The sequence below is a fragment of the Siniperca chuatsi genome, linkage group LG13, assembly GCF_020085105.1.
Source record: "Siniperca chuatsi isolate FFG_IHB_CAS linkage group LG13, ASM2008510v1, whole genome shotgun sequence".
NCBI lineage: Eukaryota > Metazoa > Chordata > Actinopteri > Centrarchiformes > Sinipercidae > Siniperca > Siniperca chuatsi.
Genome location: NC_058054.1, coordinates 27,519,215 through 27,623,157, shown reverse-complemented (window position 1 = coordinate 27,623,157; position 103,943 = coordinate 27,519,215). Strand labels below are relative to the sequence as shown.

At 40.4% G+C, this 103,943-nt stretch overlaps 4 protein-coding genes across 17 annotated transcripts in view; 2 read left to right on the top strand and 2 right to left on the bottom strand.

The window, feature by feature from the left end:
• Positions 1 to 1,103: 1,103 nt before the first annotated feature.
• On the top strand, positions 1,104 to 54,387 carry tpra (translocated promoter region a, nuclear basket protein). Of its 13 annotated transcripts, XM_044218449.1 has the most exons (56): positions 1,104 to 1,229; positions 1,322 to 1,478; positions 2,264 to 2,368; positions 3,879 to 3,943; positions 4,263 to 4,353; positions 4,654 to 4,757; positions 5,876 to 6,040; positions 6,343 to 6,435; positions 7,652 to 7,732; positions 7,861 to 7,948; positions 8,306 to 8,443; positions 8,637 to 8,731; positions 10,226 to 10,423; positions 10,553 to 10,660; positions 11,649 to 11,872; positions 12,816 to 12,979; positions 13,501 to 13,625; positions 13,757 to 13,905; positions 14,010 to 14,172; positions 14,778 to 14,912; positions 15,369 to 15,509; positions 15,630 to 15,834; positions 16,076 to 16,272; positions 16,407 to 16,547; positions 19,239 to 19,355; positions 19,594 to 19,797; positions 20,088 to 20,266; positions 20,483 to 20,630; positions 23,954 to 24,091; positions 26,481 to 26,612; positions 26,887 to 27,017; positions 27,335 to 27,545; positions 27,657 to 27,806; positions 30,584 to 30,697; positions 30,944 to 31,048; positions 31,274 to 31,486; positions 31,664 to 31,702; positions 32,728 to 32,913; positions 37,660 to 37,771; positions 37,907 to 38,100; positions 39,207 to 39,277; positions 40,199 to 40,398; positions 40,559 to 40,753; positions 41,126 to 41,235; positions 43,069 to 43,143; positions 47,430 to 47,696; positions 47,784 to 47,982; positions 48,065 to 48,270; positions 48,547 to 48,618; positions 50,438 to 50,529; positions 51,234 to 51,346; positions 51,445 to 51,555; positions 51,647 to 51,788; positions 52,065 to 52,195; positions 53,578 to 53,694; positions 53,980 to 54,387. In XM_044218449.1, exons 2-56 carry the CDS (start codon positions 1,328 to 1,330, stop codon positions 54,033 to 54,035), a joined length of 7,656 nt encoding a protein of 2,551 aa, XP_044074384.1. In that variant the 5' UTR covers positions 1,104 to 1,229; positions 1,322 to 1,327; the 3' UTR covers positions 54,036 to 54,387. The 13 variants fall into 13 exon arrangements, with proteins under 13 accessions (XP_044074384.1, XP_044074387.1, XP_044074385.1 ...); XM_044218452.1 differs by having other exon boundaries at positions 1,206 to 1,478; positions 26,890 to 27,017; XM_044218450.1 differs by having other exon boundaries at positions 1,206 to 1,478; positions 27,657 to 27,803.
• A 151-nt stretch (positions 54,388 to 54,538) lies between these two features.
• Positions 54,539 to 88,443, bottom strand: prg4a (proteoglycan 4a). Its single transcript, XM_044218462.1, has 14 exons — positions 87,944 to 88,443; positions 63,548 to 63,665; positions 62,846 to 62,962; positions 61,681 to 61,794; positions 61,388 to 61,447; positions 60,774 to 60,836; positions 59,866 to 59,991; positions 59,518 to 59,742; positions 58,798 to 58,884; positions 58,426 to 58,565; positions 57,217 to 57,376; positions 56,464 to 56,562; positions 55,612 to 55,740; positions 54,539 to 55,350 (listed from the first exon to the last, which is right to left on the bottom strand). Exons 2-14 carry the CDS (start codon positions 63,624 to 63,626, stop codon positions 55,160 to 55,162), a joined length of 1,590 nt encoding a protein of 529 aa, XP_044074397.1. The 5' UTR covers positions 63,627 to 63,665; positions 87,944 to 88,443; the 3' UTR covers positions 54,539 to 55,159.
• On the top strand, positions 71,045 to 80,180 carry dusp12 (dual specificity phosphatase 12). Of its 2 annotated transcripts, none has more exons than XM_044218464.1 (8): positions 71,045 to 71,265; positions 75,019 to 75,283; positions 75,810 to 75,923; positions 76,175 to 76,293; positions 76,466 to 76,553; positions 76,864 to 76,955; positions 77,385 to 77,464; positions 79,891 to 80,180. In XM_044218464.1, the coding sequence occupies exons 2-8, from the start codon at positions 75,021 to 75,023 to the stop codon at positions 80,041 to 80,043; spliced, it is 909 nt and encodes a 302-aa protein (XP_044074399.1). In that variant the 5' UTR covers positions 71,045 to 71,265; positions 75,019 to 75,020; the 3' UTR covers positions 80,044 to 80,180. The 2 variants fall into 2 exon arrangements, with proteins under 2 accessions (XP_044074399.1, XP_044074398.1); XM_044218463.1 differs by lacking the exon at positions 79,891 to 80,180 and adding an exon at positions 77,973 to 79,715 and having other exon boundaries at positions 71,048 to 71,265.
• A 6,982-nt stretch (positions 88,444 to 95,425) lies between the features above and the next one.
• olfml2bb (olfactomedin-like 2Bb) overlaps positions 95,426 to 103,943 on the bottom strand; it is an 11,382-nt gene continuing 2,864 nt past the window's right edge. The window contains exons 4-9 of the mRNA XM_044220160.1: positions 102,460 to 102,624; positions 102,082 to 102,316; positions 100,412 to 100,903; positions 100,092 to 100,268; positions 98,435 to 98,631; positions 95,426 to 97,499 (exon numbers count right to left, since the gene is read on the bottom strand). Of these exons, the coding sequence (XP_044076095.1) occupies positions 97,110 to 97,499; positions 98,435 to 98,631; positions 100,092 to 100,268; positions 100,412 to 100,903; positions 102,082 to 102,316; positions 102,460 to 102,624 (1,656 nt within the window). The 3' untranslated portion in view covers positions 95,426 to 97,109. The remainder of the gene's footprint in view (positions 97,500 to 98,434; positions 98,632 to 100,091; positions 100,269 to 100,411; positions 100,904 to 102,081; positions 102,317 to 102,459; positions 102,625 to 103,943) is intronic.

Below are 103,943 nucleotides of genomic sequence, written 5' to 3'. Positions count from 1 at the left end.
ATCCATTATCACTCTCTCCCTCTGATATTTCCTACAATATAGAATTACATGTTCCACCGATTCCTCTTCCTGACACTCCTCACACATACTGTCTGATGTTTCCCCACCAGTTTTAATGTTTTATTTAGAGCACAGTGTCCCAGCCTTAGTGTCGTTAGTACCGTTTCCTCTTGTCTGTTTCCCCCTCCGACCTTATTTACTTTAATACTCTTTTGGATATGGTATAAATGTCTCCCTTTCCCCTCACTATCCCACATTTCTTGCCATTTTTGGTTAATTTTTCCCAGATTATACATTTTAACTAGTCATATAAAAATGTAACTAGTCCTCCCTGGTGTGTTATTCTTGTAACTGAGTAGAGAATTTCATATAGTACATCCTGTCGACTTGAATGGAACGATATTAGACTAACTAGAGCTGAAGCTGAGTCTGTACATATTATGATTTTGTCAATTTTCGCTTCTTCCACCCAACGTAATGCAGCTAAAATTGCAACCATCTCCACTGTACAAACTGCTAAATTATTAGATGTTCTTCTATTGATTTCAATTCCTCTTGCTGGAACCACCACTCCCATTCCTGTTACCCCTGTTTCAGGGTTCTTATTGCCATCTGTATATATTTGAGTACAGTTTTTATATACTTCAGTAATATAATCATTAAACACCCCAACCAGATCAGCACTTTTTTCTTTCCTTTTAATCTCTAATAGATACCAATCTACCCCCGGACATCTCATCTTCCATGGGGCTATGACTGGATGTACTACTGAAGAGCTGATTTTCATATCAGATACCCCAAGCTCTTTTGCTGTTTTATTCCCTATATGACCAAAGTTGTCCTTTTTAGCAGAAAAACTAAATTACAACAATGCTTTGTGCAGTGACGTATTTCCGTCGCATGCCTCTGTGGTAATGGGTTAATCGAAATCAAATGGTCAAGTTACACAACGAAAGACAAACAACTAACGGGACGTTGGTCATTTTTCTTCAAGATAAAATGTGTAGTAACCAGTAAAACTAGTGGGTTTCAATACATATCGAATTATTTTTACAACAAAAACAGCAATTTTGAGTTCAGTCAGTGCAAATCAATTAACGGCATTCTAGCAACAGTAGGATATTTTGTTTTTCACATAGCTGTCTGGTGTAACTTGAGTTTCAATGATGCTTTATTTTGAAAGTTTGGAGTGGATGTGACGTCTTTGAATGAGTGTGGCTTGACACTTGGTAAGTCAGCGGGTTTGCGGATGGTATACGGTACACAGTTATTTATGTTAAGAGTTTGGTGCCCATTTGCTGTTATATTTCGGGGAGTGTAGGTGGAGATGGCGGCCGTCCTGCTGCAGGTTCTGGAACGGACGGAGTTGAACAAACTCCCGAAAGGCGCCCAGAACAAGCTCGAGAAGTTTGTAACGGAGCTACAGCATGCTAACGAGGCGCTCAAGACGCAGCACGAGCGGTTCAAAGCAGACAGTGGTAGGTAACTAACCTAGCTAAAACCAAGTGCAAATTAGTTACCTGATTAGCATGTATGCGATAATAGAAACATATTATCAAACGCCAGTATACTATGAAGCTGTCCTCTGGTAAATTCAGCAATCGACCAAAAAAATAAAAATAAAAATAAAGCAATGTTGTGTGTAATCCACAATGCTAAACCTATAACTAACCGCTACGTTAGCTAAGTTACGATGTCACATTAAGACCAACTTTGGCAGAGGAGAATTATTTTATTTAAGGAATTATGTATGCTGTGTTGAATTAATGCCGAAATGAAGATACATTGCTAAATATTAGGTAAAGGCCTGTTATGTTTATATATTTGTTAGAAATTAAAGTGGAGTTTGGGCTGCCATTTTTTCACTACTTAAAAGCAGCTCAATTGAATACACAATTATGAATTCTGGTTTAGGTTAATTCTGAATTTAAACGTGCTTTCCCATGAATCTGTCCTACACTAAATTATTCCACTCCATTGAGTCAATCGTAGTTGGCTGATAAGAAACATTACAATATGATGGTCATTAATGTTCAAAATCTGCCATTTAAATCAATGTGTGTATGTCCTTTTGCACACCATGATGCCAGCTTACAAAGCTGAGTACTGCTGATAAAATCTGTTGCTGTTTCAAACTGTAGTCTGTCAAAAGACAGTAGTAAAAGATAGCATGAAACTACATTTATCTGTGATGTAGTTATTATGTTGTAAGGCTTGTACTGTGTGCTCATGTATTTCTGTTGAATGTTCTCTGCCCCTACAGAACAGCAGTATTTTGACATTGACAAGAGACTGGCGGAGAGTCAGGAACAGATCCTCTCTGCCACCAAAGACCTGCAGACACTTAAGGAGCAAAATAAAAAACTCAGTGAGTTTTCACACACGTACCATTAGCACACATTTCCCTACCTTTCGTTATTGAGGAATCAGTGCTTCAAGTAAACAGCTGCCACTTCTTAGACTCAACTACCTGACTTATATAAAGTTTGTTGCTTAAATGATCCATTTTTCAGTCCATTGTGCTTTTACCTTAAAATGGCCACAGGGCAATTCACACCATTAAAGCATTAAAATGTCAGATTGAGATTAACACAGAACAAGGTTAATAGTTTAGTATGTGCTGTGCTTTGCTAGATACAGTTTAACAACTACAGCTTCCATGTGTTCACTGATGGTATAGTTGTAAAATTATATTGATTTTATATATTTTCAAGTGGCAAAGCCCATTTAGCTTAAAGCTTGAAGTTTCAGAAAGGTCAATGAAGACAAAACCCTGTATACAAAAACTTCAGAGGATACAGTTCCTAAAGTGTTCACCCAATTTGGGTGAAAAGAGCATCAAACTGTAACTGGTGTGCTCTTTTGGCCAGGTCTCCCTCGGAAAAGACAGTTCAATCTCAAGGGACTTCCTGGTTTAATAAAGGTTACTTTTTTTTTTTATTAAAGCTTTAATTTGAAATCTTCTTGGTATGGAACAAATAGCTGATATGATCCGTGATCACTAACTACAGTTCTGATTTGAAATCAAGTGAGGAGCTGCCTTTAGACATTGCATATTTGCAATTTTATTATCTAGACACTGTGGCACCCTTGCTCATGCAAGGGCGTAAAAGTCGGGGGAACATAATAAAGTGGGGGTCTGGGGGTCGTCCCCCAGGGGCACAAAGGATTTGAATACCATTTTCTGCATTTCTACATGTTTTTATCATATTCACAGATACTTAAAAGCACTATGATTAAGGTGGCTATCATGCTTAGTTTAATCTTTCTGCCAGAGAAGTGGTGAATATGCATCAGAAAAATGTCTTACTCTCTGCATGTTTAACCCAGAACCCTACTGAACATCACATGCTGTGGTATTCAATTAGGGATGTAAGCTATACTTTGAAGAATAGGACTGGTAGATCTATGGCACATCAACAGATAATGTTCCATTTGCAACTTCAATCACAAAGACATTCATTAATCAATGACAGACAAAGATCAATTCATCAAACTTGCTGCTGCTGGCGACGCTTCATTTTTAATATATTTTTTTTAAATGCAAAACTCTACCTCTGTCCCTAGTGGATGCTATGCCCAAATGCCCATGTATTTGTATTCGAGATGAATTTGAAACTGGTTTCCCCTTACACTTCAGGTAGACCCTATGATCACCAATACAGACAATTAACTAAATAATAGATGACATTATGTGGTACTGAACTGTAGTTATGTGTTGTTGTGTGGTTTATCAGTGTATTGAGATAGTTATGTAAACTTTGACTTTAAAGCACATGGAATCTCTAAACATGAAGTTCAACAAACTTGGATTAGTACAGTCTCGTCTGTTTCTGGGCCTCAGTTTGAGCTGTGTCTTAGTGCTTCTCTCTGTGCAGATGACGAGCTGAGCACTCTGAAGGGAATAGAGGGAGAGACCTCTGAAGATAAACCACCACAACAGGTACGTTTATTATTTTTATATTGATAAAATTAGTCTGCAGAAATAGCTACTGCTTTTCTTTTGTTTTTGAAGAAATTTAAGTACACACTTCATTCATTTTAATTACAAAAGGTAAATAAGATAAAGCAAAGAAATAAGAGTAAAGTGAAATTGGCCACGCTTGTTTGTCCAGATTGTGTTGAAAATGAAAAATTTAATTGCATTGATCTGTCATGTGTCATTTTTGTCTGATTAGTGTGTGTAGTGTGTATTATAGTTCAAGTACTGTATGTAATCTGTGTGTGTGTGTGTGTGTGTGTGTGTGTGTGTGTGGCTGCAGCAAACCAAGGCCAAGTATGAGATTGAGGCAGAAAAGAGAGAGCTGACGAGGCTGCTGGAGAGGAGAACGCAGGAGGTGGAAAACCTTACTGGTAAGATATCATGTTTAGATACACAGAAATAGTCCAAATTTGGATACATTGTATGTTAATACTGCATGTTATGTTTCCATAAACACACATGTTTTTCTTTTTTAGACATTTGGTTACAGTGGTAACAGTCGTCTGTTTTTCATGTCAAGTCAGTTTTATTTATATAGCCCAATATCTCAAATCAAGGAGCTTTACAATCTGTGCAGCATACAACAGACCCCGAGACCCTCAATTCAGATAAGGAGTTCCATTTGAAGTTTTTCTGGTTTATATTTGTGAATTTTGTGTGTGTGTTTGCAGAGGATGTGAAGCGTCTGAATGAGAAGCTGACAGAGACCTGCAAAGTCAAGATGGAACTGCAGTTAAAACTGGATGATATACAATCATCTGAGACTTCTGTACAGGTACACACCAGAAACCATTACAGCTCAGTGTTAAATCTCATTCATTCAACTGCAGTTTTCCCAATGGCCACTAGAGGCAGACTCCCAGAAAACTCTTGATTGTGAAGAAATAAGGTAAAAACTCCACAAATTCTCTCGAAATACAAAGTCAATTATGTTTTCCACCAGAAATTACTTAATAGCTAATGCCACTAATAGATAATGTATTTTGGGATGCATACTGTTGGGTAATCCTTTGGTGTGCCTGCTATTGATACTGTATTTTCAGAATTTTCACTTACTAATGGGAAAACTGCATGATTATGGCTCCTGACTACCATCAAATAAGTTGCATAATGACAGAATGAGTAGGATTTGTCAGTTGCGGTTTGTAAACACAACATTCAAAGCTGTATATGTGCAATGTTGACCTCAAGGGTTATTTTCTCAAAACGTAAAGTTATTTGCATTGGTTGATAGTAGGACTTAATGTGTACGTACACTGCTAGCTACTATTTTTGGAACGTTACATTTATTGTAATGGAAAAGCTGATACTTTAGCAAGCTAACTAAGCTAACTGCCAGCACCTACCTGCCCAACAGAAAACAGGCCAACTCTGCGTCACTCTTCATCCCCATCCTCTCCTTCAGTGTCCGCCAGCAGGTGAAAGCCAACCCCAGATTCACTCTCGTTTTGGAACGAGCTTTGTCCGCTTGGCATTTTGCCTCGCTATATTTGTGTTTTTTCTGCGCTGTGTCCGCCATTTTTGTCCCGCACTCACACCCCGCACGCTGTTATTGGCTGGAGGCTACACACCCACTGCCCAAAGGTTGACGCCCAGAAACGTCCAGAACACAGCAAAATAAGAAAATACAGGCAGAGGGCAGCGTCTCTGCAGATACAGACACCGCCACACACTTCTAGTGGGTCATAAGTAATGATTGAGAGGGATTATTTTTCAATACATTGTTTTATAGGAAAATCCTACTCATTCCGCCTTTAAGCAGTAGTAAAAATCACAAATCCTCAGTACACTACTGAGTGTAATTTAAAATAGTAAATAGATAAAGTGCCAACCACAAGTCTTAAATTTTAATGTGCTTTCAGTGATTATATGTCCTGGGTTTGTATGTTGTAGCACCGGGAGAAGCGTATGGAGCAGGAGAAAGAGTTACTCGAGAAGAAAATGGAGTGGTTAACTGCAGAACTGAAGACCAAAACTGATGAACTGTGGAACATCAACAGAGAGAAAGGCAAAGAGATACTGGAGCTACAGGGTAGTCTGAAGAACAGCAAGGAGCAGGTAACACACAAACAAAATACACAGAGTGAATGAACATGAACTGAGCAGATTGTGTATTATATACACAAATACATAACCCTCAAACTACCCACTAAAACTTAAACTGCCCCACCAAAGAGAGCTGTTATTTGTTACAGCCAGACGGCAGGAAATCCTGACCTATTTCAACTTTCACTGCTGTTCTTTCTGCCCTGTGTTGTCAGGTTTCACTGATATGCCTCCATTAAAAATAAAGAGATCATGAGGTGTGGCGTCCTATCCACAGTGCCAATGTCTTTTGAAATAACTTTCCTCTTCAACAGGTGACCAGACTGGAGCGTCAGCTCACTTCTCTGAAGGAAACCAGTGAAAGCCAAAGTAAAAGAGCTGGAGACCTCAACAACAAATTGAAACAGGTAATATAAACACATCAGTGTTGTCCTCAGCTAAGATTTTCATGGACAGAGACAAGTTTTCAGATTTATGGATTTGCATTCTGAGTGTCTGCATTAGGGCTACACCTAACAATAATTTTTTTTTATCTAACGATTATTTCTTTGATCTAACGACTAATTTGTCGATTATTCTAAAGATATTTTTTATTACTCAATATAACAATTTACCCCAAATAAATATCAAAAACTTGTCTCATTAATATTTCAATGTTTTATTAAGTCATTTTCTCTTAAAAACAAACAAATGTAACAAGAAACAAAGTATGCACTGAAGGGTATTATTCTGCAACAAAAATATATTTGTCTGTTGAAAATAGTATAATATTTGAAAGAATACATTAATATATTACCCTATTTCTAGTAGGTTATTTCTTATGTCACCATTTTAATTCTACTTAATTCTCTACCGTATTTTAATGTTTACTCACAAACTACTTTAATCTACTCACTTTGCTTTCCCCTTCAGTTGTTAATGACGTAGGCTATCAAAGATCGAAACCATCGTGGTAGCGAATGACATCGGCACCAACATGTGCACTTACAAGCTTTTACAAAACAACAGCATAAGTAGGACTACATAAACAGGAGACTGACTCTGTGTTTCTCTGCAGAGCATGTGCGAGTGTGACTGTCAGTAGCCTGCACGGGAGGGGTAGAGCGAGGGGAGATTGTAGGCGAGGTTTTCGTGCTGCAGCTTGTTCTCCGGGGGAATCCATGCTTTGACCGGGTGCAGCCATACATTCACTGTGTCGCACGATATGCAAATCTACGTATTTCCGTAATCAATGCCGTCGATGAATCGCTCCAGCCCTAGTCTGCATCTGTATTGAATAGTTGGAGCTGCTGTATAAGATACTGTAGCTGAGGGTCCTCACACCATCGTGAAGACCCTCAGATCCTCAAAGCCTGTTGGCTGACTGATGTCCTTGGTAAAAATGAAGTGTGATCTTACAGTAGTCACAGATTTGGAATAACCTTCCTTCAAGCCTCAGGGACACCAACAGTTAATGTTGATTATTATTATATTTTTTTTTACTTTAAAAAAAATATTTATTGTGATGAAATAAAAAAACGTTGTAAAATTCAACCAGTCAGGCCATGTAACCTTAAATGACAATCAAGTATGTATACATATGTAATGTTATTCATTGTTTATATGGGCTGCGTGTCTCTCCAGGCTAAAGACGAACAGAGTGCCATGGAAGAGAAATACCGCAATGAACTCAACGCTCATGTCAAGTTGTCTTCACTCTACAAGGTGAGAATCACTGCAAGGCACCTGGGATAAATATATTCTCTGAAGTTTTAAAAATAGGCATTATCTCTACATTGTACTATCATGTTATTCCCTGGAGTATGTATGTAATGTCTTTGTTCTCCCTGTAGGGGGCTGCAACAGACATGGAGACCAAGAACCAAGAACTGAGCAGAGCAGTGGAAGAGCTCAGCAAGCTGGTTAAAGACATTGGGGAAGGTATCACTCAAGTTTTTGGTTGTTTTCTTCCAGAAAAGTCTTGCGCACATGCAAAATGTGAATCTATGTCATAAAGTGAAGGGGTGGTTGCTGCGTACCGTTTTGTCCTAAGTACTGTTTTCAGTTTGAAACATGGAATTTCTAAATGGCCATTGTTCAATGAGCCTGACAAAACTGGTCCCATCCTCACCATTGTTAGCTGCGTTAGGCTTACTGATAATTGTAATTGTCTAATCTTAATATATTGAACAGGCAGGTAAGGAAAATGCCACTTAGGGCCCTGTTTTTGTCTGAAGTGTAGATTTCCATAATAAGTATTAATGATGACCTGTGTTATTGATGTCGCTGTCTTTGCAGCTAATAAGGCTCTAGAAAAGAAGGTGTCGGAGGGAGAAGAACTAAAGACGCACCTTGAGGCAGAGCTTAGAGAGAAGATCAAGAAAATGGAGAAAGAGCTGGAAAACGCAACAATGAAGGCTGCTGGCAAACACTGCTGTAAGCACACACATACACACACCCATTTGGGATATTTTATATTAACTTTCATACCTAGATGTACAGTATGTTTGTCCTGTGCTAAGAAGCATTTTCACAGTATTATGTCTGTACATATGTGCATCAAGTGTGTGTACAATTATGTCTGTACACACTGGACCACCTTTATTTTTACATGTGTATCCTACTTCAGGTGTGCCCTCTCTGACTGAGGAGCAATTGGACTCCATGTGTCCATCGGCAGCTGCCATCGCTGCAATTGTCAAGCCTGGCATGAAGTTCTTTGATGTGAGTTTAATGGGACATACCAGGGCAAGATGACCTGGTTGAAGTCATATCAGTATCTGGTATCAATATATGTCATGATATTGTATGTCAAATGTATGCATAAAAACCTTTAAAGTAATCAAATTGATATTTACATGCAATGCACTATGTTCCACTGTTCCAAAACTCTTTACACATTTCAAATAAGTCATCATATTAACTAGCTGTGGCCTTAAAGCATCTGGCAGCACTCAAACCTGTTTAAACTTAACACTTTAAAACCTATTAAGCATATTAAAAGTCTTATTTTATACCACATCTTTGCATGTTTATTGTTAATTCAGTTCTTCGTGTTGTAACTACATATGGTATAACAGCTATATAAGTTAGTAGTTATGTAATGTAACCTATAGAATTAGGTTGTGGCTTGGCTGGTGTATCACTGCTGAAACTGCTTCACACCAGTTGGGTTCCTGTTTTTCTTTATTTATCATGAACTTTATTTACTTACATTTTTAAACAAATATTAGGCAACAAAGCTTTAATTACATTCCACATAACCAAAGAAAATTGGATTTCCAATGACTGCCCAAAGAATGACTTAATCAATAACTAATTGTGATTGTAATTTACATATTGCAAGTTTTTAGATACATTCAAGGGAGCCATTGGTTTCCACTACTTTTTTGTAAGTTATGAAACTTGCTGTGAATTGAAACTTGATTGAAATTGGTAATCTATCACACTAAACAGTCGACTGAAAAGCGATGATATAAGGTATGTGCAATTTGGGGCTAAAACATAGAAAACCACCAGTATTGACGTGTAGAATTTGGCTTTCTGCAACCTATATACAGTGGTGTGCAAAAGTGTTTGCCCCTTCCTGATTTCTTATTTCTTTGCATGTTTGTCACACTTAAATATTTCAGATCATCAAACAAATTTAAATATTAGTCAAAGATAACACAAGTAAATACAAAATGCAGTTTTTAAATGAAGGTTGTTATTATTAAGGGAAAACCAAATCCAAACCTACATGGCCCTGTGTGAAAAAGTGATTGCCCCCTAAACCTAATAACTGGCTGGGCCACCCTTAGCAGCAACAACTGCAATCAGGCGTTTGCGATAACTTGCAATGAGTCTTTTACAGCGCTGTGGAGGAATTTTGGCCCCCTCATCTTTGCAGAATTGTTGTAATTCAGCCACTTTGGAGGGTTTTCGAGCATGAACTGCCTTTTTAAGGTCATGCCACAGCATCTCAATAGGATTCAGGTCAGGACTTTGACTAGGCCGCTCCAAAGTCTTCATTTTGTTCTTCTTCAGCCATTCAGAGGTGGACTTGCTGGTGTGTTTTGGATCATTGTCCTGCTGCAGAACCCAAGTTCGCTTCAGCTTGAGCAGCTTGAACACTTTTTCACACCACTGTATGTCTTTATAACGAGTAGTCTACCTGACACACACTTTATGATTTGTTGTAGCAAGTATTAATTCTTCCTCCTCTGTCCCTGTCTTTAGCTGTATAATGCGTATGCAGAGTGTCAGACGCAGCTTCAGCTTGAGAAGCAGGAGACCAGGAGAGTGAGCAGAGTTCTGGATGAGATTGTCCAGGAGGTTGAGTCCAAGGCTCCTGTCCTCAAGCGTCAGAGAGAAGAGTACGAGAGCATGCAGAGATCCATGGCTTCCTTGTGCAACAAGCTGGAACAAGCTCGAGCGGTCTGGGATAAGTTCATGTTCCTTCTGTGTTTGGCAAAGTGTACATTCTAGTACATTTATTCACCTGTTGATTACAGATAACATATTCTGTTAAGTGTAACGTGCATTTTGTTTACTTTTTGTCATTAGGAGATCTACAGTTTGCAGAAAGAGAAAGAGGAGGCCAAGCAGTGCTGTGATACCATGGAGAGAGCCAAACTAAGGACAGAGAGACAGTTGGAGGATACATCTACACAGGTACACACACAATTCTGTCAACGTGATTATACAGCATGCGCAGCAGTCTGTGTAGTAGGAAAAGAAACTGACTTCTGTGGGCAACACAACACAATTATCTCGCTTTATCTGATCAGATTATTTAACAATGATTTGAACAGGCAATCTGTTCAGGCGATAACAATGATTATTCTTGCCGCAGGCGGCAATGAGCGGGCTCCACAAAGCCGAGCAAAGTCACTTTAGCTAGTTTAATTCTGTTTAAAGGAGTGAGACCAAGCACATGCTTGTTTCATCATCACAAAGCCTGCAGCGTATCAGTAATTGCGCACTCAATGTCCCGCCGTTGCTCAAAGGCATCTTGAGTTATGAGCAAATATGTGATAGGCCATGTCCACTTGCACCAATCAATATGAAACTTCAGATTTTGATTAATACTTTCCTCCAGAGCATGCATGCCAAATATGGTGAAATACTGTCTACCAGGTTTTGAGGTACAGTTTCTTGGCATTTGTTGCTCCCCCTATGGGTCGAGCTCAAAATGCTTTGGCACGCCTATTCCCAAACACGGACTGGAGATATGTCCTAAGATTTGTGATGACTGGACAAATCGTTAATGAGTTATGGCAAATTTCCTGCTATGCACAGAAAAACATGGCCGCCCTTTGCAAAGACCAAAATGTCTTCGCAAAGGGTGGCCATGTTTTTTGACCGATTTTGCTCATTTGTAATAGAAACATGTATCTCAGTCCCGCAATGCTGTATCCCACATTATGCAAATTAGCAAAATAATCCATATTGGTGGATTTTTTGGTCCAGGAGGCTTTTTTGTAGAGCACATTGAGCTGGTCTTGGGTGAGAAATTTCAAGTCAATTGGACTCACGGTGTGAGGGCACAAACTCAGTAGGGTTCTACTACTTTGCGGTTTGAACCATAAAAATACAGAATAATAGGAGATCCCTGTTGATTGGTGCAGATGCTGTCATTCATAATTAGTCTTTTGTCCAGGTGTGTGCTCTTCTGGTGGAGCTGGAGGAAGCCAGAGGTAATCAGGTGACCAAGGACGAAGGCAGCTCCGCCAACATTTCCAGCACCTCTGAGGTCATCAGTCCACGCCATTTGTCCTTCCGCAGTGTGGAGGAGCTGCAGAGGCAGAACCAAAGCCTGCTAGGAAGGCTGAGGGAGCTGGAGGAGGAGAAGGACAGACAGCAGAGTCAAGTAACATCAGCACGGTAATAAGTGCTAATACTGTTACCTACTGGTACCTCTGCTGATAGAACAACTGACTCTGTTAGTGGCAGATGCTTTTGCCCAAATTAACGTACAAATCGTGTACAATCCAAGCCCCAGTAGATCAAGGAGAAGCCTTCATCAACAGAGACCGCAACACTCAGTTCCAAATTCATCTCGACACAAGTGCCACAAGGTTGCAGGTACATGAAGTAAGATAAGTGCGTAAGAAAATTTGAATTTATTTTCTAATTTTAATGGGATAGAGAGAGAGCAAGAGCATGGTAGGTGAGTTGGCACTCTTGGAAGAGGTAGGTCTTCGAGTGATTTTTGAAGACTTGAACTTAAAGGGAGAAGCAACAGGGATCCAGTGGAGAGTAATGAAAAGTGGAGTGACAAGAGCTTTGTACCATAGCTCTATACTACACACATCATATACAATAAATTGACAATAAAATTACAGATATTATGAATCTGTTACTGACCTAAACTAAAACTAATCTGACAGTTTTCAATAAATCTCATTAAACTGGCATTAGCAACAACAACCAGTGACATCTTACCAGAAGTTCAACCAACAAATCGGCCATCAGCCCAGTATTTTTATCTTGTCATACTGTAATTAAACAGGTAAATCATATTAGAAGTGAGCCAACATGAGAAAGGAAATACATGCACTGATGTTCAAAAAAATATTACATTTGTTTATTGAGGTAAATCTCATGAGTTGTCTTTATAGATTTTAAGTAATCTCCCAGCCCTATTACACACGCACTTCCATCAGTTTCTGTACAAGTAAAGTCAAATGTTGTCATCTTGGACACATTGTGTTCATGTTCAGTTGTGTTTTCCTGCTGTGGATCAGGTGAAACTGAGCATTGATGAGCAGTGAAGCTACTTGAAATATATTGTAAACATTAGCTCTGTCTCTTTGGTTCAATTCAGTGTGTCAGAGTTGGAGGCCAGTGTGGATAAGCTTCAGAAGGAGGCAGAGCAGCTGAGAGAGCAGCGGAACCAGCAGAAACAGCTGGCTGACTCCAGCGCCAGACAGAGAGACATGTACAAGGCCCTTCTGACACAGAGCACCGGCTTCAGCCTGCCTCTTCAAGGTGACATGAAAATACTAACCCGTACAGTGCATCCGGAAAGTATTCACAGCGCTTCACTTTTTCCACATTTTGTTATTTTACAGCCTTATGTAAAAGCTGTGCACCGACACTCCCCATTCAACCTGATGGAGCTTGAGAGGTCCTGCAAAGAAGAATGGGAGAAAATAGGTGTGCCAAGCTTGTAGCATCATACTCAAAAAGACTTGAGGCTGTAATCTGTGCCAAAGGTGCTTCAACAAAGTATTGAGCAAAGGCTGTGAATACTTATGTACATGTGATTTTTTTTTTAATAAATTTACAAAGATTTCAAACAAACTTCTTTCACATTGTGTAGAATTTTGAGGAAAATAGTGAATTTTATCCACTTTGGAATAAGGCTATAACATAACAAAATGTGGAAAAAGTGAAGCGCTGTGAATACTTTCTGGATGCACTGTATGAGCCTTTATGGTGAATTTGTTTTGAACTGTCAGTGTAATGATGTTTACAGAATGAGGTCAAGTTTTCATGTGTGTCTGTAGGTTCAGATTCTTCATCCCACCCTGAACATGTAAAGCCCTCAGTCCCAGCTACTCGCTCTACTCCTCAGAGAGCTGCTGCTACCGAGTCAGCACAGACTGCTCAGGCTAAAGCTGCTTTAAAACAGGTACACACAAACATCTGCACACACTCGCACTTAAATCTGCATTTCTCTTCGTCATCATATGAAACGGGGGAAAAGACATTTTTAAAACCAGTAGCTGTTCTGACTGGATGTGTGTGTCTCTGCATTTCCAGCTGAATGATGCCTTTACTCTGTACAAGAAGGAGAAGGCAGAGAACGACAGGATGTCGAATGAAACAAACGACACGCTGCAGAGGCAGCTGACAGAACTCCGCTTCAGCCACGCCAAGATGACCTCTCAACTAGAGTTCAGCAACAAGAGGTTTGTTAGGTCCAGTACTGCTGCTGCACCTGGCCCATATTTCAGTTCTTGGAGATCATTTTTATGCAGTGTGTGTTTGATCTATGTGTCTCTGTGTATGACAGGTATGAGATACTCCAGGAGACTGTATCAGCCTACCGCAGAGAGATCTCTGCCCTACAGGACAGGAACCAAAAAATGGCTGCAACAGCCCAACGACACGAACAGATCATCCACACAATGAGCCAGGACCTGCGACAGGCTAACGAAAAACTGGCAATGGAAGAGGTGAGGCAGAAGAGAAGCTTAATTATCTTAAGGATAGATATTATGATGGATAGATATTAGGCTTGAGCAGTATCAAGGTATTATCCCGAAGGTAACACACAGCACTGTAGGCTAGACAGTGTCATATATGCTACAATGACTTCTGTCACCAGCAGCTCAGCTTTTACGTTTTTTTGTTTTGTTTTTGTTTTTTTACACAAATACAATCATATGCCGTATACCCTGGTCAAATGTCAGGAAGGTATGAATAAATAGATACTGCCCAAGCCTAGTAGATATCATCTGCACTGTGAGACAGGGTTACACATTTACAAAAAGTAAATGTATTGTAAAGTCTGCTGATAAATTCACTGCTATATGAGAATCTATTTGGCATGTACGTAGTGAAAACCCGCCACCCAAACTTATTATATCTGCTTTGCCCTGTGAACAACCAGCCTGTGAAGTTTTGTTCAAATCCATTCATAACATCATCTCTCTGTGAATGTACAACTACCAAAAAATGTTACACAAAATTTTTACCTTCTTAGAAATTCTGCCCTGCTTTCTTTTCTGTCTACTTCTCAATTATTACCTAATTATTTTATTTTCTCCTGTGTCTGTAGGTGCGGGTACAGAACCTGACTAAAGAGAGAGACATGTTAAGAAATGCAGAGAGTCGACTCAATCGAGAGAAGGAAGCCATGCTGGCTGAGCAACGTAACCAGAATCTGCTGCTCACCAACCTAAAGACTATACAGGTACCATATGATACAGCAGTGTTTTTACTCTCAGTTGAACAATTGAAACCTCTCACTTTTTAAAAAAAACAAAACTTTTTTTCCAAAACATAAGCCAGATTTGTTCTGTTATTCGGCAAGGTCATAAGAAGCAAGAGTCCTGCTGTAATGCAATAACATTAATGTAATATAATGAAATCTTCCTGTGAACTTGCAGAAAGTGTCATGAAGTTGCTATTTTTCACTAGATATTGGCTACCCAAATCAATAGTATCAGTGAATCCATATGTAATAATGACTTAAATTGACCACACTTAAAGGTGAAATGGATCTCCTGTCGTCTTATTGCATCCACTATGATTTGACAGTAGTACCAGTCTATGCTGTTACAAGTTACCACACATTCAGATGAACCTTAAATTAATTTTTTCCTCTTGATTTCTCCGATTTTCGTCATCCTCTCTCATATTGGTCTAGCTGACGATGGAGCGTACAGAGGCAGACACTCGCCAGCGACTGAACAACAAGATAGAGCATCTGGAGGCAGAACTGGCTTCAATGAAGACCAGGCTGGACCAGGAAGTAGCACAGAGGCACTCCCTCGGGCGCACCATGGACGTATGTGTAGAATATATACATTTAATGCATGTGTATTTATATGCACTCGTAAATAAGTGTTGTTGGACACTGTGTAATCTTGTCTTGTTACTCCCTCTGTCACCTCCATCTCCTGGGCAGGCTCAGTTATTAGAAGCTAAGAAACAGTTGGAGACCCAGAACATCTTGCAGCAGAAGACCAGGGAGTTGTTGCATAGCTCTGAACAGCAGGTGACAACACTGAAAGCCCAGCTGGCTTCTGCTTCATCCTCTGAGGCTGTTACCACCTCAAGCAGCACGACCACCCCAGCTACCAGAGCTTCAGCCCTCAGAGCACCACTTAGAGGTAAACAGCAGCACTCAGTAATACAGACCATATCTGTAGTATGCAGATAATAGGAGCTTCAAAGTGTCACTCATCACCTAAGTGCTGAACAATCGAGTAGACTGCTGAAAACTTGAGGTGTGTACTCGTTTTCAGTTTATTGTTGATTATAAGTGGTTGATAAGGGTCTAATGTTAATACTGTCACTGAGTGTTAATCAGTTCTTTTTTTAACTGCTTCCCTTTTCTCTGTACACCCTCAGTACGCTCTCCAGTGCCAGCAGCCTCACAGCAGCCCGGCCCATCAGAGCAGGAGCTTGCAGAGGTGAAAGGTCTCCTGCGTACTGCTGAGGAACAGAACAGCGAACTAGCAGAGCAGCTAAAGAATGCTAATGCTACTGTGGAGCAGTACAGGGCTGTGGTACTGACCCTGGAAGACAGTCTAAAGAAAGAAAAGGAGGTATAGCTCTTTGATTTATTTTTCTTAGTAATTCAAAATATACTCTGTTCTTCTCTGTTCTTCTCTTCAGTCTTCTGTTTTTTATTTTACTCTACCTGTCCGCACATGTAATCTGACCCTCCTCCATTCTTTAGTCTCGCTCCCCTCTGGAGAGCCGGCTGAAGGAGTCGGAGGAGGTGCAGAAGCAGCTGGAGAAGAGGATTTTAGAGGTGGAGAAAATGAAGCAGCAGGTGCAAGAAGAGAGGAGAAAGGCTGTGGATGCAGTTGAAAAACAAGTAAGTCTGTTGCATACATTTATACAAATGGGTCTGCATTTTATGTTGTCACATTCTGTCTTTTATGAAGGTTCCTTTGCACTTTTGCATAGAGATTTTGTCTGCAGAGGGAAACATACAATATGATCAAGATTATCAGACACAAAATAACTTAAAGCGGCCATAATTTATATTTTTATAATAACAATGTATTACATAACCATGTGTACTGGGAGAGGTGTCGCTCATAGTGACGAACCCACAGAGAATCATCACCTGAATCTGCAGCTACCCTCGGCTTTACGGAGCTTTATAGTGAGTTTCAGCTCATTGTTTAGCTGTCCGGTCCATTTTTGGGGGCATTGTATGCCTTCAGTAGATAGCACCAGTAGAAAGATGACAAGAAATGAGGGAGAGAGAGATGCAACAAAGGTCCCCAGTCAGACTCAAACTGGGGGCATTTTGGTTCATGGTCAACGTCCCAACCCCTAAGACATCACATTGAGCACTAGCCTTTAAGAGACCCTTCAGTAGTCCTGGTGTGATAAGTAGATTAATTGATTAGGCGATCAGCAAAAAATTACTCTGCAGCAATTATAATCAGCAATTCATTGTTTAAGCCATTTATCAAGAAATGTCAACCAATCTCTGTTTTTTGACTTGTTATAGACTGAACAATTAATCAATTAATTGAAAACAAGACTAGATTGAAACCTAGTATATGGCTGGACTGTATTGTGGCCAAATTGTTACACAGATAGTCAGTGGTAGTGTCTATAATGTGAATTCCTGGATATTAAATGTTCATTTGCAATTTTTTCTAGTGGTCCCAGTAACATTTGTTCTTAAAGTGTACTGAAGTAGAATATCACATGACATAACATGGTAAAGCTTCATTTGAGTCAAAAAATGTTATAAATGCAGTTGCAAGAGCAAAACTTTCCACTCATATCTTAAGATGTTTGATTTAAAAGAGAACTTATTCTAATTATCTATTAACTCCCCCTGCTCTTTTCATTCGTTTCAATCTGCGGGATGTCTCTCATGTTTCTATGACCCACTCTGTATTGAATGTTTTGTCAGAGTGATTGTTATTTTGTGGCGCTTTAACTGTGTGCTCTCCCTCATGCCTCTGGGCGCATGGAGAGCTGTTTTCTCTCCTACTCTGCTGGACTGTAACAGTGTGTAACCACCGTCTCTGCTTCTCACAGCAGCAGGTTTTATGTTGTTTTCCAGTTTCATTCCCTCCCCGGTATTCCCAGGTATTGTCTCTGTGCCATCTGTGCACATATGATGTACTGTGATGCGCTGTGACACATTGGTGAGGTATGAACTGGTTACTGATTTCTCGTGAAGTGGGTGGGTGTTTGTGTTTGTGGGTACCGGACAGACCCAGTGGGGCATGGACCACATCCTGCTTCGCCCATATCCCACTAGCGATAGCCTTAAAGGTGGTATGCGATTCTAATCCAGTACACGTCTTTTTGTCAAATTCAGTGAATATCTCCTCACGGTCCTTTCAGTGTGTGCACTGAAAAAAAATAATCTGGTGTTTGTACTCAGCCCTGGCTCTATAAATGGGAAACAAAGTGGCTCGGACCGGGTCACACAACACTATTCAAGCCATGATTTGTGTGTCAGGTAACGTTTAATGACTTGCCCACGGACATTCAGCTTACTTTCTAGTTTGCCAAGATATGCTGTTGTTGTGATGTTAGCTATAGTAGCAGGAGAGTTGTGAGTATCGCTGTCTGCAGCTGGGAAACATATACCTTCTTCTTCTTCTTCTTCTTCTTCTTCTTCTTCTTCTTCTTCTTCTTCTTCTTCTTCTTCTTCTTCTTCTTCTTCTTCTTCTTCTTCTTCTTCTTCTTCTTCTTCTTCTTCTTCTTCTTCTTCTTCTTCTTCTTCTTCTTTCTTCTTCTTCTTCTTCTTCTTCTTCTTCTTCTTCTTCTTCTTCTTCTTCTTCTTCTTCTTCTTCTTCTTCTTCTTCTTCTTCTTCTTCTCATCATTATTAAAAAAATAATTGTTAGTTATCAGCACTGTTCTTCAGCATGACTCATCTGTAGAGGCACAATAAAACAGGAGAAACAGTTTAATTCAATTCAATTTTATTTATATAACGCCAATTCATAACAGAAGTTATCTCCTTACGCTTTTCCTATAGAGCAGGTCTAGACCGAACTCTTTATAATATTATTTACAGAGACCCAACAAATCCCACCATGAGCAAACATTTAGCGACAGTGGCAAGGAAAAACTTCCTTTAAGAGGCAGAAACCTTGGACAGGACCAGACTCAATGGTGGGCGGCCATCCGCCGCTGCCGTGTTAGGTTTGGGGGGGGGGGGGTTGAGAGAGGGTTAGGGAGGCACAATGCAAAGACCACGTAGAATTTTTTTGTTTTATAGTGGAATAGTAATTGTAGTGTTAATATTAATAATTAGTAATAATAGGAATGACAGCTATAGGAAGAATAATGTCAGCATCAGTAACAGAGCCAATAACAACAACTGAAGTATCAGAATCAGAAATACTTTATTGATCCCCGAAGGGAAACTCTTTGTTACAGCAGCTCACCTTTACGTCAGTGCACACAGGAAAGTACTAGCAAAAAATAGTTGCACGTGATGCATTAGTGCATTTTCGCACTGACTTTTCAGCCAATACAATTTAGATCTCTAAGTGTAGTTATTTTCCCTGCTGTCTTGTCCAGGTGTGTGAGCTGCAACGCAGTCTGAAGGCCAGCCAGGCAGAGCAACAGGAGGCGCTGGAGAGAGCTGCTGCTGCTGTTACACTAGAGCAGAAGGCCATACAGGACAGCCTGCTGCAGGTTTATTAGCTCACTCTCTCTCTCTCACACACACACACACACACACACACACACACACACACACACACACACACACACACACACTCTTATGCTGGTTAATATCCCCAGTCCCTACCAGTTAGCATATGTATCTTGATTTAAATTTTTCACCTACATTCAGAACCTCACACTCGACATGAATCCGAAAGCTGTGTTATCCTGTGTGGGCTCAACTGTTTCCCATCTGTCCTCCTCTTAGACTAAGCTAGCTGGAGAGGCGCAGGCTAAGTATGAGCGGGAGCTAATGCTTCATGCTGCTGATGTGGAGGCTCTGCAGGAGCTGAAGAAACGAACCCAGCAAGAAGCAGCACGGAAGATGGAGTTAGAGGAGCAACTGAACAAGACCACCTCCCTCCTGCAGGAGAAAACTGCAGGCTGGACCACAGTGGAGAGACAGCTGAAGGTAGGATGACTAACCCAAGAGGGTGAAGAGGGAAAGAGGAAAGAAACTAGGCATCCCTGGGTTCTTTCACAAAGCTTTGTATAGGTGTTTATCAAGCAAATCCAGAAAATTATTAATTAAAAAAAATGATTTCTAGTGAATGAAAGTAATGTAAAATTTAACTAGTTTGCCTTTTTCCGAGCACTGTTGCCTTTCAAAGATTCCAAAGTGTCTTAAACCACCACTTGAGGAAACACTGCTCTAGGTCAATGTTGTGTTTCTGATTGGTCATAACATTTGACTCTCCCCAGGATGATCTGTCCAATAAGAGTCGTTGTTGTGCGGAGCTGGGGAAGCAGAATGCACTCCTTCACCAACAGATGGATGAAATGGCCACCAAGAGTCAGCAGCTGCAACAGCAGGAGCAGCAGCTTGACCTGTCATTCAGTGGGGAAGGGAAGACCACTGAACAGATACTAGAAATACTCAGGTAATACTGCAACACCAAGGGTGGCTATGTGTCTTCATTAATACTTGTGAGAAGGGCTTGAGATTGTAAACATAGAAAACGCTGAATTTTGTTGAAATGGATGGCAAAATAAACTCTTATTCTGTCATTACGGTTTCCATTTATTAACTTAATGTCTCAGAATGAACTCATTGGAATTGAGTTTGAAATGTGTGTGTGTGTGTGTGTGTGTTGTAGGTTTGTGCGGCGTGAGAAAGAGATTGCTGTGGCTAGATACGAGGCGTCTGAGGGAGAAGCCCTTCGCCACAAACAGCGAGTGGAACACCAAGACAGAGAAGTGAAGGAGCTACAAGAAGCTCTGAATGCTGAGAGGGAGAAAATGCAGGTACAAAATGAAGTGATGGAGGACTGCATGACTGGAGATGGATAACGAAATACAGGGAATTTTGGGGGCTCATTGGTCAGATTACCTGTAAATAATGAGAACAGCATCAAAATCATCCGTGTGTCTGAAGTAAACTTTTGGTTCAGGGATGGTAGCTTCTAGCATTATCTCAAAAGTGAGAACTTGTAGCAACTGTAAAGCGAGGTGGTAGATAATGTGGAATGATAAGCAGCAAGGATTCACAGTTTTGTAGAGGGGAAAAAAAATTATACGAAATATGTAATAACGGCTTTGAAAAACTACTTACTACCAACCCTGTTCCATTACAAGTGAAGGCAATGTATGATAGGAGCCAATTAAATTTTATTTATAAAGCACCAATTCATAACAGAAGTTATCTCATTACACTTTTCCTAAAGAGCATGTCTAGACCGTATTCTTTACAATATTATTTACAGATACCCAACAAATCCTTTTTGGCAAGGAAAAACTTCCATTTAAGAGGCAGAAACCTCGAGCAGAACCAGACTCAATGGTGGGCGGCTGTCTGCTGCTGAGAGACAGATGCAATTTCCACATTGAATTTAATAATAATAATGTAATGGTAGGGGTAATATTAATAAAATAGTAATAATAGTAATAATAATTTTAGTAGCGGTTGTCGAGGAACATGGGGGCAGTAGGTGGCTTGCAATCATAGATCCAGACTCTGCAGCTCCGGAGGCAGAAATACCTGCTGAAAGCGACAGAAGGAGAGAGGAGAGAAACGAGAAAGCACAAAACTACAGGAAAGAGAAGATGTCGAGTTAGTAACATGCAGTAATGGGATAAAAATGCATACAGAGGTAGAGGAGGAGAGAGGTACAGCACGGGAAAGTCTCCCGGCAGTCTAGGCCTATAGCAGCATAACTAAGGGATGGTTCAGGACTCACCCAAGCCAGCCCTAACTCCAAGCTTTATCAAAGAGGAAAGTCTTAAGCCTACTCTTAAATGTGGAGATGGTGTCTGCCTCCTGAACCCAAACTGGGATCTGATTCCACAGGAGAGGAGCTTGATAACTGAAGGCTCTGGCTCCCATTCTACTTTTGGAGACTCTAGGAACCACAGGTAACCCTGCATTCTGGGAGTGCAGTGTTCTAGTCGGGTAATAGGGTATTGTGAGCTCTTTAAGATATGATGGTACCTGACCATTAAGAGCTTTGTAGGTGAGGAGAAGGATTTTAAATTCTATTCTGGATTTTACTTTTAGCCAGTGCAGAGAAGCTAATATTGGAGAAATATGATCAACAATAGTTGTTGTCAGTACACGTGCCGCAGCATTCTGGATCAACTGGAGAGTCTTAAGGGACTTATTCGGGCAGCCTGATAATGAGGAATTGCAATAGTCCAGCCTAGAAGTAACAAATGCATAGACTAGTTTTTCTGCATCATTTTGAGACAGGATGTGCCTGATTTTTGCAATGTTACGTAGGTGAAAGAAGGCAGTTCTTGAAGTTTGTTTTATGTGGGAGTTAAAGGACAAATCCTGATCAAAGATAACTCAGACTATACTACACACACGCGGTTGTTACTCTCAGCCGCATGCATGAGAGTGTTTAACCAAAGGTGTGTAGTAGTAGTTTGAGCCTAAGACTACAGAGCAAGACATGAAGCCTTTGTTTAATAAACAAAATAAACTATCACATGTACATAAGTATTCACAGCCTTTGCCATGACACTCAGAATTGAGCTCAGGTGCATCGTGTTTCCACTGATCATACTTGAGATGTTTCTACAGCTTGATTGGAGTCGACCTGTGGTAAATTCAGTTGATTGGACATGATTTGGAAAGGCACACACCTGTCTATATAAGATCCCACAGTTAACAGTGCATGTCAGAGCACAAACCAAGCCATGAAGTCCAAGGAATTGTCTGTAGACCTCTGAGACAGGATTGTATCGAGGCACAGATCTGGGGAAGGGTACAGAAACATTTCTGCAGCATTGAAGGTCCCAGTGAGCACAGTGTCCTCCATCATCTGTAAATGGAAGAAGTTTGGAACCACCAGGACTCTTCCTAGAGCTGGCCGCCCTGCCAAAGAGAGCGATCGGGGGAGAAGGGCCTTAGTCAGGGTGGTGACCAAGAACCGGATGGTCACTCTGACAGAGCTCCAGCGTTTCTCTGTGGAGAGAGGAGAACCTTCCAGAAGAACAACCATCTCTGCAGCACCCCGCCGTCAGGCCTGTATGGTGGAGGGGCCAGACGGAAGCCACTCCTCAGTAAAAGGCACACGACAGCCCGTCTGGAGTTTGCCAAAAGGCACCTGAAGGACTCTCAGATCATGAGAAACAAAATTCTTTGGTCTGATGAAACAAAGATTGAACTCTTTGGCCTGAATGGCAAGCGTCATGTCTGGAGGAGACCAGGCACCGCTCATCACCTGGCCAATACCATCCCTACAGTGAAGCATGGTGGTGGCAGCATCATGCGGTGGGGATGTTTTTCAGCGGCAGGAACTGGGAGACTGGTCAGGATCGAAGTAAGGATGAATGCAGCAATGTACAGAGACATCCTTGATGAAAACCTGCTCCAGAGCGCTCTGGACCTCAGACTGGGGCGAAGGTTCATCTTCCAACAGGACAACGACCCTAAGCACACAGCCAAGATAACAAAGGAGTGGCTACGGGACTCTGTGAATGTCCCTGAGTGGCCCAGCCAGAGCCCAGACTTGAACCTGACTGGACATCTCTGGAGAGATCTGAAAATGGCTGTGCACTGATGCTGCCCATCCAACCTGATGGAGCTTCAGAGGTCCTGCAAAGAAGAATGAGAGAAACTGCCCAAAAATAGGTGTGCCAAGCCAAAAAGACTTGAGGCTGTAATTGGTGCCAAAGGTGCTTCAACAAAGTATTGAGCAAAGGCTGTGAATACTTATGTACATGTGTTTTTTTCGTTTTTTATTTGTAATAAATTTGCAAAGATTTCAAACAAGCTTCTTTCACATTGTCATTATGGGGTATTGTTTGTAGAATTTTAAGGAAAATAATGAATTTAATCCATTTTGGAATAAGGCTGTAACATAACAAAATGTGGAAAACGTGAAGCGTTGCATGAATACTGGATGCACTGTATATTACATTGTAATTCATTCCCATGTATGCTGCTCAGAGTAATCAGTCCTTGATATTATTCACTGCCATGCTGCAACTGACACAACCCCTATGCTTTGAAAATAATGTTTATCGCAATTATTGCTGGGACAATAGATCATCCAACAAAAGTAGTTATTGTGACAGGAATTCAAGCATCGCTGAAGTCTGCTTCCCCTCCTTCCCTGTTTCAGGATACATTGAGGACTCTGGCCCAGCAGGAAGAACAGCTGAAGAACATGGAGACTATCAGTGCTCTCCAAGAAACCAACAGGATGATGAAACTGGACAGAGATAAACTGGAACAAGAGCTGCAGCAAGCTCAGGCTAAAGTAAGCAAGTGTTGTATCTCATGGTTTGTCCTTTGTCTCCCTTTAATGGTTAGCTGTAGTTGTTTTTCATTTTTACTACATTTGTGGCTACAATCAGAGAATCAAGCTGCGCTTTTCAGTTTCATTTGGTCCCTGAACCTCTGTCTGGCTAAAGTTTCATCAAAGAGCATATTAGGTGTACTTTTCTAAGGTTTTAGCTTGAATAGCAAACTTGAAAGACAAATTCACAAGCATATCTTTTCATCTATATTGTTAACATATGCTTCATGTTTGCGACACAGCCTGCAAACTTGTGCTAAGTTTTGTATATGTCAGTAACTTTTAGGTAAATGTGCAAAACAAGCTATAATTACCATCTAATTTTGAAAACATTAGAACACCACACCTACTGTTATGGCGTAGCACTTGGGATATTAGGATATTTTGTTAGGACCTGTTTGAATCTCTAAACACTGATGCAATCAGGTGATAACCCACTGTAGCTTGCCGCTCTAATGCGATTTTACTTTGAATTTAATGATAAATTTTAATTTTTACATTTTTTTTTTTTTTTTTTTTTTTATTAAAACTCCAGTATAGAGCTGTGTTGTATATTTAAGGTAGATTGGACAAAAACAGAATAGTGTCAATAAAGGAGGAAGTTCCACAGTAACCTTAAAGGGACAGTTCACCCCGAAATCAAAAATACATATTTTCCTCCTACCTGTAGTGCTGTTTATCCATCTAGATTGTTTTGGTGTGAGTTGCTGAGTTTTGGAGATATCAGCCGTAGAGATGTCTGCCTTCTCTCGAATATAATGGGACTATATGGCACTCGGCTTGTGGTGCTCACAGCGCCAAAATAATACATAATAACAGCAATAATCAACCACATCAAACCTCCACACGGGTATCAAACTGAAACACACAAGATACAATACAGTCACCTATTGCAGGGCACAGTATACTCTGCAGAGGGATATACTATAAACAGCGGTTAAAGTTCACATATAGATGAGCACAATAATTTCTCTGTACAATTAAGACATCAAATGCGAGGGTCACGAATCAACAAACCAGCCTATAACAACACACACATGCATGAGCATTGTAAATACCAACAAAAATAGTCCAGGCTGCCTACAAGAGATCCAGTCCTCATCAACACCCATCACATACAATAGACTACAGTGCTAATACAGTTAATTGGGAATATCCCTTACCTTAAAACAGAAGCGGCCTGTTTTTTGTTTTTTTTCTTTGAGTTAAAGTGAGTGAAGTTTACGATTTTGCGCCGCCATGCTTCGATGGTGATGACAAGAATAGCATTCATCCCGGTATGTTTTATTAGAGTTAATTAGTGATTAATCACCCTCATGCATGAATCCTACATCAAAAGCCTAATTTTACACATGATCCATGATTTATGAAGATACAGAAAAATAGAAATGCATAGCAAAAACAGCATACTGTCAATATTTTAGAGACCCCCCAAAATTTCACAAATCGTGTTTTCAGGGGAACTCATGTCTTATTAAGGGGAGCCAAGCCCCCCGTGGCTCCCCTGTAGTTCGCACCCTGGACTACATAGAGACAGCTTCGTTTTAGCTTGTTTGTAACAATTCACTATTAGCCGAGCTAGCTCGCTGTGCTTGTGTGAAACATGAAAGACTGCAGACAGAGCAGATTAAAATATCACTTTCTACATAACATGTTTATGCTTGTTGAACAGGTGTATTGATTAACTATTGGCTTTTTACTCGCAGAGGTTTTATTGCATTAACGAGCGAAGTTGTTGTCAACTCGAGTAATCTCCACCGCGGCTCGTCTGATCTGCTGACCGCTGACTGCGTCACGTGTGTCTGTGTGTGTATGGAAGAGCTCAGTCTGACACAGACAGCAGGAGAGGCTTCAGCAGGCGTGATAATACTACGGTCTTTAATGATTTAGCCCCGTGGCCGGTTTAATACTGGGTTTCAGTACCCATCCCTACTTGTGAGTGCAACTCACAACAGAGATAGCTACTTCCATCGTGAGCTCCAGAAAAATACGTGTTAATTATTTTTTACCACTTGCCCAATCGGGCGTGGCATTTTACTTGCCCCGGGCAATCGGGCAGTCCTTATTGTTGAGCCCTGATTTAAAATGGGAAATAAATTTCCCATTATATTTGAGAGAAGGCAGACATCTCTATGGCCGATATCTCCAAAACACGGCAACTCGCACCAAAACAATCTAGATGGATACATGAGAATACAGGTAAGAGGAAAAATGTGTACTTTTGATTTCGGGGTGAACTGTCCCCTTAAGCTTATCTATCACCTCTACCAGTGAGCACTGAGTGAAACTGCTCTTAAACTTCGGTAAAGCTCATAATGTCTCTCCTCTTCTGTCGCTGTCTCTCTATCAGGTTACAAAGCTCCAGTCAGACATCAGCCCACTACATCACACTTTGTCTCAGCTGTCAGAGAAAAATGGCTCCCTGCAGGCTGATAAGAGGATACTGGAGGAAGACCTCAAACGCTGGAGAGCCAAAGCACAGGTAACTGCTGTGTGTGTGTGTGTGTGTGTGTGTGTGTGTGTGTGTGTGTGTTAAGGAACATGGACAAGAAGAAGAGTGTGTATACCTGTATTTATTATTTTTGTCTCTCATTCCTACAGCAGCTAAACTATAATGTGTTTTTATATTGAACATATTATGTGTTTTGCCACTGTATTATATTTAATACATGTTTTCCATTTTGTCGCAACTTTATCTTCACTCAAACTTAACTTAACTTCACTTCACTTAAACTTGACTGACTGTCCCTCTACAGCAGCTGGTTAGCCAACAGAAAGACGGCGATGTTGAGGAGAGACAGAAAATCGCCACTGAGAGAGAAGCTCAGCAGAGACGCATCACACAGCTAGCTGAAGAGACAGCCAAGCTAAAGACTGAACTGGCAAGGTAGAACATCCATAACACACACACACACACACACACACCATCAGACTTGATGCAACAAAAAGCTTACCATAAAGGCATAAAGACTTTTACCAAAAGACTAAGTGAAAATTTAGCATTAGTTAAAAGTAACTGAATCCAGAGACTGGCCGTTAAGGATAGAATAATAGATATTTTCTATGTAGGTCTGTACTTGACCTTTTGTAATTTGATGGTTAAAATGACCAGAGCAGAACTTCCAGCACCTATTACTACTCAGTGGCAGACTGATCAATGTATCCCTAAAAATAACCTAACTGAGATTATTATGTGTGCATCAGATCCAATGCCAGTAGTAACTCAGCTCAGTCTCAGCTGCAAGCCCTCAGAGACTCTGTGGCCCGTCTGACGTCGGAGAGAGACACTATGAAGAAAGACCTGGAAACAAAAAACAGCGACATTCTGGAGAAGAATAAGACCATCACCCAGGTCAAGAAGATTGGACGACGCTACAAGACTCAATATGAGGAGCTCAAAGTCCAGCATGACAAGGTGGGACTGCAGTTGTGGAATTAGTTCAGGTTAAAGGCTGCAGCAGACAACCAGTTTAATATGGATGAAAACTAAAACAGTGAGTCGTGTGTCTGTCTGTGTGTGTTCCAGCTGGTTGAGGAAACAGCTGCTAAAGCAGGAAGTGAGGTGGGTCCAAGTCAGGAAGTTCAAAAGGAGCTGACTAAAGCCCAGGAGGAGCTCAACAAGGCCAGAGAGGAGCTAATCACACTGAAAGAGGAGGTGCAGCAAAAACAGGAGGTGGTGAGCAGCAAGACATGTTAAGCCTTTATTAACCCAACATACAATATAGAGCACCACCTTTTTTTTTTTAAATAAACAATACCTTGCTTTACAAAAAGTACATATAGTTCCACATGTTCACGGTCTTTGGCTTGTGTTGCATTTTTCCCACCAAATATGCTTTTATCACAGTTACCAGACAGAACAATTTGCAATAGACCTTTTATATACAATGTTTGGCATCACTATTTGTCCTTGACATTGAAGTAGAACAATAGCAGCACAGTTGCAATGTGTTTATATATAAGGAATATACAGTGCTAACAAAATATAAATAACTGATTTATTTCTTGATATTGTAAATATGTCATGTGAAAAAGTCATTTAATACTTTTCCAGTGGCTCACTTGCTTATCCACTGCACAGAAAGTGGGCACTCCCCTGTGAAACCAACTACCAACGGTTACAGGTGGCCGTGTTGGAGAACAGACAATTACAAAATTTGGGACCGGCCTCTGTTCCATATTAAGTTTTCAAAAAGTGTTTGACCTTCGCCATACTATCTCAGCTAAGTAGCTACAATGAGCAACTGACTATATGCCTGCAATATTTATCAATGACACACACAACTACTGCAAATGAAGAAGTATTACATAATTGGTCATACACAGATAGAGGATTAGTTTGAAGAAACACTGAACAAGGTCAGCTATATTCATATTCCTGTTGGCATTGGTTTCCGTTTATCTATGATCCACTCTCCATTGTGATTCCACTGTGAACTGCAATACAAGGGCAGCTGACCTTCTGAGCAAAGTTGCCTCTGCTGCCTGGGTTTCTGGACCAGCTGTCTGCACAAAGCCCTTTTGCAAAACTGTACACCCTGAGCTATCATCAGGATAATCCAGAAACAGACACATCAGTAGTTACAGAATGATAGAGGTATTTTTTGGTTTTGCCTTGTCAAAATACAGTGAAGACCTCTGACACTGTGTGATTTTGGGCTGTCTGAGACATAAGTTGGCAGTCGTTAGAGAAATGTGGTAAAAATGGTGGTTCTAGATCGCACTGTGAGATACATCCACCGAGGGCCAATTTGGCGCTTTGGCAACTAAAGACAACCTGTGTTAAAATTCTAACAGTGTCAAAAATGTAGGACTAAATTCATCTATCACTATATCGTAGTGATACGATTGACCATGCATTCATCTCACAATCTGACGTGCCTAAAATTGATATGTACAGTCTGACACATATTGCAACCATGATTTTATTAGGCTCATCTCGCACAGGGTGGCGATTAACTTACACGATCGTTGTTATCGCACAGTCTAAAGGTGCTTCAAAGTCACTTAGTAATGTGTTCTTTACATTTCATTGATTTAGCTTGACGCTTTTATCCAAAGCGACTTACAATAAGTGCATTCAACCACATGGAAACAACCAAAAATCATTACAAACACATCAACTTCATCAAATATGCTGAACTGCTTCAAGTGCTACATTTAGAAACAATAAGAGATAGAGGAAGAGTTGTTTTTTGTTTTTTTATGGGCCATGGTGCAGTCTGAACACATGAGTTTTCAGTCTGCAATGGAAGCTGTGTAGAGTTTCTGCTGTCTTGATATCGATGGGGAGCTCGTTCCACCATTGTGCCAGGACAACAAACAGTCGTGATTTTGTTGAGCGGTAGATGGGCCCCCCTCGTAGTGAGGGAATAGCAAGCCAAATGGTGGCAGCAGAGCATAGTGGACGGGCTGGGGTGTATGGTTTGACCATGTCCTGGACGTAGGATGGGCCTGAGTCATTCGCAGCATGATAGGCAAGTACCAGTGTCTTGAATTGGATTCAAGCAGCCACCGGTAGCCGGTGCAGAGGAGCGGTGTAGTGTGTGTGAGAACTTGAGTAGGTTGAAGACCAGCTGAGCTTTCTGGATGAGCTGCAGAGGTTGGATGGCACATGCACGCACACATCAGCCAGGAGCGAGTTGCAGTAGTCTAGGCGTAAGATGACAAGGGGCTGGACCAGAACCTGCGCCGCCTCCTGGGATGAGGAACGGACATGTCCTCCTGATGTTGTGGAAGATGAATCCGCAAGAGCGGGTTGTTGCATCGATGTTGACAGTGAAGAACAGCTGGTCAACCAGTGTCGCACCCAGGTTCTCCGGTTCTTTGCAGTCCGAGCCAGGGACACCACATTCAGTTCTCAATGGTAATGGAGGGGTCATGGACCTGAGGGACCCAGTAGTGAGGCTACAAGGTTCAGACACAGATTCACTGTATGTACAGAGATGTACATACAGTGGATGTTCAACAGGGAGAGTGCGGAGCCAGAGACTCCCAGTTCTTGGAGGGTGGAGAGGAGGATCTAGTGGTTCACTGTGTCAGATGCTGCTGAGAGGTCCAGCAGGATGACAGAAGAGAGGGAGACTGCTCTAGCAGTGTGGAGTTCCTCTGTAACGGCAAGGAGGGCAGTCTCAGTTGAATGGCCTGCCTTGAACCTGGGAGGGGTTGAGAATATTGTTCTGGTGGAGATACGCAGAAAGTTGAGTAAAGACAGCATGATCAAGTGTTTTAGCAAGAAATGGAAGAGCGACAGGTCTGTAATTAATCAGTTGTCTAATCATCATTTAATTATGTAAAACCACATTATAGGATGATACATAAGAACACATACTCAGGATTTTGTAGGGCTAGAACACATAAATTACATACATGGCTCTGGTCCCTTAAATTTAAACCAGACTGTTGGAAAGTGTCAGATTTTTTTACATTTCTATTGCCCCCCCCCCAAACTAGGCCCAGAAGTACCAGCAGGAGCTGGAAAAGGCCCAGAAGGAAAACCAGCAGACCAAGGAAAAGTTCCAGGAGGTCCAAAACCAGCTGACACAGAACCAGAACCAGTTGACCCAGGTACTGTATCACATTCTAAGCTGTGACTAAATCTGTATTTGATCTAGCCAGGATGCAACAAATAAGGTGCTGTCTGAGTATATATGAATTGATGTTAATTCGTTTTAGAGAGGTTTAGAAGGTAATAACACCAATTTGGAAAGTAAATTTAGGTAGCTCTACTGTACATGTAGAATCATTTAGTGAAGAAAATACATTAGAAAGACAGGAATCACTGGCTTGATTGTCATCTCTTTGCTTCTATAGGTCCAGTCTCAGTTGTCTCAGACCCAGACTCAACTACAGCAGAATCAGAACCAACTGACTCAGAGTCAGAAAGAACTTCAGCAAGCCAAGACCCACACCCAGCAGGTAAAAAGTACTGCCAAGAACACAGCAACACCTGAAACAGAGATTGTCATTACTTCGGTCATTTTGTGATTAAATCTCCTAGATTTATAGTTGACATTTTATTTATTTGTAATGTTGATCCTCATTGGCATGAATGTCCCAATAAACCCATAACCAAAAGAAATTAATCCAACACCTTACAACAGACCCACATTACCAGCCTAACCTCTCTTTTCTAATTTAAAGGTGCAGAACCAGTTAAAATCAGCTCAGTCTCAAGCTCAGGCCCGTCAGAACCAGATTCATCAGATCCAGAGGGAGCTCCAGCAGGCTAAAGAATCCCTTCAGCAGAACCTTGCTAATCAGAAAGAGCTACAGCAGACCCACCAAAACAGTCAACAGAGCCACAACCAGGAAGTCAGCAACCTTAAGACTGCTCTCAGCCAAGCAGAGAGCAAGGTGAGGAGCCTTCTTTCTTTTTACTGTGTACCCTTTATATATATATAACACAAAAAGAAGCCCATGACATTTTTTTTATCTTTTATTTTTCAAAAGATTGCTGCTTTTGTATTAAAACCTGTGATTTTTTTTTGTGCAGTACTTAAACTAATAAGTAGTGTATCTGTGCCTTAACAGGTGACTGAGCTTCAAAGCCACCTGGACAGCCTGCAGAAGGTTGGGAAGGTTTACACTGAATTATTTATTTATTTTTTAACTAGAAACAGCACTGTATATGCAAATGCTGTGCCGTGATGTTTGGTGATATGTGTTGATAAATCAGTACTGTAGCATTTTAAGTCTTTCTGTATGAAGTATTTAGATGTAACTACTTTATGGATGTAATTACGAAGAAGCTCTTTCCTATGGGTTAAGCTTAAGCAGTAAGCCAAGAGTTTAACATTGCATGTTGGCATTTAATTGGGGAAATAAATTTACATAGACTCATTTTGAGTTATTATTTTATTAATTATTAATAATTATTTTGAATCAGTGCTTGAACTTAAAACAATCGGTACCTCTTTTATAATTTCTTGTCTTTATCCATTTTGCCCATCCCTCCTTACTTTTCTATCTGGCCATATACAGTGGTGTGCAAAAGTGTTTGCCCCCTCCCTGATTTCTTATTTCTTTGCATGTTTGTCACACTTAAATGTTTCAGATCATCAAACAAATTTAAATATTAGTCAAAGATAACACAAGTAAACACAAAATGCTTTTTTTAAATGAGGGTTGTTATTATTAAGGGAAAACCAAATCCAAACCTACATGGCCCTGTGTGAAAAAGTGATTGCCCCCTAAACCTAATAACTGGTTGGGCCACCCTTAGCAGCAACAACTGCAATCAAGCGTTTGCGATAACTTGCAATGAGTCTTTTACAGCGCTGTGGAGGAATTTTGGACCACTCATCTTTGCAGAATTGTTGTAATTCAGCCACATTGGAGGGTTTTTGAGCATGAATTGCCTTTTTAAGGTCATGCCACAGCATCTGAATAGGATTCAGGTCAGGACTTTGACTAGTGTGACTTTGAGTCCTCATTTGTTGTTAGAAACATTTAAGTGTGACAAACATGCAAAGAAATCAGGAAGGGGGGGCAAACACTTTTGCACACCACTGTATATCGTCCATCCTTCCTTTATATTCATGTCACCTGCATCATGCTTTCTTTCTTTTTAAATGTTTCATTTACACCCTCCGCAGATGGTTGGTGAGCGTGAAGCAGACATTAAGCGTCAACAGGAGCAGCTAACTGAAGCTAACCAGGCTAATGAAGCTAGCCGAGCCAACCAGAACCAGAGTTCCCAGTCCATCCAGGCCAGTGATGCTAACGTTGCTAGTGATGCTAACCAGGCACTACAAGAGGAGCTGGCAAAACTCAGACAAGAGGTACTTCCAAATCAAGCTTTCCCAAAATCATTTTTAATCTAACTGTTTTGATTTGCATTTCTCTATTGACATCCATACATTCTTGCTAATTAACCGTAAATTTTGATTTGGCTTTTACCCTCTGACATGAACTGTATCCTAAAATGGAAGCAAAGTGGATGTTAGGATGTTTTCGCAGACTCAATTTAAAGTAGCAGTGATGAATAAAATTCAAGACAAGGAGTTTCATCAACATCATCATGAAATGAAACACAGTGCATCCGGAAAGTATTCACAGCGCTTCACTTTTTCCACATTTTGTTATTTTACAGCCTTATTCCAAAATGGATTAAATTCATTATTTTCCTCAAAATTCTACAAACAATACCCCATAATGACAATGTGAAAGAAGCTTGTTTGAAATCTTTGCAAATTTATTACAAATAAAAAACAAAAAAAAATCACATGTACATAAGTATTCACAGCCTTTGCCATGACACTCAGAATTGAGCTCAGGTGCATTGTGTTTCCACTGATCATACTTGAGATGTTTCTACAACTTGATTGGAGTCGACCTGTGGTAAATTCAGTTGATTGGACATGATTTGGAAAGGCACACACCTGTCTATATAAGATCCCACAGTTAACAGTGCATGTCAGAGCACAAACCAAGCCATGAAGTCCAAGGAATTGTCTGTAGACCTCTGAGACAGGATTGTATCGAGGCACAGATCTGGGGAAGGGTACAGAAACATTTCTGCAGCATTGAAGGTCCCAGTGAGCACAGTGTCCTCCATCATCTGTAAATGGAAGATGTTTGGAACCACCAGGACTCTTCCTAGAGCTGGCCGCCCGGCCAAAGAAAGCAATCGGGGGAGAAGGGCCTTAGTCAGGGTGGTGACCAAGAACCGGATGGTCACTCTGACAGAGCTCCAGCGTTTCTCTGTGGAGAGAGGAGAACCTTCCAGAAGAACAACCATCTCTGCAGCACTCTGCCAGTCAGGCCTGTATGGTGGAGGGGCCAGATGGAAGCCACTCCTCAGTAAAAGGCACATGACAGCCTGTCTGGAGTTTGCCAAAAAGCACCTGAAGGACTCTCAGATCATGAGAAACAAAATGCTCTGGTCTGATGAAACAAAGATTGAACTCTTTAGCCTGAATTGCAAGCATCATGTCTGGAGAAGACCAGGCACCGCTCATCACCTGGCCAATACCATCCCTACAGTGAAGCATGGTGGTGGCAGCATCATGCGGTGGGGATGTTTTTCAATGGCAGGAACTGGGAGACTGGTCAGGATTGAGGGAAAGATGAATGCAGCAATGTACAGAGACATCCTTGATGAAAACCTGCTCCCGAGCGCTCTGGACCTCAGACTGGGGCGAAGGTTCATCTTCCAACAGGACAACGACCCTAAGCTCACAGCCAAGAAAACAAAGGAGTGGCTACGGGACTCTGTGAATGTCCCTGAGTGTCCCAGCCAGAGCCCAGACTTGAACCTGACTGGACATCTCTGGAGAGATCTGAAAATGGCTGTGCACTGACGCTGCCCATCCAACCTGATGGAGCTTCAGAGGTCCTGCAAAGAAGAATGGGAGAAACTGCCAAAAGAATAGGTGTGCCAAGCCAAAAAGACTTGAGGCTGTAATTGGTGCTAAAGGTGCTTCAAGTATTGAGCAAAGGCTGTGAATATTTTTCAAACAAGCTTATTTCACGTTGGCATTATCATTGGGTATTGTTTGTAGAATTTTGAGGAAAATAATGAATTTAATTCATTTTGGAATAAGGCTGTAACATCACAAAATGTGGAAAAAGTGAAGCGCTGTGAATACTTTCCGGATGCACTGCAACAGGAGTTAATTAATTTCATTTTCCTGTTTATTTGACCAGGTAAAAGTCTTGTTGAAATTAAATAAATTAAAGAGGGTAGCATTAAAACATTGTAAATACATAACATGGCTCAACAATAGGTATTGCCCAGGGCAAGTAAAATTCCACAACATGTCATGTAGAAAGTGATATTTTAATCTGCTCTGTCTGCAGTCTTTCATGTTTCACAGAAGCACAGCAAGCTAGCTCTGCTAATAGTGAATTGTTACAAACAAGCTAAAATGTAGTCTATGTAGTCTGTTTATCTTAGTTTGCCACAAATCTTAAAATTGGCAAATTCTTGTAAACTTACTGCTTGCTGAGACAAACCAGCCCCTCTTCCATCTACCAGCGGTAACTTACCTGCAGTGAATCGCAGCAGAGGGAGGAGGACAGAGGACAGGAGGAAGGACTGATACTGACTGATGTTTAGAAAGAATGAAGAAGACAGACATCACTCAGTATTTTGATGTCAGGAATATGATTTATTTTACTGACATTTTAGATTTGTTTCCAGTGAGGGATTATTAAGTTTATATAGTGACTTTGCTGTTGTAAACTTTACTGTTGCTGCTCTAGAAACAACATTTAGTTATATTTAAAATATTCAATTAAAATCCTGTTCTGAATTTATTATTTTTTCCACTGATCATACTTGAGATGTTTCTACAACTTGATTGGAGTCGACCTGTGGTAAATTCAGTTGATTGGACATGATTTGGAAAGGCACACACCTGTCTATATAAGATCCCACAGTTAACAGTGCATGTCAGAGCACAAACCAAGCCATGAAGTCCAAGGAATTGTCTGTAGACCTCTGAGACAGGATTGTATCGAGGCACAGATCTGGGGAAGGGTACAGAAACATTTCTGCAGCATTGAAGGTCCCAGTGAGCACAGTGTCCTCCATCATCTGTAAATGGAAGATGTTTGGAACCACCAGGACTCTTCCTAGAGCTGGCCGCCCGGCCTAATATATTTTTAAAAAAGCAATTATTTAGTAATGAAAAAGAACCGATAAGAGTATCGATAAAGAATCGAACTTATAAGAGCATCGATAAGAATAGTAGTATCGATAAAATCCTAACGATACCCATCCCTATTCACGAGAAAATGGCAGCGGGTAAAGACAACGTTTATTTAGATAATTTATCACTCACAGTTAAGGAGTCCATCTCTAGGGAGAAGGAGGGGGGAGTGTCGTACCATTTTTGATATGCAAGAATGTTTGTTGCTTTGCATCTATGACAAACTGTATCCTTATTCTGATTCATTTGCTTTATTTATAAAGATTAAACATGACAATTAACTTTAACGTTGAACCTTACATAAACAGACTTAAGACAACTGATTAGGTTTATAGATAAATGTTGCTTTCTTCCCAACTTGTGTTAAATGGTTGAATAATGTTAAATTGGTTAGCATGTCTGGTTCAGTTGCTAAAGTTGACGTACTTGCTAGCTTTTTTTTTCTTGCAAAGGTTTAAGATTTGTGATTCAACTCTGGCTAGGAGCAATGGTTTCAATTGTGTGTTGGGCATTGTTGAGAGAGTTGGATAATAATGAATTGTAAGCCGGCACCAATTTCTGGAAGCAGTATCAATCCATACCGATCACGGGGTCTATTTGAAGCCTTCTTTTTATTTTGTAGCTTTATTTATTTAACTATTCTTAACAACATTGTATATTGAGTATTAAAATTAAAAGATGAGAACGTATCATGAATTGACAACTGTCAATGGCAACATGTGCAACATATTCCACTGTAAACAGTGTTTCCCACAGAATGGCAGTATAACTGTCCACTATTTCAATTCTACTTAATTCTCAGGATTTATTCCTAAAGAAGAAACTTAATTTCAACTTCAGCTTCTAAACAAGGTTTTCAATGTGTGATTTGAATGACAAGTTGTTATCAATAATAATACCTAAATATGTTGTAGGAAATCTGTGTTTGGGAAACAGCAGTAGTTTCAAGAATTTTCCAGCATAATATGTATTAAAGTTTAGCTCAGTTACAGCGTTAATCAGAATTATTAAATGGTAAATAGACTGTACTCTTATAGCGCCTTTCTAGTCATCCAACTACTCAAAGCGCTTCACACTACATTTCACATTCACCCCATTCACACACAAGGAATGGCTGACTGAATGTAAGTTATAGAAAACCAAGGCCACAACCTTTTTAATTTTTAAAAAATGTATTACACTGCCAACAAAGAAAGACAACAGTGATTCAATACAACGCTAACCATACATACAATGATGCTAGAGTGAAGAAATGTGAATGCAGGGGTGCAACAGATCAATAAGCCAAATGAGAGTAGTGACCGTCACTGGAAGCAGCTGGCGTAAAAGCAGTGGTAAATTTAGAATCAAGTTGTGATAGAGAGGTTAGTTGCGTGTCCGTGCTGGCCACTGTGGAGACGCTCCTGGGGCAATTGAAAGCTTGGTAAGGTTTGATGGTGACTCTTTGCCATTAGAAAATACGCTTTTGTACGCATTTAACACACACAAACATCAAAGGCATACTACAGGAATTTAAGGGTTTGTACTTCTGATGGGGCAAGATAACAGCATCATCAGCATAAAATGGTACAATACATTTGATAAGTTGTCACAAAGATTATTTACATTTATGGAAAATGGTAATGGCCCTAGTATAGAACCCTGGGAAATGCACCTTTAATACAGGGACACAGGAAGATACCCCAGCAAACTGTACACAATGAGTTCTAACTGACAAGTAATTTGTAAACCATTTTACAGCTTGCCTAGATAAGCCAATACTTTGGAGTCTATTAACCAAGGTGACATGGTCAACTGTGTCAAAAGAGCTGCACAGTATTTTTTGCAGTTCATTGTCTTAATGTCATTCATTCATTCATCATTTCCCTACAGCAGTCTGAGAGCAAGAACAGAGAGGAGCAGCTCAGACAGCAGATGGCTGAAAAAGAGGAAAAGACAAAGAAGGTCTTCATGGGAGCCAAGAGCAAAATCAACCAATTAAACAGTAAGTTCCACAAGCACTTATGCATACAAACTAAATTGAAGACTTGCTGACAAAGTACAAGTAAACAAGAAAGAACCTACTCAGTTTCATTAGTTTAGAGTAACTTGAATTTGTTACCTGCACCTCGACTTGTAGGTGCCAAGGAGCAGCTCAGTCAGGAGATAGAAGAACTGAAACAGAGTAAGGAAGAACTGGAGGTGAGAATGAACGCCCTCAAGTCTCAGTATGAAGGACGAGTTCTTCGGTTGGAGAGAGAGCTGAGAGAACTGAGAGAGACACAAGCACACTCTGACCCAAGAGAGGAACCACAGGACCAGAGTGGAGCTAAGGTACATGCATCATGCTGGCTGTCGACATGTCCAAAATCAGAGATTTTGAGAATAAAGTCGAAGTGTTATGAGAAAAAAAAGTTGTAACATTACAAGATTTTAATAGTCATAGTAAACAGGTGAGAGCAGTCTGTTGGCTTTTATGTGTCAAATGAGTGAAGTTGATGGCCTGAAGTTACACGTTTCACTAATAAGCATGTTATTATCAGAGATTTGAGGATATTGAAATGAAAATAAAACCAGCTACATGATGTATGAGTCAATAATCATACATGTATTGAAGCAGCAGCTGGAGCACAACAGGGACTTGGTTACCTCCAGACAACTGAGCCACGGCATCGGAAATGATTAAAGCTCTGTGCTTTATGAAAATGATATGAAAGACCAATGGAGACCAACCGACTCCTACCTGTCGTTTAGTATGCTGTGCATAATGTTGTTACTCTTTTGTACTGCTGGTGTGGTAGTATCCCATTTAAACCAACACAGTGACACGACCCTCTGACAGACACCTGTCGCTTTGTCTGGGACCGTCTCTAGACGAGACAAAGTTTAGTGGAGCTGCTACGTGCTGCACATTATCAGGAGTGGAAAAGTTTACAAGATGTAGCTACATTTTCCCTAAGCTTTTCAATTGGAAGCTTTCTGTACTGTGGGGGACTGTCTTACAGGCGCCTGGCTCAGTTTTGAACTGAGTGTTTTGTCCCAAGAGCCATATGAGTGGGGACACAGAGCTGATGCGACATACAGTAGAGCAGAGCTGTATACCGGTCATAGGAAAGTGAAATTGCAATCCAAACACAAGTCCTTAGCAAGCAAAAATAGTAGGTCTATCTGTGGGTTACAGTATGGACTGTGAGAAACATGTACATATAATCCAGTTAATCTAATCTAAGCATAATATACAACTTTTTTCTCTCAATGTTACAACTTTTTTTCTAAATATTACGACTTGTTTTCCAAATATGACTACTTTTTGCTTGTAATATTATGACTTCATTCTCTAATTTAAGTCATAATATTAGCCCTCTGTGATATAATGTCCACTCCCTCTGAGTTATTTCTGTCATTTAATTGCAATATTACAAACCTGTGTTTGTACTTAGGTGGGTGATCAGGCCAGATCTGCAGACCAGAGACAGATATCTTTGAAGAGTCCTGCCCAAGATAGGGGAAGGTAACTAATGAAGACAAAAAACACACATTCACAAACACCAGAAGCTATTCTGAATGGTTGTAAATAGACTATTTAATTTACACTTTTCATAGACATTTTTATTTTTCAGTCAGTGGATGTAATCAGGCAGTTCTAGCTTCACAAACATTGTTAATAAGTATTCAGATTAGAATGGATCTAGTATGAGTTATAAAAGCTTAAACTACATTGTTTACAGTAGTATAGAACAGGGTTTCCCCCAGAAAAGTTATTAGGCCCGGGGGCCGGGCTGCCAGCAAGTGTCTTTTTTGACACTTGCCCCCACGTTTGACACTTGTCTTTTTCTTTCTTGACTGATGGCAGCATTAAGGTAGGGCCCTATAGTTTCTGTGAAAACAGAATCACGGACGGAATCACGTAATTGAGAATTTAAAAAAGTTATAACACAGATTCCATAGGGCCCTACATTAGTCAGTACTAAAAGCTGACTGGAGATTTGAAAATTTGACTATGTAATGTGTTATAAATAGGTCATTTATTCAACGCACATTTAAAAAAATCAACAATTATAGCAGAGTCTTACAAATAATCTGACAATGTACAGTCTTGAAATGTTTTCAACAACAACAAAATTAATTAAATTAAAATAAATAATATCAAAGATGTTGCACTCTACAAAAAACTAATATTACTAGGTAACTTGTGATAGTTGGAACGTCAAGTGTTGAACGTCACTCTACGCACAATGAGGGTAAAGAACACTCAACCTGCTGTTTTCCTATAGTGCATTCACATTTTAACCAACACATGTCGCTGGTGAGCTTTCCAACAATTATATCTGTTTCCCACTGTATCTGTAGTTTAAAAAAACATCTTGAAAGTACATAAAAATAATAAAAATCCCCAAAAAACTGTAATAACTTTTCACGATTTTTCCTTCAGCTCCAGCCTGTCTGACCCTCCCACTGCCAACATTCGCCCCACCCCAAGTACTCCATCTCCTAGCAACAAGCCAAGCCCCTCCCCTGGTAGCAAGGCCACACCCCGTGCCAGCATCCGGCCTATGGTTACCCCGGCAACTGTCCCCATCCCAACACCCACCGCCACTGTCATGCCGACCACTCAGACTGACAGCCAAGAGGGTGAGAGCAAGAGATGAAAAGAGAGATTATTTTTAAGCCTTACTGTAAAGAAATTGAATATACTTGTATGTTCACTTGGTAATGGTTAGATAGTACTTTAGCTGATGGTTAAATCACAAATATGTGATGTGTCAGTGTAATATAATGTTTCTCTCTGCAGTGCTGATGAGTACAGGAGCCTCTGTGCACTCTACCAGCTCCAGTCTGGTGAACACACCCCCATCAATAACTCAGCCAACCAGCACCCAGGCCACAGCCTTTGTCCAGCCCACCCAGCAGCAGGCAGCCAATCAAGATGCAGGCCCCAGTATGGATGCAGAGCGACCATCTACTTCCTCCTCTGTGATTGGAACAGGTAAGCAGCACCTTGTCCCAAACCCATCAGCAACCCTGCAACTTTATCTTAAAACACATACAACACAACACACAGCCGGAAAGAAATAAAAGACACTATCGTAAAAAATTTAAATGGGTAAAAAATAAATTGATCTCCCACACTCTGAATACCCTCTCTGAGTGAACACTGAAGGCTCTGGTAGCAAAGGTGCTCAGCCCAAACAAATGCAGTCTTTTTTTTCACTTCCTTATAACTCCATCCACTGTTGATGCCTGACTGGATACCAGCTAACCAGTAATTGTGTTGACCGATATCCTGGTGTTCTCCTGTGTGTGTGTGTGTGTGTGTGTGTGTGTGTGTGTGTGTGTGTGTGTGTGTGTGATTTTAAAGCAGGTTCAAAGCGAGGCAGAGAGGACGAAGAAGAGGAGAGCAGACCAGAGAGTTCACACACCCCTCCGACCACTAAAAAACTACGACTAAAACCAACAATGCCACTGCAGGTAAACACAAACACATGAAAACCCAGAAACTGAACTCAACCAAATGCTCTCTCAAAATGTTCTTCAATCATGGCCTTTTAATTCTCTATACGTTCTTTCAGTGTGATACTGGGATCACACTTAATGGTTGAAATGTATTGCACACTGATGATAGACATAGTGTTACTTATGTTTTTACATTGTACTAGATTTATCCTATTTTTTCATTGCTGTCACAAATAGGAACTTGGGTTGGGTAATAGGACAAATACATTTGGAGTCGCCGATGGGTTAAAGCATTTTTTTGATCTCATTAAAGTCCTCGGGTGATTTAAATTTAAGGAATCAACTGTGAGGCAAATAATTACCCCACATTTACAAGCAGATGTGACATGTCAGCTGTGCTTAAGCACTACTTAAGCGTCCATGTATTAAATCTACTTGGACCTCCACTATGGTGTCCCTGTCCGGCAGCTGTCCTGTCAACAGCACAGCTCTGACAGCGGCCCAACAAACTCAGGCTGAGTGATATTAGAAATTCAATGAACAAAGATAGTTTTCAAGTAGGCTCCATGAGAAGTATACTAGAAGAATGTAACTACACTCCATGGTTACAGAGACACCTCATGGAGACCGCAAGAACTGTGATTAATCAGTTTGGGCTGTTTGGTTTTCTGATGCCACTGGAGGTTGTTGATGGTGAAGTCAAGGCGAGAGTATTTGTATAGCATCTTTCAAATACACAGCAGTTTAGTCTTTATGTTTGGATGGTTCGTAATGGAGCGGCAGATCAGACATTTATTTTAGCCTCAAACCATTCAGTGCCAACAAGTAATTTAGTGTCAATTCTTTGACACACAGGAAGCCAGTGTAAAGATCTGAGAAATGGAATGATGTGATCCACTCTCCTGGTCTTAGTGAGGACTCTGGCAGCAGCATTCTGAATCAGCTGCAGCTGACTTTTTAGAGAGACCTTTAAAGACAGCGTTACAGTAGTCGAGCCAACTGAAGATAAACGCATGGACACATGTTTTTCTGAGTCCATGACTACACCAAGATTTCTGGCTTGTTTGTGATCTTTGATGTTAGAGATTGAAGCTGAGCACTGACTCTTAATCGTTCTTCTTTGGCTCCAAAAACAATCATTTCTGTTTGATCTTTGTTTAACTGGAAACATTTTTGGCACATCCTATGATTGATTTGTTCAATGAACACATTAAGGAACTTGAATAAAGTCTCAGTGATTTGCTCCCGTTCACTAATACACATCTAGCTAAGTCATCTCCACTGCAAAGCTCTTCTCACCACGATCACATCTCTATCACAGTGAATGAATGAACATCAACGCTACGATTGCACAGCTGTAGTCTCTTATTCAGTAATGAGACACGGTGAAATAGAAGTTACCTGGATGAAAATCCGGTTATAAAAGTAGCCGTAGCCTAGTAGCCAACTGTCGCTTGTATCACAAAGTGAAAAAAAGATTGTGGGAAATGTAATGAAAGCACAATACAGCTCAATCACATATGGCATGATTAACCCTTTGCGTCAAGCATAAATCCGACATTTAGCCTCAAAAAGCTCAAGTCAACAGTTCCCGGAATGGCAATAGTATACCACAAATATTGTTACACATAGAATATCCAGGTATATGTTTCCTCAGAAAGAAAGCCAAGATTCAAAAGCCTGGCACTGAAGGAGCTGCTTTGCCAAGCCTGTTTTGTTTTGTCTTTTTAAGCTTCACTTTGTTTTTTGGCAATCATCACAGTTTTTTGTTTTGTGTGTGTCTTTCAATTCATTCATTATTAACTTATTAACTGTGTAATTACAGCTGTGTAATTTGGTGTGTTTCAGATGGAAGATGATGAGGAGATTGAAGGAGAGCTGAGGGATGAGGGAGAACGACAGGATTCACCAGATGACAGTCGGGTCAGTTACCAATGAAAGCAACTTGAGATGATCAAAATATTTGCTTTGTCATTTGATACCTAGTTTTGCATATCATTGCTGAAAGAGGACTTACTGTTAATTAAATTATTTTGGACAGTATGGACCCTTGAAAGTCAGATTTTTGGATTAATGCTGCTGCTGATTTACAATTTACTAATTGTAAATCATCTCCACTACCAGGGAAATGGTAATTGGATTGTAATGATGATGGTTCTTAAGACCACCTGCAGTGGTTTAAAATACAAGGTTGATATATTTATCATTTTACAACACGGGTAAAACGAGATTTAGTTGCAGTTCCCTTTTTTGTGACTCACAGAAACAAAAAAAAGTTATATACAAAAATTATATACGGTAGATGGGTGAATAAATAATAAATCAAACAATTTTAATTAATTAATTTTACATGGAGGAATGCTGGGGATGAATTTAGCAGTCTCACAGCCTGAGGGAAGAAGCTGGTCTGTAGTCTGGTGGTACAACAGCAGATACTTCTGTATCTCTTTCCAGACGTCAACAGGGTGAACAGGCTGTGGCTGGGGGGGTACTGTATTTTAGTATCCTTTGGGTCTGCTCAGACACCTCATTGATATCACTGATGCTCGGTAGGTTGGTACCAATGATCTTCTGAGTGGTTTTAATCACCCGCTGCAGAGCCCTCCTGTCCTGGGCCGTGGACATCCCATGTCAGTTTCTGATGTATCCAGTCAGGATGCTTTCTATTGCTCCTCTGTAAAAGTTAATAAGAATTTGGCACGAGAATTTTGCCTTCTTAAGTTTCCTTAAGAAATACAGTCGTTTCTGTGCTTTCTTGGCCAGGGTGGAGATGTGAGATGTGAGAGGTTGTCAGGTTCTCTGTGATGCTGATTCCCAGGAACCTATTGTGAGGTCCAATATCAGGTGTGTGGTACTCAAGCCCAGAGTACTGAGTTTTCTAATCAGTTTCATGGGGGAGATTGTGTTGAATGCAGAGCTGAAATCAACAAACAGCATTCTGAATGTAGGTGGTGTTCTCAAGTTGTGTGAAGACTGAGTGGAGGGCCGTGGCGATGGCATCCTCTGTGGATTTGTTGGTTCTGAATGCAAACTGGTGAGGGTCCAGGCTGGGATGTTGTTCTTTATGTGCTGGAGAACCAGTTTCTCAAAGCACTTCATCAGAATGGGGGTGAGAGCCACAGGGCGGTAACCATTTAGACTAGACACTGTAGTGACGATAGTGGCTCTCTTGAAGCAGGTGGGAACAATCTCCTGTGACAGTGATGTGTTAAAAATGGCAGTAATGACATCAACTAGCTGATTGGCACATGTTCTTAGCACACGGCCTGGGATGTTATCAGGCCCAGCAGCTTCACTCATATTCACTCTCAGAAGGATTCTTCTCACATCCGCTGTGGATACTGACAGTGGCCGGTCCTCTGGATGCGGAGTAGACTTTACAGTTGACTCTTTGTTGGGGAGATCAAAACGAACATAAAACGCCTGCCATATATCTTTGGTGTTGTTGATGTTGAGGTCTCTCTCCATTCTCTCCTGATGTCTCCGCTTTGCCTCCTTGATGCCAGCTTTCAGTCTCGCTCTAGCAGTGTTGTATGCTTCCTTGTCTTCTGACCAAAAGGCAGCTTTTTTGGCTCTGAGTAGAGCCCTCACCTCTCCATTCATCCAGGCTTTCTGGTTGGGGAATGATTTTATTGTCTTTGTAATCACCACATCAACACATTTGCTGATGTATGATGGCACTGATGATCTATATTCCTCAAAGGTGATGTAGTTCTCCTGGGTGGCGGCATCTCTGAACATGAGCCAGTCTGTGCACTCAAAACAGTCCTGTCGAGCTGCTATAGCTTCATTGTTTTGTTCTGATGGTTTGACCCTTTTTATCAGTTGGGTGTAAGTTGGCAGGAGAAGCAGGGAAATAGGGTCTGATTGACCAAAGTGGGGGCGAGGAAGGGCTTTGTAGCTGCCAGAAATGTTCGTGTACACACAGTCCAGTGTATTTGTTCCACTGGGGGTGTGACATGTTGGTGGAATTTAGGTAAAACAGATCTGAGGTCTGTTTGATTAAAATCACTAGCTACAATAAGAAGACCATCTGGTTGTTTTGTCATGTGACTGCTGATGACCTCATACAGTTCCTGTAGTGCGTTTTTTGAATTTGCATCTGGAGGAACAATGTCCATCCACTTGAACAGAGTCCACCTCCTCTCGTCTTACCGGAGTCTTGTGTTCTGTTCTAAATCTGTGTTCCGTCGAGTGCAATAGCTTGATCCGGGATGTCATGATGCAGCCAGTTCACCTAACTCAGCAACGGGAAATCAGAGACTGTTGTGCCCTCATCTTTACTGAGTCTTAATTTATCCATTTTATTTTCCTGCAATCGGACATTAGCCAGAGGTAGGCTGGGTAGTGGAATAGCTTTAGGTCTGACCTGGTTTACCTTAGCTCTTATGCCGCCTCTCTTCCTGGTTTGACCTGCTCGGGGATGGTACTTCCCAAAAGTACAGGAAATTTCAGGGTGGGGCTTGCTGTGCTGAAATTTTCTGATTGGTTGAGCTCTGACCGACAGAGCAGCAAGTGGTTTGACCGTGTGGATCGATACTTTGCTGGGTCACAGACCAATGTTCTTTGCCACAGTGGCTCAGCTACTGGGCTGTTGGAAGCCGTGGTGGAAGACACGGAAGCAGATGACCAGTTGGTTGAAGGTGAATCACAGTTTACTCCTGCGACAAACAGCAGCCCTCGTCCCATGCCTCCTGCTGAAGCACACAAATGCTGTATTTTACACATTTGTATTTCTGCAGATAAATAAATAGTTGTGGAACCAAATGTGTGTATAGTGGCTATTCTTGTATCTGAATACAAGTATCAAAGGTATTGCCATAAAATGGTTTCACTCATTCCTGACAGATAGGAGTTTCTCGGTTCACCTAGACGAATATTCGTCGACTGTGGCCCCTCTCACCTGTGGGGTCCCTCAAGGCTCCGTTTTGGGCCCCATCCTCTTTTCATTGTATATGCTGCCATTGGGATTCATTTTTAAGAAAGGGAACAGCCGAAAGGAAAAGAAAAAGAAAGAAGATATTCCTTTTCATTGTTTTGCTGAAGATTCAATGCAGCCTTTGTTGGACTGCTTAAACGACATCAAAACTTGGATCGATTTAAACTATCTCACTCTTAATGGAAAATAAGACTGAGATCGTTATGTTTGGACGACCTAACCTACTTAATGACCCTGATGGTACTCTTGGCCCTCTAGCATCTTTATAGTCGATCTTTTGCCAAGAAGAAAGAGTTATTTTTGACAGCTCATTTAAACTCAATAGGCAGATTAGTTCAGTTATCAAAACCAGCTTCTTTCAGTTAAGCCATGGTAAAGTGCTATCTCTCTCCAACGACTTCAAGAGGGGTATCCATGCTTTTATTACTTCTGTTGGATTACTGAAATTCTTTGTACGTGGGTTTAGGACAGTCATCTCTTCGTCGTCTGCAGTTAGTACAAAATGCAGCTGCTCGTCTTTTAGCTGGTAAGAGAGAGCACAGTCACATGTTTTGGCCTCCCTCCACTGCTTCAGGATTGGTTTTAAGATTTTATTGCTTGCTTTTAAGGTTTTAAATGGGCTGGCGCCACCTTATGTGGCAGAACTGTTACATTATCATGCTCCAGTTAGAGCACTGAGGTCGACCAACTAGATGCTCTTGGATGTTCTGAGATCCAGGCACAAAAATAGAGGCGATCGAGCCTTAAATGTGCTATATAAATACATTTGACATTGATGTACTACTATATATGTAAAAGACACATAATGCTTATGCTTGTTACCACATATAATATTTACACTCTGAGGAAGTAGTGGCTGTCATTTTCACTATTATACACCAGTAAGATCAGTATTTAAAACAGGTGAGGAGAGTGCACAGGTTAAAATAAGCAAAGGTCTTTTTGCTGAATTGCAGGTGATGTGTTTAATAAGTTAAAATAATAGTTATGCAGTTGTGTGATGGGTGTAACCTAAGGGGTGTAATTTGCCTAATCTTCCCCGGTCTTTAGACCGCAATGGAAACACAGACAACATGGGCTGAAGGAACCTTTTAGTTCCTTGAAAAGTAGTTCCTGGGAATAAAAGTTCCGGGTACTTTAAGTGGGGACTTTCGCTATAGAAAAAATACAGATCAAAACAAAAATGTAGCAAAGTTTGAGGGAGCAACTGGCCACCGCATCTGCACGCGCTGCCAGAATACTTAACAATGGATTTGTGTTTGGGGTGTAGGAGCTTCCAGAGGAGGGTTTCTCTGTCTTAGCTGAAGACGACGAGAACATCGAGGAAGAAGGCGTGTCCCAGTCTGTCCCCTCTGATCAGATGTCCTCTCAGGGCTCCACTGTTATTCGGGATGTCATCGTAATCGACACGGACAGCGAGAGCCGTGAGAGCAAAGAGGGGGAGGAGAAGCGTGAGGACAAAGGTGAAGAGGAAGATGAGGAGGAGGAAGAGGAGGAGGAGGAGGAAGAAGAAGAAGAAGAAGAAGAAGAAGAGGAGGTGCTGTTCTGTTTATTAACTTGTCAAAACTAATAGCGTTTGTCTATTGTCTGGAATAAATAACCTAGCTCTTTCTATCTGCCTCAGTATAAGGAGGAAGAGGAAGATGATGAAGATGAGGATGATGCTGGTGACAGCGGGATGAGGGAAGTAGAGGAGAGAAATGAGAACAGGGAGGCAGAAGAGGAGGGAGGTGAGGGGGAGTCATCAGAAGCCCCCAACGCTGAGGAGAATGTGTGTGGAGCCTCTACAGACTCCCAGGGTCCCTCTGAGCCATCACACAGCAGTGAGCACCTTCTGTAGTCTGTGATTGGTTTGATTGTTCCTCATTTTGAAATCACCTAATGCGAGTCACTCATCTCTTCCAGGTGAAGGCAGCAGTAGTGCCACATCAGAGTCCGACCCCCCCAGAGACCCCATACACCTCCCCCCAACCTCCTCCTCCTCTGCACCCTCCCCCTCCTCTTCTTCTCTCACACCCCGCCTGCCCCACCCACGTAGGCCCCCACACCCTCTCCCACCACGGCTCTACATCCAACCTCCGGCTCCAGAGCTGGGACCCCCACACACACAGGTACATGCTCTCACACACTGCTTGATCAAATTAAATGCAATTTTTCATTATTAAGTTGGCTATAGCTTCACATCCAAATAGTAGACTATTAGCCCAGTCATCAGGAAAAGTAGTCAAGTTGTTTGAAGGACAGTGCGTTTAACTTTTAACATTTTAGCCCTTTAGATGGTGTTTTTAACATGTTCAAGTCTAGATCACTGCCTTGAAAATGTCCTGGAAAATGATTTCTTGAATAAACTGGAGAATACTCTGACAGTGGTGACATCTGTTTGTTAGAGACAGCCCTCTCAGCTGCGCAGACCATCAGTAGGACGCGGACCTCAACTAACCCCTGGAATAGGCAGCATGGTAAGAAATGGTGTGTGTGTGTGGATGCGAGTGTTTTGAGGAGTTGGATTACATTTGCTTTATATTACATTAGATTTATTTAGCTTGACGCTTTTATCCAAAGCGACTTTGTGCATTTCAACCACGTGGATACAACCCAAAAATTGCAAGAATCATGCAAGTACATCAACTTCATCAAGTGCTACATTTAGATTTGTTTTTGGGGTTTTTTAATGGGCCATGGTGCAGTCTGAACAGATGAGTTTTCAGTCTGCGATGGAAGAGTTTCTGCTGTCCTGATGTCGACGGGGAGCTTGTTCCACCATTGTGGAGCCAGGACAACAAACAGTCATGATTTTGTTGAGCGGTGGCTGGGTCCCCCTCGTAGTGAGGCCATTCGCAGCATGGCTGGCAGTGTCTTGAATCGGATTCGAACAGCCACCGGTAGCCAGTGCAGGGTACGGAGGAGCAGTGTAGTGTGGGTAGGTTGAAGACCAGCCGAGCTGCTCCATTCTGAATGAGCTGCAGAGGTTGGATGGCACACGCAGGCACACCAGCCAGGAGCAAGTTGCAGTAGTCTAGGCCAGTGTCCAAAATTAACTTTTTGACTCACTGGCCAATGCGACTGGCATATTCGCAATAAGCATATTTTTTTTACCGGCCAAAATAATGTATATGTGTCACATTTTTTCGTTTGTTTCAGTACATTTCATTGAGATAATAAGGTATTGTGTTGAATGCAAACAAATGTCATCTGGCTTTTTTTTACGAAGTAGTTAACAAAGTCACTCCGTAGAAGGGAGGAGGGAGACGGAGGAGTGGGGGATCAAGGAGGGGAGAGAAGATAGAAAGAAGTTTTAGGGGGTTGGAGAAGGAAGATTGAATTTTGGATTGAAAGAGCTTTTGGCTGCAGATAAGGAGGCGCAGAAAGGGGAGAGAAGAGATTGATAATCAAGGAGTTCCTCAGAACTCTTTGGATTTCCACCATTTTCTTTGAGCTGCCCCTGTGGTGGTTCCACAAGAACAGCACACAATTAGACTAAATGATTTGTTAACCAACCCAGCAGATAAAGCACAGTCAAGCAGAGAAAATGCCAATTGGAAAAGTGAATATACTCAGCCTAATTCTAGTAGTCTTTGAAGAAAGTTACCCCTAGAAGTCAGAATGCACACTGTTGGATGTTGGAGTTAAACATATCCTATATACAGACGGGGGACAAATGAAAGGAAAAACCTGAATAAAAGAGTGGAGAAACATATCAGATGCAGATGCTTCCGTGCACCAGGGCTCACCGAACGGTTTGGTGTGTATGAACATGATGTGAATAGGATGCTCCGGCCTTTACAGTCACCAGATCTCAACCCAGTTTCACACCTATGGAAGATTTTGGACCAACGTGTAAGACAACGCTCTCCACCACCATCTCCATAACATCAAATTACATAATTTAAACTTTCGTCTTCAAATCCACTTAGTGATGTCTGTGACTGTCTCTGATGCTATATGTCCTTTAGTTATGTCTGGCTATGTTTTTCTTTCTATCTGCTGTACTCGGGTCTCTCTTGATCCCAATGAGATGATCTGATTAAATAAAGGTTGTGTATATAAATGAGGAAATATCTGGTGGAGGAATGGTGTTCATCCCTCCAACAGAGTTCCACAGACTTGGCGAGGAGCACTGAAGCTGTTCTGGAGGCTCGTGGTGGCCTGACTCCATACTAAGACACTTCATGTTGCTTTTTCATTTAATTTGTCACCCATCTGTATATTATTGGTCTAAAAGGGTCATACTATGTGTACGAAGCATCTTTAGTGAGATAGTGTGTTTGTGTGTTGCAGCAACATTTCTTTGATGATGACGACAGAATGGTACCCAGTACTCCCACTCTGGTAGTCCCACACCGCACTGATGGCTTTGCTGAGGCTATACAGTAAGATCTGCGTGCGCAATTTTATAACACACACACAATTGCATTAGATGTTTTGAGGGATCCTTATTTATATTTTGCTTTTTACTGAATTTTAAAAATAGCAATAGATTTTCATCCAGATTGTATTTCTTAGGAAAATGTCTTAGTTAAGAAAAGTTTCAAAAGTCTAGGTGCTGATGTGAAAAACACTCACTTCTGTCAGACACTGTCAGACATCAGGCTGAAGCTCCTGGGGGAAACCCTGTATGCATCCGAAAAGATGTTTCCCACTGCAAGAAAATACTGTTCACCACATTTTACAGTGAAAAATCCTCAGAAAAGTCCTCTGGTGATAGAAAGTGAAGACAAATATTTGGAGAAATCAAGAATGTGCTTCTTTAGTCCCTCAAAGTTGAAAAAAAAAAGGTTAAAGTAGAGAGTGTTTGCACTGTATTTTTAAGTCAGATTTTTGTATTGTTTGTTTTTAATGATATTTTTAACCATATTGTTTAAAATGAACACTGAGCCCAAATGTTCGTGAGCCTAACCAGGGTGGACAGCAGACAGTTTACCGTTATGAAAGAAACTTGAACTCTATAAAAACAACTCTACCAACAGCGTTAGTTATGGAGAGTGTTGGGATAATCTTGCATGTGTCATCAGAACCTCAGTGGGAACTGTGACTCTCACATGTCGCCTCCCATGTCTGTCTTTCATCTCCTCAGTTCTCCTCAAGTAGCAGGTCTGTCCACCAGGTTCAGGTTTGGACCTCCAGAGGACCTGCTGCCTCAGACATCATCCTCGCACTCGGACCTGGGACAGCTGGCCTCTCAAGGAGGTACTACACACACACATACACAGTAACACCTGAATTAATGTCTAACAGTTATGTGTTCATTCTTTTTTTAACACTCAATCCTGTCTGTGTTACTACTGCTGTGTGTGTAGGTCTGGGGATGTATGAGTCTCCTCTGTTCCTGGCCGCTCATGATGAAGATGGGGGAGGAAGGAGTGTCCCCACCACACCTTTACAAGTAGCTGCACCAGGTAAGACACACTCTCACTCTGTACAGTTCAACATGTATCAGTTTTAACTATGAATGCCACACCATGTTCCCCGTCTCTCGGTCTCTGTCAGTGACGGTCTTCACAGAGTCTCTGCCCTCAGACAGTGGTGACAACATGGCATCCCAGTCCGTTCCCATGGTAACCACCTCCACTGGGATGGCTTCTGCTGGAGATGATGGAGATGAAGTCTTCATGGAGCAGGAAGGAGAGGGGTGAGCAACTTATGAACAGTCAGGCCTGAGGTGTCTTTCATTAAATCCCTGGGACCGACACCAGAAAGCTAAAGCTGCAGACGGCAGCTAAATCTGTGGTTACAGCAAAGATGTGACAGAGGTTTACGTTCGTGATTGGGAGATTGTAGGTTGTGAAAGTAAATGACTAACAAATCTCTTTTTCTAATGGTCAGGTATATTTATAGTAAAAAGATTGTGTACCAATTGACTGTAATCAGAATGCAAGGTTCCAGACAATTACGGTAACTTTTTTAGGATGGAACCTCATCGAACCGTTGTGTTTTCCAGTCCTGGTATCGAATCGTCTTTGGAGAGCCAAACAGACATGGAGTCAACGGGACAGCAGAGTGATGATGCATCACTGCCATCTACCAGCCAAGACCCTGGTAATTTATTCTGTTTACTTACCATCATTTAAACCCTAATAGCTTGATTATGAACCCCAACCAACGTTTTCTTGCATGTAAACATCTTCAGTGTCAATAGTCACAGGGCTGTGTTGCTTTTCATATTCTAACATGTTAGCTTTCACATCAAAAGAAACTTTCAGATGTTTTAGTTTTCATGGACTTGAGATCTAGAATGAAATAGGGCTGCAACTAACTGATTTTGAATTCAACTCTTCTGACAACAGTAATATATTAACAGGTTGCATCAGACCCCTCAGTTCACACGTAGAAGAACAGAAACAGGGGACACACCATTATTATACAACCAACAAAATGAGACTGAAACTTGCTACATAAATGCATTTCAGTCCTATTCAGGCCAAAATTCAGAGGTGTAATCTTCTATAAATTATTACATCCATCGAGGAGATGAACAGGTGGTCAGATAATCCTATATAACCTTTGTCTCTCCAAACTCTTACCAAAGACGTTGGGTTTGTTTGTTGCCAGTCCTGTTTACCTGCCTCTTCTCACCAGCCACTTACATCCTACATCGTTACCTCAAGCCCATCAGCTGTGAAAGGATTTCCCTGAAAATATTTTGTGTAAAGAACTAGGTTTATCGTTCCACAATTCAGCCCACAAATTAATTGTAACTACAGGCAACAACCTACTTTGGTTTCTGCTATGACACTATAATCAGGATTTAGGATAACTACGTAAAATTCTATACATCAAATATTTATTCCATCCATAGGTAAAAACATTGAAACTCCAATTCAATTTTATTTATACAGTGCCAATTCATAACAGAAGTTATCTCATTGCACTTTTCCTATAGAGCGGGTCTAGTACCGTACTCTTTATAATATTAATTACAGAGACCCAACAAATCCCACCATGAGCAAGCATTTGGCGACAGTGGCAAGGAAAAACTTCCTTTAAGCCGTCCTTTAACCTTGGACAGGACCAGACTCAATGGTGGGCGGCCATCCGCCGCTGCCGTGTTAGGTTTTGAGAGAGAGAGAGAGAGAATGCAAAGACCACAGCAATTGGAACAGAGTGATGACTATCTGGACAAGTGGACTTTCATCACAACTGAAGGAATTCTTTTAGGTTCTTATAGCAAATCTTTCCATATGGAGATATCGCAAGAAGTTTGCTCAGACAATCATGCTGAATTCCTCAGCTCAGAATTACCACCTGTCATATTTGTGTTCAGCTGAATCTTTTTGTCCTAGTTGCTATCACAAGATGTAAGTAATTTGCTGTGTTTTTATGTATTGTTTGTCCTGCTCTCTGCTGATGTGATGAGCTTTTGTTCTGTCACTGAAAGTCTAATATCCAGTCTCACTGCTCATCTCTGGCTTCACTCATAGACACCAGCAGTGTTACTCAGCGGCGCACAGTAGCAAGTCAACCTCTGATCAGCAGCCTGTCAGGCAGAGGAACCAGAGGAGGGAGAGTGGAGGCCAGGACATTACTCAGCCGCAGAGGTAAGAACCTAAAACAGTCCTGGAGGACTGGACTTTCAGTGTCTCAGTTAAGATCATGCAGCACAGCGCAGGGCTCTTGATAATCACTGGTATTGGACACTTGCAGAATAAACTCCAGTCACTCAAAGGGGTAATGATGAAGCTGTTTATTGAAGTGCAATAAGCAGAGAGCAGCATACACATAGGCACAGACATTATGGCGATAATATCATGAACAGTGATAATGAGGGATCATCTCAGTCATTAATTATAAACTGCTTTCTCCTCACATTTGTCTGTTTTCAGGAACTTTCTCTCGAGGGGGAAGGGGAGGAGCCATGGGCAGAGGGGGCATCGCCTAATGATGATGTCACCAGTAGCAACTCATTAATCTCATCCAACAAAGAAATAAAAGATAAAGCATAGTTCCCGGATAATTTTTTGTTGAATATTGAGATATTCACTATATCAACAAATCAACTGTCCAATCAAAATCAATAATCACACTATTACAAGAGAGGTATGACAGCTTTGTATGTGTGTGTTCCTTTCTCTGAGATATGTAAGGTCACATTGCTTGTGAATTTTTAGTTGTTTTGTAATTTTGTTTCACATGTATTCATGAGAGCAGTCCTGGTTTTGTAATTGTGATTTGCGCTGTCTTTGGGCTGTTAATACACTTGTTTTAATAATAAAGTTGAATAATGAGCAGCAGCGATTTCGTGTGTGTTTTTTTGTTTTGTTTGTTTTTTTATAATCAGAGTGGACAGAGAGGTTCCAGCAGCAATGACTCATCACACTTAAGATGGCTACCATAGCGCTTTTAAAATGACCAGTACAAGGATGTGGTATTTTCATTGTATCTTGCTTCCATATTTTGACATAATGAAAAGTGAAACCAGATGTAGGAGTGGTACACAATTAGTGCTGAAACAATCAGTCAATTAACTGATTAGTTGATTGATAGAAAATTATGCAGCGACAATTTTTGATAAGGGATTTATTTTTTAAGTCATTAATCAAGAAGAAAATACTATGCATTTTCTGGTTTTAGCTTCTTAAATGTGAGGGTTTGCTGCTTTTCTCAGTTTTATCGTGTAAACTGACGATCTTTGGGGGGAAAGAAAAAAATCTGAAGATGTCAATTTGGGCTTTGGGAATTGGGTAATCGATAATGAAAATAATTATTAATTACAGCCCTAGAAATAATAATGGATGACACTTTTTAGACCTGACTTTTTAGTCATCTTGAGTTTTATTAATTTACCTCAAATTCATTTATTTTGAAAATGTGTCTAGCAGTAGGATTAAGGCTTTATAGAAGGCTGAGGCTGTCAAAATTTCTCCCCCTTCTGGGGATTAAAAATGATGAAATGAATGTATTAGAAAAAATAGTAAATTGTCTACTTTTTGTTCAGTAGACGTATTTACTAATGAGAAACAGACAATACTAGAACATGACCTCTGTCTCCGTTTCAGGATGTTCCTAGGGACAGCGCAGCCAAACTCTGATGGAGTTGGCTGGGTGGGGAGGGTTAGCATTCTGAGCTGCCATGTTGGCAGAGTTGATTGCCGCGGCAGCAGGGCTGAGGATGGGCAGGGGTGCTAGGGCTGCAGATGGGCCAGGATTGGCCAGTGCTGGCAGGTCACCTGAAATCTGGACGCTGAAGAAGAGAGCTGCAGAGAAGACAGAGTATATGATTTCAGCTCAGACACTCAACCAGACTTCTCACACAAAATATGTCAGCATCTGTGGAAAGGCCTCAGAAACTTAATGAAACACTGAAATACAGTGTAGATTTGGTTCGCAGTCAACATGATAGACTACAAATAACACTACTGTTCTCACAGTGAATGACTCAAGAAGTTAAGCTAACAGCCTCCACTCCTATTGCTTTCTAATGAGAATTAACAGAATGCACTCAGGATGGTTCTTACGTCCAGAGAAGACGTAGTGCTCGTATCGGTCACTCCTCTGGGGGCTGGGCATGGACAGAGCAGAGGTGACCGGGGTAGGGAATCCCGTCAGAGACACTTTGAGGTTGATCTCTCCACTTAAAAGAACTTCTAGATGTGAGAAATAAAAACAGCACATTTAAAGTACATTTAAGAAGTGAGAAGAAGCCCACTTTGATAGTTATTTGATGAATTTAACCTAATAAACAGAATCAGAAATACTTTATTGATCCCCGAGGGGAAACTCTTTTGTTACAGCAGCTCACTGTCACGTCAGTGCACACAGGAACAGAAGTACTAAGCAAAAAATATAATACACTATAATACAGGTCAGAAATTAAATTAAATACCAAGTGGGTATAAGTATAAAATAAAATAAGTGTAAAGTATAAAGTGGGTTTACCGGTTGATGATAATACGGTATAAAGTAATAGTGCATGAACTGTCAAGTTAAGTGTAGCTTATTTATAATGAGACGGAGTTTATTGCACAGCAGTAATAGAGTTATGTCAAATATCAATAAATAGGGAATTTTAACTGAAAAGAGTATAGGAGCATAACACAGGAGTATTAACACAACAATAGGTTTTATGCAATGATTTTAATACTTATTCCAAACTAACTGCTCATTAAGAAAAATAAAATGTAGTTAATTATGAATACTCATAAGTGGTTGGTTAGTGGTGAGGACCAAGCTGCTACGGTGGGTTGGTTTGTTGACGAATCGGTGTTCCTATGCTGCAACTTTTGCAGGAATTTTCTCTTAACCAACATCCTGGGCTTTTAAAGGAACAGTCCAACATTCTGGGGGAAATGCTTCGTTAGGCTACTAACCAGCCTGGCGAGCAAAATGTCTCTTCCCGGAGCTCCTTGGTTTCTTGCTGCAGGAGGGAGTGTTGCCTGGTGGGAAGGTGAACCTCTGCATGATGTCTCCTAGAGGACAGGGAGAGCTACCGTTGATTATGTCCATAAACTCAACACTGTATGTCCATTTCTCTGGAAGTTATTTTTGTTCATTTCTGTATCTGGAGAGAGACGATTTGCTTTATATTCATACAGTTCTACACAGTCACACAGGGAGCCGACCATTACAACAAACAAAATAATCTCAAATCAAAGGTCCACTAGCTTTTTCAGAGCTTTCAACTGCATCTCATGGTCTTCATCAGTGAATGTAACTGGCTGTAACAGCTTCTACCCCACCTGACATCTGATGCCACTGATTGGACGACACTATCACCAAACTGCACTTAGGCCACACCCGTTTCATTTGCGAATGAAGACTGAGCTGTAGCTGAAAGCCAAAAAAAAAGTTAGTGGACTTTGAGTTGAGATTATTTTTTTAACACAACCGTACATTTGGCAGTTATGTAATGAGTGCCTTGCTCAAGGACACGTGATTGGTGGCTGTTAATATGTGCTGTTACTAATTCATTTACCCACTCATGCCATCCCAGCCGCTCTTGGGATTCAGCAGCCTGTACGTGGTGACGTGTGCTTAAGCAAGACAGTGAATCCCTCCCAGCTCTAGTTTGTGCCTCTGTCTCTCTGTTAATCCGTGTATTTGTGTCTTTGTGTATTCCTCACCATTTTTAAAGAAGTACACAGTCTCTGGTCTGCTCCTGGTGTCTGGCACTGCCAGTGCAGCACTGATGCTTCCTGTCAGACCTGGGAACTCAGAGGCCAGAGGTTTGGGGTAGCCCGGCTCCATCACCATGTTCCCATCTAGACGCCAGTACTGGTCTCCCTGGAGCGGGGGATGAGAGGATAACTGCTTACTGCACTCTTCTCTCCATCATCACAGAGGGAGCTTTCTGTAGTGATCTTGTATTGTGAAAACAGTGATTTCCCTTTGTTGCGTTCATTTTGCCATTACTGTGACCCATCTTGGCGTAAACATACAGTATTCAGTACTGTACTCTTAAATATAGATAGACTTTTTCTGATGGAAGCTCTAAAGCAACCGTCTAGAGTTCAAACCATTGAAAATTCAGTGAAAATCATCTGTACATGCCACATTTTTGCAAATTTTACAAAAATGTAGGCACATTCGAGCAGAACTTTCCCAGACTGCATGGTGGATATTAGTTTTTCCAAAACAATTCTAGAATTTGTTCACTTTTCACCAACACTGTTGTATCTCCTCTTTAGAACTGGAAAATAATTATTCTATTTTGTTTGAAAATGTATCAGAATTGAAATCATTCACACAAAAATGTTTGACCATTGATGCCACTGTAAACGGTCCGTCATTATCTAAGGCAGCATTTACCAGATACTAAGATATAAGAAAGTATGTGAAAGTTTGGGAGGCAAACCAGAATAAGGTAGTCCAGTCTTTACCCAAAAACATTATCCGTCCAGAATGATGGCCGATAGATTTCCTAGATAGTGGTGCCATAATAACAAAATACAAAAATAATCTGTACATGCTGTTACTTTTAATTTTTTGTAAAAACAAAAAAAAAAAAAAGGGATTTTAACTCTCCAACAACTAGACTATTCTGGACTGGACCCTGGAACCTACAGTTTGTTGATGTTGTGATGGCAGCAATAGGATTAGTAGTACTAATCTAGCATCAATGCGGTAGTACAGAAATTGTTGTAGTTACAGTACACCAGCTTATTAATAGTGGTGGTATTGGTGGCGTTAGTAGTTGTAGTAATATTCATAGCAGTAGTCAGTTTAGACATTTAGCAGACTGAGTTACAGTAGCAGCAGAGGTTATACAGTGACACAGTGGTTGTAGCTGTGGTGACAGCAGCAGTAATAATGGGTTATAGTAATATTTGTACCTTGATAATGTAGGTGTTTCCGTGGCAGTTGCAGCGCGTGAAGACAGTATCGATGGGAGACGAGACACCCAGGGTGTCTGTGATGCTCTGTGGACGACCAACTGAGCGACTGACAGGGTCCACTGACCAGAACAGCTCACCTGAAACACACCAGATTAACATACAAAGACCACACAAATATCACACACACACAAAATATATAAACGCTACATTGACATTATATGCTTAAATATGTATTTCTTCACAGTACTGTATTTGCAGAATATCATTACACACACTTTAATATATGTGGAAACAATACGACATTTATGCATAAGGGCAACTAGACGTGACAGTTTGCAACAACAAACAACAACACACACTGACACTGACCTTTAAATATGAGTATGGTCCCATTGCTGAGAGCTGTCAGTCCATTGATGGGAGAATCACTGCATAGGTCGACATCAGCAAAGAGTCCTACACACACACATGCACAAACACACACATTATCTTAAAAACTGATCCAGTGTGTTATTTTTAATATTATTGTTGGGTTAATGGATCAAAACAACATCTTGTCTTGATCGGTGCTATATTAACCCACACTGGGTACATTTTTAACTCAGTGATATTTTGTGTATGACTTTCTAAATTGTTTGAATTTTCAGCCTTTTTCAATTAGAAAAACAAAACAAAGTCATTTTGAAACAGAGACACTGAATGTGTCAAGGAATATCATTCTGATCTGTCCAAAACATGTGTTTAGATATTATTACAATAAACTTAAAAATGTAATATTACATTTGTAATATTTGGTCAAACTGAGACACACACACACACCCACAGGAGCAGGGTGCTGGGTCTGGGCCTGGAGCCTGCTGGGCCACTGAGAACTGGGAACAGTGTGTTGTCAAATGCAATGAATCAAATTAATACTTTTTTTCTTTTCTTTTTTTTTTTTACTTATCTAGGATACAGAGTTCTTTTTATGAAAAAAAACCCCAAATTGTAATTAAATAGATTTTTTTTACAATTATTCAAAATTCAGCCCAATTAAATTAGAAAATATTATATTCAAAATGAAATTGAAATAATCTCTGTTGAATTAACCTTGACTTGGCCCAGATGGAGCCACTCCCCCAGGTGACAGCACCAGGTGGACATTCACTTTACCACCAACAGCTCCTGGACCAGAGGGACTGACAGGAGCACTGCTGCCCAGAGACGGAGCACTGTTGCGGGGCAGAGAGGAGCCAGGTACTGGTGAGTCTGGAGCTCCACCATGAGAGGAAGCGCTGGACATTGGAAGCAGACTGTCAGGGATGTTACTCACACCTACAGGAGGAAAACGGAGGAAGAAGGTTTGTATGTTTTTATTTAATTAGACAAAATGATAATATCTTTAGAGTAAAACATGAAATTTAAAAAAAGGAATGAAAAAAAAATAAAAATCCACACCACGTTGTAGTAGATTGGTTGGCGCAGCTGCGGGGCCGGGGCCAGACGAGCTGGCAGTGAGTGGGTTGAGGAGGTCTAATGCATCTGGACACTGAGCTCCAGGGTACTGTGAGCAGGGACCCCTTGCTGCATAAAAACATATGAATTCAAATTACCATAACATATCAGCATTAATCATTACAATAAATTATAGCTGACTGACACATTCACAGTTATGTTTTGTAGGTTTGGTACAATCCATCAAGCACTGACACTAGCAAAGCGGTTAAACACTGGGTGAGTGACTGTTGTATTTAAAGTTACTTTTAGGTGATCAGTAGACCAGAAAAGTAAAAGTTTATATATTATAGTCTGATGCAGTTTGACCCTGGAATTTTATCAATGAGTAAAAAACTAAGCAGACAGAGCCAGGATAGCTCTTTCCCCTGTTCCCAGTCTTTATGCTAAGCTAGGCTAATCAGCATAGCTTCATATTTACCACACAGACATGAGAGTGGTATCGATCTTCTCATGTAACTCCCGGCAAGAAAGCGAATAAGCATATTTCCCAAAAATGCTGACCTCTTCCTTTAATGTCTTACAACTAGATTTTGACATGGGCCCCTTCTATTAATCAGGGCCACATATAGGGTGATGCAGCTTCCACCTTAGCTAATATTGTACTTTAGTGGTGCGATTTCCCCAACAAATTTGAAATTTGCATCAAAATGCAGTGAGCCCAGAGTTTTTGGGCCCCTCTGGATCAGGGACCTCAGAGCAGACCACTTTGCCCAGTAATCCAGGCTCTTTCATTTGCATGTTAAAATTACATTTCTGCATGCAGGGATAGCAATAAAAGCTTTGACTGTGTATTTAATGAATGTTGTTTGGATACGGCGGTTTCTGTCTCATTGTGAATCAACATCTACCTGTGTACCATTCCTCGCTGTCACTGTTAGACCTTTTCCTGTTCCTCTCTGATTTCCCATTTTCTGAGAAGGAGGAGGAGAAAATAATGAAAAAAAGAGAGATATCAGTTTAATGAAGACTGTGTGGACACACCTGTTATCCAACATCAGCGGCTACTCAAGTTTCCACGTTTCAAGCTTGCCTGAAGAGCGTAAAAATGCATTGCAAGCGTGAGCAGCTGCCTATCCAAGCCTTCTGTGTTGCCTCTTAGTACTTGCGTTTGTGCACAAATTGAGCAAATTAAAAATAATTTTTTACATCTGCATTGAAAGTACTATTTTTTTGGTTTAATTCCAAAGGTTCATTCTGTCAAACCTTTTATCAGAAAGACTAATTCATTGTCAGCCTGCCTGTCACTTATATATTATTGTATATTGGCAATTTACATGGGCGGAAATGGTCTCAATTGGCAGGTTCAAATACCCACAAGGAGCAAAATTTTGATTAGGTTACTGTATTCAGAGAACAGTAATATATCTGGTACAGTAATAACAAATTCCCTTGTTAAAGCTACAATAGCAGTGAAAGGGAAGCTCTGCTGCTGGTTGGTTAGTTGTTATCGATGGCTGCTAACCTGAAGCTGCTGCCCTCAGAGGCTGGAAAGTCCTGGGCTGTGAAACTGACACACCGGCGTCTGTGGACAGAGAGACAAGGTGGAAGAAAGCACTCTGGCTTTACTTAGTGATACACACCTAAAACTGTGTCAACTATTCAAATTAGGATATTGTCCATTCAATACCCAGGCTTCTGAAAGCTTCATTAGATGTCTTTAAACTCCACCACAATTATGTATGTGTTGCTAAGTTACAGTGGGGCATTGTGTATAATTGTGTTGTTGTAGCCAGGGTCGTGGCTGTTGGCCCTTACCGCAGTGTAGCTGGTAGTCATGACAACAGGTGTTGTATTGGATGCACTGTGGATCGCACTCACATAGCCGACCGCGCCTGAATGCCTCGCCACAGCGACCCTGACAGGAAGGAGCTGAGAACAACAGCCAGACAAACAGAACATTATCAACAAAGCAGAGCTCATCTTTAAAGCTGCATTAGTCCATTTTGGCCACTAGGGGCAGAATAACTACAAAATAAGCAGACAGACACACGGCTCTGACATTGCATTATAAAATGAAATGGCTAACATGTTAGCAAATAATTGCCTATTACACATTCAACAGGCGTGGAGCAACACTGGCATTCATTTGGAGTCATGTTTCTGCCCACAGGATGAATCTGGCTCTTTAGCTGCTAAATGCTCCACTATGTACGTCCGCTAATTGATAACTTTGTCTGTCTACCGTTTGGTGCTGGGTTTATCAAAGCTTTTTCACTGCTGCTGCTGGAAACCAGGTTGACGAGGGCAACAAGACGGAACCAAACCAAAATGTGCCGTAAAACCAAGAGTTAAGAGGCTCAAAAGTTCCATAAAAACCAAACCAATGAGCTAAAAGAATCCGAAAAGTTCAATAGAAACCAAAACAATGTGTTAAAAGAGGCCAAAAAGTTCCACAGAACTGCAGAGTGGTTCCCTGTGGGTTCATCGGTATGAGCGACGCCTTTCACATTTGAGCCACCTAATTCAATTATAACATAAAAAGTATTTATTATTGTAGCTTTGAGACAAAATAGCCAAGCTTATGCTCCATTTACATTCACTCTAACATGATAAAATTCACAGGAATATTATGTTCATTTATTGCATGCATGTCTGATAACTTCTCTTTGGTCTTTTCTATATACTATTTATCTTTGCTATATCCAATTATTGTTTGCTGCTGCCACATACCAATTCCTCCACAGGCAGCAACAGGCTTTTTAAGACATGTTGACATGTCACATTAGGAAAAGCACAGGCGTAAATAATAAAAATAATGAGGAATGAATTCCATTTAGCTGCTTCAGTTTCAGAGTCCTGGTTTTGTTCATGCTGCCTCACTGTCACACTTGTGCTTCTCCTACTGTGATGAGTCAAAATGTGAAAAAGGTCTATCAAATGTATTGTTATTATTGTACGTGTCTTATAATGAGTGTCTTACCAGTGGTGCAAATAGCATGAAAGTCTTGGCAGCACTCATTATGCTGCAGGCAGCTGAGGTCACAGGTACACTGCTGGCCTCTGGTGAAACGCTCCCCACAGCGCCCCACACAGCTGCCTGAGGACAGTGTAATACTTTCATTTTTCATTCAAAGGCATTGTAAGCGTATTACATGGCATCATAACTATAAGGTATAATCAAGAGAACTGCAAGACATCCCAAAGTATTATGAAACATTAGATGTTACCGTAGCTCCATTATTAGACATTTTAAGGCATAGTAGGTGTGTTACCAGACAATATAAGGCATGTTAAGGACATTATTTGACATCATAAGGTATTATATCTGTATTATGAGGAATCAGAATTTGATTGCAAGGTGTTATAGGTGCAGTGTAATACATGACAAGGTATCATGGGTACATTATTAGACATTAGATGATATCACAGCTGCATTAGTAGATGTGTTACCAGATCATATAAGGCATATTAGGGATATTATCATAAGGAAAATAGTTACATTAAGACATTATTAGATGTATTATTGGACATTCTAAGACATAGGTACGCTATAAGGCATCAGAAAGGCATTAGCCTAAATGGTAAATTAAAACACAACATGTGCATAGTTTTGGTCCCACAAACACAAAGGGCCATATTGTATATTTAGAAAGTTAAATACATGTGTGAGTGCGTACAGTACCTGGTCCAGCAGCAGTGTAGGTCACAGCAAGGCCAAGCAGCAGAAGCCACAGTGACATTTTCATCAGCATCATCTTCATCCAAGTCTCTGTCTGAACGCTATCTGAGTCGAACAACAACTGCGGACAAAGGGAGCGTAAGAGAGAGACACTGCCACAGTAACAGAAAGAGAGCGAGAGAATCAGTAGTTACCGTCTCAGTGTGTCACCTCTCCTCTTCTTCCCTGTCTGTTGGTCTTATATATGAGAAAAGGGCACTGAGAAAGGACACTTTTAATTACCATCACACACACACAAACACACACTCATACTACACCCACAGGCTAATTAAAAACTGACCAAGACGTATTTAAACTTCCTACACTGGCAGTAAATGAACTCCTACACACACGGTAATCCCTTTCAAGATCAAGGATGGAAAGTAACTAATCACAAATGACTCCACTTACTTTAATAGTATTTATTTATTAGTGCAACCGATCCTGGCCTCCTCTTCTTTTTAGAATGTTTATGATATTTTACATTTTACTTGTTCAGCGTAGACACTTCACTATCATTAACTACTAAATCAACAAATTATCTGGGAACAAATAAGATTGTTGTCATTTAGCATCTTAAAACCAACAACGAATTATGAATTGGGACTACTTCAAAGTTACAGGTAAATTGACCTAAAGCAATATAATACTCAGTTACAATATTGCGGCGTGTTTTCCACTGGTGAGGTCATGTGATGTTACTCCTACCTGTTGCCTTTTGGCCACATTTTCCCTGCCAGCCAACTTGAGGAATGAGGTGCTCGAGCCGGCCAAAACTGATGTCATGTGGTTTTGACAATTTTGCGGTGGAGTTTCAATTGTTCAGCTCAGTTCGTGGATCATAAAAAGTGTCTACATGTGGGTGACTTTCACACGGAGAGGGTGAACGGAAAGAGCCAAAGTGAGGAAATGAATGAGGGGGGTCAATCTGGTGAGGCATTTACTTAAATTTGATGTGGATAGTTTGATTTGGGATTTATTTATCTCTTCCTAACATTAAGACTAGAAATCTAAGGAGAGGCTGGCTAATGCAGAAAGATATTTTACTTCCACAGTCAAAGGGACCGATATTGTAAAGCGCAGGAACAAAATATTTCAAAGAGCAGAACACTTCCTACATAAAACAAGCTCTAACAATGCATGATGGATGTGTCCTAATCTCTTAAATGATCAGAACATTGTTGAAGTTCAACATGTATCAGTGTGTATCCAGAACATCTGACCCTGAAGCTTTCGCAATAAAACTAAATAATCTTGCTTCCCTTTTCCAGAACTTTCAGTCACATCTCACAGTCTTCATTAGAAGGTGGAGTTTGCTCAGTTGTCATGGAGATGACTCAGTTGTTGGTTGCCAGCAGGAAGTCCTCTGAGGGAGAGTAATCAATCAATATGTCATGTGATGGCAACTCAGCCATTTCCATGACAACTGAGCAAACTCCATCCACTGATGAAGATGATATGTGGTTGAAAGCTCTAGAAAAAGCTAGTAAGTGGACCTTGAGTTAAGATTATTTTGTCAAACTATGATTTCTGAGGTCAAGAATGAACTGTTACGCTCAACTTTGAGAATATTGTTTATTAACTCACATGACATCAAAGGTTTGCGCAGGTATATTAAAAAATAAATAAACAAGTAAGTAAGTAAAAAATATAAAGAAAGATAAAACAAGTACTGTAAGTCAAGAAGCATAAATAGAAAATAGAAAACTGACAATAAGATATGAAACATTATTCTAAAAAATATGTACAATATATGTTATTTAAATGAAAGCGCTGTACAGTTTGTGCAGTATGTAAGTTCACAGTATGAAGTTAATATAAGGAATATTTGCAATGTGCAAGATAGTAATCCCTAAAATAGTTTAAAATAGTAACAAGTTTCCCTAAAATCTTGAAAACAGAAATGAGCAAGTCCTTCCAAGCGACAGATGCCATGAACACTTTTTAAATTAAGGATAAAACAGATACCAACGGTCTCCACTTAACGTAATGTAATGTAGACATGTGTCTGATCTCCATATAGTGTATGCTACCATGTAAACTATGACTTTACTGTTACCAGTATTTCTCGGTTGGAGGGAAACTGATGTTTTGTACCAACAAGAACTCCTAATAATAAATATATAATACATTTAATAATAAAAAGAACTGGGGAGTATGGATATAGAGGTGTTTTCCCATTTATATTAACTGGATTATCAATCAGCTATGCAATCCAATTTGTAATTGAATAAACTGAATCCTATCCATCATATTAGAGGTGGATGACACTAACTAGATGACATTTTATTTGACAGAAAGACCAATCTCAGGTCTATAGATCTAACTCTATTTAAAGCCCCTACTGCATGTGTGGGATTTGAAAGTCTGCGACTTTGCTAACTCTCAGTGGTAGTATCAAAAAGACACTGTGGCAGAGAGCAATGCACGTTGATACGCCCCCCATGACTCCAACCCTGGGACTCTGAGAATGGGCTGAAAGCAACACACTGCATCCGTGCATTTAGATTGTCTCATTTTTCTACAAACCAAAACTTCCATAATCATAAACTGAAAGACGCGATAATCACATAACAATTCTACACATAGTGGCTTTCATAAAAACAGAAGTTTGATGTAAAGTATTCGAAAAGTAGGAAGAGGCAGTTTGACGTCTGTTACAAATCAGCTTGTTGACACTGGGACAGGCCATCTGCTAGAGCGATAATCCGCTGTGAATGAGTCACTGCAGCAGACACAAACACATCAACACACCCACTCTGTTCCCATTCACCTGCTGCTCTCACTGACTGCACGCATGTGGGCTCTGCTTTTTTCACATGTTTCAACAGTCAGTTATATGTGATGGGCAGCCCTCTAATGAGCACTAAGGGAGGGGTGTGGTCACAGGGAGGCATTGTGATTGGTCAGATGGTCAGATTAAAGCAGCTCATAAAACTTTATTAGCACCCCACATTGTGACCATGTACAGACTGTGGGACGCACGCTGGCGGGCAGCTCCGAGCACCACACACACACGTTCACACACATTTAGTAGGTGTTGAGAAACAGGAGGCCAGACAGACATTATGAAACATGTATTTAAAGAGTGTCTGGCAAAAGAAATATAACTGAAAGAAGAAGAGAGATTCATTTAACTTGACCATGTGATTGTAAGTTTAGGCCTTCAGTATGTAAAGTTGGGCAGCGTGTTGGAGAAATGTTTTCTCTGTAGCTGCCAAGGGAGCTGACAGGATGCTTGTAGATCCACATTTAATGCACTTTTACTACTTTCTTCAGTTGAAACTGGTTATGACTCTCTGATGAGACTGTGGGTTGCTGACAAGTGTCTACTTGCATTACCTCATCCTCCTGGTATCTTCCCCTCACTGTCCTCACTTGTTCCTACTCATTATTTCAGCTTTATAGCTGAAGCCAGTTTCATGGTGAAGTTTATTGAATGTTCTCTTTTTGTTTGTTTTTAGTTTGTGGTCACATGGACCTAATTTAAATGAATATTGAATATTGTGAGATCAGTGTTTTGATGTTTTTCTCTAACATGTTTATTTTTTCTTAATTTAAATATTACTATAATAGCAGTCAGAAATCCTACCTGGGACACAGGCTTCTACTAGGAGTATGCTTATCATGTTCAACAGTGATACCTTGGCCAGTATGTTGACCTGTATGCTTTGTGAAAAAGTGAAATTCTATTTTTCCTGAATTCTTTTTGGGATTGAGATGCATCTGTGAGTATAAGCCATGCTTGTTTCCATCTAGCTAGATTTTCCACTATTTAAAAAAAAAAGCAGTTTATTGGCTTTTGTTCACCTTGAACACTTCTAAACACATTCTCAGCAAAAAGAGAAACTTAACATTAGATACAAATTAAATATATGTACAAGAAATTAAATAAAACAGATAAATGGGTAATATATTTTTAAAAGAAAATACATCTGAGAAGAACAACCCTGACAAAAAATAAATGAGTAAAAAATGCAAAAATCTGTCTTGTACAGTCCAGTCAAGAAATTACATTTTGGCCTGAAACAGACAGAAATTGATTAGTTTGTGTTTCCTTACATTTACTGGAAAATGTTCAAGGTATGTATGTCCATCCATCCATCCATCCATTTTCTACCGCTTGGTCCCCGTTAGGGGGTCGCGGGTGACTGGAGCCTATCCCAGTGACTTCGGGCCTTAGGCAGGGCACACCCTGGACAGTGGCCAACTCGTCGCAGGGCGAACACAGACACAGACAAGGACAGACAACCATTCACTCACACATTCATTCAATACGGGCAATTTAGAGTTATCAATTAACCTACACATGCATGTCTTTGGACGGTGGGAGGAAGCCGGAGAACCCGGAGAGAACCCACGGTAACACGGGGAGGACATGCAGACTCCACCCAGAGAGATTGTGTGATGTTGGTCCGGTCCGGGAATCGAACCCACGAACCCACGATCTCCTTATTGGGAGGCAGGAGCTGTAGCCGCTCTGCCACCGTGCACCCCAGGTATGTATGTAATAATCATAATTCAACTTGAAAGGGAACAATACTTTCTGTTCATTTGGAAATCAGTTCAAGAACCTCTTTCCAGAACATCTGGAGCTTCTGACAACCCAACATACAATGAAACAGGGCACACGTGTCTTCATTACATTTAATACAGTTGTAATTAATGGTGTAATTTATCAGGTGTAATGTAAGTCCTGTAACAGGTTGCTTCAGGTATTAATGTCTGGAGAACATTCTTCCAAGCAGACAGATAAGGAGCGTTTTCTGCTAACTGCTAGTAATATGTCAAAAAACATGGACAACTGACCTCTGTCATGTAGATGGTTTAGAGTTTCCACTATTTTCAATTTCCAAAAAAGTAGTTAAATACTACCCTGTGGAGGGTGAGTATGGGTAGCTGTAAGCTGCAGAAGGAGAGGTGGGGGAGTTGCTCAGGTGAGCAGCATCAAGGAGAGATAATTGGCACAGCTGAACCCGGTTAACTAATTATTCTCTCCTTAAATACAGTAGCATGCTGGACACAAGGGGAGAGAGAAGGAGAGGTGGAGAGAGGACATGCAAGGGAGAAAGAAAGAAAGAAAGAAAGAAAGAAAGAAAGAAAGAAAGAAAGAGAGAGAAAGAAAGAAAGAAAGAAAGAAAGAAAGAAAGAAAGAAAGAAAGAAAGAAAGAAAGAAAGAAAGAAAGAAAGAAAGAAAGAAAGAAAGAAAGAAAGAAAGAAAGAAAGAAAGAAAGAAAGAAAGAAAGAAAGAAAGAAAGAAAGAACATACATACATATACACTGAAACCCTGGTCTCAGCGTGGTGTCTCAGGGCCAAGAGGAACTCACAGTAGCACGATTACGCTACATACCCCTAACCTAAAAATCACCCGGATCATCCCCATTTGTTATTTGATGTGTGAGCTTAAAATCCAGCTGAAACTCCATAGTGATTTAGATTTAGACATTAGGGGAGCTCTTTATTTATCCCCCTGGGGAAATTTCAGTCTCACAACAGCAGAGATATGTAGAGAATAGAAAAAGAATAATAAATGATGAATAGATAAGGAATAAAACAAAAAAGAATACAAATCTGTATAAGTAAACATATATAAATACAGTGCAAGCAGTGTCCACATGTATAGTCAGTATGGTACAGTCCATGAGGAGTGGCCATCATGCAAGGCCTCAGAAACCACGGAGTTGGCTGAGACTGAAGTCATTACGGCAGAAGTCATTGTGTAGTTGAATGGCTGTTGAAACACCTTGACGGTTGCTGAAGGTACTTCCTCTTATGGCAAGCTCATACAGTACCTGATAAATCTAAATAATAATACATAATAGTGTTTAATGTCGTCACGGCGGTGAGGGAGATTGGCAACAGGGAAGGGACCCAAATGCAGACAGCTGAGACAGCAGGATGAGATCAGTGGTTTAATGACCAAAATAGCTCACAGGCAGGTTCAGGTAGGCAGACAGGTAGACAGGTAGCTTCAGATAGAAGTGACAGAAGCTCAAAAGCAAAAACACAAGGCAAGACAGCAACATAATATCTAGGACGAACTGACAGAGGAACAAAGGAAGTGGACCGGTGTACTGAGAGGCTCATGAGGGAATGAGATGCAGGTGAGGAAGATGAGCGGGGAAGGCCAGGCAACAGCAGAGGGAAGTGGGAACAGGGCTGAACGTAACAAAACGTTTATTTAAAGGGAAATGGTGGTGCGTTGAACACCCTGTTGTGTATGCAAGCATACTGCACTGCCTTTTTAATACGGCAGGGTTTATATACATGTCTCTGCTGATTGGATAACACCTCTGACACACCCACCAAATGAGAGAAAACATGCCTCAAAGCCTGTTGCACACCGTTGCAGATGCACACCGTTTCGAGGAAACATGTCGTTCAACCCGGAAACCGTAGCGAAAAGGTGCACAGCGCTTTCAGATTCAAGTGCCCCAGGTTTGTAGATGGGTGGGGCAGTCAGGTGATGGGGACAGGACTGCCAGTCCGAGGGCACCTGGTGGATGGATGGAAAATGGCAATAAAGGGGCCTGGAGAATAGGGAATGTGTATATGAGAGGAGGGATAGAGAGACAGAATGTGACAAATGTAGCCTATGTTCATGTTATAAATGTATAAAAATTCTCAGGTTGTGTCTTCCATGTTCAAATAGCCTATAATTAACTTTACTCATGTCACTGCTAACACAACATGTTGTTATTGTTAATGAGCGGGGCAGAAACAGGTTGTACTTTTGACTGCATTTTAGAAGAAGAACTTTAGAGGCAGACTGCTGCTTGTGTTTATATCTGGGTAATGTTCACAGGTTAATGATGAGAGATTTTCAAACTACAAGGATGCACAAGAAAAACCTAGAGCATTTGGTCCAAAGGTCCAAACTGTGAGCCAAAACAGAAGTGTGTGTTTGAGTAGGGATTACGCCTATATAACGCGTTATTTCTGTTATTATTACTGTTTTTGTTTTTAAGATACATGGATTTATTGTTGATAGATAGGCCTAGATCTGTCAGGTCACACATTACAATACATAATAATAATAATAAAACTTTATTTATAGAGCACTTATCAAAACAAAGTACAAAGTGCTTCACAACAAGAGAAATAAAATACCACAGGAAATAAAACACATAATATACACAAAAGCAATAAAATAAACAATAAAATAAACAGCCAGTTCAGGTAAAATCAGGATCTGCTTTCAGATAAAAATGTGTTTTGAGATGAGACTTAAACGAAGACACTGACTCAGACAACCTAATTTCTTCAGGCAAGTTGTTCCAGAGCCTCGGGGCCCTGATAGCAAAAGCTCTGTCCCCCTTACATGAGTATCACAGCTGTTAACATTGTGACCCTGTCTAAATCTTACTTAGGTTCAGTGTTTGGTAAAATATGTCAAAATAAAGTATGTGACAAATCTGCTGGGTTATAGAATGTGGCGTAACACCGGAACTAAAGAGTCATCCTGTATGTTTCCGCCCGGACGGTGTTAAAGACGAACCAAATACATCCATTAGTGGTGACCAGACGTTTTTTTTAATGTTTATTGAATTCCGTATTTTGTGGTGTTGCAGGCAGTTGTTCTTTCCTCAGTACATCACGTGTTGAAAGCGGTTAGCAGCCGAAACAGCAGAGTTTCACCGGAAGAGCTAAAACAAGAGAGAGGCTGCGCTCCGCTAGCGAGGTGAGTGAAGTAGCGCTTCCGTATCCACAGGCTGTCATGGCAGAACTAGTGTCACTGCGGCAGTTCGGTTCCGTCATGTCTGACGAGAAAGTCAAGGCAGACTCCTTGAACATTTATTTTTGACAGTTTTTCCATTTCTATCGGTTTTACAGAGAACAGGCTGTAGGTTCATAGGGCATGTAACGTCAATTTAGTCTTTTTAAGTTGAAGCTAGCACGTGTGCAAACAGCATGACAACCCCTAACAGAAGTGATAGAAGAGGTCAAGGGACCATCCCCATTTTACCAACAAACATCTTAAAAAACAAACATTTGATACACTAAATAAAAGAGTAATGTATCTTTCATAAATTCAATCTAACACTGAAAATATTTTCAGATTGCCATGTATTGATACTTTTTGTATTTTCTATATGAGTCTTATTTCCAAATTTAAAACCAAGATATCCAAATGTAAACAAAAAAAACAAAAAACAAAGAAACAAAAACAGACAGAAATGTATGATTGAATAATAGCGTAAACATCCCTATTAAGCCCATGTACTGTGCATCTGGAAAGTATTCAGAGCGCTTCACTTTGTCCACATTTTATGTTACAGCCTTTTCCAAAATGGATTAAATTAATTATTTACCTTAAAATTCTACAAACAATACCTCATAATGACAATGTGAAAGAAGTTTGTTTGAAATCTGCAAATTTATAAAAAAATAAAAAAACACATGTACATAAGTATTCACAGCCTTTGCTCAATACTTTGTTGAAGCACCTTTGGCACCAATTACAGCCTCAAGTCTTTTTGGCTTGGCACACCTATTTTTGGGCAGTTTCTCTCATTCTTCTTTGCAGGACCTCTGAAGCTCCATCAGGTTGGATGGGCAGCGCCAGTGCACAGCCATTTTCAGATCTCTCCAGAGATGTTCAGTCGGGTTCAAGTCTGGGCTCTGGCTGGGCCACTCAGGGACATTCACAGAGTCCCGTAGCCACTCCTTTGTTATCTTGGCTGTGAGCTTAGGGTCGTTGTCCTGTTGAAGATGAACCTTCGCCCCAGTCTGAGGTCCAGAGCGCTCTGGAGCAGGTTTTCATCAAGGATGTCTCTGTACATTGCTGCATTCATCTTCTCCTCAATCCTGACCAGTCTCCCAGTTCCTGCCGCTGAAAAACATCCCCACCGCATGATGCTGCCACCACCATGCTTCACTGTAGGGATGGTGTTGGCCAGGTGATGAGCGGTGCCTGGTCTCCTCCAGACATGACGCCCTTCTCCCCCGATCGCTCTCTTTGGCCGGGCGGCCAGCTCTAGGAAGAGTCCTGGTGGTTCCAAACTTCTTCCATTTACAGATGATGGAGGCCACTGTGCTCACTGGGACCTTCAATGCTGCAGAAATGTTTCTGTACCCTTCCCCAGATCTGTGCCTCGATACAATCCTGTCTCAGAGGTCTACAGACAATTCCTTGGACCAATCAAGTTGTAAAACATCTCAAGTATGATCAGTGGAAACAGGAAGCACCTGAGCTCAATTTTGAGTGTCATGGTAAAGGCTGTGAATACTTATGTACATGTGATTTTTGTTTTTGTTTTTTATTTGTAATACATTTGCAAAGATTTCAAACAAGCTTCTTTCACGTTGTCATTATGGGGTATTGTTTGTAGAATTTTGAGGAAAATAATGAATTCAATCCATTTTGGAATAAGGCTGTAACATAACATAAAATGTGGAAAAAGTGAAGCGCTGTGAATACTTTCCGGATGCATATAAACTCACTTGCAACTTCTGAATCAAATAAAAAAGAAACTACATCATCATTTTTGCTATGTGATGTTTCTTCCAATGAAGCTGCTTGTTACACAAATGACACTTTTTATTGTAAGCCTATCAGATTTGTCAGTATTGAGCTATTGAAGCGTTTGTGACATGTGCCTGCTGATCCCAGAAGTTGTTCCAAAAAGACTTTGGTGATTTCGGTTCCCTCAGAAGATAACATTTTTTGCATATTTCTACTCCTGTTTTTGATAAGTACTCATTTGTTATTAAAATGTAAGTGATTAGTGTTTTGAATAAGACATATGGTAGAATATTACTTGAATTAGGAATATTGTTTCTTTTGAAATCAAAATGAGTTTTAGCATGCCAGCAAACAGACCACATGCTGCATCAGTACAGTAGCTGCATAGTGTGGTTCATTGCAATGACATAAAGCATAATAAGCATGTATAGTTTACATTTTTGTATGTAGTTTATACTATTATACTGTTAAATAGACAATAAATGTGCATGTTTATTTTTATTTATTTTTTAATTAACATTTTTACCTGGTGGGCTTAAAGGGATGTAAATGAGTATAGCTAATTACTTCTCTACATAATCAATTCATACTTTTTATGTTATGTTATTGTCTTTTAACCATAAATTCTCTGATGTTCCTTTTAAGCCCACTTGACTGTGTTTCAGTGGGGATTTTCTTCCTTTTGACTTTTGAACCATTTTCCTCCCTAATTTTGACCTCACCTGATGAATCAGCTCCATAATTCAGATAGTTAATACCCATATTTAAATATTGTATATTATATATGTGACTGTATACAATCCCCTCAAAGAGCATAGACCTACGTTTAGCCTAGGAGAAGATCGAAATTGCAGAAAAGTTGGCATCTTGTTAATTTTGCTTAAGTTATAGGCTAATGATACACGAGCTTCAAGATGTTGTGACTCATGTCTCCTCACAATGAACTGAATGTTTTCAAACTATTAGCCTATATGTTTAAAATTAACATTTGAAAATCAGTTAAAGTTATTGTTTAATTGTAAATCCTGAAATTGACTAATTGGCTATCTTTAGGACATTAGTATTAATAGTTTTTTGGCGACATTCCAAAGAAGACATGTTATAAGTTTAGCCTTTTCTGTGTGGACAACACAGCAAAAAGGCTGGCCACGCCTGTTTCAAATGCCGTTTACAGGCCAAAAGATGGGAGTGGAGACAAAATGAAAGTAGCTATTAAGAGCTAAGTATTTACAGATTTTAATAGAGAAGTTTGTATTAAGATTTTTTAAGTATATATGTTTATTTATCAACAAATCATGAAGTGTGCTTAGGTTAGGTTCCCATTAAGCCCATGCCAGACTTTGACATATTTTGACAAATTATACAATAAAAACATTAGAAATTGGTATAAATGAATTATTGACACTTTGAGTGTGAGAGATTAGACTTTCATTTAAACTAAAATGTTCTCACTTAAATTGGGGCAGTATTTATTAAAAATGTCTGAAAAGCGGATTTGGTGGGCTTCATAGGGACGTTTACCCTGTTTGAGGCTAGACCGTCTCCTCTTTGGGTAGGAGGTTTAAGCCTTTTCAAGTAAGTACGTACGAGCTACTTTACCAATCAACAGTCATATTTGTAAAAACACGAACATGTGAGAAATTAAGAGGACATTTTAATTCCTGATCTTTTTTGCCTATGCGAGAAGACTTCAGCTCTGTGTCTGTGTTCTCTTTTTAAACCAAGTGTGATTTTCTGTTACTGGCTGTGGATGACAATGAGAACAGTGAAATTGGCATTAACTAACATTGGCATGTACTTGTGTTTATTTGTGTATGTATTGTATGCATGTACTGTATACAGTATATTGTATTGATTGCCATTTTAATTCATTGTTGTATTAAATATCTCCCATTACTGACTGCTGTCTGCAAGCCAAATTGCCCCTCGAGGACATTAAAGCGTTACTCTCATCTGCTCTCTCTGCAGTCATGCTCCTGGTGGACCCTGGTCTGTACATCGGCACTGCGGCTGACCTTAATGACAGCCAGGGATTGGCCGATGCAGCTGTCAATCACATCCTGTCTGTGGACTCTGTGGATCCTGCCCCTCTGTTTCCTGCTGATGGGGGCTTCCACAGGAAGTGGATCAATGTTCTGGACGAGGTGACCTCTGACCTCCTGAGTCACATGGACGACTGCTTCCTGTTCATTAAGGAGGCTGTGGACGGAGGCGGGGCTGCACTTGTTCATTGGTAAGGGTCAGAGGTCAACTCAGTGGGCCATTTTAACAGTTGAAAAATAAAGAAACTTGCAATAGTGTCGGTCTGTACTGTATTTAATTTTCTTTAAGTTATGAATAAATAAACACATTTTTGAATTGATCTAAAAAATGATTTTGGTATTTGATATTCTATCCACTAGTGTGTGTCCTATTACGTTCCATCACACAATTCAAAGCCATTTAGTCAATATTCCGCACTATATATTAAGCAAAGCAATAACAGGAGCTCTCATTGGCCAGCCATTCATTTCAGTGAGCTCGAGCTCGTCTCCTTCCACATAATCTCATAACTATCCTCAAATTTAAGCAATCACTTTAGAAACATTTGTATGGATTCATCGATTCTATGTTAGTTTGCCAGTGAAATGCCTGCAGTCCTTGCAGTCCAGCATCTGTAACTGGCTGAGTGCATGATGTAAACATAAAAAACCCTGTGTGGTAACGTGACAAGCATGAATGTGTGCGTGTGTGGGTGTGTGTGTGTGTGTGTGTGTCAGCCAGGCCGGTCGGAGTCGCAGCGCCACCATCATTACTGCTTATCTGATGAAGAGATACCGGCTGGGCTTCACTGAGGCTTACCACAGACTGAAGAGTGTCAAACAGGACGTACAGTAAGTGCTGGTGTGTGTGGTGTGTCTGCACTGCTTCTTGAATTTCTCATGAACTCACTGACTGCCTAAAATGACTGAAAGTATGTCAGTTGTCTGTAGTGTGTGTTTTTACTGTTTTTACTTTAGCTGCAAGGCTAGTTGCCACTAAAGGTAAGTGAGAGAAAGTGGCCCTTTAACAGTACATTGTCAGAATCGATGACGTCGTTATTACACGCAGGACATTTAATTGATAGCTGGTGGATTTGTTTCAGGGTCAACGGTGGTTTTGAGGAGCAGTTGTGTCTGTATGAGGCCATGCAGTGTGAAGTGGACACCTCCAGTCCTCTGTACAAACAGTACAGACTGACCAAGATCACTGAGAAGTACCCTGGTAACCACACACACACACACACACACACAATAATTGTGTTTGATAAAACCTCTGGCCAAAAGTACAGATCAGTAGCCAACACACACTCTTTTCCTACATGGGTCATTATTTGTGTATTGATTTCCAGCGATTTTCTATTTATGTGTGCGTGTGTGTGTGTGTGTGCGCGCAGAGTTGCAGCATGTTCCCAGGGAGCTGTTTGCCGTTGACCCCGCCCACTCCAGCTCCTCTGAAGTGTCCTATCGCTGCAAGAAGTGCAGGTGAAAGGTGGAAAAGTGTATACAGTGGCTGAATGGAGGAAAGCTTTGGAACGATGCTGAATTCATGTCGTATGGGAATAGTCAAAGACCTTCAAGCGGGAAGCTTGACTGTCTTTGCCATTTTCTTCCTGAATTTTGATGCCAGTAACAAGGAAACACCTGTTGCTGAGTGCAAAAATGGTGCCTTTATTTCAAAATAAATCATTTCATAAATCCTTTTATCTCTATGGTTAAAGGAATAATTCAACTTTTTGGGAAATACACATCCCGATTCCAGCTCCGTACTCATCCTCCACCTTTTCCTCTGCAGACGAACTCTGTTCCGTGGCTCCAGTATTCTCAGTCACCCAGTAGGAGAAGGAGCACCAGCCTTTGGTCACAAGAAGTCCAGTAACCTCACTGGTAAGAACACAACCATACTGTTGACCAATTCATCCAGCCCAGGGGATTTCAAACGAAGCTGAATGGGGGGGGTGTGGAGAGGCACCTATACTGCATGAGGTGATACGGATAGGTGCATGCCAGTGTTCTGGAAACAACAGGAAGTTAGTCTCTCTCTCTCTCTCTCGCTCTCTCTCATCTTGTAATTTCCAACAGCCCTTAGCTGCGTTTCAGGGTCCTGGGATTGTTCATGCTGTCTCACTATCACTGTCATGATTTACTGGGATACTGGAATAGAACAGAGCCATTGTTAATGTTATTAGTAACAACTGTGCTTTTCCTACCATGGCAAGTCAAAATGTCTGCAGTCAAACAATGCTATTGTAATAATCACACACTGAGAACGTGCAGTTTATCATAAGTAATGATATGAAATGTGTTGTTGTCTAGGAGACGTCCAGTGTACGTCTTACTTCATTGAACCAGTGCAGTGGATGGAACAAGCTTTACTTGGAGTGATGGATGGACAGGTAATGCATACGTACACACACACACACACACACACACACACACACACACACACACACACACAGGAAAAGAGAGGAGGGAAGTACCATAAGCCAAATAAAGAGAGAGTGTGTTTTAAGTAGGATGTGTGGATCAGCAGATCTCCACAGTGATGGGAAGATGATCATAACTAACATTCATACTTGTGTGGAACCACAACTGATCAGTTCTGGTTGAAGGATTCTCACAGACAACCAGTGTGGTATTGATCTGTTATAGATAGTGATATGTGATCAAATCAAACATCAGTAGGAAATGATAGTGATTGTCCCATTTGTCCTTTGTTTTGTCCAGCAATTGTTCTCTTAAGAAAGGACAATTAAAGTATTATCCTAACCCAATCTGTAATCCGATAATAATTTCAAATTAAATTCAAATTTCAGGTATAATCTGATTTATACCTGAAATTTAAAAGTTGACTTAATTAACCTGTGTGTGTGTGTGTGTGTGTGTGTGTGTGTGTGTGTGTAGCTGCTGTGTCCTAAGTGCAGCTCTAAGCTGGGCTCGTTCAGCTGGTGTGGTGCTCAGTGTTCGTGTGGCCGCTGGGTCACTCCCGCCTTCCAGCTGCACTGCAACAGAGTGGACGAGATCCAACAGCTGAACATACAGAAACTGAACATACAGAAGTAACACACACGCATACACACACTCGCCGGAAGGGATAACACACAGCTCAACACACAGTCAAACAGGAAATATAATTTTCAAATGTTATAATCGTCTTGCAACAGGTTATAAAGACTAACGAAGTTGTAATGCAGTGCAGTACAGCGGGTTTGGGTGTTGACCAGAAGACCAAACACTCAAATATTGAAGAAAATGAACATTGTTTTTTATTACTGCAGGGTTTTGTTTGTACAGACACAGACAATCATGAGAGAACACTTTGGAAGTGGACAGAATTTCAACTCTAGAATTCACGACGAGTGTGAAGTGTCACTTGACATCAGGTGGCCTTTCAAATGTTTAAAGGACTGCTGCAAAGTAAAATATTTAACGTTATACAGAAATTGGTACTGAAAAATCAGTCAATTATTTGATTAATCAGAAAAGGAATCATATATTTTCAGAATTGAATTCCTTAAAGCGGTTATAATGGATATTTTTATAATAACGATGTATCAAATGAATATGAAAAGAATCACTCGTAGTGATGAACCTACAGAGAATTATCAGCTGAATCTGCAGCTCCCCTCGGCTCTGCGGAGCTTTATAGTGAGCTTCAGCTCAGTGTTTAGCTGTCCGGCCACAACTTTACTGTTCTGGTTCACTCTCACTGCTCGCATAGTGTTGATTTTAGCTGCAGCAGCAGCTGTTTCCAGAGAAAACGCTGTAAAAAGCCGCTGTACACGAGCTGCTCAGCAGCAGACAGCAGACAGACTCTGTCAGAGCTCTGCTGGTGAACACAGTGGAGCATCTAGCAGCTAAAGAGCCAGACGTTTCCCCCAGGAGTTGGTAGAGCCCCAAAACTGAGCTTACATTCATCAGGTGACCAGAAACACCACTCCAAATGAAGACTAATGTTGTTCCCTAACTGCTGGATGAGTAAATAAGCAACTGTTTGCTAACAATTCGCCAAAGGTGATGGTATGTTAATGTTGTGTTCACAATTTGTTTCTGCTGCCCACAAGTGGCCAAAACAATCATTTGTTGCAGGTTTAAAGCTGTACTGATTGTTTTTTGCTGCTGTTGTTTTTGAACCATTGTTATTATAGCTAGATATTAAATAGAAATATTTATTAGTGCAGCTGTAAGACACTTATTAGATAAAAGTACCAACTATTCATTGCTTACAGCTTCTCAAATGAGAGAATGCTTAGTTTTGTCTGTTTCATGTCACTGTACATTACATTGGTCATTCAATTAGGCAACTGGAAGACATCTCTGGGGGGTTGCTGATATCTTGTGATGGACATGTCATTATTTAAAGGAATAATAAACTTTAAAGGAATAATAAAAACAACATCAATAGATAAATGAATGGGGGGGAAACACATTAGTTGCAGCCCTAACAGCAAAGGTGAAACTGCTACCAGTCCCACAACAGCTCACTAAAGCTTGTATGCCAGTGTTGGTGTAATGCAACTGTTCAGAATGAATGAGTTAACACGTGTCAGAAAAAGTGAATTTTATACCACTTTATGACTGTTGTGTAATACACACAAATCATGTAAATAAATGAAAAATAAAAACACACTTGTATGTATCGAAAAAGTTGGCGGCAATCTGTTCCTGGCATTCTGTAAATGAATCTGGGATCTTACGTGTGTGCAAGATCATTTGAGTGACATTTGTGTTGTATGTTGTATGTTTGTGTTGTGTTTCGTGTGTGTCATGTCTAAATTCTTCCTCCCTTGTTTCTATATTTTTTCTTCACATCCACGAACAGGAACTGGATCCAACACAAAGATCACATCGGGATGAATTTCAACAGATTTATTTGTTCTGGACTCTAGCTTCCCCATTCCTCAATTGCAATTCAAATGACATAATATTTACTACCACTGTAGCCCAAATAAACTCACTGGGACCTGTCACTTAAAATGATTCCAAATTTTATGAATATGTTAATGTTTTTTTAAATGTTCCCTCAGGTTCACTGTGATCCATTGTATTGCTTTGGTTGGTAGAGAGATAAAAATACAACAGTTTTAAATATGACAGAATGCTTAGACCCCACAGCTGTCATTTTGCCCATTTTGTCATTTAAACTCCTTAAGTCCCTCAACATAGTTTTTGCAGGGTCACACTTTATAGAGAGGCACAAAAGACTAAAAACAAAGCATAAAAAGTTGGTCCACAAACTGGGGTAGTTTGGATGTCCTAGGCACGTGTCAACACTGTCAACACATGTGGAGGAAGCACTCCGATCTTTAACTTGAGTAAAAGTAGCAATACTACAGTGTCGACATACTCTGTTAAAGGTAAACGTCCCGCATTCCAAATTTTACTGAGTAAAAGTACAAAAGTAATAGCATCAAAGTATACTTAAAGTACTAAAAGTAAAAGTACTAAGTATGCCGAAATTGTTTCAGAAAAATGTACATTATATTAATGGATTATAATTAGTGATGCATTAATGTGTATATCACTTTATTGTTGCAGCTGGTAAATAATCAGTAATCAGTATTAACAATGGAATAATGTCATATATAATATATCAGTTACAGGGGACATTTTTCTGCAGAACAAGTACTTTATATATCATGTTGCTGGTAAAACTTTTGCACTTTTACTTAAGAAGGATTTTAGATGTGGGACCTTTACTTGTAATGGATTGTTGTTTTGGTATTTCTACTGAAGTAAACGATCTGAGTACTTTTTCCACCACTAGTCATCCTTTGCACGTTATCGTCCTAAACCAGATGAGGGCTGAGAGAAAATGTTGAGTTTGCCATCTTAGTATTTTATATACAGTATATTGTTCTTATTTTGTTATTCAAACAGCACATGTACAAGAAAAAGTAGTGCATGGACAGAACCATTGGTGATAAATTGGTATTTTCCAGTTGAGTCATTCCCCTGCTTTGGAGACATTATCTGTAGTAACATATGGGTACCACAAGATGGCAGATCAGCTCCAATGAAAACATCTACACTGTCTGCAGCTGCTTGAGAAAAACTGTAGCATGAGAAAGATGAGAAAACATGGAGGCTTCATAGTAAAGTATGATATATAATGCATATAAAACAAGAATTAGAAATGATGCCGTCTCTAATTAAGATCTCTTCAGTTGAGGTTTGAGCAGCTATTCCAGAGTTTTCTTATTTTTTCTTAGGCAATAATCCATTATCATGGCCTCTTGTTGCAACTTCATATCATGCAATGGCTGTCAGATAAGTATGACCTTTATCCTGTCCCGATCCGCCACTACGCAGATCCTTAGGACAGTTTTTGACAATATTTCATGCACAGAATCTTCTTGTAAGATCTTACATCATCTAAGCATTTTTGTTTCAAACATGATTTCAGCTATTTGAGGTGAGCAGGTTCTTATTTCAGTGTGATAATATCCGTGAGTCCAGGTCTCACTGCCAACAGATCTGCGTAAGCCTGTGTAAGTACAGTATGTGGATTGTTACAGTGAGTGCTATTAAGTGAGGCTGGACTGGACTGTCCAACAGATGCCTGGAAAACTGGAGCACACACACTGGAAATGTGGTGCAGAGAGGAGGAGGAGGGGTGAAAATGTTGACCGCCAACAAAAAGAGAGGCTTACGTAAAAGAGGAGGAAAAGGGTTTAAATAAGGTAAAGTGAAAATGTGTGAAAACTACAAGAAAAGACAGGAAAGTGTGGGGATGTGGTCCGAATTTTCCATGCTCTCATAACCACTGGAATTATGAATCAATCAAAGGGGACTTCCCACAGAGACTGTCTGTCTGTAAGAGAGGGACACATGAGACCCTAACTGGGATTTGTGCAGTAATCCAGTATACTATAATACTCCCATTAATCAGCTGAGATCCTGCAGTTGCAGACTAAAATAGAGAAGTGTGACAACTTTTACAACCTCAACAACGATCTCCCCTTCGGAAGAGAAGGAAAATACATTTTCTGAAAGACCTGTCCTTTCTGGAAGTCCAGTTCCACAGTGCTACAGTAGTGCTGTATGAAGTGTCACATCTTCATCTTTGACATGATCTCAAGAGGCTACAGTATTTGAATGTCCACTTCTGATGACTGAAAAGCCATATGCACAAATAATTACAGCATGTTATGTACTGTATTTGTAACTGCCTAATATTTTGAGGCATTAGCATACATCTGTCATTAAAGAGCAACAACCTTTATTAATAAACTTGAATGCCATCCCACTGTGTGGATATAATGCATTTTCATAAACAGTGAATGTTGAGTATTGCTGTATCTCTACAGTGATGCTACTCAAAGACCCAAGGCTGGCATACTAGACTTTGAAATACAACATGCTAAGCTAATTACAACAGGAGGTTGTAGTCTGGTTAAAATTAAAAGGAAATTCTGAAGAAAGATCAATGGAGCACCTGTTAACATTTCAATCATATAAGAACCTCCTGTGAATTAATAGTGAACAGTGTATATCTAGTTCAAGTTACAGCGAAATGCAGTTTAGGTCCAACCAGAAGTGCAATAAGCAAGTACAGGATATAAAGTGTGTGCAGGATAGAGCAGTATTATATACAGATGGCATTACTATAAACAGAAGTATACTGATGGATATGTACAATAATGAACAGCAGTGCAATGACTATAAAGTAGTGCAAATTATGGAAATAGTTAACAGTGCAGCAGATGAGTTATTGCAGTATTCAGTACAGAGTACTGGAGTGTAAATGATGCAGTATATGTATAGAAAAATAGTCCGGTAGTGTAAATGAACATGTGTTACATGCAGCAAAAACAATATCAATATAGCAGCATTTAAGTTAAGGTATATGAGGGGAAGTGGAATCAGAATGCCATTGTGGAATCAGCGATGCAAATAGGTGTGGTGTTGTGTCCATTGACTGCTGTCTCTGCTGGTCTCTCAATACTTTCTGACTCCCATACTCTGTCTGTGGCACTTAGCCCCAAGCCCACCGGTTCATACTGAAGACAGAAATCTTCAAAATAAGTAAGCTAAGTAATTTGTTTGGGCACTGGAGTTTAGCAAACCTTACTCAAATAGGAGGAAATAGTGCATTCGTTGGGGACTATTTTCAGCGGCGGATTAATCCACATGTGGTGCTCCAGTGAGTGTTTGGGGCAGCAGGACGGTGTGTGTGGGATTGAGTCAAAATAAATTGCAGTGTGTGTGTTCATGGTGATGAAGGAACATGTCACCCAATGCAACAGTGTTGCACAAGGTTTTTGGACAACAATTGGAGCTCTATGGCACAGAGGAATAATAAAATCAGGCGTTGGATACACACACAATACTTATTAGTGTGTGGACAATAAAGCATATCACCAGACTTACGCCAGCCGAAGTAGTTCCACATCACCTACTACAAAAACTGAAGTAAAGTTTAAAGAAAAAATAGGAGGGATGTTCGTTTTGCACTCATGAAATGGAAATACAAATGTGTGGCTTTGTTATGAAAAGAAAACATGGCATTCACATTTAGTAGGATGTGATGTGAAAGTTCTTAGATAGGAATTGTTGATACTGTGCCCTTTCTGTCTGTTTACAGCTGTACTACACTTCTGTCTGGCTAACGCTAGTATATTCTCTGAGGCAGAGACAAAACTTGATACTTATGATGCAATTTTATGACGTAAGCCTATTATAAAATGACTGACCCCATTTTTACTAGCTTAAAGAAAATTATTACTGATTTTATACTGGTCTTGTGGGTGGTGTTGGACTCCACCTGGCAGACACTGCTGCTGGTTGAAAAGCTGGCTTGGCTCTTTCTACACCTTGTTCAACTGTCCATAAAAGTACCATCCCCCTTTGTCTTAAGATGGTTTTGTTTAGCTTTATGACATCACAAAGTGCAGGATTTAAAAATTGTTTAAGTGCCCATATATGGCATGTTTTTTTTGTTTTTTTTTATTAATTTAAGTAAATGGTTCTGTTTGCAGTTAGTGATCTGGTGAGCAGAGACGCGCTGATGGAGTCCCAGGACAGCCAGTGCTCTCACTTTAATGCTCCTGAACGTCTGTAATGGTATGTCTGCTAATAAAGTTGACATTGAATGATTTCAGTAATAAAAGTAAGTGCAGTGATGCAGATGCCAGATGGAAACATAAAAACATTTCGGTGATTTCTTTTTTGTCACAATGCCTGGATTTGTCCTTTAACGGCCATGCCGAGTGTTCTTCTGATAAACGGAGTGACAAGGTGCCAAGTTGGTAACAGTGATAACCTCAGTGATAGTTAATCATTCTTCCCTGTTTCTGTTTCCCATTCTATCCAGCTTGCAGACTGTGTTGAAACTATTCAATCTTCCTAAACTTCTGTGTAGAGTTCACATCTGTTAATGCTGGGAAGTAGCATTACTGTTTTAAGCATTTTAATTACTTTTTTATGACTATGCTGTCTGAGGTCAGCAATAGTGTTTTTACTTAATCAGAGCTTTGCAGCCTTATATTTTTTAATTAACAAAACTTAAACACTGTATATGTTATGAAATGTTACCAGTTTTTGTTCCAGTGCAACTTTACCCAAATAGACCTACTAAATACCTTCATGGCATTTCTCATACTTTAAAGGAATAGTTCAACATGTAGCAAAAAAGCTCTCTGTTAAGTGATTTATTTGAAATTTGTCTGCTTACATGTCTGATTTAATTTGCAAATCAGGAATTAAGGTAAATGTAGTACCATTTATACATGTTGGTACACTGTTTGATCCATTCTTTTGGGAACAGTTCAGTACACAAATTAATTCAATTTTTCAATTCAGTTTTATTTATACAGCGGCAATTCATAACAGAAGTTATCTCATGGCACTTTTCCTATAGAGCAGGTCTAGACCATACTCTTTATAATATTAATTACAGAGACCCAACAAATCCCACCATGAGCAAGCATTACACATTACAATTATAAATATGATTTGTGTGTGACAAATGATCTGTACCAGTGTGGGTCAGTTGGTGTTGACTGTTGGGAGATATAATCAGTGTGCGGTGTTGAAGGATTCTAATCATTCGTCTCCTGGTATCGTTGCTGCTCGTTGTTCTCATCAAGGCACTTTTAAACGTCTTTGATTTTTACAGCTGGAAATGGGACCAATGCAAACGTGATGTCAATACAGCAAACTACTGCCATGTTCTATGAGTGAGAGTAGCTATTATTTTTATAATCTACTTTATCTGGTTGTAGTACAGTTATATGAAGTTACAGTATTCTCAATACTGGTTCACTTTGTCAAAACTCTTCACGTAGTCAGCACAACAGCAGTGGGAGTCTAAACTGTGGAGAACTTGTCATTGCTTTGACACAAAATGCATTTAACGACCACATCATTCAAATTTCATGAACTGTTTTCTCACTAAAGCACCACTAAAACTCCATTTTGCACGTTTACATGCTATATTAAAAACTGTTCAAAACATAATACAAAATGACTGTGAATTAGACTGCAATTTGCAACATATACATATAAGGAAATGTTTTCCTCATGGAGGTGGAGAGTTTATGACCACCAGCCACATGATCAGATGTCCCTCTTGAATACAATGAGTGCTGGACGTCTGGACATATCTGCAAAAGATTACCAGGGATGGATCAGACATGCAAAAAGATCCTTTCCCAGGTGGATTGCAAGAGAGGACGTAAGTCGATGAGAACTTGAAGCCAAACGCAGAAGACGGGCTGACTAGCACTGTATCTGTAGCTATCCTGAACAAGTATGTAGAGTGAATCTATACATGTTTGTTTTGTATCGGATTACTGGAGTTAATTTAGTTTAGGAAAATCAAGTCTACTGAAGTGTATTTCAGTATTTCTTCCACAAGAGCTGATCCATAGAGGTGTATGAAGTTTTGGTTGCATTAGTGCATTTTGGAGGTGACATTAACTGTTGTGCTGAGCTGCATGTTGGTAGGGAACTTTGTGACACATTCTGAAAAAGTGAATTCAGTTTAGAGAAATACACAATTGTAAAAATAGTATAAATTATAGTATATATATTAGCCAGGCAAATCAAAACTTTTTGATGAATGTGCATTTCTGTGTTGATACAGGATCACCCATTGTGTTATCTCTAATTACTCTGTCGTTCAATATGTGCTAATTTCTCATCTAGATTTACACCCAGTAACCCAACAGAGAAGTCAAACATCCTCTACAGCCAACTGAATAAATTCCTGTCAGTCTAGTCTATTCACAGTTTCACTATCACTGTTCACCTTTCTTGCCCTTCTTCACAGTGAGTAGCTTACATGCAACACTAATGAAAAACAAATGTCTCAATACAACAAATTCATGTAAATTAGCAACCAGTTAGAAATTAAAAACAAAATGTAAACCTCCCTCAACACCTCATTGGACACCCAAACATCTATGTATGTATATCTGCTCACAGACATTTTGTTATTTGATATTTCCCCAAACTATCGAAGCCCTGAGAGGCAAGTGGGAGAAAAAAAAATCAATTTTCTAAGTCTAAATAGTTTTCTCTCCTGCGTTTATGACTTGAAATGAAAAAAAGTTTTGGCAGGTGAATTTTTTTTTTTTTTTTTGGGGTAAAAATCCTACTGGCAAAACATTTTTTCCACCTGTTTCACAGATTAAAAACATATTTTTAAAGGAATTTAGGAAGATTATCCTGCTAAAACCTTTTTTTTTTCATCTGTTCTTAAAGGGGCAATATGTAAGATTTGGCCAGAATTCTATTTTAAAACATTAAAAAAACTAACCTTATCAACAGAATGTGAAGAAAAAACAGTTCTGATGTTATTTCAGTGACTTTAACAATTTGGGTTTTAGTGTCTTGCCCAAGGACACGTGGGCTGGGGAAAGCCAGAATTGAACTGCCGACCTTCCGGTTGGTGGACGGCCCGCTCTATCACCAAGCCATAGCCGCCCGATGTTACTGAGTAAATGGCATGTGTGCCAATTGTGCCTGTAGGTTGAAGCGACTCAGAAAAGAGTCTTAGTGATGGTGTGACTAAAGTTTTTACTGTGAAAAAATATGGCCCTACCATAAAACACATGCTTTTAGAATGGAGTTTGGTTCAACAGCCTGTCCACTCGAAAGACCAGGGAGCAGAGGGTATTTTAACGTTAATAGTTGACATAAATTGAGCTGGCCTGATAATGAACCTTGTTCATTAGTGGGGGCTAAAACCGACCCGTTTTCTGCTTCTCGGCTCGTAGTAAAAGGTCGCGTAATGAGCACAAACGGCAGCGGTCGCTTCGCCACAGAGATGTAATTAGTATACAGTAACTTCCCATTGGACAGACTACCAAAATAGCAAAAAAATAAAGTGTCTTAACGACATTAACAGTGACAGATGTCAGAAATACATTACCTTGAGATTCAATACAGTATGTCAGGTTAGTCCACTTGGTTTGTTTCACTGAAAGGAAACTATTTCTTTATTTTTTTCTATATAACGACGCTGGTCATTGATCGGCAACAACATAACATAATTGTTTGCCTGACTGGCCATAGGATTTGGGCTCCTAAGTATCCGGATGCGCTGCTCTCATCTATTATGTTGCAGAGATATCTACTGAAATTAGCATGCTAACCAGCTAGCCCCGGCCTCGATCTGGCCTGGAATGTGTTGTAATACCACTTGTGCCTCGAGGGGCGATAACAAGTGGTATATATAAACAATAATAATAAGTCCAATAGTATAGCTCACAAAATGTCAAGAAAGGAAATATTCTTACACCTATTTTCCTTATCAAACAGAAAAATACAACCGTACACCTTCTGAATTCACGTTTCTCTCTTTCACTGAACTATTACATCTAAAACACACTTCATTCAAACTCCGACAGAAAGAACATAAAACTCACCAAACTCGTCTTGGTTAATCTTTCCACTGTTCCAACAATCACCAACTCTGGTTTGGACTAAATAAATCCTTAATCCACCGAGTTAGATGTGAAAAAAATTCCGGCTCTACAGGCTGTGGCTGCCTCTCTGATGCCCGACCTCCCTCTCGCTCCTCTCTCGCTTGACGTCTCTGGTGTCCCCGCCTGAACCTGCGGTGTCTCCGTCGTCCCTGGAGTCAGAATCCTCGTCGGAGCCGCTGTAAATCACCTCTGTACTATATTCTCTGTCGTCAAACTGGCCTCCGACGGTCCCAGAGGCCGTGTTCGGTCCCGGTCTGGCCGTGTTCACGGGGAGGCTGCTGACCCCGGTTCCGTTGCCTTCTCGCCCGGCTCCGGGTCTGGTGCCCAGTCAGCTAATAGGACTGCTAAGTTAGCTGCATGGCTAACTGAGCTAACTAGCTAACGGCAGTTAAATGGACTGTACTTATCTTTCTGACTACTCAAAGCGCTTCAACTGCATATCTCATTCACCCCATTTACACACATTCATACAGCGATGGCAGAACTGCTCATCAAAGTAACTAAGCATTCACACACCGAAGGCACAGCCCTCGGGAGCAAGTTGGGGTTCAGTGTCTTGCACAAGGACACTTTGACATGTGGGCTGGGGGAAGCTGGGATCGAACCGGCGATCGAAACACATCACATACAGTATATTTTTACATCGTCCATTCTGTATGAGAGGTCTGTTCTCCCTGAAGTCCAGTAACTGCTGTACCTATGTAAAACGTTTGGCCCTCTGTGGTGTAAATGTGTTTCAAAGATGATAGCTAAGACATTGCTCCTGTAAACTACATTGGACAACATGTGATGAGTTGCACTAAACTGAGGATGAACAATTACTGTAAGGAAAATAATGACTGATCACTGACATACAAATAAATATTAAATAGGAGAGAAACATCTTGAGTGCCGTGATGAATATGTAGCTGAAGCTGAAGACTCACTTGTTCTCAGTTCTTGTGGCATTATGACAAAGCCAGATTACCAAAGACATGAAACATTTATGTTTGAAAGGTTGTGATGGGTGCAACATTTTGCACGTGAGGATTTACACAACGAGCACTTGAGAGTAATACAAAGCACTTTGGTCACCAAGGCAAAATCAATCCATCACTGGCTCAAACAACAAGAAAGGCATGAACTGTTGTGAGAAAAATAACTATATATTTGAGTATTGCACAAAGTGTTTAGAGAATAATGATTGTGCCAGAACGAAAACTGTAACTCATGCCTTTAACCACTTTAAAGCACATTTGCGTCACAGTTACTCCTGCGTAATGTGCTTTAAAATAGACTTGACTTCAGTCATTTGCAGGTAATAAACATCTGCAGACTGAGCAGGTTATTCTCATTTTCCTGCACAAAAGCAACAACAGTGAGCTGAGGAAGGAGAAGACCTGACTGTCTTTGGAGAAAATGAGATCAGATTAATACAGCAGATGTGTCCTGCTGCAGTCTGGACTAGTTAGTAGCATCATAAATATGCAGAGATTTGATGTGGATGTCTGACACTCTGACGTTGCTTATCGTCTGCACCAGACTACAAGATTACTTTCATTAACCTGCTTCCTGTAAGCTGATGCAATGAAAAAGTTGCAGGAACAACAGCCGGAGAGCGAAGGAGTGATACGATGGAGGATGTGAGTCACATTCAAACCCCCGACCCTGTGACTCTAGGGTTTCTGTGTCTGGGCTCATGAGCGAACTAGACAGGATTTCTACTTTAAAAGCACTCAGGAGAGATATGCTGCTCTGATTAGACTTGCAGGAAAGGTGATTTTCATTCGTTGTGGTCTCAGTCATTATTCGAAAGAATGTAAAAGGTTTTTGGCAGTAAACTGTGGGAGTCTGTCAAAAGTGCAATATTTGCAGATTCATGCAAGAACTCTTTCAGCTTTCCAGAATGAGCTATTTTTGTCTTTCTATTTCTTATTACATTCTCAAACTCCGGCTGTGGACAGACATGGCAAACTAAATGATTTTCCATTGTGTGTGATTGAAGTGTGTTTTAACATCTTCTAGCCTCCAACTATTTTATACTTTTCATCCAATACTTCACAGTTTTATATCTCTATAAGCTACCTGAGCTGCTTGTCATTTTTGTGTTACTTCTACATCATTCTGTATCGACCACAACAAATTTTTTTCAGTTGTGTTTTTTCTCTGTTTGTCTGAGACACTCAGAGTAACAAACCAGATGTTGAAATATAATGTCTGGGGGACACATTAGCTCTCTCTCCTGTCTCCTCTTCCTCCTCCTCCTCTCATCTCTGCTTCCCTATTTCCTCTCCCCTCCATTATTTTCCACCACTTTCCTCCTCTCTTGACCTCTGCTTGCTCTTTTCATCATTCACTTCTTCTTTCTAGTATTTCTTCTCTACCAGCACCGAAGGTCTGGCTGCAAGCTAAAGCAAAGTGTCTGTATTTCATATCATAAGCCACCAAAACCTACCTCCATAACTTCTTGACCTCTTAATTTTGCCCCTAAATGTCTCACTAGGATTCTTTAAATGTAGAAAAAACTTTTCCACATGGAAAATCAAAAGTATCACAAACAGTATATATTCTGTATCAGCTTGTTCCAGCACTTTATTGAAGCTACATGATGTAAAATATTGAGTAAAATATTCAAACCCATGATGTTCCAAAGTTACAGTCCTTTTAGTACAAGCTGGCCAACCAGCAGCTTCCTGGATGGAGAGTCGTGTAGGACTGTATAACCTGCAGAGGGAACTGGAGGTGAGTGAACTTTGTAAAACAAAGCTAACTTCACAACTTCTTCGAACATCATCGATGTCAGCCGCAAATATGTTTAAGCAAATCTTCATGAGAACAACTGGCGGCGACTGGATCTGAAGACTTAAGATTAGAATCTTTACATATCATACACTATACAGTTTGATTTTATTTACTGACTCTCAACACCAAGTGACCCAGATTGGAACAGACCGGGTCCAACTTGGTCCCATCAGTCGTCATGCCCAAATCCGCCTTTACCAGACCTCTGTAGCCCGCTCCTCATCTCTGCCTGAGGCTAGAGGCTCGAGGCTACATTAGCCGCTACTAGCATGACGCACCCGAATGTCTTACCGAACCTGCAGTGCTCAGGTTGCATTGTGGGTAATGTAGGCACCAGGTTTTGACAAGGAAGACTAATGAGTGGAATAAAAAAGATATCTCTTGTTCTGCTGCCTTAATTTCTTTTTTCCCCAAACTGTCCATCGAGAGTCTGAACATTTTATAGGAGTGAAATGCTAAATAAGTGGAGCACTTAACCTTTAACATGTAATGCAATGTTCATTTTATCAAGTGCTTACGTCATCAAGACGATGTATGATTACAGAGTTGGTCGTGTGAGGATTGAAATACTGAGCGTTGACAATATAACACCATATTCATTTAATCTGGATTTAATTACATTGAACAACGGCCTTTGGCTGATGTGGGGCAGCTATCTTTCTTTGTTTTTCATGCACTGACATATTATTATTAAATGCAAAGTCAGATATTTTGGAGCTTTCAGAAAAATCCAAGTTGTTAAAGCTGTTGGGTAGTTTAATCAATAGCAATGAATCATATTTTGTTTGTTGATCACATTTTGTATTGATCTGAATCTATATAACATAAAATGGAAATACTCAAGTAAAGTACAAGTAGCTCAAAAGTAGCTTGGGTCTACTTCTGATTGGTCAGAAGTAGGCCCATCACTTACGCTGATGATGCACACTGATGATGGCAGTTAGCTGCTGTTTCCTAACTCCTCTACCTGCTCCTGGTTTTTAGGTAAAATCTTAAGCTTGAAACAGCAAACATGCCTCTGTCTGTGTTTGAATATCAGTAGAACAACTGATAATCATCCATTGTTAACTCTTTTAAATCATCAGTTCATCACTATGTCAATTTACATCAGTGTTTTATAATGATTAAAGCTGAGAATCAAATTGGGACCCACTTATGTATGCACAGTAGTTCAGAGAAAAGACCTCCGGGCTTTCACTTCCTGCCTCTCTACTCTATGCACTTCATCAGTCAAAAAACAAACAAACAAAAAACGGCAGTTTGTTCCAAAAATGTTCTTATCTATGACTTACTTCTTCTTTATGTACATGTAATATGCACAAGTGGCGGCTTCTGCCCATGGGTCAAAGGAAAATCCACATGATGTTCAGAATGATGTACTACATCAGTCAAGGCTGCAGAATGTCTCTGCTCTCCAAATGTGAAATCCACAATGAAAAATCTTGGCATCATGTTTGACCACCAAACAAAATCACTTGAGGTTCAAAAATCTGCAGCGACGTTCAAAAATCAAGGCACACATCTCACATCTAGCCGCTCTTCACTGGTTGCCTATCAATTTAAGAAAAGTTTCAGGTTTGACCATGAGGCTTTTCACACAGTCAGAGCAGGGACTCCTGACCAAATCCCACCTGTTGAAATGAAATGTTTTTTAAAATGTATCTCTGATGTAGGACCATTGTGTCCTAGATCTAGGCTACCTAAAATTATGATTTCATGTTTTTAAGATATATAAATATTTGATTCATGTATTGTTTCTTCAGTCTGCAAAAGTGCAGCAGAAAACAAAACCACATTTTTGAAGGCATTAATGTTAATATGATTTTTTTTTTAAATTACACTGGTCAATAAAAAAAACAAAACAAACCTTTATAAAACTGAAAAAAGCATCTGAGCTGTTCAGATAAAAGATGCAAATAAATCAGAGGAACAATTATCCAGTGTGCAGCTCTCTTGGCAGCAATGGAGATCAGTTCCTGAGTGCATATGTAGAAAAAGTTGATCACACCTACTGAAGCCCTCTGGCAAAGACCTACAGCAGCCTCTGCTAGTGTTTTGCTTCATCTGTGTCTTTTAAAACAGTGGAATAGATCTATTCCAGCATTTAGACTGTTTAAAATCTGCAAAGCTGCCAAGTTTTTCGTAGAATTTCGTTACTGGTTATTCTATATTTTTCTTGTCAGCAACAAATCCCATGAAAAGACTAAAACCAACAATGATTGTATCCTACTAACAAGTACTGTGTGTGTATCAAAGCCTGATGTATCTTCTTCCTCTGTGTCATAGAGCTCCATTACCATGAACACACACAATGTTATTTTTCTTTGACTCAATCCCACACACACCATCCTGCTGCCCCAAACACTCACTAGAGCACCACATGTGGATTAATCCGCCGCTGAAAATAGTCCCCAACAAACGCACTATTTCATCCTGTTTGAGTAACATTTACTTAGAACTAGTGCCCTGTTGTTTTAAGAAATTACTTTAACCAGTTCTCAGTTTATTCCTGACTTTCCTCTCACCTCTCCATCTTTGCATCTCTCCTCTCACCTTCCTCTTTCTGTTTCCTCTCTGCCCACTCCCTCTCTCCCTTCTTCTGTCTTCCTTTCTTTCTCTCTCCTGGGTTGACAGTATGGGAAGTTGATGAATCAATCAATTTTAATGATGTACATCTTCAGTAGAAACCATTGGACTTGCAGCTGAGAGCAACAGACAGGGTAGAGAAGTCAGAAGGTATTGAGAGATAGACTGACACATTGTTGATTTTGGTCTTTTCATGAGATTTGGTGACAATAAGAAGAATATAGAATGAGACCAGGAGAACATGCTTCACTACAATGTTAATGCTGCAGTGTCAACCATAAACCAGGAATCCAACAAATAGTCATGTCCAATCACAGAAAATCACTCGTGATCATTTTTGCTTTTCATTAACTTCGATGATACTGAACTTCATGATGTTGTGGCAGGTTGTGTGTGAATTTTCCCATGTCTCATCTAAAAGTCAGATTGGCCAAATAAAATGTGTTTACATGTTTAGTTGATCTCTTTGGTGTCCATAAAAGCCCCGCAAGCGTCCTCTGGTCTCACTTTGAATTCTGGGTTTTATGATCTTGTTTGTTCTTCATTCCTCCACCTTTCCTCTGACATTTAACTTCCACATGCATCCCTCTCATTCTCTCTCCTTCTCTATGTCTCTTACCTTTTCCTTCTTGTACTTCTCCTTTTTTCTTATTTTCTCTCTTAACCAAGGCCTATTTTCACCCACCATCTTTCCTCCCTCACAGACGTCTTTAGCAGATTTTTCAGTCACCTCCTCTCAGTCTATCCACATCTCCTATTATAGTTAAACACAAATTACCTCTGAGTGAGTGTATTTATGAACCAAAGGTCTCGATCTCCATGATAACCTCTCTCCTTTCCCCTCTTTCTCTCCTTTTCTTGTTCTCTCTTTGTACAGATTTTTAGCTCAGTGGCAGTCAGGAATGTGTATGCAGATACCGCTGCTATCTTTAAACTAGACATTATGCAGTGTGTGTGTTGTAAACTAGACGTTCTGCTCTGTGAACTTGGACAGATAGCATCCTTAGCATGTATTTTCTGGAGTGTGTGTGGTCCCCATGCTTTCAGACATTTAGACCAAGCAGTTTAGAGACTGACAGTTGTACAGAACACACACACATACATTCATTAAGCTTGGTGAGTCTTTTTGAGTATGCAGTTCATGTGAATGGGTGCCTTTCTTCTGCATCCTGCTAGGTGGTCACTTACCACACACGCACACACACACACACACACATACACACACACACACACACACACACACACACGCACCACATACAGACACCACCACATAAACAGAATGGTTATATAACTTTTCATGTCATCTCCAGAGGATCCAATCAGCTTTAGTTTGAAGTCAATATGTTGTTTATACAGTTTGGAATAGTTTTGTTTGAAACCTTCTCTTTTCTATAGTTTAAGTTTTGTCCTACTTTATGTGAACTGTATCCCATTATTTGCAGCTGCTGCAAACACACAGTGCAGTTAAGATTAACCATTCAGATAACAATAACAGTAGTTATTTTGCAATTAATATTTCCCTTGACAGTTTCTGTGTGTGTGAGGTTGAGTTCTCTGGAGAGTCCATTAGCAACCACGTGTCAGAAGATGCAGGACTGAAGCAAAGGGCCCATAAACTAGTCCATGAAGCAGAGCTATTAAATCCCCCATGTGCTCACCTGCTTTGAAAATGTGTTATTGTTATAAATGTGTTAATTATTTGAGTTCATTTCCATTCTGTTTTGAGTTGATATAAACTGATCTGATCTGAAGAGAATGGGCTGTGCTTAACAGACTGGAATGAAAGCCAAAGCTTTCTGTGATGAAGTCTTAGCAAACACCAGTCCGTGATCTTATATGAATCTATGTGAGGCTCTAACATGTAGAGGGTCTGATCTGTGTCCTGAGCATTCCCAGTTGGAGGTTCACCAGCATCTGGCTGGAGCTTATTTTCCACCCTGGGATCCTTCCAGTGGCTCCACTGCTTCCAGGAAAACTAAATCAATCCCAGAAATAATGTCCACAGCAGGCTGGACATGCACAGGACAGACTGAGGGGAACGAAAGAAAAAGCTTGTTCACCTTTTTCAAATATTTTATTATAAATTAACAAAACAAAAAGGCAAACCTGTAGTAAAGCAGTTGAAATCAACCTTGTCTGTTTTTCAACAAGCAAAGAAGTGTGGAGCATGTACTAGTCTGAAAATGGTTTTAACTGAATGAATTCAATGGTAGAAGAAGCACTAACTGTACCAGGGTTAGAACTTCCATTCCCGTTCCCACCTGTACTAAAAGCTTATGATAGGAACATTATTGGGACAGGAGTGAAGCTAAATATACGACACGCTAAGCAAATATACAGTAAAAAAAACATACAGTATAGACTTTGATCATATAGGAAAATAGGCTGCTGCTTCATTACATACTGAAAATAAAGGCATTATACTGACGTTAGATGGAACACTTAAAGTATAAAGTATCTGTGTCTTCAGTCATCACAATCAGTTTTTACTCTCTGGAACTGAACGTTGTTTATTGGACACAAGACTGGTTTTACCAGACGTTATATTTCTGACTTGGCACCATTACAGTAGCTTATTGACCCAAGGTTTTGGAAAGCTCCTGGTTTTTCGTGGCATAAGCCTATATAGGCATGTGATTTGATGTTGTGAATAGATTATTAATGAATTAACACAACAACAGCTAAATGAGTTTAGGGTTCTTGAGATATCTTGACTTTTAGTCCCAAAAACACTGAATCCTACATATCCCACAATGCAACCACTAGCATCTTTATAACTAACTAAGTTTTAGCCAAGCTAGTAAATAGTGGTAAATTTGTAGTCTTAAAGCCAAAAGTGAGACAATATTCCTGATGACTGTTTTCAAAAGCTGAATAGGGCTCCATCTGACTAGTAAGCTATGTAAACTCTGCGGAGTTCCCCTTTAATAAGACAAAGAAAGGTCTCACAATAACCTCAAATATTTTGTACAAACTAGATCAATCGCATTTTACATGATACTAATAACTTATATTACCAAGCACTGAACTCATGGAAGGTCATAACAGAAACCAAGGCCTGCTCTGTGTTTAGAGGCAGAAAGTTTCCAAGAGCCGAATCTTTGTGCTTTGTGTAAAGCGTGTACATGTGGAGAACCCTCCCCAGTGATCATTATTTATGAAAAATAAGCTTGATGTGAGAAAGGGTATATTTGCCCACAGACTGGAATTGCTGGAAGCAAATTTTCTTGAAGAACTGGATGAACAGGGTAATTATTGGCATTTTTAGAACCATTTGTGTATCGTTTAATATGGGAGTGGACAGTTGTGCACTCAAGCATGCTCAATTCCACAGTTTCTCCACCACAGTCTCAATATGCAGAGGAACAGGTATACATAGTTTTTCATAAATCAGAGGAAAATTTCCATTTGGAGAAACAGAGTAAGATGTGTATACATTTATTTACATTCATTCATATGACCCTGGAGTTTTGTCATTTTCCAAATGTGAACATATTTCCACTTGTTTTCTGACTTCACTTGTGAGTTAAGTGCTGCTCTTACTGGTTAATACTGACTTTGGTGTGTGTGGCAAAGCAGCAGCTGAGGTCAATATAAAAACACATTCAGTTAGACTGATCCACTGTCATTTAGAAACAAAACATTGATAAAATATCTGTTCAGATATTGTCTTATTTCTTCTGTCCTCAGCTTTGTTTTGACCTCTCTGGATATGCTATCTGTGTGTCCATTCATTGTGCTAATAAGCAAAGATGACGTCATACGTCATCTGATGTCCATCGTCCCATGCATACAGTTTCTTGTCTAGTGGGCAGTAAGCCAGCTGGGAGGTGTGTGCGTGCATGTTTGTGAACGGCAGGCTCGGCACGGTGTGTGTGAGCGTGTGCGTGTCAAAGGCGTATGTCACGTTAGCGTAGCGACGCTCCATACTGTCCACTGCATAAAGCACACCACAAACCAGGAAGCTGTTCCCATAGCGACCACGCCGAAGACCTGTGCGGAAGCTCCGTATCGGCTGCAGGTCTCGGGGGCGGAGGTGGATGAGCAGGATTACTTCCTGGTGGAAGCCCTCTGTGTCCAGAGCCGGGTAGAGCAGCCACAGGCCGGACTCATCAACAGCAAACTCCACCTGGAATATATAACATGCTGTAACTTACTGAGGAAATATCTGAAACTCTAAAACTAATTCATATTTAAAGTTTTTATTACCTTCATGCCTTAAAGTGGCTATAATCAGTATTTTTAGATGAACAAATCTAAAGGTGAAACCCGACTCTGCAATTGCCCTCAGATCCACACAGCGTTTCAGCATCTTTCAGTTCTGTTTTGGGACTGTTTTGGTTCACTGTCACCACTTGTCGTTACAGTGAGGTTGCCAGGTTTGGTACCATTGTGGCTGTACAGAAACCTATACTAAAACGTGTGCTCACCAGCTGTATCTGGCAACCCGTGGATACTTGTCAAGAAATAGTTACAGCACACAATTCCCCCTGAAACCACAAATTGACGTTTTTACATTTCTGTTCATGTTCGGGTTAAACAGACAAGATACAACATATTAATCAGTGAGCTTTAGAGGTAAGTGTTTTATTGAACTTTAAAGAGAGCCAGGCTAGCTGTTTTCCCCTGCTTCCTGTCTTTATACTAAGCTAAGCTAACTCCCAACTGAAACTCTGTACTTAACGCAGAACCATTGATCTTCTCACCTCACTCTCTGAAACAAAGTAAATAAAGCGAATGCATTTCCCAGAATGCTTAACTATTCCTTTGAAGAATGTTTTTCACTTTTATGGGTAAAGTAACTAGTAAAATCCAGACATATTTGAGTTAGCAATGTGAACAGGTAACAAAACTACAAAAACATCTCCAGCAGTTGTTTCTACTCCTCACTATTTGCCCTTTTGAACTTTTTAGTGATTTGTAGTGTTTTTTGTTCCCCTCACTGACCTTTTTTGACCCTTTAAAGTGTCCCAAGCGTATATTCCACTAGTAAATCATCATGCAGTTTCTCGTACAGTTAAATGACAGTTACCACATTCACATAAACTATACCATGGGTCTTACTTCAGTTTGTGTCCTGTGGGCTTGCTCCTCCAGTAAAGCATCATGTAGTGTGGTCCAGGCGGCTACATATCTGTGCCTCAAGTCATATCTGATGACGTCTCTGCTGAAGGCACGGTTGTAGTAGAAAGCTCCATTAAACACGACGTGGCCTGTTCCAGTGAAACTGTAGGGCAGCTTGTATGAATTACTTGCCTGACCTGAGCAGGAAGAACACACAGAAAGCATACATGCAGCTCGTCAGGCTTACAACCCACAACCATGACCTTTAGGACAAGTGTAACCATGACTGCATATCAAGGTGTGAGCCATCCATCCATTATCTATAGTATCTATAGCTCTCTGCACTAAATAAACAGTACAACAGTAACAACTGTTACCTCAATGGATGCTAATATTTTAAGCTTCCTAAATGCATTTCTACTCTCTAACCTCTGTGTATTTGCTTGTAATGCTCAAAACATACTGGCCCATCGGTCATTGGTTAAATCCCCCGGACCGGCAGGATAAATCTAAGTGAAAAGCAGCGCTTGCTCCTCCCTCATTACCACCACTGAGGTGCCCTTAAGCAAGGCCCTTAACCCCAACTGCTCCAGGGGACTTGCTCAGTGGCCAGCAGTTATTGTACTGGGCAGCTTCTAGGTGTGAATGTGATCAGGGTGTTTCTGAAAAAGAGAGCATTGCTCTCCTGAAAGCTGGAGAAAAAAACGTTGCCACAGTGAAACTTAGTAATGTCTCTGAAGTTATCGAATGGGTGGTGAGCTTGAAGAACCAATCCTAATATTGTATATATGCTAAAAAGAAAAACAAGACACCCATTCTACGATGATTCTAAAATTCAGTTTTTGCTTATACCTCTAATATTTTATTAATCTAATCTGGCTGAAATGCCTGTTCCTGGTCTTTTGTTTTCTGTTTCCACTCATTTTTATTTGTGTGTAAATATGTAGCTAGTTACTTTTCCTTTTTGATGGTGAATTTCCAGTTTCCAGTGGGGTCTCATACAGAAGATGACAAAATTACATCACCTGCATGAATTGTTGATGATGCACATATTTAAAGAAGAACCATCATTGGTTGATTTGGGGCTTAATAAGTGCTTCAGGGCAACATCTGGCTCAACCACAAACTGAATTGATTAAAGTACACACAATACACACAATACATACATTTTACTTCTTGATTGTTATTAGGAAATGGGGCTAGTCTGTGCAGGCATACAGATCTCATAAAATGTTTTTTCACTCGTGTACAGTTGAGAAATATTTCACTGTCGGGTGCTTGGAAAGTGCAAGACAAATCCTTGTTAACAATATCAAGTCTGTCTGAAACAAAACACAACTTGAATCCAAACAGAACTGAGAGTAACAGGACCCATATGGACCAGAAGAAGATTGGACGAGATCAGAATGTATCAGTTGCTCTGGCAGATTTGTCTTAAGAAAAAGTAGTTGAACGATTCATGAGTCTGAAACTGAGACTCTGTTTGGGTTGAGAAGATCTTTTTGCAAACTGTTTAGTCATGTAGAGTGTCCCCAGCTGCAAAAGATGCTTTAAACCGTTAAAACATGGCTTAATGGTTTGGCATGGTTGGAAATAGATTATAGGTTCGCTCTTTTCTACATAAACATGTGCACACACACAAGAAAAACCTCTATACCTGATTTGAAGGTGTCCATGTCTCGGAATTCTAGGAGGTTGCTGCCATAGTGACCACTGGTAAGGTAGATGACGTTGCCATGGCCACGAGCATCTCTCATCCAGGCTCCATCACTAAGGCCGTAAGAGTTCTGCTGGACCGGTTCAGAGATGCTGGCTACCGTGTCCTTACAGACTGCTGCAAGAACACACACGAAAGGTGACACTGAGAATCAAGACACTATAACGTGGTTAGCATTTTTCACTTATTTCAATGATAAAAATCCTAAAATATGTACGTTCAGACTACTGGATAAACTACTGTACTATATGTATCTCTACCAGGCTTTTTTGTGGTCTTTGGTTGGTCAGCAGGGCTCTCCGTCCAGCTGAGTCGACTTTTGGGTCCTGTCCGAGACTCTGCCGTGGGAGATGCATCAATGGGTGGACCTATATTGGTATCCGAGGGTGAGGTGGTATGCTGATTGACATGCAGGGTAGGCTGAATAGTGATTGTAGTTTGTTTGGAAGTAGTTGTCAGTTTGGTTGTCATTGGTTTTGGAGTTGTTGGTGGTATGTTAGTGGTTAATTCAGTCGTTGGTTTGATGGTGGTGGGAACTGGTCTGGTTGTAATTGTGGTTTGTTGGGTGGTAGTCGGAGGAGCTGTTGGCTGCTGGGTGGGTGCGGGCCTGCTCAGTCTCCTTGATAGGTCCTGAAAGTCTCGTTCTCTGTTAACAGCGGTTGAAGGTCCTGGACTCTTGGTTGGGAAAGTCATGGTAGGTGGGAGCTGGTCAGAGATCAGTAAGTCCACTGAAGCACTTGCAGTTAGAGTAGCTGTAAAAGAAGAGAGATAGAAGACGAGAGGACAGGATGTTGTTGAATTATTTTTAGACAGTTCTATTTGCCTGCTAGAGCTGTCAATTTACACTGAACACTATTAAGGCTTTTTTTAAATTATGGGGTGGTCACATCCTCTTTCAGGAACAAATATTGCTTGGTAATCAAAGTTTTGGAGTAATTAGGCTTAGCAAATTGTCTGTATTTTTAAGAAGTAGTTTAAAGAGATTGCCAAAACCTGATGAATTTTTCATCTCAATTCTAAGAAGCATTTTAGTGACTTTCAGTTAATTGTTTTGGTTTTACGGCCTGCTATTTTAACGTTTTGATTCAGTCTCACCACTCTCATACTGTCATTTCCAACAGTAGCAGGCAGCTGCTACTGATAAATTCACTGTACACTCCCTGCTCAACACCAAACAACAGACAGACAAAGTTAGCAGCTAGCTGGTGAACAAAGTGGATCATTTAGCAGCTAAAGAGTCTGATATTTTTCTCAGGAGATGGTGGAGACCAAGAACAGAGTTAGAGAGTGAATATTGGACTTAGATTTATCAAGTGACACAAACATGATTCCAAATGAATGCTAATGTTGCTTTGTATGCTTCGTTTGTTAACCATTTCAACTTTATAAGATGATGATATGACAGTATTGTGTTCACAGCTTGTTTTAATTCAGTCAAGGCCACTATGTGTAGAATTTGAACATTTCTGACTCTGTCAATCCCCAGTGGTAGCATCAAACATCAACATCAGACACTTGCCGATAACCCCAATGCATACGTACCAACATACAGCAAGTGCACTGGAAGAAGCAGAGGTTAGACTACTTTATATTAGATTTAAGCTATAAATATAAAACACATATGTGGGATATTACTACCCAAGAGGACAGATTAGGATTTTTAAACAATTTACATTTTTGCCCCACCAAAAAGTCTTAAAATTGTCATCAGAAGTAATCTTGATAGTCAATATGATCTGCAATTTGCACAACCCTACATGGAAATCTGATAAAATAACTAATGTGTGCTAAACTTAAAAAAAATAATCAGGAGCAAACTGTACAAAAAACATCCACCCTGACAGGTTAGGAAGGGACTACTTCAGGTTGTCATCAAGTTGTAATGTAACATAAAAGCAGCATATCAGTCACAAGGTTACATTAGACTTACTATTCTTTCCTTTCCAATTCTTCTTCTCCTCCTCCTCCTCCTCTTTGTAGCTCTCCTCCTGTGCCTTGTAAAAGGTTACACCCCTGATGACCATGCTGTTCTTATCTTTGATTGGTTGCTTTGGCTCTGTCTTGTCTTTGATTGGCTTTTGAGTTCCTGTCTTATTTCTGGTTGGCTGTTGTTGTTCCAGACCATCTTGCTGTTGGTTCTTCTTCAGCTGACCTTCATAATTCTTCTGCAACAGGACAAGTACATTTCTGTCTAATTTATAAAGAATATTTTCAGTTGGGATAACAATATTTTTTGGAAAACAGATAAGATGTGGGGGTCTGTCTTTGCTTCTGATATTACGGACACAGATTTTCAGCCAGTTACTACCTGCTTTTTGGCGTAGGCAGAAGCTCCACTTTTCTGTCCTGCACGCTCTAAATCATTCACTTTCTTTTTTTTCTGCTGGGCCTTCTTCTCTTTCTCCTTTTCCTCTGCTCTGTCCTTCACACGTTCTTTCTCTCTTGCTCTCTCAGTAAAATTACGGACGAAAGCCTGAAATGCACAGACAGGATGACAGCACATAAACAGTCCATCCTAAGCAGGATTCACAATAGCATATTCAGAAACTACTACTAGAATATACAGAAAAACCTGAATAAATGTGTGGAGAAATATAACAAATGCAGATTCCTCCATACAGGGCACAAGGGTTCACTGAATGGTTTGATGAGAATGAAAATTATGTGAATCATATGGCCCGTACCATCACCAGATCTCAACCCAACTGAACATCTATGGGAGATTTTAGAACAACATGAATCTAATGTTTGAACTTACAATGCTTGAGCACAAAGATAATATCAAATAGATAATACCAAATAGAAGAAAGACAAAATCTATTAATATAAACATTTGTCATGCACTATATACAATGGTGTGAAAAAGTGTTTGCCCCCTTCCTGATTTCTTGAAAGTAATTAAGATCTATCAGTCTGAAAAAAGGTTATAAAGCCATTTCCAAAGCTTTGGGAATCCAGCGAACGACAGTTAGAGCCATTTTCCACAAATGGCGAAAACATGGAACAGTGGTGAACCTTCCCAGGAGTTGCCGGCCGACCAAGAGCGCAGCGATGACTCATCCAAGAGGTCACAAAAGTCCCCACAACAACATCCAAAGAACTTCAGGCCTCACTTGCCTCAGTTAAGGTCAGTGTTCATGACTCCACCATAAGAAAGAGACTGGGCAAAAATGGCTTGCATGGCAGAGTTCCAAGACGAAAACCACTGCTGAGCAAAAAGAACATTAAGGCTCATCTAATTTTTGCCAGAAAACATCTTGATGATCCCCAAGACTTTTGGGAAAATACTCTGTGGACTGACGAGACAAAAGTTGAACTTTTTGGAAGGTGTGTGTCCCATTACATCTGGCATAAAAGTAACACCGCATTTCAGAAAAAGAACATCATACCAACAGTAAAATATGGTGGTGGTAGTATGATGGTCTGGGGCTGTTTTGCTGCTTCAGGACCTGGAAGACTTGCTGTGATAAATGGAACCATGAATTTTGCCGTCTACCAAAAACTCCTGAAGGAGAATGTCCGGCCATCTGTTCGTGACCTCAAGCTGAAGCGAACTTGGGTTCTGCAGCAGGACAATGATCCAAAACACACCAGCAAGTCCACCTCTGAAGATGAACAAAATGAACACTTTGGAGTGGCCTAGTCAAAGTCCTGACCTGAATCCTATTGAGATGCTGTAGCATGACCTTAAAAAGGCAGTTCATGCTTGAAAACCCTCCAATGTGGCTGAATTACAACAATTCTGCAAAGATGAGTGGGCCAAAATTCCTCCACAGCGCTGTAAAAGACTCA

Coding starts and splice junctions, on each gene's coding strand:
- tpra (XM_044218449.1), top strand. CDS start 1,328: ATGGCGGCCGTCCTGCTGCAGGTTCTGGAACGGACGGAGTTGAACAAA. Junction 2,369..3,878: donor GGAGCAAAATAAAAAACTCA/GTGAGTTTTCAC, acceptor CTCTCTGTGCAG/ATGACGAGCTGAGCACTCTG. Junction 30,698..30,943: donor ACCAGAACCAGTTGACCCAG/GTACTGTATCAC, acceptor TTGCTTCTATAG/GTCCAGTCTCAGTTGTCTCA.
- prg4a (XM_044218462.1), bottom strand. CDS start 63,626: ATGAAGATGATGCTGATGAAAATGTCACTGTGGCTTCTGCTGCTTGGC. Junction 59,743..59,865: donor AACCAATCTACTACAACGTG/GTGTGGATTTTT, acceptor TTCCTCCTGTAG/GTGTGAGTAACATCCCTGAC. Junction 58,885..59,517: donor TCCATCTGGGCCAAGTCAAG/GTTAATTCAACA, acceptor GTGTGTGTGTAG/GACTCTTTGCTGATGTCGAC.
- dusp12 (XM_044218463.1), top strand. CDS start 75,021: ATGCTCCTGGTGGACCCTGGTCTGTACATCGGCACTGCGGCTGACCTT. Junction 75,924..76,174: donor AGTGTCAAACAGGACGTACA/GTAAGTGCTGGT, acceptor GATTTGTTTCAG/GGTCAACGGTGGTTTTGAGG. Junction 76,956..77,384: donor GAAGTCCAGTAACCTCACTG/GTAAGAACACAA, acceptor GTTGTTGTCTAG/GAGACGTCCAGTGTACGTCT.